This window comes from Pseudophryne corroboree, chromosome 9 (genome assembly GCF_028390025.1).
Source record: "Pseudophryne corroboree isolate aPseCor3 chromosome 9, aPseCor3.hap2, whole genome shotgun sequence".
Classification (NCBI taxonomy): Eukaryota; Metazoa; Chordata; class Amphibia; order Anura; family Myobatrachidae; genus Pseudophryne; species Pseudophryne corroboree.
Window position 1 is genome coordinate 321,838,755 of NC_086452.1, and position 144,179 is coordinate 321,982,933.

The following is a 144,179-nucleotide window of genomic DNA, read 5'->3' on the forward strand; positions in this document are numbered from 1 at the left end:
ACGTTAGTATGACAGGAAAGGCAATGCCTCACCTCACTGCATGTCACTGGTGTGTGTAGCATTAACCTTTTATAAATATAGATGCTGTATATCTGTAATGGGCAGGCTATAATGATGCTGGTCTATATACACCAGTACTGGCACGTGTAAGCTCACCAGTCCCGGCACAGCTCCCAGCCAGTCTGGGGAGTAGAGAACACCAGTAGCCACCAGCAGCTGGCAAGAGGGTTCTGGACATGGACTGTGTGGGGGGGTGGGAGGGGTGAACACAGGACCTGTCCCTCTGTCAGCACGTCGTATATATAAAGCAACTAAGCCAGTTATCTGCCTCCTCCTCACTCGCATCATCTGCCGCAGCAGAATCAACCCCTCCTCCTTCCGGTCACCGCACTGCTCACCTGTCACAGGGTCTCACCTCTTCCTGCCCAATTGATTTACCTTTTCTCCCCACCAGTAAGTGGCCACATGTGTCCCTGATGCCTCCGCTCTGGGAACTGCGGGACCTTCTGGTGGTTCCTGCATCCGTTTCCTGGTTACTACTACTATACTTGTTTCCAAGTCTCGGGATGGCAAGTAACCTGGGGTTGCAGCATAGTACAGTATATGGAGGAGGGGGTGAAAAGTGTGTGGTATATGGCAGGAGCAGTATTTGGAGGAACGGGTGCCCTGTATATAGGGGGCACTATATGGAGGGGTATGGGGGAGCAGTGTGTATATAGGGACAGTATATAGTGGGGGGGGGGGGTGCAGTGTACATAGGGAGTATGTGTGTGTGTCCGTGTCACACAGAAGTGACTATATTGAAAAATCTGCATATATCTCTCTCCACTGTCCCTATCTGCCCCTACCAATCCACTCTCTCCCCAGTCCCCATCTAACCTAACCCCTCCCCCTCTATCTCCCCCATGCCCTATCTGCCCCTACCCCCCTCTCTCCCCAGTCCATATCTACCCCATCCTTCCTGCCCTCTTTCTTTCTCCCACAGTCCCTATCTGGCCCTACCCCAATCTCCACCCTCCAGTCCCTATCTGCCCCTACCCCTACTCGGGAGGCATTCATATTGCCGGCTGTCGGGATCCCGGCTGTCAAGATACCGACGCTGCAATCCTGACACACGGTGAAATACCGGCGGTCGGAATCCCGACCGCCAGCTAGAATCTCTACGCCACCACCCGAGGGGGAATATAACCTTGTGGTAACCTAAGGTTGCCACATGGCCTGAAGGGTGACGAGCGCAGTGAGCACACGAGGGCACACACTGCGCTCGCCGCTGGTATTCCAGCTGTCGGGATCCCGGTGTCGGTCTCCTGACCACCGGGATATCATACTGAATCTCTCTCCCCAGTCCCCTCTCTCCGTATGACTGAAGTGTGAAACAGTCAGATCAGTATTATTAATATTAGCAGCAGCAGGTTAGGAGGCTGTAAGTTTCACTTTGAGCTGTGTCAGCTTCCAGCACGCAAACGAATCATTTGGTCCATGTGGCGACCTCTAGTGGTCGACAGCACATATAACAGAGGTGAGAAGCAGACTTGGCTTTAATTATATAGGATGCAGTTTCTGACAGGACACTGGGGGTCATCCAGAACTAATCGCTGCTGTGCGTTTTTGCAGAGCAGCCGATCAGGTACTAACTGTGCGTGCGTATGCACCGCAATGCGCACACGCATCGGACAGCAAAAAAGGGCATTGCTGGTCAGCGACGGGATGTTGCGAAAAATCCGATTGCACGGGTGTTCGCAAGGTGATTGAAAGGAAGAGGCCATTTGTGGATGGCAACTGAGCGTTTACAGGGAGTATCCATAAAAACGCATGCATACCCAAGTGTTTTCAGGGAGGTTGTCTGATGTCAGCCAGGCCCCGATCAGCCCGTTCTTATCGCACTGGGGAAGTAAGTCCTGGGTTGCACAGGGACTGCACAAAGTGAATTTTCGCAGCTCAGCATACACATGCGATCGTACACTTGCAGGGCAAATTTACACTCCCCCTGGAGGCGGTAACTATCTGATAGCAGGACAGCAAAATTAGCAGCTCAGCGGTCAGATCTGAATTACCCCCTATGTCCGATGCTTTGATTGTTGTACTTCTTAAGCCTGGCGTGGACCCTTTTTTCTTGCTGAATCCTACACACCTATCTACCTGCGTTCCACTGATATTTAAATTTTGGCCAAAATACTTGGTGTGAGGATTAATACAGGATTACTACCATAATTCACCCTGGCCAAACCTGGTTCATGCCTGGCAAATCTATCACCCAGAATATCCCTCACTTATTTTATTACTTACAGATGGATCACAGGAAGGAGCTGGAGGCAGTTATCGTGTCTCTTAAAGCAGCCAAGCCTCTGACTTCATGGATATTTTCTGGTCTTTGATTAATTGATCCAAATAAAATGTTTCCCCTCTGTGGCTCCCCTCCCTCAGTCCTTCCGGCATATCTTTTATATTCCCCTCATATGTGACATATAATCTCGATCCTACATAGGAATGCCATCTCTAAATACCACAAGATTTGGGATCGCTGGTCACTCCTCATTTGGTATTCACAGCCCCCCCTCCCCCCATGATCCATAATCTTCCTTCACCATTCTTCATGTTTCATGCTCCCATGCTGTTCCATCATGAATTTTGTTCATTGTAAATGTGGGTAATTGTTCTGGAATGTAGTCAGGATCCTGGCAGTCAGAATCCCAATGCACACAATGGCGACAAAAGGTGAGTATTAGGGTTAGGGCACTAGGGGGAGAGTTAGTATTACGCTTAAGGAGGACATGGATAGGGTTGGGCTGCGGGAGGGGTTGGTTAGGGGTTATGGTTAAAATACTTATTGGAATCTGTCAGCATTCTGACCGTCAGGATCCCAACTGCAGGTATGTCATGGTTTGGGTATGGTATGCTGGCTGCCAGCGGTCAGCATAACGACACCGGGATTCCGAAAGCAGAATGCCACACAGCAGTCTCAATGGCTCGCCACAGGTTCTATTCACAGTCTAAGGGTGTAGTGGACACCCACGAGTGGGGATAGACCCTGTGGGTCTGCCATTTAGACTGGCGGCATTTTGAGCATTCAGGATTCTGGCGTCAACATGCTGACCGCCAGGATCCAGAGCACCGGCATATGAACTACATCCCATTTCAATACAAACCCACTGTTTTTCATGTCTTAGGGGTCTAAGTGAGCCACTTGAGAAGTTGCCCATGGTAACCAATCAGTGTTGACTTAACATTTATAAAGTGCATTCTATAAAATTATACGTAGCAGCTGATAGGTTGTCATGGGGCTCTTCTCCATACTTTTCACTGCTTCATGTAAAGATAGACTCCTTAATATTTTATTCATCTTTTCTGAGGCACATTTTTTTTTCCCCCAGCCCTCATTATTTCTAATCCTGTTCGCAGGTCTGTATTCTTTATTTGTACTGTCAATGTTTCTGTTTGTATTATGTTTCTTAAGGTGCATACACACAGTGCGATACTGACTTATGTGCGATTTTCACTATGCGATTCTGACTGTGCACACATAGATATTGTCTATGCGTGCTTGCGATTTTGGCTATGGACGATTTTGGCTTTGGACGATTTTGACTATTATTGACTACTTTGTACTAGATAGTTAAAATTGACTTGCCTGCACAGTCTATTTTTTCTTGCTATACCAACCCCGCAGAATACCATTGGTATCGCAAGCTGTGTACACATGGTGTGATTTGCACTAACTTTCCTTGCGATTTTGTCTATATAGTCAAAATCGCAAGGATATATTGCACCATGTGTATGCACCCTTGATGTTTATTGTATTTATCTTTGTATAATTACAAAACCTTACAATAAAAAGTACCTGGTTTAGAAAAGAAACAAAAAACCAAACATTCTTGCAAACTTTTTACACGTGCTGCCCAGGAGATACTGTATCGGAGCACAAGGGTTGTGACCCTATAAATCTTGTTAACATCCATCCTTCCTGCACAGTTTCACCATTCATGGCATTGTGAAGTGAGAGACCGTGCCACGATGATGAATTCACTAGAAATCATGTCTTTGTGCCACTAGACATCCGTTTTATTAAGTGGGTGGCTCTGAGAAGCTGCTCTACTTTCTCTGGAGTCTACTGGAAGGCAAGGCAAGAGGCAAAAATGACAGGGAGCTGTCAGTGCTGACAGACTGATCCTATCCTAGCTAGTTAGGCAGTTACTGTATGTGGCACAAGATTACATTACCTGCTGCAATACTCTTGTCCAGTCACAATCACTTTTCCGGGGTTAGGCACGGCAGAGCCGGCCATAGGCAAACTAGGCAATTGCCTAGGGCATTTGATATGCCTAGGGGCATCATCAGCTTCTGCTGATTAAAATTATATGCAGCATGCCTATATTCTGTATGTAGCATTTCATATGCAGATACAGCCACAGTCTCACACAGTATATTGGCATGCTGCATATCAGTTTAATCAGCAGAAGCTGCTTGTGCATCCTAGCCACATAGCACTGCAAATAAGATGCATTTTCATTAAAAAAAAAGGTGCCCGACGTTAGCATTGATGCAAGATTTGTGAGGACACATCTATATCCAAGCAGAGGCAGAGGTCACAGTGTTAGTGGCAGTGTGATTGCTGTGTGCATGTGAGTGGGTTGGTTGTGCAGTAGTGTTCAGAATATGTGTAAGGAGCATTATGTGTGTCATGTAAAAATGCATTAATAATGTGCAACATATGTGTAAAGGGCCACTATGTGTGTCATTATGTGTTTAAGGGCATTAATAATGTGCAGCATATGTGTAACAGGGTACTACTGCGGCATATGTGTAAGGGACATTATGTGTAAAAGGGCATTAATAAAGGTTGTCATAATGTGTAAGGTGCATTATGTTTATAAGGACATTAATGTGTCTCATATGTGTAAGGTGCATTACTGTGTGGAATTGTGTATAAATGCATTACTAATGTGTGGCATTATGTGTATAAGGTGCTCTACTATGTGACGTTGCATATAGAAAGGGCACTACTGTGTCGTCTAATGTGAATAAAGAGCAATAGGGTGTGGTGTAATGTGAATAAGGAGCAATTCAGTGTGATGTAATGTGAATAAAGGGCTCTACTGTGAGGAGTAACGTTTATAAGGTAAAGTGATACTACTGTGGGATGTAATATGAATTATGGACACTATCGCAAGATAAAATGTGAATAAAGTTGCAGTACTGTGTGGCGTAATTGGAATTGGGGTTACTATTGTGTGGCCATGCTCCTTCCCAGCAAGAAGATGCCCCTTCCTTTTTGGGCTGTGCGTCAAATGTGCGAACTGTTCCTATTTAAAATATAGGGGGTACAAGGACTGCTATGGGTGAGGGGTGATGGTGCTGGGAAAGAGGTGCAAGGTCAGAGGCAGAACCAGCCAAAATCCTGCCTAGGGCATCATATTGGTTAGGGCCGGCTCTGAGGCACGGGATTCCGTCAGTCAGGATGCCAACGATCAGAATACAGACACCGGTATCCTGACTGCTTGAAATCATGACAGGGGCACTAGAGGAAGATAACCCTAATACTAAACCTTCCCCTAACCCTCACCATAACCGCCTCTCCCCGCAGCCTAACCTTAACCCTCTCTTCCTGCAGCCTAAACCTAACCCTCCTTTCTGTAACATCTTAGGGGATACTGGGATGGTATTAGTACCATGGGGTATAGATTGGGTCCATTGGAGCCTGGCATTTTAAGAACTCTTCAGTGTGTGCTGCCTCCTACCCTGTATGCTCCTCCTGCAGCAGACTCAGTTTAGAAAAATGTGCCCACGGAGCCGGGTGCATTCTCTGAAGCTCCAGAGTGTTTTCTTCAAAACTTTATTTTAGTTTGTTATTTTCAATCTGCCTGCGTCGTGGGACTTAGGGGGGGACCGAACCAACCTCTTATAGGGTTAATGGTCCGGATCCCTGCTGACAGTACAAAGACCCTGAGGTGCTGTTTCGCACTACCCTTAGGGTATGCACGCACACAGACAGCATGCCGCCACCCCTAACAGAGCTGAAGACGCTGGTGTGGTGAGTACAAAAACTGGGGTCCCGGATAGCGGGTCCCCCGGTTACAGTGGCGGCATAACGGCGCAGCGGGTACTTCGCTGCGGGATGCGGTTCCCGCTGCAGAAACCCACACTGGCGCTTGCTCAAAAAGTGTTTTTTAACCCCTTTTTCTGCATTTTGGAAATAACTGGCAGTATAATTAAGCACAGGAACCGTGCGCCATTAAGGGGGCGGGGCTTCCTGGAGAGTGGGACCAGCGGCCCAGTGGCGCCATTTCCTGCTGCATCAGACTCCAGGCTGCTCCTCCAAAGATCCTCAAAAGTCACCTTGTACTGGTACCAGGGGGATTTATAGAAGGGGGGGAGCATATATATATCATCAGAAAACTAGTTACCTTATCTAAGGCTCTAGTTTATGTCCGGCAAAGCACTGTTTAGCTGTTGTGGCATTGGGGGTAATTCCAAGTTGATCGCAGCATGATTTTTGTTAGCAATTGGGAAAAACCATGTGCACTGCAGGGGAGGCAGATATAACATGTGCAGAGAGAGATAGATTTGGGTGGGGTGTGTTCAATCTGCAATCTAATTTGCAGTGTAAAAATAAAGCAGCCATTATTTACCCTGCAGAGAAATAAAATAACCCACCCAAATCTTACTCTCTCTACACATGTTATATCTGCCTCCCCTGCAGTGCACATGGTTTTGCCCAATCGCTATCAAAAATCCTGCTGCGATCAACTTGGAATTACCCCCATTGTGTAATCCTGACAAGAAATTTCAAACCCCTAAGCGGTTGCTGAATTCCTTCCCTTTCCCACCTGAGGACAGGAAGGAGTGGGAGAATCCTCCGATTATGGATACCTCAGTGTCCAGGCTGTCACGTAAGATTGTGCTGCCTGTACCTGGTGCTATCTCCCTAAAAGACCCTGCTGACCGTAAAATTGAGACTACACTCAAATCCATTTACACTGCAGCAGGAGTTGCACAGAGACCCACCATTGCTTGTGGTTGGATCACAAGGGCCATGGTCAAATGGTCTGGTAATATAATTGAGGGGTTTGACACTATGCCTCAATATGAGATCCTGACTCTGCTGCAACATATCCAGGATGCTGCTAACTTCATGAGTGAGGCAATCAAGGAGATAGGCCTCATTAATGCCTGTTTCAGGGCTCTATTGCTGCGACAATGGACAGCGGATGCTGATTCCAAAAAGGGCGTGGAGAATCTTCCCTTCACGGGCGGATGCCTTGTTTGGGGAGAAACTAAATAAGTGGATTTCTCAAGCCACGGCAGGTAAGTCCACCTATCTGCCCTCTGCTGCTCCTCCAGCTAGACGTCCTTACCCCGGTCCCTCTCTACAATCCGTTTGTGTGACCAGATTTAGAGGCTGGGACAGGGGTGCCTCAAATGCAGCTAGAGGAAAGCAAGGTAAATAATGCAGACCAGCGGCAGCTGGATCAATGGACAAGACTTCCGGATCTTCCACCATGAACGCCTGCGTTGCCCGGACCGTGGCCCTTATACGGTGGCGAAACGCCGCTGGCCCGCCCCCTCCCGCCTCTGCCTGTCATTCAGGCAGAGGCGATCGCAGGGCTAAGACAACCGTTCAGAAAAATAAGGTTTGTTGGCGCTGAGCAGATCTGTGTGAGTTTACACCCTGGGATTAGCAGCCACCTGGTGAAGAGGTAGCCAGCCTCCTCAAACAACAAAGCAAATACAGACAAATACCAGGTCAGCGCTTAATTCCAATGATGTACCCAGAAGTATATAAAACACTTTATTAGGGTAGAGAGAGAAGGGGTCGCTAATACTCATAGTGCCCACAAGAACAAAGCTCAGTTTTCACAGCAGCTGATTGTCCCCTAGCATTTGCCGGCAAATGCTCACTTGCAACGAGACTGCACCATTCACTCTTCCTACTGCACTGGGAACTCCCCACACCCTGTCCTGCTGAGCACCATTTCAACTGTGCCGGGGGTGTTGTACGGCGGACTGGTGCATCAATACTGTGCCACGCGGTGGAGAGCGGTTCCCTGACTGATTGTACCGCTGACGGATCGTGCCGCTGACGGATGTCTCACCCGTGCACAGGGTGATATAGAGCTGCTCTTTACAACAACTGTTGTGCAGCAAGGATAACTCTAAATATACAGTGAGTAGCAGTCATTATACAACTTTATACTCCTGCACCAAATACTTATTCAGTGGACTATTCAGTTGATGGACATTTTCCAGCTGTGATTAAATCCATACTGATTGAGGATACCTTTATGTATGGTTCTGAAGGATTTATTCCTGCTTAAACTGTGGGCTACTATTTAAGTATGAGAGACTGACAAAATCAAATTGAGAGTCTCCCCAATATAAGGTTTAGCGACGACCTTCTACTTTTTACAATTAGTGTAAACTATTGCCAATATTAGAGGTATCATATACCTCAGTTCTATATGGTTATTATACTTTGGTCTAATACTTTTTAAATTGTGTATATGTTTTTTAGTTTAGTTTTGTTTAATAAAGTGTTTTATATACTTCTAGGTACATCATTGGAATTAAGCGCTGACCTGGTATTTGTCTGTATTTGCTAAGACAACCGTTGGCTGCCTGGCATGCGCCGGCGCAGTCCAGACCTGATCGCTGCTGTGCAAAAAGCGATCAGGTATGAATTAGCACCATAGTCCCTTACTCATAAAAGCAGTGTCCAGGGAGCGTCTGTTGCAAAGCATTAACCTGACTACGCGTCTTCTTACGGACCACGGGTGGACCTGAAATTTACAAAATTCACACCTGGAAGCGTCGCAGAGACTTCAGTTCCTGGGGATGATACTGAACACTATGGGGTATATTTGATAAAATTTGTGTGTGTGCCGATTTGATGGGCGTTTAAATTATTATCGGACGTATTTTACGGCAACTTTTTGAATCCATTTTTGATAATTTACTAAGCTGCCGAGTTTTCTATTTTCCGATGTCAATGTGATTCGTATTGTCGAGCAGTGTTTTACGGGAGTGATTAGTAAAACACTGCCGTACATAACACAATGAAGCCCGGCCGGATCAGTGAGATCCCTGCAGGGCTTCATGATGTACATTATGAGAAGTGTTTAAAGAGTGTAAAAGTTGAAAAAAAAAATTGTGTGGGCTCCCCCCTCCTAAGCATAACCAGCCTCAGGCTCTTTGAGCCGGCCCTGGTTGTAAAAATACAGGGGGGAAAAATGCGTAGGGTACCCCCATATTTATACTACCATCACCGGGCTCTGCGTCCGGTCCTGGTTCAAAAAATACGGGAGACAAAATATGTAGGGGTCCCCCGTATTTTTTAAACCAGCACAGGGCTCCACAAGCCAGAAAGATAATGCCACAGCCGGGGGACACTTTTATATAGGTCCCTGCGGCCGTGGCATTACCCCCCCAACTAGTCAGCCCTGGCCGAGGTTCCTTGGAGTGGGGACCGCTTAAATCAAGTGGTCCCCCCCTCCAGGCACCCAAGGGCCAGGGGTGAAGCCCGAGGCTGTCCCCCCATCCCTTGGCGGTGGATGGCGGGCTGATAGCCTTTGTGTATATACAGAATATTGTCTTGTGGTAGAACTAGAAATCCCAGCAAGCCTCCCCGCAAGCTGGGCACGCTGGTACATGTAGTTCTACAATTAAAGAAATACCCAAATAAAAACAGAACACACACACACACACACACACACCTTGAAAGTAAAACTTTAATCAACATACATGCACACTCACACATACTGTACATATCTATTGTTCCACGGTGCCCCTCCGTCCCCTTGTCAACGTAGAATCCAATTGGAAAGCTGTAAAGAAAAGCCCAAAATACTCACCTATTTTCCAGTGATGATCGGTCCTCTTCATTCCATGTAGCATCCAGGGGGTTAAAAAAAAAAAAAACAAGACCCGAAATAAAACCGAACCCATGCACTAAAGGGGTTCCATGTTTACACATGAAACCCCTTTTTCCGAATGCCGGGACCCCCTCGTGACTACTGTCACTGGAGATCCCGCCAGCCAATCAGGGAGCGTCACGTCATGGCGCTCTCCTGATTGACAGGCAAGGAGTACACAGCCAATCAGGATGAGCGCAGCGGCTAGAATGGAGGATCGCGGTCCTCCATTCTAGCCTATGATGGGAACTTTGCGGTCTGCGGCTAACCACAAAGTTAATTGGGGTCACCACTGCAGAGTTCTATTCAGGCCTACTCCACTAGGTCGGTGGTTTTTTTCTGGCCGGCTGTCCGTGGTGTCTCAGCCCTACAGTTGTGCTACTTGGTCTAGTTCGAACATGTTTGTGAAGTTCTACAAGTTCGATACCTTGGCCGGTGAGGACCTTCAGTTTGGCCAATCGGTTTTGCAGGGGTCTCAGCACTCCCCACCCGTTCTGGGAACTTTGGGACTTCCCCATGGTACTAATACCATCCCAGTATCCCCTAGGATATTAGAGAAAATAGGAATTTAATACCTACTGGTAATTCCTTTTCTCGTAGTCCATAGGGGATACTGGGTGCCCGCCTCAGTGCTTCGTGTTTCCTTCTTACCTTGTTGTAAGTTTTCTTGGTTGGGATTGCTATTGCTGTCCCAGTTCTGGTTAGCATTGCTATCCTTTGTTACTATTGTGTGTTGGTTCGTTGCCTCACCGCTATTCTTGTTAATTTTCCTTCTCTCAAAGTATGTCTGTCTCCTCTGGCACAGTTTTCCTAGACTGAGTCTGCAGGAGGGGCGTAGAGGGGAGGAGCCAGCACACACTGAAGATTTCTTAAAGTGCCATGCTCCAATGGACCCAATCTATACCCTATGGTACTAATACCATCCCAGTATCCCCTACGGGCTACGATAAAAGGAATTACCGGTAGGTATTACATTTCTATTTTCGCAGCCTAAACCAAACCTTCCCCCGAAGCCTAACTCTAACCCTCCCCGGCATACTTATGTTTGGGATTTCGGCTGGCAGCATTCTGACAGCTGTTGGGATTCCGGTGCCAGTATTCTGACTGCAGGGATCCTGAATGCCAGGATGCAAACTACATCCCCTTTTCCAGGCTGTCCGATGCCAACAGTGAAGTACAAGCATCAGAATTGCTACATATGTATAGTACATTGGTGGGAGAGATGCTAGTTTAAAGGGATTACATACGTTTAAAGGTCCGTATACACTCGTCGATAAAGTAAACGACGTCGCTCATTTTGACCTGAGCGATGTTGTTTACTATATCGACTAGTGTGTACAATGTAAACGACACGCGATGCGTGGCCCCGCGGGTCATTAACGACCCTCGGCTGAGGCCACACATGCAGCTCAAATTGGACTCGTCCAAAGCTGCATGCTACGGCCGGCCGCGACATGATCACAGTGAGTATGCCCGCCGTCGGGTGGCCCGGGAGGAGGACACATTAGGCGATGCCGGTCACGGAGTACATCACTTAGTGTGTACCCACCTTAAGAGAGTCTTTTTCAAAAAAATTTGTTTACTGTATGGATTATAGGTACCATATTAAAAAAAAAATACATTAAAAATTAGGATTTGTACTTGTGTTGCAACTTTTTATGTACCTCTTATGGCTCTAAATAAATGTACACATAAGCAGGTGCATTATTTAAAAAAAATCTAAGGAAGTTTATTAGTGACAAGTAAACGATTTTATAACCAGAGCTAACATAAAAAACAGCATACTTGAAGTTCCAGCAGAGTATAAAATCCTTCCGCGAAACATGAATTCATGTTTCTGCTACTGAACAAGAGGAATTAAGGAATAGTAGCTGGCAGGCTTCTCTGTGGTATCCGAAATCTCCTGATCTATTATTTATGGCTTGTGGAGGATAGTCTATAATGCACATGTACGTGAAATGGACAAAAGGGAAGTTAGTGATGGAGAGAGTAAAATGCAGCCAGAGGGATGAGGGAATGATCAATAGAAAAAAAAATCACATAGGATCACACAAAGAATATGGCGGAGCAAAAAAAAGCCTTGAACGCACAAGTGTATATTTTACTAAGGTGTAACTATGATGAACAGCGAAACTCTGCCTATCAACCAAAACACTTTCTGAAACAGTTCTAAATATTGTCAGCTAATCTACAGATCCTAAAAACAGGTACAAAATTCAGAAGTCCACGATTTGTGACCTCCTTGACACAGCATTCAATACAAATGATTTGATCGCCATCAGTGCAACAAATTTGCATATAGCTTAACCCCAACTAGTACTGAGATCACAGCATAGTTTATTTTCCCTTTAGATGCTGGAACTCAGCAAATGTCTGGATGAAAGGTCCAATTTAATTACAAAGAGCCTATGTGGGTGTATGAGAGAGAAAAATAGATCAGTAGGAGAAACAATATATTTAAGTAAAAAACAAAACACATCTCTCCAGGGGGAGATTGGAGGACGTTTTGTTGAGAGAAGAGGATAACAATGAGTCATGCATGCCAGAATGTGTGATATAGAGAATAGAAGGAAGGCAAAGTGTCAAGGAAACATTATGAAAGAGAAACGTTCCTCTAATACTCGGTGGGAAAAGATGATGATGGATGGCTGTGAACAAAATATATATTTGGGAAACCAGAGCTGCGGTGCCAGTAGGATGGTAAAACCCTGTGCATACTTTATTACTGGATACAAAAGCCTCTGAGGATCACGGGATCATAAAAGGTATTTGACGGTTGTTCCTATTCTTCATTTAGTGTAATTGCTTGTTCCAAAGCTCTGAAGCATCTATCTAGTAACACACTGCAGGAACCGGAGCTATTCCCTTTCATTTGAATTCCAAGCCAGCGGTGACTGCAAATCTATTGCAAACCCCTTTGATTCCCAATAAGTTTAGAGGAGATACCCAGACACCCCATAAGATAAATATAGAGCCTAGCTGGAGACTCTTTCCTGAGCGAGGCCATGTAGCAGCACATCCTGAGTAGAAGTAGAATGGGTACGTCTGGAGCAGGGTCCCTCATGAACATTTCCAGACGCAAATAGCCAGGCTGCCTCCAAAGAACATGTATAGGAGGTTCTTGACTTCATGAGTGATCTCAAAACCAAAGCCCTCTCCAATCACGACATGCCATGAGGACCCAAACTTCTTGTCCATTGTCTCTTTAATCATCTTTGCTGCACTCTGGGAGAAAAGAGATTGAACATGTCAGAATATCCCAATTCTCAGATCATCCGTACATAAACATACACGGTTGGATGTACGACAAACACACTGCAAGGGGTACTAAAAAGGACTAGTTTTCATGGACAGACTTCACAGGTCACCTGCAAACTATATATTGTATATATAGTTGTCAGCACAACAGCAAAACAAGTTTGAACATCACAAACCATAAAATGTAAAACATTAACTTAACCAATATTTTTTCCAAAAAACTCTCAGAAATTGCTGTTTTTTTTTGTGTTTTTTTTTAATGATGGAATTAGGAGCCTGGTTGATTGACAGAAATTCAATGCCACTTGTTAAGCAGCTTTGAATTTCCATTCGATTTGAAGGAGGAACATGCTGGAGGCATCTCAGTAGAAGAGACATGTTGACAGACGTCACAAGCTGGGATCCAGCCATCGGGACCACCAGTCGCGATGTTCCACACAGACAGCCAGCTGAAGGTGACACACACACACACACACACACACACACCCTTGGCTTTCCCCTCCCAGAAAATAGGGCGACACGCCCCTGTTTCCGGGAATACAGGCCTTCCACCACCCCCAACGCCCTGTCAATCAGCAGCAGAGGCTGGGATAGTAAACATGCGCAAAAAGGACATTACAATTACTGTACATACTACATGATAACACTGCTACTTCTGGCACACTCTGCACTAATGATTCTAGTGGGTCAGAAGTAACTACATGAGGATTCTCATGGCAGCTCATTGTAACTGAAGGCTGATAGTAATAAAAATAGGATTTTAACTACCTACCGGTAAATCCTTTTCTCGTAGTCCGTAGAGGATGCTGGGGTCCACATTAGTACCATGGGGTATAAACGGGTCCACTAGGATCCACTGGCACTTTAAGAGTTTGATAGTGTGGGCTGGCTACTCCCTCAATGCGCCTCCTACCAGACTCAGTCTAGATACTGTGCCCGAGGAGACGGACAACTTCGAGAGAAGGATTATACACAGATAGTGGCGAGATTCACACCAGCTCACACACAAGCCAAACCAAGCTAACTAGCTTGAAACATCAGCAACGGCTGAACAAGATTACTTACCAAGTACTTAACCAAGAACTAAGCAGTACTGAACTAAGTAACCACTGCAGGATCACGAAACGCTGTGCGGGTGCCCAGCATCCTCTACGGACTACGAGAAAAGGATTTACCGGTAGGTAATTAAAATCCTATTTTCTCTTACGTCCTAGAGGATGTTGGGGTCCACATTAGTACCATGGGGATGTACCAAAGCTCCCAGAACGGGAGGGAGAGCGCAGAGGCTCCTGCAGAACTGATTGACCAAACTTCAGGTCCTCAGAGGCCAAAGTATCGAACTTGTAGAACTTTGCAAACGTGTTCGACCCCGACCAAGTTGCCGCTCGGCAAAGCTGTAAAGCCGACAAACCCCGGGCAGCCGCCCAGGAAGAACCCACCTTACGAGGAGAGTGGGCCTTAACAGATGTAGGACACGGCAATCCTGACGTAGAATATGCATGCTGGATAGTGAACCTGATCCAGCGAGATATTGTCTGCTTAGAAGCAGGACACCCAAGTTTCTTGGGATCATACAGGACAAACAAGAGAGTCTGATTTTCTGTGACGAGCATTCCCCTTCACATAGATTTTCAGAGCCTTTACAACATCCAAGGACTTTGATGAAAATGAGGAGTCAGTAGCCACTGGCACCACAATAGGTTGGTTGATATGAAATGGCGACACAACCTTTGGAAGGAACTGCTGACGTGGCCGGAGCTCAGCTCTATCTTCATGGAAGATCAAGTAGGGGCTCTTACAAGATAAAGCCCCCAACTACGACACACATCTAGCTGAAGCTAAGGCCAACAAAGTAACAGCCTTCCACGTGAGAAACTTGACCTCAACTTCTGGCAGAGGCTCAAACCAATACGATTGGAGGAACTGTAACACCACGTTAAGATCCCAGGGCGCCGTAGGCAGCACCAAGGGAGGCTGGATGTGCAGAACCCCTTTCATAAAAGTCTGAACCTCAGGAAGGGTGCCAACTGTTTCTGGAAGAAAATGGATAGGGACAAAATTTGTACCTTTACGAATCCCAACCTCAGGCCCATATCCACACCTGCTTGCAGGAAAAGGAAAAACTGTCCCAGTTTAAAACTCCACCATAGGAAACTTCTTGGACTCACACCAAGATACATATTTTTTCCAAATACGATGGTAATGTTTAGACGTTACTCCTTTCTTAGCCTGTATCAGGGTAGGAATAACTTTGTTCGGAATGCCCTTCCAAGCTAATATCTGGCGTACAACCTCCATGCTGTCAAACGTAGCCACGGTAAGCATTGATAAGCGAACGGCCCCTGCTGCAGCAGGTCCTCCCAAAGAGGCAGAGGCCTCGGCTCTTCTAGCAGTAGATCCAGAAGATCTGCGTACCAAGCCCTTCTTGGCCAGTCCGGAGCAATGAGGATCGCCTGAACTCTTGTTCTCCTTAAGAGTTTTAGAGCTCTTGTAATGAGTGGAAGTGGAGAAAACACGTATACCGACTGGAACACCCACGGAGTCACCAGGGCATCCACCGCCACGGCTTGAGGGTTTCTCGACCTGGAACAATACCGCCGAAGCTTCTTGTTGAGACGAGAGGCCATCATGTCTATTTGAGGTACACCCCAAAGATCTGTTACCTCCGTGAACACCTCCGGATGGAGTCCCCACTCTCCTGAATGGAGATCGTGTCTGCTGAGGAAGTCCGCTTCCCAGTTGTCTATTCCCCGGAATGAAGATTGCTGACAGCGCCAACGTGTGTTTTTCTGCCCAGAGGATGATTCTTGTTACCTCTGCTCTTCGTTCCGCCCTGTCGGTTTATGTAAGCCACTGTCGTTACATTGTCCGCCTGCACTTGAATGGCCCAATCCCGCAGAAAATGGTCCGCTTGGAGAAGACCGTTGTAGACGGCCCTTAGTTCCAGAATGGTTATTGGTAGGCCGGCTTCCAGACTTGACCACCTTCCTTGGAAGGTCTCCCCTTGAGTGACTGCAGCCCAGCCCCGGAGACTTGCATCCGTGGTTCCAGGATCCAGAAGGATCCAGTCCTGAATCCTGAACCTGCGGCCCTCCAGAAGGAGAGGTAACTGTAGCCACCAGAGGAGTGAAATCCTGGCCTTTGGCGACAGACGTATTCTCTGGTGCATGTGTAGATGAGATCCCGACCATTTGTCCAGGAGATCCAGTTGGAAGGGTCGAGCATGGAACCTCCCGTACTGCAGAGCCTCGTAAGAGGCCACCATCTTCCCCAGAAGGCGAATGCACTGATGAACGGACACCCGGGCTGGCTTCAGGACATCCTGGACCAACGTTTGTATCACCAACGCTTTTTCCTCCGGAAGAAACACCCCCTGCACTTCCGTGTCGAGGATCATTCCCAGAAAGGACAACCTCCTGGTCGGCTCCAAATGTGATTTTGGAAGATTCACGATCCAACCGTGTTCCCTGAGTAGATGGGTCGTGAGAACAATGGACTGCAACAGCTTCTCCTTGGACAAAGCCTTTATCAGCAGATCGTCCAGATACGGAATAATGTTCACCCCCTGTCTGCGGAGGAGAACCATCATCTCCGCCATCACCTTGGTGAATACCCTCGGTGCTGTGGAGAGGCCGAATGGCAGGGCCTGGAACTGAAAGTGACTAACAGTGCGAATCGGAGAAAAGCTTGATGCAGCGGCCAAATCGGAATGTGGAGGTACGCATCCTTGATATCCAGGGATACCAGGAATTCCCCCTCCTCCAGACCTGATATCACCGCCCTCAGAGACTCCATTTTGAACTTGAACTCCCTTAGAAAGGGGTTTAGCGATTTTAAGTTCAAAATGGGCCTGACTTAACCATCCGGTTTCGGTACCACGAAAAGGTCCGTATAATGGGGGTCATTCCGACCCGTTCACACGCAGCGGTTCTTCGCTGCGGTGCGAACAGGTCTGGAATGCGCATTGTGCAAGCACGTCGTTGCCCGACGACAGAGGTCGCAAGGCTACAACGCTGGTTACGAAGAAAGCGGTTGCAGCGCCGCCCGCAAGAAGACTGACAGAAGGAAGGTGTTCCAGGGCGTCACCTGTCCCGTTGGCGGACGTTTTCGGGGAGTGGTAAGGAAAACGCAGGCGTGTCCAGGAGAATGGAGAGCGGATGTCTGATGTCAAAGCCGGCCCCATAATCGCTGAGATCGTCGCACAGGGTAAATATGTCCAGGGCTGGTTTTCTTTTACACACAACTTTTTTAGCATAGCAGGGCTGCACAAGCGATCGCAGCCCTGCTATGCTAAAATACACTCCCCCATAGGCGGAGATTAGTTGATCGCACCAGCAGCAAAAAGTTGCTTGGTGCGATCAACTTGGAATGACCCCCAATAACCTTTGTTTTGCAAATGGGGTGGAACTGGTACAAGGACCTGTAACTCCACCAACTTCTGGATGGCTTCCTGTAGGATAGCCCTGTCTGCTAGCAAAGTTGGCAAGCCTCGGTGAGGAGGGAGATCTTCAAACTCCAGCCTGTACCCTGGGACACAATATCTTGCACCCAGGGATCCGGGCGGACGACACCCAGACGTGGCTGAAATGCCTGAGTCTCGCCCCCACCGGCCCCACCTCCAGGCTGCGCTGTCCACCGTCATGCTGAGGACTTTGGTGTACCTGAAGCAGTCTTCTGTTCCTGGGAACCCGCCGCAGCAGGTTTCTTGGATTTTGGCCGACCTCCTCTAAAGAGGGTGTTGGACGGATTGGCCTTTCTTGTTTTAGCAGCCCGAAAGGACTGTGAGGCAGCTGAAGAAAAAGGTTTCTTCGTAGCAGGTGCAGCTGAGGGAAGAAAAGGTGACTTACCCGCTGTAGCCATGGAAATCCACGCATCCAACGCTTCCCCAAAAAGAGCCTGACCTGTGTAGGGTAGGGTCTCCACACCTCTCCTGGATTCCGCATTGGCAGACCACTGGCGCAGCGAAAGTCCTCTACGAGCAGAGACAGACATGGAAGATATCCCTGCAGCCATCGAACCCAGGTCTTTCATGGATTCCACCATAAATCCTGCAGGATCCTGAATGTTAAGTAAAAACAATTCAACGTCACTTTTATCCATGGTATCCAAATCCTCAAGTAACGTGCCTGACCACTTTACTATAGCTTTGGAAATCCATGCACAGGCAATAGTAGAACGTAGTATCGCCCCTGAAGCCGTGTATATGGATTTGTGTGTAGTGTCAATTTTGCAATCAGCCGGTTCTTTTAACGCAATAGATCCTGGAACAGGTAAAACCACCTTTTTTGAGAGTTTGGATACAGACGCGTCAACTTTGGGTGGGTTTTCCCATTTTTTCCTATCCACCTCTGGGAAAGGGAAAGCAACCAGAACCTATCTAGGGATCTGAATTTTTTTCTCCGGGTTTTCCTAGGCTTTCTCAAATATAGCTTTTAATTCCTTAGACACAGGGAAGGTTAGAAAGGCTTTCTTATTGTCAGTGAAGTGTCAAAGTCAAAAATATTACACACACACACACACACACACACACACACACACACACGTGCAAACTCCAAACAGAGTGGCTTCTGTGCGTGGGCGTTGCCGCCGTGTGTGCGCATACACGCATGCTACGTACCCAGGCCTTGCGTATTAACTCATGGCAAGAGTATATATGGTTGCAAACGCATTCACACAGAAAAGCCGCAAAGACATATTCAATACTTTATTCACATAGTGCATAATTTACACAGTCTCCACACACTTTGTCAGCAACATACTTGCACTTAATGGGTAAAACAAAGCTATTTAGGTTTACAGGATGTGAGGGGATGGAGCAAGGTTATGACGTAGTGGTTGGTATCTAGATGTGCAGTATTTTGAGATCTACAATCCGGTTGCTATTTGCAGTTGATCGCATGTTTCTGCGTGTAGATATACGCAGAAATATAATATTCGCAAACTGTTATGATACTGTACTCGGGATATTCGGCGGGAACCCAGTGGCAAACACCTGCAAGTACACCTGGACCAAGCATCACCCATTCATTTCAACTAACCTATGAACCCTCATGTACTGTAAATGACCTGCCCTCTGATCTATGAAAGAAGAGATTACAGTTCCCATTGTACTGTATTTGGACACACTGTATAAAAGAGAGGCCTCCTGACCAGGCTCAGTCTCTATTCTTTGAGTCCTGGATCCAGGAGCGCCCGCGATCAAACGTATGTATTATTGGTTGTAGCTCTTCTCTGTATATTGTTGTACCTTTTTTATCTGTATATTCTTAAGTAAATGCTGTTGATGCGTTGGGCCACAACATAACATCTAACTACTGGTGTTGCATTCCATTCTTGTTTGGGGTAAAGTGTACTCAGCCACTCGTGTCGCTATACTGTGCGCATAACGTGTCGGCGTGTATACGCAACATATATACACATTTTAGTGGTTATATTTATGTGCAGCGGCTCAAACCAAAGTGTAATGATGTATTGCTTTTCCTTGTAATTCAATCGAACTTAACAGTTGGGGTCTCATCCGGGATACTGTACTCCCGCTCATGAAGTACAAGGTATGTTAGATACTCCTCAAAGACTAATGTTGCATTCCACTGTTCTAGATTCATGTCCATCACAGGTAGAGGAAATTATCTCGCAGATACCGGGTTCCCTATGAACTTAGGATGGACAGGACACTGGATTGATGGCTGAGGTAGTCCCAGTAGTGACACCGCAAGCACAAGATTTAAGGGGGGTAGACCAAGTAGTTAATCGATTCCCCGTAGTGCCCAATCCAGCTGTCATTTTACTAAAATCCTCTCCACCTCTACCAACTTTACTGTCACCAACCTCTATTCTGTTTTCTTCACCGTTTCCTCTTCATCTTTGTGTTCACAAAGGGGGTACAATACATGGACCCGACTCTCCCAAGGTTTCATTGACAGCCTGAGTATTTCCTCCCAGGCCTTGCATAGCTGCTTACTATCCTTTCAGCCCGATAAGAGATCAGTACTGATATGACTTTATTACTGTGCTCCGATACATTTGTGTCTTCACTGGCGGATTCTAAAAAACACTTTTGTTTCACCTCTTCCAGACAGGACACAAGGTCTCAAAGGATGGACTGCAGTTGTGTATTACAAGGGTCAAATACTTAGGACGTAGTACTGGTACATGATTTGACAGTTCATGCACCACATGCTGTATCGGTCCTTCAAAGTTCTGCCCAAACCCGGTATGTCTCATCAGCACGAGGGAGCTGTCACTAATGACACCAGTATATTACTGCATGTGCCTTGTAATTGTCAAAGTCGAAAAATATTGCAGTACACACATCAAGTACAAACTACACACACATGGCCTCCGTGCGCGTACTTGCGCTGCCGTGCGTGCACATATCCGCAATTTGCGCAAGTTCGCTCCCACGGTCATGCGCATTAGAGCGTGGTATGGGTATTTATGGTAGAGTTTGTGTACGCATGGAGAGCCATCAAAACACGTTACATATTTAATCCAAATAGTGCACAATGTACACATAGTCCCCCTGCACCACACCAGAAAATAACAACAGTTTCAATGGTTTCAATACAAGGGGATTCACCTTTACAGAATAGGAGGGGACAGAACAAGGTCATAAGGTGGTGTTTGGTATCCAGCTGTAGGGTATTTTAAGGGTAACATTCCGGTGTTGGTTTGAGGAAGATCGCATGTTCCTGCGGATAGTTATGTGCAGAAGCAGAATAGAGATATAAACTGTATTTACTGTACATTATGTATGCAGCGGGAATCCAGAGGAGACCACCCACAAGAGCAGTTAGAACAGACATCGCCCACCAATTCAAATCGACCTATGACCTCTCCTGTACTGTAAAGGTGCATTCCTGTGTCCAATGGACAAAGGGATTACAGTATCCATTGTATTGCTTTTGGAAGAATTGTATAAATAAAGCCTGCTGCAGCTTGGTCTGACACAAGACTCACAACGTTATCTATTAGATTACGGAGGACCGGACCGGGAAGCGCACGCGAATATACTCACGTATGTACCATTGACTGTAGCCATTATTCTGTTATATTGTCTTATATTGTATTGTATATATTGTAACCCCCTTTCAGCAATATTACGCTGTGGTGTCGGAACCCAGTGATTTAACTACAAATCGGTGTTGTGTCTTCCTTTACCCGCTATGGTTTAAAAGTGTATTAGTAACGCATTGCTGTATAAGGTTTAAAGCGTATTCATTGGGTGTGTACGCGCTGCGGGTGCATTGTACCGTCAGCCCGGCGTTTGTACACAGAGTCCGTACATCGTACGAGACTCTGTACGCTAATAGCGTAAAAAGTACGTAGCGTGTGTACCAAGTATAGCGGCCGCAGCGGCTAAAGGTTTAAAGTGTGTTTAGAGTGTATAGAAGGTATAGCTTTTCATTTCTGTATATAAATCGACATTATCATAATGCACAAAGGGTGGAGAATGAGAATACTGGTGAAGGAAAAATTTGTATGGCCACTGATGCGCATGATTGTATGGAACATCTGAATCAGACCTTTACTACAAGACCAGACATAAGTGACAGCCCGTTAGTGAACGCAGACCTGTTTCCCCCCCCCCTAGACTGACGGTAGTTACCACAGATAGACAAACATGTCACAGGATATGCTGTTGTATATGACCAAGGTATTATAGAAGCTGAAGCCTTTGGGCAGACCACATGCAGCACTGGTCGCTAAGCTGGTCTCGCTGACCAGGGCATGTGAGTTGGCAGAAGATACGTCAGCCAATATATATACCGACTTTAGAGATTTTTCTGGAGTGATGCTCATGGTACTCTACATTGCAAACACACACCAATTAAATTAAGATGCAAATTTGTGTTCCCTACAGGAAAAGGAGGTCTGGAAGGCGAAGGGGTATGGTCAGGAGTCCTCAGGACTCTGGAGAGAGGAAAAGGTAAGTCAGTGGCCCCCCAGGGTGTATCTCCCAAGCCTAGCTGAGGCAGCACATGGTCTGACTCATCTGGGTAAGGAAGGTACGTGCAAATTGGTAAGAGCTTACTGGCGTGCACCAGGGTTCTCTTCTCAGGCAAGCAGGAAAGCAAAGAAAATTGTGCAGGAATTTGTGTGTAGATATGGTATCCCTAGGAGTAGGAGCAAAGTGATAACTGAAACTTGACTATTGTGGTCATAGACACTGCCACTAGTGTTATGTAGCATTGGAACCACTCCCAGATCCCCACTTAACGAATCACCCTCTTTGAAATTTTTGATTTGTTTTTTTTGTGTGTTTTTTTTTGGAAGACAACCTCATGTCATGATCGATCCGCACCATGATCTGAAATACACCAATGAGGTGACAGTACAGTACCTTATCGAGATGAGCCAGCATTTGAGAACTTAGCAAAAAAACTTGAAACTGTTGATTCCTGGTATGCCAACTACTGTCTTGATTGTGAACCAAGAGACTGTGTGATTATTCTTACCCTCAGGTTGCTTAATAGACAGGTGGGAGGGACCATATAAAGTTTTGTTGACAGCACGATTTCAGTGAAAGTAGCCGAGAGAGAGACTTGGGTCCACGATTCCCATCGCAAGAAAGTCGTTAGTCTGGAAGGAACTCGTAAACGGAGTGAAATCGCAGAAATATCACTCGAGAATCTGTTCCGTGAAGACTGAGAGGCGGCACTGTTGAACACTACCTGAGCATACTAAAGGATTACAAAAAGACCAGTCGTAGTAATGGATTTGCTATAAGCAAGATATGTTTTGTTCTATCTTTCTTTTGACAACCATTTTTTTTCCAGGACATTCTATTTTTGTGAGATTTCCTGAGGGGTCGAGTGTGGGACTGGAACTGGTTCTGGAGAAAGGAGTGATGTCTTTATAGGATCCCAGCCTATCACTTTGTTTAAAGCCAGAGAAAATCAAAGGTCTAGTAGTTACGGAGTTCGGAGGCAACGTGATGGGCTATTGTCTGAGGAATACTGTATTTTGTAGTTATTGTGACCCTATAATTGAAGATGAGTGCATCCAGAGATGTCAGTCAAGCAATAATGTTGAATTTATCAGACATCCTATGAGTGATTACCACTCACTGGTGGGTAAGGTCTTAAACCAAATGGAATGTTGGATGTGCTCACAGGTACCTCTAAGACAAAATAATGCAGGATTAGTGCCATAGTCTTTAGAGTTAGCTGAGGTACTTGAATTACACGGAGGGGGGGGGGGGGGGGGGAATAAGGAATATAATATAACTAGACCCCTAGTCTTAAGATCCACCAGAACCACAGATAAATCCCTGGTATGTTTAAATCTCACCAATTTCAGGAAATCAGGAAATTGGGAGGTAATCAGGAACAATCAGACAATGGCCTATTCACACATAGCAGATAAAGAGCTCATTAATATATGTGGATGAAAAGTATATGAGTGGCTCTTCCCGAACTCCAAAGGTTTATGTTATCTAGGAAGGACACTACCTGAAATAATAACCCTTGTTCAATGATGAAACAGATTTGGTATACGATCCTGAAATTGAAACAATGTTCAGGGAGTGATAGGAATATATACCATGAAAATTTTATATGTCTATTTCACGACTTGTTTGTGTTTTCTCCTTCTACCCAGCAAAACCTCTATCGAATCTGAACATCAGTGTACAAAGACGTAGGTACATGTATGTATGCAACGATCGTTCAGATCAGACATCATAGGCTATAGCACTGTCCCAGCATACTCTATAGGCTGAATGTCGTCCAACATCCAACCAGTGGTCCAGCAACCGCCGAGCACATATAGAGGATGTCTCGTCCTCTTCCCTGTCTTCCCCAACTATAGTCAATGTCTGATTTGCGAAAATGAATACATACGTGTGTCTAGGTCACCAATTATTGTTTGAAATATTTTTTTTAATTATGTTTAGTGTGACAGTTATGACAGTTATTGTTTATTGTCAAAGGGTGGACTGTCGAAGTCAAAAATATTACATACACACTACATGTAAACTCCAAACAGAGTGGCCTCTGTGCGTGCGCGTAATTGTTGTGCGCATGCATACACGCACGGTACACGAGCCTTGCGTAATAACGCATGGCAAGAGTATATACGGTAGCATACGCATTCACACAGAGAAGCCACAAAGACATATTCAACACATTCATACAACACATAAACAAAACATGTTTAGCACCAGACTGGTATTAAAATGTATTTATATAATAGAGTGAAAACCAGATATAGATTATTGGGACAGAACAAGTTAAGCATATCATGTTTAGTCTCATATTAATCAGTGTTTTACCATCAGTAATCTGGTCATTACGGATAAACTGTTGCACACGGAGACTGCAAGATATGAGTAATATAAGATACGTATGGAATAATGTGCAGAGCAAGGTGTGGATACTGGTCAGCTGGAACTGGCTTCTCAGAATGGCCCTGGGGGGCAAACACATGTGCCTGCAACATAGGACAAAAGCCCTCACACTGACCTATGAGCCATCGAGTTCTTGAGAGGTCTGGCCTCTGGACCAACGGAAGAAGATGAAACCCACTGCTGTATACACCCATTATTTTATTGCATAAAAAGAGGGACCCAGAATCAGGCAGCTCTCATATACATTCTCATACACACACACACACACACACACACACACACACACACACACACACACACTTATCAGAAGTCTCCTACCTGATGACTGGCTGCCTGGAACCAGTGAAACTTGCGTATGAATATTGGCTGTAACTGATTCTTATGTAACTGCAACCGCTTCTTTTGTAACTGTAACTCTGTAACCATATTTATACATGTTATTTTGTATGCATAACTTTTAATATCAAATACATATATCTCTGAGCGTTGGATCTCAGTAATACCATGTGTGCGACTACTTGCTTTCTCTTAAGGGACATAGTGCTGCGACGTTCAGCGCACTTTTATCCTATATGGTAATAAGTTGCGCCTTGCGTTCGCAATGTATATTAACGCTGGCATTGAAATGTTTATTTAACATAATATGGAAATTCACAGTTGTGGGCTCTGTCTGGTTCACCTCACACTCACAGACTTGCAGGGCCTACCAGACTTTGGTCTAACAACAAAGGGCGGGGACGCGTCTAAATTAAAACAATTTTGTTTTGTGTTGTTAAAACTACCTAATGTTGTTAAACCACGTCTGTCTTGCATAGTCTCAAAGGTGCTGGTGCGAACCGAGGGACAACAGAGAAAAGCTATTTTTCTTTGAGTCCGTTGGCGCGAAAATAAACGCACAAGCGTACAGATATCTTGCGGATATTCTCATACATTGTTGCCCTAGGTTGTAATAGTCATTATAGATCTGCACAGAATCGGATCAGTTATTTGTTATAAATTTGTTATATTTGTTTAGTGGTTATCTGTAAAGCACATACAAGACTCTGTTCCTGCCTAAAAGTTTGGGCAGCACTCAAAAGGAAGTTATCCACGTGGGTGACTTTCAGTGTGTGTGTGGGGAACAAAGGAAGTATTGTGTATTAATCAATAGCAATAGAAGCACAAGTTTGTTCTATTGCTTACATTGATATAAGTGTGGTTGCTGCGTATATTCATACGCAGGAATACGTAATTGCGAACGTACGGTACACACGTGGCACAGTACAGAGGTACGTGAAGCGTTCGTACGGGAAGGCGCACGTGTGCACAATTATGCGCATGGCTGCCTAATTACGCAAACTTGTGTAAACTAGCGAGCGCAAATTTGTCACAATAGATGTAAAGTAAGATAAAATACTCATAGTCTTACCTTAACAAATAACTGTCCGATTTTAGACAGATTACTCAAAATCTTATTATAAGTGTACTTCCTCTGGGGCAAGTTATCAATCAAAGGGAGTGATTTTTTTTCTGTACAGAAAATATTGTGAATTCGTGTGGGTTGAAAGTATGAGTGGATTGAACCCCAGAATTCGTGATCCCATAGATTGACACTCAGCTAGGAGAAGCTGTGGTGGCTCTCAACCACACTTTAATATAGACAGGTGTGGAGTTAGCCCATTTATAAAACACTCTAGGTGACGGAGACATAGCCTGCTATAAAAAGTAAAATTGTCTTCATAATCGTAAGGCATACAAATAACAAGTATTTGTGAGTCGTGCGATTTGACCGCACCTCTGCTCATGTGATACGCGTTGCAACGTGATACGGTTTTTGCGTCATTTTGCGCAAATAGCGTCATCATATGCGCAGTGTCAGCATAGCAGAGGTGATTGAGTAAAGAGTTAAGAACTTCACTGTTCTCCCAGGAAGATTCTTGGTGGACATTCATTGGATGGTGTGGTGACGATTCCCACACGGAATTCCAGTGGATAGAAACCCAAACATAGCAGGTCTGTAACCTCCACTGAAAAGGCGTGGTATTACTCGGTTATTACATTTCGTGCTCCCAGTGCCTGACGGGTCTGATAGGATCCTCTCTGATATACACGTGTCATCAGTCGGTGGGGCGTTGTATATTCGGTTGGGAAGGAGTTGGTGAAAGAACTCTGAGGACTTTCACCGTCTGCTAATATTGTCATTTGGGGATCGTGTTAAAAGGCACACGATGGGAGCTAAATGCACAAGCGAGAAATGTTCGGCAGCTAGGGTTCAGGCTGAAGAAAAGGGACCGAAAGGGTCTGCTGGTTACATTATGTGTAGGAAGTATGGACCTTACACAGAGGCTTTTTGTGATGAATGGGTACGTATGACTGTTGAAGATAGGGCATCATTTCCTAGGGTTGGTAGTTTTGACTCAGAGGTGCTACAAAATGTTAGAAATAGAATATGTCTGATCAAATCCAGGAAACAGAGGATCAGACATAACTGTTTAAACATATGGCAACAGGAAGGAGAAACGCAAAGGGAACTTGCTCGTGCAGCGAGGTCAAAACCAGACAGGAATGTGGATGCGAGCGCACCACCACCGCCATATGTCAATGGAGAGAAGGCCGCTACAACAAACAAACTTGCATCCTACATATTAAATGGGGAACGCCTAGGGGAAACAGAGTTGGAAAAGGATTTGGGGGTATTCATTGATAATAGGCTTAATAACCGTACACAATGTCAAAACGCAGTAAAGAAGGCAAGTAAGGTGCTAGCGTGCATAAAAAGGGGAATTGAGATAAGGGACTCGGATGTAATCATGCCGCTGTATAAGGCATTGGTACGTCCGCACCTGGAATATTGTGTTCAGTTTTGGGCACCATTGTATAAAAAAGACATCAGTGAACTCGAAAGTGTTCAAAGGCGTGCTACTAAATTGATTAAAGGCCTAGAAGGACTGGACTATAAGGAAAGACTTACTAGGCTGAATATGTATACACTAGAAAAGAGGCGCCTAAGAGGAGATATTATTAATATCTTCAAATATGTAAAGGGACATCACAAATAGTTATCAGAGGAATTATTTATTAAAAGAACATAGTTTAGGACACGTGGGCACTCGCTGCGACTGGAGGAGAGAAAGTTCCGAACGCAACGGAGGAAAGGGTTCTTCACTGTTAGGGCAATCAGGATGTGGAATTCCCTACCAGGGAAGGTGGTAATGGCGGACTCTGTAATTGGATTTAAAAAAGGAATGGACAAATTTCTGAATGAAAAAGCTATCCAAGGTTATAATACTTAAAATATCAACGTGGTTAATCCGGGGGTTACATGAGTTATAGTAGCTAACTAGTCATAAAACATTATTTAGCAAGTATGTAGAATCATCACAACTTAAAACAGGTTGAACACGATGGGCAATTTGCCTCTATTCAACCTCAAATACTATGTTACTATGTTACAACCAATAACATACCAGGAAATGATAGAAATGCACTTATAAACTGTACTAACCTTAACCCTTGCAAATTGTACCCTGTCCTAAGTTCTTTCAAGGATCCTAGTTCAGAGGAGGATGACGAACCTAGACTGATCTCGGCCCTCTCTCCGGCAGTGACCATGCAACAAACCCAGGTGGGGCAAGCCCAACCGATAAGAGCAACAACTGCTTCCTCTTCAGGCGAGACGGCTGGGATCAGAGCTACCGGTAAGTATGGGTCCGTCCATTACGAAGAGACAGTGTATCCCCATGTTGATTCAGAAAGAAGTGATATAGTTGGGCTACACCCCCATGAGGAATGTTGCAATGTATTGCCCGTGGACCAGGTCTGAACTAAGGTCAATCATTACAGAATTCCCCGATCCTAGCAAGGATTTGGCCAAATGTAAAAAATTCATCAGGGATCTGGATAATGCCCATGAACTCACAAACAAAAAGATTGGTGGATTGTGTTGCGAGCGTGCCTTCCCCCTAATATTTACCATCAAACAAAAAGAAAGTGAACCGGCAGCAGACTATTTCCACAGGGCGATAGAAGAAATGGCTAAGCACACTGGGATCAAGAATATCAAAGACGAGGTGAATCATAGTGAGGTGGCTGTCTCGTGTTAATGGACGGACTCAGGGAACCATTAAAAGTCAGGGTACAGACCTCTCTGCCCAACTGGAGAGGGATAACAGTGGATGCCCTTAGGGAATCCGCAGTGGAACATGATAAAAACATTCTGAGATGGAAGGAGGCACAGGGGGAGAGGTTGATGGTGGTGAGTATACAGGCACTTGAAGGAATGACCAACCAACCGAAACCCCAGACCTTTGAAGACAGAAGGTCAATAAAATGCTATAATTGCCAGAGGGAGGGACATTTTGCCAGAGATTGTAGGAGCACAGAGAGATATAGTAAGTATAGATCCCCTAGACAAGAACACGAGCCACGTTATCAGACACATAGACGGAACCAGGGAACATACAGGAGGGATTATGAGCCACACAGAGGGGGAACACAGAGGTAGCCACCAAAGAAGGACTGGCAGGCCTCCGAAACTTCACAGTTAGCTTCCTCACACATAATAGCTGCCAATGCTCTGCGGGGAGGCCAACATCCACAATAGGGGTCAGGTCACACCTATAGTCTGCAGCCAGTAAGATTGACCACTAGCCTTAGCGATGAACCTGAGGTCATGGTAAATGTGGCTGGTACAAGACAACCCTTCCTTGTAGATACAGGGGCGGCCAGATCTGTACTAACCTCTTCAAACGGAATAATGACAAAGGGCAAAACTATTTCGGCAATGGGAGTAATGGGAAAAGTGCAGCACTATCCTTTGTCTAGACCTGCAGAGGTTACGATAGGGCCCTTGCATACCAAACATTCTTTCTTGTTGGCTGCGGCGGCCCCGACTAATCTACTTGGCAGAGACCTATTATGTAAGATGCAATGTGTTATATATTGTAACCCTGAGGGTGTGTTTTTAGATATCCCTGAAAGCCATGCTCAGGAAGTACAAGATATGCTAGACACACCTCAAAGGCTAATGTTGCACTCTACCGTTCTAGACACATGTCCATCACAGGTAGAGGAAATGATCTCACAAATACTGGGTTCCCCATGGACTAAAGATGGACAGGACAGGCAAATGTAGCCCCAGTAGTTGTGCAAATAAAAGATGGCAGGATAGCTCCAAAAATCCCCCAGTACCCTCTGAAGCCAGTGGTGGAATTAGGAGTATACCCTGTCATAGAACGGCTGCTACAGCAGGGCATCCTGGTCAGGACGTCCAGCACAGCCAATAGTCCCATCTTACCTGTGAAAAAGAGTGGGGGGAGGTGCTACAGGCTAGTGCAGGATTTAAGGGGGATAAACAAAATAGTCGAGAGCCAGTTCCCCGTAGTGCCCAATCCAGCTGTCATTCTTATGCAGATCCCCTCTACCTCTACTTACTTCACTGTAATTGACCTCTGCTCAGCTTTCTTTTCTGTTCCTCTTCACCCTGACAGCCAGTACCTCTTTGCTTTCTCTTGCAGGGGAGTACGGTACACCTGGACTCGTCTCCCCCAAGGTTCATTGACAGCCCAAGTATTTTCTCCCAGGCCCTACATGACTGTTTGCAATCCTTTCAGCCTGAGAATGGGTCGGTGCTGATACAATATGTTGATGACTTGTTGTTATGCTCTGATTCATTTGAGTCATCCTTGGCAGATACTAAACAGCTTCTGTTTCACATCTCCCAGACAGGACACAAGATTTCTAAAGATAAATTACTGTTGTGCCGGACAAGGGTTAAATACTTGGGACACTGCTTGACACAAGGACTAAGACACCTGACCACAGACAGGACACAGGCCATCCATGACATGACTCTGCCGCAGACTCAGCAACAAATTCGCACATTTCTAGGAATGTGTGGATATTGTTGGAATTGGATTCCAGGTTTCTCTATTTTGGCACTACCACTGCAAGAAATGGTCTCTTCAAGTAAACCAGAACGGGTTTCTCATACTGAGGAGTCCGAACTGGCGTTTGAGAGACTGAAAAAGTGCTTGTCAAAAGCACCAGCATTGGGGATGCCAGATTATGAGAAACCTTTTGAATTATATGGAACAGAAGGTGCTGGGTGTGTGGCAGGGGTCCTAACACAGAAACATGGTGATGCAAGCAGACCGGTAGTCTACTACAGTGCACAGTTGGACACTGTACCACGGTCTCTCCCCACTTGCCTACGAAGTGTAGCAGCCATAGCTTTGTTGGTAAGTAAGAGTGAAGATGTAGTGCTATGGCATGACCTGACAGTCCATACACCTCATGTCAGCCTTGCTAACCTCCGCGCCCAAACCAGACATGTCTCATCTGCTCGGTTTACAAAATAGGAATCGTCACTGATGGCCCCTGTAAACATCACCATAAAAAGGTGTAACACCCTAAATCCTGCAACATATTTGCCAAGTGTGCCTTGTCATACACAAAGGGTGGAGGATGAGAATGATGGTGAAGGAGGATTTAGTACAGACACTGTATGAATACTTGAACCAGACCTTCACTGCGAGAACTGACATCAGTGACAACCCACTAGAAGACGTAGACCTTACCTTTTACACGGACGGTAGTTGTCACAGACAGACGGACTCAGGAGACCTGTGCACCAGATACGCAGTTGTAGATGACGATGGTATTTATAGTAGCTGAACCCCTTGGTCCACCTCACTCGGCACAAGTCGCTGAGCTGGTAGCACTGACCAGAGCATGTGAGTTGGCAAAGGGTAAGTCAGCTAATATATACACGGACTCTAGATATGCTGTCGGAGTAGTGCATGATTTCGGGGTCCTGTGGTGCCTCAGAAATTTCATGACGGCAGCTGGCACACCTTTGGCGCATGCGTCACACATCAAAAGACTGCCGACGGCCATAGAGGAACCTGACAGAGTGGCTGTTATCAAGTGTAAAGCACACACTTACAACCAAGACCCAATTTCACTTGGTAACAGCCGGGCGGACGAAGCTGCTAAATCGGCAGCAAGCACCACCACACAAATTAACACCACACAACTGATGACATTAAATACAGTAAATACACAACAGTTAATTGAAATGCAAGATTTGTGTTCCCTACAGGAGAAGGTGGTCTGGAAGGCGAAGGGATATGGTCAGGAGTCCTCAGGACTCTGGAGAGATGGACAAGGTAAGCCAGTGGCCTCCAGGGCGTATCTCCCAAGCCTAGCTGAAGCGGCACATGGTCTGACTCACTTGGGCAAGGAAGGTATGTGCAAATTGGTAAGAGCTTACTGGAGTGATCGGGGTTCTCTTCTCAGGCAGGCAAAAAAACAATGACATGTCTTACTTGCTTGAGGAAGAACATTGGTAAGACAATACCAACGGAGCCATCCCATATCCCTCCTACAGACGGACCTTTCCAGGTAATACAAATCGACTTTATACAGCTACCAACCTGTAGGAATTTGAAGTATGTATTGGTGTGCATATCGCTGCATTTCCTGCCGCCACAAATACTGCTGTGTTTACCGCAAAGAAAATTGTGCAGGAATTTGTGTGTAGATACAGTATTCCAAAAATCATTAAAAGTGATAAGGGTACCCATTTTACAGGGGAAGTCTTTCAGGTTATGTGCAAACTTAAGGGTATTAATAGCAAACTTCATACTCCCTACCGACCACAGGCCAGTGCGAAGGTGGAGAGAATGAACAGCACTATTAAAAACAAGCTGAGCAAAGTGATGGCTGAAACTGGACTGTTGTGGCCGGAGGCACTGCCACTAGTGTTGTACAACATCAGAACCACTCCCAGGTCACCGCTTAACCTATCACCCTTTGAAATTCTTTTTGGACGACAGCTCTATGTAATGATAGATCCCCAGGATGATCTGAAATGCAATAATGAGATGACTGTGCAATACTTGGTTAGGATGAGCCAGCAATTGAGAAACCAGCAAAGGAATCTGAAACTGACGATTCCTGACCTACCAAACAGTAACTGTCATGAAATTGAATCCGAGGACTATGTGAGGATTCTAAATTTTCTACGCTCAGGTTGCCTAATAGACAGGTGGGAAGGACCATATCAAGTTTTGTTGACCAGCACGACATAACTGAAGGTTGCTGAAAGAGAGACTTGGGTCCACTCATCCCATTGCAAGAAGGTCGCTAACCCGGAGAAAGCTTGTGAGAAAGAGAAAGGTGAAGAAAGCCTGATATCACTGGAGAATCTGTTCTGGGAAAGCTGAAAGACAGAACTGTCAAACGGTACCTGAGCGTGGTGAGAAACAAGACCAAGGACTGTTATCTTATTTTTCTTTTCTCCAACACTCCCCTTTTTTTTCCTGCCAAAATGGATTTGCATCGAGAGACTGTGTTAACCCTATTCCGGATTTTTCTTGTGACTCTATTTTTGATCAGGACAATTTGTTTTTGCGAGGGCCCCCGAGAAGTTGAACAAGGATCTGGAATGGGTTCTGATGAAGGAGATGAATTTGTATGATCCCAGGATCAGTCTATCACTTTGGTCAAAGCTGGTATAAGTAAGAGATCTGGTAGTCACGGAGTTCGGAGACAATGTGAGGGGTTGTTGTCTGATGAATACTGCATATGTAAGTACTGCAACTCCATAGTTGAAGATGAGTGCATCCAGAGATGTCAGTCAAACAATAATATCGATATTGACGGACATCCTTTGAGTGACTATCACTCACTAGTGGGTACGGTCTTAAACCAGACAGAATGCTGGGTGTGATCACAAGTACCTCAAGGACAGAGTAAATCAGGATTAGTGCCATACCCATTAACAGTAAATGAGGTACTCGAATTGCATGGGGGGGGGGGGGGGGGAGGGGGGGGGGAGACCGGTGGACAGAAAATACAATATATCTAGGCCCCCTAGCCTAAAGCTCCACCAGTACCACGTAGACAGATCCCTACTGTGTTTCAATGTAACCAATTTCCAGAAACCAGGAAATTGGGAAGTGACTTGGAATAATCAATGACCTTCTCACACAGAGCTGACGAGGAGCCCATCAACTCTGAACTTGTACGTGGGATAGCCACAAGTGGGCGGTACTTCCGATACAGGTATACAAGTGGGACCAAAACCATGTGGGCTAGAAAAGTGTCACAGGGATATTGTGCGCACATCATCCAGCCAGATACTTGTGTCAAGCAGATGGAAAAACTGGGGACAGGTGTCTTTGTGAGAATTATCTGTGACATATTAATGCATTTTGTCCCCTATGTTCTCCCAGATGATGCTTATTTCATATGTGGAAGAAAGGCGTACAAGTAGCTTACTCCGAGCTCTGAAGGGTTATGTTACATAGGCAGAGTACTACCAGAAATTATGACCCTTGCACATGACAAAATGAAAGACATTCACCGCAGCGCTCCGCCTCCTTATACTCACACCCACTGCGAACACATTTATAAGAGACACCTCATAGATAGGGGAGAGCCAGCGGCCTCAAATTTGATTCATGAATCCACCGGGATTCAGATTCTCCTCGCATTAGACATCACCCGTACTTCCAGAGGAATCATAAAATAGGATTTTAGTACCTACCGGTAAATCCTTTTCTCCTAGTCCGTAGAGGATGCTGGGGACTCCAAAAGGACCATGGGGTATAGACGAGATCCGCAGGAGCTTGGGCACACTGAAAAGACTTTGACTGGGTGTGAACTGGCTCCTCCCTCTATGCCCCTCCTCCAGACTTCAGTTATAGGAACTGTGCCCAGAAGAGACGGACATTTCGAGGAAAATATTTTTTTGTTTAAACCAAGGGCGAGAAAACCTACCAGTCCACACCACAACATACCGTACAACCGGAGTATCAGGAAACCTGATAACAGTATGAATTAACAACAGCAACAAGCTGAATACAACTAATACACAACCCACGTGTAAACAAATTTAAACAGCAAAAATACACTGCAAGTAACAGTCCGCACTGGGAAGGGCGCCCAGCATCCTCTACGGACTAGGAGAAAAGGATTTACCGGTAGGTACTAAAATCCTATTTTCTCTTACGTCCTAGAGGATGCTGGGGACTCCAAAAAGACCATGGGGTCTATACCAAAGCTCCAGAATGGGCGGTAGAGTGCGGACGACTCTGCAGCACCGATTGAGCAAACATGAGGTCCTCATCAGCCAGGGTATCAAACTAGTAAAATTTAGCAAAGGTGTTTGAACCCGACCAAGTAGCAGCCCGGCAAAGCTGAAGTGCCGAGACCCCTCGGGCAGCCGCCCAAGACGAGCCCACTTTTCTGGTAGAATGGGCCTTTACTGACTTCGGCAACGGTAGCCCAGCCGAAGAATGAGCTTGCTGAATCGTAGTACGAATCCAGCGTGCAATAGTCTGCTTAGAAGCAGGATTTCCAATCTTGTTAGAAGCATACAGGACAAAGAGAGTCTCAGTTTTCCTGGCAAGAGCCGTTCTGGCGACGTAAATCTTCAAAGCTCAACCAACATCAAGAGACTTCGGAACTGCCACAGCATCCGTAGCCACAGGTACCACAATCGGTTGGTTAATGTGAAAGGAAGAAACCATCTTCGGCAGAAATTGTTGACGAGTCCTCAATTCTGCTCTATCCGAATGGAAGATCAAATATGGACTCTTGTGAGATAAGGCCGCCAACTCTGGCAGACGCCAGAGCCAAAAGCATGACTACCTTCCACGTGAGAAACTTTAACTCAACCTTACGCAAAGGTTCAAACCAGGGAGACATAAGAAACTGCAAGACCACTTCAAGATCCCACGGCGCCACAGGCGGCACAAATGGAGGATGGATATGCAGCACTCCCTTCACAAAAGTCTGAACCTCTGGAAGGACGGCCAATTCCTTTTGAAAGAAAATAGATAAAGGCGAAATCTGCACTTTGATGGAACCCAATTTCAGGCCTTGCATCGACGCCTGCCTGCAAAAAATGGAGAAACCGACCCAAGTGAAATTTCTCCGCAGGAGCAGTTTTGGTCTCACACCACGAAACATACTTTCTCCAAATACGGTGATAATGTTTCGCCGTAACCTCCTTCCTAGACTTAAGGAGAGTGGGGATAACCTCCCCAGGAATACCTTTGAGCTAAAATTTGGCGCTCAACTTCCATGCCGTCAAACGCAGCCACGGTAAGTCCAGAAATACGCATGGACCCTGCAGTAACAGGTCCTCTCTTAGAGGGAGCGGCCAAGGTTCTTCCACCAATAATTCCTGAAGATCCGGATACCAGGCCCTGCGCGGCCAATCTGGAACTACGAGAATCGCCTGAACCTTTGCTCGTCGTATGATTCCCAGCACCTTTGGAATGAGAGGAAGTGGAGGGAACACATATACCGACTGAAACACCCACGGAGTCACCAGGGCGTCCACTGGCTTGAGGGTCCCTTGACCTGGAACAATACCTCGGAAGCTTCTTGTTGAGGCGAGACGCCATCATGTCTATCAGAGGAAGTCCCCAACGCTTCGTCACTTCTGCAAATACCTCTTGGTGTAGAGCCCACTCTCCCGGATGAAGATCGTGTCTGCTGAGGAAGTCTGCTTCCCAGTTGTCCACGCCCGGGAGGAAGACTGCTGACAAAGCGCTCACGTGCTGTTCCGCCCAGTGAAGGATTCTTGTAGCCTCCGCCATTGCCGCCCTGCTCCTTGTTCCGCCTTGGCGGTTTACGTACGCCACCACTGTTATGTTGTCCGACTGGATCAGGACAGGACGACCCTGAAGAAGGCTCTTTGCCTGTAGCAGGCCGTTGTAAATGGCTCTTAACTCGAGTACATTTATGTGGAGACAAGATTCCTGGTTTGACCATTTTCCCTGGAAATTTCTTCCTTGGGTGACTGTGCCCCAGCCTCGGAGACTTGCATCTGTTGTCAGTAGGACCCAGTCCTGGATTCCGAATCGGCACCCTCCTAGAAGGTGAGAGCTTTGTAGCCACCACAGGAGAGAAATCCTGGCCCTGGAAGATAGACTTATCTTCCGGTGCATGTGCAGGTGAGACCCGGACCATTTGCTCAGCAGATCCCACTGAAACACCCGGGCATGAAACTTGCCAAACGGAATGGCTTCGTACGTCGCAACCATTTTCCCCAGAACCCGAGTACACTGATGAATCGACACACTTGTCAGCCTCAGAAGCTCTCTGACCATTGTCTGTAGTTCCAGAGCTTTGTCTTCCGGAAGAAACACTCTCTGTAACTCCGTATCCAGAATCATGCCCAGAAAGGGCAGCCGAGTGGTCGGAATCAACTGAGACTTTGGTAAATTTAGAACCCAACCGTGTTGTCGCAGTACCGACAGAGACAGTTCCACATTTCTTAACAATTTTTCCTTGGACCTCGCCTTTATCAGGAGATCGTCCAAGTACGGGATAATTGTAACCCCTTGTTTGCGAAGAAGAACCATCATTTCCACCATGACTTTGGTGAAAATCCTCGGGGCCGTGGAAAGCCCAAACAGCAACGTCTGAAATTGGTAATGACAATCCTGTATAGCAAACCTGAGGAAAGCTTGATGCGGAGGATATATCGGGACGTGTAAGTAGGCATCCTTTATATCGACTGACGCCATAAAATCCCCCCCTTCTAGGCTCGAGATCACAGCTCGAAGTGATTCCATCTTGAACTTGAAAACTTTCAAGTAAGGATTGAGGGATTTTAGGTTCAGAATAGGTCTGACCGAACCGTCCGGCTTCGGTACAACAAAGAGGCTCGAGTAGAACCCCTCCCCCCGTTGGGACGGGGGAACGGGAACAATGACCCTCTGTTGACACAACTTTTGTATTGCTGCCTTCACGACCTCCCTGTCCGGAAGAGACATTGGCAAGGCCGAAATGAAAAAGCGGTGAGGGGGCATATCCTGAAACTCCAGCCTGTATCCCTGAGACACTATTTCTAGGACCCAAGGATCCAGGCTTGAGTGAAACCAGACCTGACTGAATATTCGCAGACGGCCCCCCACCGGTCCGGCCTCCCCCAGGGGAGCCCCAGCGTCATGCGGTGGACTTGGTAGAGGCGGGGGAGGACTTTTGGTCCTGAGTGCCTGATACTGCAGGCGACTTTCTTCCCCGTCCTCTACCCTTTGAAGCAAGGAAGGACGAGCCTTTTCCTCGCTTGTATTTATTTGGACGAAAGGACTGCATCTGCTGATGGGGTGCCTTTTTCTGCTGTGTGGGAACATAAGGAAGAAAAGATGACTTACCCGCTGTCGCTGTAGACACCAGGTCAGTCAAGCCGTCACCAAACAAGACACTACATTTGAAGGGGAGAGCTTCCATAGCTTTCTTGGAATCGGCATCAGCATTCCATTGATGGATCCACAGCGCCCTCCTGGCCGAGACCGCCATGGCATTGGCTCTTGATCCCAAGAGACAAACATCCCTCGCTGCATCTTTCAGGTAATCTGCAGCGTCCTTGATATAACCAAGATTCAAAAGAATGTTATCCTTATCAAGGGTATCCATATCAGCAGCTAAATTATCAGCCCATTTAGCAATAGCACTACTCACCCATACCGACGCCACAGCAGGTCTGAGAAATGCACCCGTATTAGCAAAAATGGCCTTCAGAGACGTCTCCAGCTTGCGATCCACCGGATCTTTGAGAGCTGCCGTGTCAGGGGATGGAAGCGCCACCTTCTTAGACAAACGGGATAGAGCCTTGTCAACATTCGGAGACAACTCCCATTTTTCCCTGTCATCAGAGGGGAAAGGATACGTCATGAAAATTCTCTTGGGAATCTGCCACCTCTTGTCCGGCGACTCCCAAGCCTTTTCACAAAGACTATTCATTTCATGAGAGGGTGGAAACTTCACATCAGGTTTTTTCCCTTTAAACAAACAAATTCTTGTTTCCTGCACCGCAGGTTCGTCAGAGAAATGTAAAACATCTTTAATAGCCACAATCATGTACTGAATACTCTTAACTAACCTAGGGTGTAAAGTAGCCTCAGTAAAGTCGACATCGGAATCAGAGTCCGTGTCGGTATCCGTATTTACCAACTGGTTAAAACGAACGCTTTTGCGACCCTGACGGGGCCTGCACCTGAGACAAAGCATCCTCCATGGATTTTCTCCACACTTGTGTCTGAGATTCCGATTTATCCAATCTCTTAGACAATGAGGCCACATTTGTATTAAGTGTACTTAACATCGTAAGCAAATCAGGTGTCGGCTGTGCCGACAGAGCCATCTCCAGACCCGTATCAGCGCCCCCAGCAACCTCTTCCGGGGAGTAACACTCAGCTTCAGACATGCCGACACGTAGTACCGACACACACACACTGCCTCAGCTAGGGGACAGACCCACAATGAAGCCCGGATAGAGAAACAGAGAGGGAGTATGCCAGCTCACATCCCAGCGCCCATATATCCCAGCAAACGATATATGTGGAAAGCGCTGCTGTTATTACAATATATATGCACCAAATATCTGTGTCCCCCCCCCCGCCCCCCCCCGATTTGCTCCCTTTTACATGAAATGGAGCGTGGAGGTCCCTGGCCAGCGTCTCATGCAGCAGCTGTGGATGAGAGAAAATGGCGCTGATGAGCTATGCGGCTAAGCCCCGCCCCTTCCCGGCGCGCTTCAGCCCGCTAAAATTCAAACTTGAAATGCTGGCGGGGTACGGAAAATGGTGCCCGGGCACCGAAAATGCCTTCTGCCAGCTTTAAAAGACCCAGTAACATGCTGCCCAGGGCGCTCCCCCCCCAGCTCCCTGTAACCGCAAGTGCCGTTGGTGCAGTGTGTGGGAGCATGGAGCGCAGCGCTACCGCTGCGCTGCTACCTCGTTACTGAAGTCTTCTGCCGTCTGATGTCTTTGGATCTTCACATACTCACCGGGCTTGTTTCTTCTGGCTTCTGTGAGGGGGATGACGGCGCGGCTCCGGGAACAAGCAGCTAGGCGAACCAAGTGATCGAACCCTCTGGAGCTAAAGAAGCAGAGCCCTTAACTAAGTAGAAGTAGGTCTGACTTCTCTCCCCTCAGTCCCACGATGCAGGGAGCCTGTAGCCAGCAGGTCTTCCTGAAAATAAAAAAACCTAACAAAGTCTTTTCTAGAGAAACTCAGTAGAGCTCCCCTAGCGAGTGTCCAGTCACTCCTGGGCACAAAGTCTAACAGAGGTCTGGAGGAGGGGCATAGAGGGAGGAGCCAGTTCACACCCACTCAAAGTCTTTTCAGTGTGCCCAAGCTCCTGCGGATCCCGTCTATACCCCATGGTCCTTTTGGAGTCCCCAGCATCCTCTAGGACGTATGAGAAATTATAGGTATATCCATGCGCTAGTGAACTTGATAGACAATATCACTGAGATGTAGGACGACACCTTCAGGTATACGGGTAGGGAGCTACAGGCCTACAAGAAGTAACTGGTGTAACACAGAATGGTTTTGAATTACGTCACGGCCATGACGGGTGGGTATTGTGTTACTTTAGCAACTCAGTATGGTGTGAACTGCTGTACGTATACTACAAACAGTACCGAGGACCCAAAAGAGATCATTGATCAAAAGATGGATGAGATATTACAGTTAAAATAGGAGTTTAGAAAGAAACACAATCTCACTTTAGTGGCTGTGGGTAATGAATTGACTGGATGGGCCTCATGGTTGAACCCATTCAAGTGGTTCTCTGGGTTAGGAGAGTGGGCACAAGGGATGATCGCGAATGTGGGAAGCTTCTTCTCTGTATCCTGGGTGTTGTCATAATTATCGGACTAATATTTAAATGTGTTCAAATTGACGCAGCGAAAAAGGACAAACCGCAATACAAACCTGATGAGTCTAAGGAGCGGGTGCGTTGTAAATGCGGCAGATCTGGTATACGACCCAACGATAGAAACAGTACTGTGATAGGAATGTAAATGAATTTCATGGCCTGTTTCTTTCACCATTTGTTTGTGTCTTTCTCTCCCTCTACCCAGCAAAACCTCTACCGAATCCGAACATCAGTGTGCAAAGACGTAGGTACATGTATGTTTGCAACATTCATGCAAATCAGACGTCATAGGCTATTGCACTGTCCCAGCATACTCTATAGGTTGAATGTCGTCCCACATCCAACCAGTGGTCCCACGACCGCCGAGCGCATATAGAAGATGTCTCGTCCTCTTCCCTGTCTTCCCCAACTATAGTCAATGTCTGATTTGCGAAATGAATACATACATGTGTCTAGGTCACCAATTATGTGTTTGAAATATATATTTTTTATTATGTTTAGTGTGACAGTAATGATAGTTATTGTTTACTGTCAAAGGGTGGACTGTCAAAGTCAAAAATATTACACACACACACACACACACACACACACACATGCAAAACTCCAAACAGAGTGGCCTCTGTGCGTGCTCGTTGCTGCCGTGCGTGCGCATACACGCATGCTACATAATACGCAAGGCCTGGGTAACGCATGGCAAGAGTATATACGGTAGCAAATGCATTTGCACAGAAAAGCCACAAAGACATATTCAATACTTTATTCACATAGTGCATAATTTACACATAGTCTCCACACACTTTGTCAGCAACTTACTTGCACTTAAAAGGTAAAACAACAGAGCTATTCAGGTTTACAGGATGTGAGAGGATGGAGCAAGGTTAGGACTTAGTGTTTGGTATCCAGATGTGCAGTATTTTGTGATCTACATTCCGGTTGCTATTTGCAGTTGATCGCATGTTTCTGCGTGTAGATATATGCAGAAATATAATACAGGTTGAGTATCCCATATCCAAATATTCCAAAATACGGAATATTCCGAAATACGGACTTTTTTGAGTGAGACTGAGATAGTGAAACCTTTGATTTTTGATGGCTCAATGTACACAAATTTTGTTTAGTACACAAAGTTATTAAAAATATTGTATTAAATGACCTTCAGGCTGTGTGTATAAGGTGTATATGAAACATAAATGAATTGTATGAATGTACACACACTTTGTTTAATGCACAAAGTTATAAAAATATTGGCTAAAATTACCTTCAGGCTGTGTGTATAAGTTGTATATGAAACATAAATGCATTCTGTGCTTAGATTTAGGGCCCATCACCATGATATCTCATTATGGTATGCAATTATTCCAAAATACGGAAAAATCCCATATCCAAAATACATCTGGTCCCAAGCATTTTGGATAAGGGATACTCAACCCGTATTCGCAAACTGTTATGATACTGTACTCAGGATATTCGGCGGGAACCCAGTGGCGAACACCTGCAAGTACACCTGGACCAAGCATCGCCCATTCATTTAAACCAACCTATGAACCCTCATGCACTGTAAATGACCTGCCATCTGAAAGAAAGAAGAGCTTACAGTTCCCATTGTACTGTATTTGGACACATTGTATAAAAGAGAGGCCTCCTGACCAGGCTCAGTCTCTATTCTCTGAAGGTCATCTTGCTAAGACTGACTGAGACCTGGATCCAGGAGCGCCCGCGATCAAACGTATGTATTATTAGTTGTAGCTCTTTTCTATATATTGTTGTACCTTTTTATCTGTATATTCTTAAGTAAATGCTGTTGATGCGTTGGACCACAACATAACATCTAACTACTGGTGTCGCATTCCATTCTTGTTTGGGGTAAAGTGTACTCAGCCACTCGTGTCGCTATATTGTGCGCATAACGTGTCAGCGTGTATACGCAATATATATATATACACATTTTAGCGGTTATATCAGGATTTTGGTACTTACCGATAAATCCCTTTCTCCGATTCCACAGGGGCCACAGGAGTGCAGACACAATGGGGATATAGTAGGCAGTATCTGGGAGCTGGCACTTTAAATTTATAACCATGTGACTAGCTCCTCCCCTACTATGTCCCCCCTCCAAGCCAGTCTAGTTAAAACTGTGCCCGAGGAGAGCTGGAAAAGACCAGCGTTTAAGTAGAGGAGGATCGCTAAGCCAACTAAACAGGATAACACCAAGGAAACCTGGAAACATAGTGAGAGGGTAACATGAACAATACGCGCAGTCACACAATGACATGCAACCCGATAAGTGAAGTAGGAGGAAACAGCGCTGGGTGGGCGTCCAGTGGCCCCTGTGGAATCGGAGAAAGGGATTTATCGGTAAGTACCAAAATCCTGATTTCTCCTTCATCCATTAGGGGCCACTGGAGTGCAGATACAATGGGGATGTCCCAGAGCTCCCAAGAAGGGAGGGAGAGCGCTGAGAGTCCTGCAAAACCGCTCTGCCAAACTGTGACACAGAGGCCGCAATAGTGTCAAATCTGTAAAACGTGACAAACGTATGATAGCCCAACCAAGCGTCATCGCGTCATGAAGAAGTCACGGAAACCCCGCGGGCGGCCGCCCACGAAGGTCCCACAGAGCGCGTAGAGTGCGCCAAAATGGAAGACTGAGGCTCTCGAGCAACCGCCAAATAAGCCTGTCTGATGGTCAAATGTATCCAATGGGGCCAGCGTCTGCTGGGGCCCGGCCATCCAGGACGGGAGCATCGTACAGAACAAAGAAGAAATCAGACTGTCAAACAGCCGAAGTCCTCCGTACAGAGAATCGAAGCGCCCTGACAACTTCTAAAGGTCACGAATCCGGTGAATCCACCGAGAGGGCCGAAAACACAAGTGGCAGATTTATGTGAAAAGCGGACAGAACACCTGGAAGAAACGACAGCTGAGTATGAAGCCCAGCCTATCCTCATGGAATATTCCGACAAGAAGGCTGACAAGAGGGAGAGAGAGAGAGAGAGAGAGAGAGAGAGAGAGAGAGAGAGAGAGAGAGAGAGACCCAAGCTTCGACACCCAGCTGGCCCAAGCCAGATCCAGAAGAAGGACCACCTTCCAGGTGAGATAATACATCTCCACCGACTCGGAAAAACAAAAAACCGAGACTGCAGAAAAGTGAGAACCAGTATGAGGTCCCCTGGTGCCGCTGAAGGGCGAAAGGGAGGCTGCAGATAGTGTACTCCCTGCAAAAAAGTCTGCATTTCCGGCAGTTAGGCTAATTTCCTTTGGAAGAAAACCGAAAGAGCAGGGACCTGAAACTCAAGTAAACCTAGTCGAAGCGCAGCCGAGAAAACCACTCGGAGAATGGCTAAATGAAAAAACCGAAGTGAAAAAAACCCTTGTCATTCACACCAGCCACATAAAGTTTCCAAAAGTGGTAACAGTGAGGCAAGGTAACTGACTACCGAAATCGGAGCCTAGCAGATAGAACTGAACGATGGAAGTCTGTCACATGCCATAGGCGGCGTTCACTGCGCTTACCCCTGCGTGCCTGCTGGTCTGTGTCGCGGCCTCCACCTTCGGTGGTCCACGGGCTCCGGCGCCTGGCTGGCGCGGCTCCCGGCAGTTCCCCGGGGCAGGGGCGCCGCCATGACACCCGGCATCACGTGAGCGGGGAGCAGGTGACATCATCAGACTGTTCCGCCAATCCAGCGGAGGCGGGAGAATCAAAGGCAGACGCCGGGCATCGCCTCGGCGCCTGAGTATCGTATTTTCCTCTGAAGTGGATGCCAGTGCTTCTGTCCTCGGCGGATCTCTCTGCAGCATACCCCAGTGTCTCCGGCATTTCCAGGTGTCAGTTGTTGCACAGCTTCCAGCGTTCCCAGCCGCTGCTGGGTTCCACTGCGCTCCAGTCACCAGTGCTTCTTGGAGTCAGTGTGGGCTGCAGGTTAACCCTCGCTCTCAAGTTATACAAGTCCTCAGTGTCTTTAACCCTCGCTCTCAAGTTATACAAGTCCTCAGTGTCTTTAACCCTCGCTCTCAAGTTATACAAGTCCTCAGTGTCTTTAACCCTCGCTCTCAAGTTATACAAGTCCTCAGTGTCTTTAACCCTCGCTCTCAAGTTATACAAGTCCTCAGTGTCTTTAACCCTCGCTCTCAAGTTCTTCAAATTATCAGTGTCTTTAACCACCGCTCTCAAGTTCTTCAAATCATCAGTGTCTTTAACCACCGCTCTCAAGTTCTTCAAATCATCAGTGTCTTTAACCACCGCTCTCAAGTTCTTCAAATCATCAGCGTCTTTAACCACCGCTCTCAAGTTCTTCAAATCATCAGCGTCTTTAACCACCGCTCTCAAGTTCTTCAAATCATCAGTGTCTTTAACCACCGCTCTCAAGTTCTTCAAATTATCAGAGTCCTAACCACCGCTCTCAAGTTCTTCAAATCATCAGTGTCTTTTAACCACTGCTCTCAAGTTCTTCAGTCACCAGTATCTCTTACCATCACTCACAAGTACTTCCTGGACATTTCCCCATACGCTCCTTCTCTGTTATGTGACATTGTGTTGCTCTCTTCCTGCAATAAAGTCCTTTAATATTTTCACCAAGCTTCTCTGTCAGAGTCCTGTATGAGGAAGACCTATATCCAGCCATCCCTGTTCCGACCCAACTGTGGTTCCTCTCCTCTACCATCGGGAGAACCCCCGAGTTCACAACACCCCCAACCTAGGTCAGTGACAGTAGTCCTTCCGTCTGTGAAGGTCTCGTGAACAGCCACGCCGTTAAACGAAACCTGTGTAAAACTGAACAAAGAAAAGGACCCTGTTGAAGCAGATAGTCCCACAGAGGTAGGAGCCAAGGCACATCTACTGACAACAGGTGCAGGGTGGATTTCCAAGTCCTGCACGGCCAATCTGGAGTCACCGGGAGGACTAGTGCGCATTCTCCCTTTATGCGTTGCAGAAATTGAGGTAGTAACAGGAAAGGAGGAAAGATAGACTAACTAGAAGTACCACGGAGCAGTGAGGGCATCCTCGGCTACTGCCGCCGGAGCTCACGTCCAAGAGTAGTAAAGGGGCAGTTGAAGAGTCAGTCGGAACGCCATGAGGTCAATTCGAGGTCTCCACCAACAGCGGACCAGTTGACAAAACTCCGGGGAATGTCCACTCACCTGGGTGCCCTACCTGGCGTGGAATGAAGATCCCTGTCCTCCGCACAGAGGATGATGTAGGTGACTTCTCTCAGCGCCGCACCTGGCTTAAGAGAGAGGAACTGGTCCTGAGGAAGGAAAAATCCTCTGACGGACCATGTTGAGAACCATCCCTAAAAGCAGAAAACTGTACAAGGGGCATAAATAAGACCCGTGTATCCTGTACCGCAAATCAGAGAAAAGGCCAATGAGGAAACCCAATGGGAACCAGTAAGCAGGCATCCTTGATGACTAAGGACGCCTAAACCCCTTTTTTTCTCCAAACTGGCAATCACCTACTGAAGGGAGTATGAGTTTAGAATAGGCCTGGCCGAGCCATCTGGCTTTGGCGCGGGAAAAACCAAGGCCTGAGAATTTGCCCCATTTCCAGAGATGAGTGGAAACAGGGATAAGCACCCTTGCGGATAGAAGCAACTGGAACACCACCAGCAGTACGACTCTCTTGTCGACGGAAACCTGCAAACCCGTGGCGGGGAAACACTGAGGCGGATGGACTCCAAAATAGAGTATGTAACCGCAAGTGATGAGAAACCTAACCCAAGCATACCCAGGCCTCCCAGAAAAACCACAGACAAGCGCCCACCCTGGGATCTCCCAGGTGGGATTGAGGCCCGACCTGCAGTGGATGTATTGGAGGACCTACAATCAGACTGGTCCGAGGCTGTTGAACCTCTGCCTCAACCTCTTACTTCGTAATCCCCTGGTGACGGAGGCCCCGCCCCTGTCATGGACTCGAAACTTGGAAGAGGCACGGAAGGATCGAAAGGAAGGACCGGTATAGGTCCGTCTTGGAGCTGGAGCAGCGGAAGGGGAAAGAACAGTGGACTTACACCCAGTGGCCTGAGAAATCCAGGCAGGAAGATCCTTCCCGACTAGATCCGTAAAGGACAATGCCTCTGCTGCCCACTAGGATGCACTATCCGATTTCGGTATCGGCAAACCAGCCGTAGAATGAGCCTGCTGAATCATATTACAGATCCAGCGTGCATTAGTCTGCTTAGAAGCAGGAGCGCCAACCTTGTTGGCCACATACAGGACAAACAGCGCCTCTGTCTTCCTAACCCGAGCCGTTCTGGCTACATAAATTTTCAAAGCTTTGACCACATCAAGAGACTTGGAATCAGCCAAGGCTTCAGTAGCCACAGGCACCACAATAGGTTGGTTCATGTGAAACGAAGAAACCACCTTTGGTAGAAACTGTTGACGAGTTCTCAACTCTGCTCAATCCTCATGGAAAATCAGATAGGGGCTTTTGTGAGACAAAGCCGCCAATTCGGACACCCGCCTTGCGGACACCAAGGCCAATAGCATGACCACCTTCCAAGTGAGAAATTTCAACTCTACCTTTTGTAAAGGTTCAAACCAATGTGACGTAAGGAACTGTAACACCACATTAAGGTCCCACGGTGCCACAGGGGGCACAAACGGAGGTTGGATGTGTAGCACGCCTTTCACGAAAGTCTTCACTTCTGGAAGTGAGGCTAATTCCCTTTGAAAGAAAATTGATAAGGCCGACACCTGCACTTTAATGGAGCCTAACTTTAGGCCCGCATCCACACCTGCTTGCAAAAAGTGGAGAAAACGCCCCAGCTGAAATTCATCTGTAGGAACCTTCTTGGATTCACACCAAGACACATACTTTCTCCAAATATGGTGATAATGCTTTGCCGTTACCTCCTTTCTAGCTTTGAGTAGAGTGGGGATGACTTCCTAGCTAGGATTTGGCGTTCAACCACCATGCCGTCAAACGCAACCGCGGTAAGTCCTGGAACACACACGGACCCTTCCTGTAACAGATCCTCTCTGAGAGGAAGAGGCCAGGGATCTCCTGTGAGTAATTCCTGAAGATCCGGATACCAGGCCCTCCGTGGCCAATCTGGAACAACGAGTATCGTCCAAACCCTTATTCTTCTTATGATCCGTAATACCTTTGGGATGAGTGGAAGCGGAGGGAACACATAGACCGACTGAAACACCCACGGTGTCACTAGTGCGTCCACTGCTATTGCTTGAGGGTCCCTCGACCTGGAACAATATGTCCGAAGCTTCTTGTTGAGGCGAGACGCCATAATGTCTATTTGAGGAAGTCCCCAACGACTTGTCACTTCTGCAAAGACCTCTTGATGAAGACCCTACCCTCCTGGATGGAGATCGTGTCTGCTGAGGAAGTCTGCTTCCCAGTTGTCCACTCCTGGAATGAAGACCGCTGACAGAGCGCTTGCATGTTTTTCCGCCCAACGAAGAATCTTGGTGGCCTCCACCATCGCCGCTCTGCTCTTCGTTCCGCCCTGGCGGTTTACGTGCGCCACGGCTGTGATGTTGTCCGACTGAATCAGGACGGGCAGGTCGCGAAGAAGATGTTCTGCCTGCCGCAGGCCGTTGTAGATGGCCCTTAACTCCAGCACGTTTATGTGCAGACAAGCTTCCTGGCTTGACCATTTTTCCTGGAAATTTTGTCCCTGTGTGACTGCTCCCCAACCTCGGAGACTCACGTCCGTGGTCACCAGAATCCAATCTTGGATTCCGAACCTGCGACCCTCCAGAAGGTGAGAACTTTGGAGCCACCACAGGAGAGAAACCCTGGCCCTGGGGGACAGGCTTATCTTCCGGTGCATCTGCAGATGGGACCCGGACCACTTGTCCAGCAGGTCCCACTGAAACGTTCTTGCATGGAACCTGCCAAACGGAATGGCCTCGTAGGCCGCCACCATTTTTCCCAGCACTCGAGTGCAGTGATGAATCGACACTCTTGGCGGTTTCAGAAGTTCCTTGACCATGTTCTGGATTTCATGAGCTTTTTCCAACGGGAGAAAGATCCTCTGCAGGTCGGTGTCCAGAATCATGCCCAAAAACGATAGCCGAGTTGTCGGAATCAACTGCGACCTTTGTAAATTTAGGAGCCAGCCATGCTGTTGCAGCACCTACAGGGAGAGTGCAACGCTTTTCAGTAAATGCTCCTGTGATCTCGCCTTTATCAGGAGATCGTCAGAGTACGAGATAATTGTGACCCCTTGCTTGCGCAGGAGCACCATCATTTCCGCCATTACCTTGGTGAAAATCCTCGGGGCCGTGGAAAGACCAAACGGCAACGTCTGAAATTGGTAGTGACAATCCTGAACAGCGAACCTCAGGTACGCCTGATTAGGAGGATATATGGGGACATGTAGGTACCCATCCTTTATGTCAACCGACACCATAAAATCCCCCCCTTTCAGACTGGAGATCACTGCTCGGAGAGATTCTATCTTGAATTTTAATTTTTTTAAATAAAGGTTGAGGGATTTTAAGTTCAGAATCGGCCTGACCGAGCCATCCGGCTTCGGGACCACAAACAGTGTTGAATAAAACCCGTCTCCCCGTTGTGACGGGGGTACCGTGACAATGACTTGCTGTTGACACAGCTTTTGTATTGCAGCACATAATACCTCTCTCTCTGGAAGAGAAACTGGTAAGGCCGATTTGAAAAATCGGTGCGGAGGCACGTCTTGGAATTCCAGCTTGTATCCTTGGGTCACAATATCCAGCACCCAAGGATCTAGGTCCGAGCGAACCCAGACCTGACTGAAGAGTTGAAGACGTGCCCCCACCGGTGCGGACTCCCACAGCGGAGCCCCAGCGTCATGCGGTGGACTTGGTTGAAGCCGGGGAGGACTTCTGTTCCTGGGAGCTTGCCCCAACCGGGGATCTTTTACCCCTTCTCTTACCTCTGGCCGCGAGGAGGGAAGAACCACGTCCTTTCCTGAACTTATGCGACCGAAAGGACTGCATCTGGTATTGAGGTGTTTTCTTTTGCTGTGGAGGGACAAAAGGCAAAAATGAAGACTTACCCGCGGTAGCTGTGGAAACCAGGTCCGCGAGGCCCTCACCAAACAAAACTTCACCTTTGTAGGGCAGAGCCTCCATAGCCTTCTTAGAGTCAGCATCACCATTCCATTGATGAGTCTACAACGCCCTCGTAGCCGAGATTGCCATGGCATTGGCCCTTGATCCCGAGAGGCCAATATCCCTCGCAGCCTCCCTTAGATAAACCGCTGCATCCCTGTGACCCAGGGTCAAAACTACGCTGTCCCTATCCAGGGTGTCTATGTCAGATAACAAGTTATCTGCCCACTTTTCAATAGCGCTACTCACCCATGCCGATGCCACGGACGGCCTGAGTAGCGTACCAGTAGTAACATAAATAGATTTTAAGGTAGTTTCCGGTTTACGATCTGCTGGATCCTTAAGGGCTGCCGTGTCAGGGGACGGTAGCGCCACCTTCTTGGACTAAACGCGCCAGGGCTTTGTCCACTGTGGGTGATGATTCCCACCGTAATCTATCCGGTGAGGGGAAAGGATACGCCATAGCAATTCTTCTGGGAATCTGCAGTCTCTTGTCAGGAGACTCCCAAGCCTTTTCAAAAAGAGCGTTCAATTCATGAGAGGGAGGAAACATTACCTCAGGTTTCTTACCCTTAAACATACAGACCCTTGTGTCAGGGACAGTGGGGTCTTCCGTGATATGCAACACATCTTTAATAGCCACAATCATGTACTGAATACTCTTAGCCACTTTAGGATGTAATTTGGCATCATTATAGTCGACACTGGAGTCGGAATCCGTGTCGGTATCTGTGTCTGCTACCTGGGTAAATGGACGTTTCTGAGGGGGCCTGAGACTGTGATAAAACATCACCCATGGATTGTCTCCATGCTTGGTTCTGAGACTCACACTTGCATTTAAAACTTTCCACATATCTACCCAATCAGCAGTCGGCGGTGCTGACAGAGTCACTCCCACATTCTGTTCAGCTCCCTCACCAGCCTCCTCCTGGGAAAAGCATTAAATTTCAGACATGTCGACACACACGTACTGACACCCCCAAACACACTGGGCTATAGGGGACAGACCCACAGTAAGGTCCTTCAGAGAGACAGAAAGGGAGTTTGCCAGCTCTCACCCAGCGCCTCACCGGTCTGAAGGAATTAACCAATGCCCCAGACGTGCAAGCGCTTTTTATATAATAGTAATCAACACCAAATTGCCGTGCCCCCCCCCCCCCCCCCTCGTTTTGTGCACCCTGTTACTTGTGGTAGCAGTGAAGGGCCAGGAGCAGCGTCTCTGCAGCTGTGCTGTGGAGAAAATGGTGCTGGTTTGAGCTGAGGAGGAAGCCCCGCCCCCTATATGGCGCGCTTCGGTCCTGCTTTTTTTTATACTGGCGGGGGTCCCTATACATTGCCTAGGCAATGTATATACATATAGCCAGGTTAAATATGAGGTTTTATTGCTGCCCAGGGCGCCCCCCCCTGCGCCCTGCACCCATGTAGTGCCACTTGTGTAAGGGAGCAATGGCGCGCTGTGCGGTACCTCCGGAAGATCTGAAGTCTTCTGCCGCCTTTGAAGTCTTCTTTGCTTCTTTACTCACCCGGCTTCTCTCTTCAGGCTCTGTGAGGGGGACGGCGGCGCGGCTCCGGGAACGAACAGCTAGGCGCACCAAGTGATCAGACCCTGTGGAGCTAATGGTGTCCAGTAGCCTAAGAAGCAGAGCCTTTCAACTCACACAAGTAGGTCTGCTTCTCTCCCACGAAGCAGGAAGCCTGTTGCCAGCAGTGCTCCCTGAAAATAAAAAACCTAACAAAAGTCTTTTTAGAGAAACTCTGTAGAGCTCCCCTAGTGTGTGTCCAGTCTCTCTGGGCACAGAATCTAAATGAGGTCTGGAGGAGGGGCATAGAGGGAGGAGCCAGTTCACGCCCATTTAAAGTCTTATAGTGCCCATGTCTCTTGCGGATCCCGTCTATACCCCATGGTCCTTTTGGAGTCCCTAGCATCCTCTAGGACGTATGAGAAATAAACATTGTTTGATACCTGAAATTGTGCATCCGGATGCCTCCAGGCCGCCGGCCGAAGCACATCCAGCTCATCCGAAACAGAAAAAGTCGCTGTCATTTCTTCATCGGCGCCGAACCACGAGGAACCTGAAGTGTCCAGTTCCGACTCCTTTACCTGCAGCACCAGACGAACTGCTGTATAAAGCGCCTCGATACCCTGTTCAGACTCCACCAAAAATCGAGGTCATCAGTATTCTGGACATCTATCGCCTCCTCCAAGAGAGGCCTCTCATCCGCAGAGTCGTGTAACATGGAGGTTAGCAACCTCCTTATAGAAACCTGGAGAGGAGAAATGACGGACGGGGTCTCTGGTTAACAGTGACCTTACCTGCATAAGCTGAGCTGTTCAAACAGGGGTGTGATGCAGCTGCGTTGAGGGCTAAGCAGATGGCTCCACCGCACAATTCTCTCTGTCCCGGGTGTTAAGTTTAGTTAAACGAAAAGAGAAAAAGAGGGTTAAAAAAGTGTAGCCCTATGTAATCTCTGCACTATAACGTGGAGTGACAGGCACGTTTCCCTTCTCTGATGCCACACACATTCCTCAAATACAAACAGCATTAGTACAAAGGAATGATAAAGGGAAGGCAATACCCGCCCTGTATGTAGTGTACTGCTAAATTAGGAAGAACAGGTGCAATACCTGTTTCTCGGAAGCTCCGCTGGTTGCCCAAAATGGTGGCCAACCTGTGAGAAAAGCTGGGGAAAATTTGATGTGGCGAGGTGAAGTTATGTGGGACGTGAACCCAGGTCCGTACCTGGATGTCCCTGTTATTATAATACATTGCGGTGGAAGTTGTGAGCCGCGGCCGGCTGTAACCACTATATACGTTATTATAACAGCTCTGAATACGACCGGCACTCCTACAGCAAAGGATAATTACCAGGGTAATTATAACAGTAAATACTCAGTGAGCCTAACTGGGCTCTGTGTTTAATTAACAGCACTAGCCCCTTTGGACAATGGAGCACTGACTAAAGGGCTGAAGTCGGGTTTAAGCCCTGCCTCCCCGCTATGGCGCCTATGTTTAAAATCAACAGCGCTAGCGCAGTAACAAATTGCCAAGGGAATGCTGTGAAGTTAGCGGTTACCTTTTAATCACTGAAAAAGCTACACAGCAAGCAGCAGAGGTAGAGGTTTCCCCTGAGGAAATGGCTGCCAGCGCGTGCAGAGCTGTCAGGAGCTGAGGCCCTCTGTCGGGATTAAAGCTCCGCCCCCCGTTATGGCGCACATTTTTTAATCTTACCACCTCCAGTGCCATCGGAGCGGGGGGCGCCCTGCATCCCCCGCCGGCAAAGCGAGCAGTGGCCGGGGAGCGGGGGAAGGTGTTGAACCCGCTGTGCAGAGCGGGATCAGGCTCCGACCCCTGACACGGCGCCCAATTTAAATCAGAAAACCTGCAGCGCCATCGGAGCGGAGGGCGCCCCGCATCCCCCCGCCTGTAATGCGAGCCGCGGCCGGGGAGCGAGGGAAGGTGCTGAACCCGCTGTGCAGAGCGGGACTAGGCTCCACCCACCCGTTATGGCGCTCAATTTAAAACTGCACAGCGCCTAAAAATGACCATTAGGCTACAGAGCCTGCATCCTTTTAAGCTGTATCCCCATGCCTGTAACAGAGTTCAGAGCTGGGAGTGAGGGGAGCAGGGGGGAGCGTTTGTACTCACCACTGCTGACGATTGGCATGTTTCTCTCTCTATGGAAGTCCATGCAGGATGATGGAGTGGCCCCGACACGCGCCGCACGCAGCGGTGTCCGGCCACTATACTTACCGCTGCCACGCTGCCAGAATCTTCTGCTGACGGAGCGGCCCCGACACACGCCGCATGCAGCGGTGTCCGGCCGGTCTCCGGAGACCTAGCGTCTCCTTCAGCCGGGGACCATCCCAAGCCGCACGCAGCTGCGATGGGACCCCGCTGGCAGCTCCCACGGTGCAGACTGGCAGAGGCAGAGCTGCCAGTCTGTGAGTGTAATGAAAGAATAATAAAAAATAATAAAAATAATAACAAAAAATAAAAAAATCTTCAGAAGTCCCAAGAGTGAACCAGCTCCCTTGGGCACAAAATAAAGACTAGCTTGGAGGGGGACATAGTAGGGGAGGAGCTAGTCACATGGTTATAAATTTAAACTGCCAGCTCCCAGTTACTGCTTACTATATCCCCATTGTATCTGCACTCCAGTGGCCCCTAGTGGATGAAGGAGAAATTTATGTGCAGCGGCTCAAACCAAAGTGTAATGATGTATTGCTTTTCCTTGTAATTCAATCGAACTTAAGAGAAGCAGGCCTCCTCAACCTGCTCAGGTGTTGTATCAGCAAAATTCAACACATCTCTAATGGCCTCTATCATCAACTGCACCCCTTTTGCAAGAGATGCCGCCCCCCACAGCACATCCCCATCACCGTCTGCTGTATCAGAATCGGTATCCGTGTCATCTTGCATAATCTAGGCAAGAGCACGTTTTTGGAGGCATAAAGTAGGGGGCCCTGAGGTAACAGAACTGGACCAAACTGCCATAGAGTTCTGTAAAACCTGAGTTGCAGACTCATTTTGTGCAACCCTAGTAGAAATCTGAGAAATAATAGTTTTAAATAAGAATTTACTCACCGGTAATTCTATTTCTCGTAGTCCGTAGTGGATGCTGGGTACTCCGTAAGGACCATGGGGTATAGACGGGCTCCACAGGAGACTGGGCACTCTTAAAAGAAAGATTAGGTACTATATCTGGTGTGCACTGGCTCCTCCCTCTATGCCCCTCCTCCAGACCTCAGTTAGGGAAACTGTGCCCGGAAGAGCTGACATTACTTGGAATCCAGGGTAAGACTCATACCAGCCACACCAATCACACCGTACAACTCGTGATAACTAAACCCAGTTAACAGTATGAACAATAACTGAGCCTCTCTCAACAGATGGCTCATACAATAACCCTTTAGTTAAGCAATAACTATATACATGTATTGCAGAGAGTCCGCACTTGGGACGGGCTCCCAGCATCCACTACGGACTACGAGAAATAGAATTACCGGTGAGTAAATTCTTATTTTCTCTGACGTCCTAGTGGATGCTGGGTACTCCGTAAGGACCATGGGGATTATACCAAAGCTCCCAAACGGGCGGGAGAGTGCGGATGACTCTGCAGCACCGAATGAGCAAACTCAAGGTCCTCCTCAGCCAGGGTATCAAACTTGTAGAATTTTGCAAAAGTGTTTGAACCCGACCAAGTAGCAGCTCGGCAAAGTTGTAAAGCCGAGACCCCTCGGGCAGCCGCCCAAGAAGAGCCCACCTTCCTCGTGGAATGGGCTTTTACTAATTTAGGATGCGGCAGTCCAGCCGCAGAATGTGCAAGCTGAATCGTGCTACAGATCCAGCGAGCAATAGTCTGCTTTGAAGCAGGAGCACCCAGCTTGTTGGGTGCATGCAGGATAAATAGCGAGTCAGTTTTTCTGACTCTAGCCGTCCTGGAAACATAAAGTTTCAGGAGCCGGACTACGTCCAGCAACTTGGAATCCTCCAAGTCCCTAGTAGCCGCAGGCACCACAATAGGTTGGTTCAAATGAAATGATGATACCACCTTAGGGAGAAATTGGGGACGAGTTCTCCATTCTGCCTTTTCCATATGGAAGATCAGACATGGGCTTTTACATGACAAAGCCGCCAATTCTGACACACGCCTAGTCCAAGCTAAGGCCAAAAGCATGACCACTTTCCACGTGAGATATTTTAGCTCCACGGTCTTAAGTGGCTCAAACCAGTGGGATTTTAGGAATCCAACACACGTTAAGATCCCAAGGTGCCACTGGAGGCACAAAAGGGGCTGAATATGCAGCACCCCTGTAACAACGTCCGAACTTCAGGCAGTGAAGCCAGTTCTTTTTGAGAGAAAAAGGGATAGGGCCGAAATCTTGGCCTTTATGGATCCTAATTTTAGGCCCATAGTCACTCCTGACTGTAGGAAGTGCAGGAATCGACCCCCCTGGAATTCCTCTGTAGGGCCTTCCCGGCCACACACCAAGTAACCTATTTTCGCCATATACAGTGAAAAAGTCTTGCTGTCACGTCTTTCCTAGCCTTTATCAGCGTAGGAATAACTGCATCCGGAATGCCCTTTTCCGCTAGGATCCGGCGTTCAACCGCCATGCCGTCCAACGCAGCCGCGGTAGGTCTTGGATCAGACAGGGTCCCTGTTGCAACATGTCCCGACTGAGAGACAGAGGCCATGAGAGCATTTCTTGCAGTTCCGGGTACCGAGTCCTTCTTGGCCAATCCGGAGCAAAGAATATTGTTCACACTCCTCCGTTTATTACAATTCTCAGCCCTTGGGTCTGAGAGGAAGAGGAGGGAATATATAGACCGACTGGAACACCCACGGTGTTACTAGTGCGACCACAGCTATCGCCTGAGAGTCCCTTGACCCAGCGTAAAACCTTTTTTTATCTTTTTATTGAGGTGGGACGTCATGTAGTCCACCTGAGGCAGTTTCCATCAATTTGCAAAACTGCGTGAAGACTTCCTGATGAAGTCACCACTTTCCCGGGTGGAGGTCGTGTCCACTCCCGGAATGAACACTGCTGACAGTGCGCTTACTTGATTCTCCGCCCAGCGAAGAATTCTGGTGGCTTCTACCCTCGCCACCCTGCTTCTTGTGCCGCCCTGGCGGTTTACATGAGCCCCTGCGGTCTGACTGGATCAGAACCGGTTGGTCACGAAGCAGGAACTCCGCTTGACTTAGGGCGTTGTATATGGCTTTTAGTTCCAGGATATTGATGTGAAGGCAAGTCTGTTGGCTTGACCACAAACCTTGGAATTTTCTTCCCTGTGTAACTGCCCCCCACCCTCGGAGGCTTGCATCCGTGGTCACCAGGACCCAGTCCTGAATGCCGAATCTGCGGCCCTCGAGAAGGTGAGCACTCCGCAGCCACCACAGGAGAGACACCCTGGCCCTGGGGGATAGGGTGATTAACCGATGCATCTGAAGATGTGATCCGGACCACTTGTCCAGTAAGTTCCATTGTCCTTGCATGGAACCAGCCGAAGGGGATGGCCTCGTATAATGCCATCATCCTTCCCAGGACTCGAGTGCAGTGATGCACTGACACCTGTTTTGGTTTTCAATGGATTCCTGACCAGTGTCATGAGCTCCTGAGCTCTCTCTATCGGGAGACAAACCCTCTTCTGGTCTGTGTCTAGGATCATGCCTAGGCGAGGCAGATGAGCTGTAGGAACCAACTTCGACTTCGGAATATATAGAATCCAGTCGTGTTGCCGTTTCACTTCCAGAGAAGGTGATACGCTGTCCAGCAACTGCTCTCTTGATCTCGCTTTTATGAGGAGATCATCCAAGTATGTGATAATAGTGACACCTTGCTTCCGCAGGAGCACCATCATATCCGCCATTACCTTGGTGAAATTGGTAATGACAATCCCGTACCGCAATTCTGAGGTACGCCTGATGAGGTGGATAAATGGGGACACGAAGGTATGCATCCCTTATGTCCCGATTCATTTCAGGCATGCAATGACCACTCTTAGCGATTCCATCTTGAACCTGAACCTTTTCAGGTATATGTTCAGGGATTTTAATTCAATATGGGTCTAACCGAACCGTCTGGTTTCAGGATTATAACATGGTCGAATAATAACACCCTCTTGTTGAAGGAGGGGACCCTTGACCACCACCTGTTGAAGATACAATTTACGAATTGCAGTTAACACTGGCTCCCTCTCTTGGGGGGAAGCCCGCCGGGTCCTCGGTGAGGGGGCATCTTCTCACAGTCCAGCCTGTATCCCTGCGATACAATTTCTATTGCCCAGGGATCTAACAGGGAGTGAACTCACTTGTGGCTGAACTTACGAAGGCGTGTCCCCACCGGGCCTAGCTCCGCCTGTGGAGCCCCAGCGACATGCAGTGGATTTTTGTAGAGGCCGGGGAGGACTTCTGTTCCTGGGGACTAGCTGTGTTGAACAGCTTCTTTCCTCTGCCCCCGGCTCTGACAAGAAAGGACGCACCTCAGACTTTCTTGTTTCTTTATTCGAAAAGCTGCATTTAATAATGTCGTGCTTTCCTAGGCTGTGCAGGAATATAAGGCAAAATATCAGAATTACCAGCTATAGCTGTGGAGACCAGGCCCGAGAACCTTTCTCCACACAATCCTCAGCCTTCCATATGCCTCTTAAGTCGGCATCATCTGTCCAATGTATATTCTACAGGACACGTCAAGCAGAAATCGACATAGCTTTTGTCTCTAGGACCCAGTATACTCATGTCCCTTTGGGCATGCTTTATAATTATATATCTATCACTTAAGACAGCATCTTAAAATATTTATATGCATACTAGGGTCTCAATCTCTGCTGATAAGGTACCTGTCCACGCTGCCACAGCGCTATAAACCCATGCCGACACAATCGCCGGTCTGGGTAGTATACTAGAATGTGCACACTATCTGCAGGATCCCTGAGAATAGCTAGTGCAAACAGGACACCCAAGGGGAAGATTCTCAACACATCCTGGCCCTAGTGGGGAAAGGATACAGCCTGAGAATTCTCTTGTGGGAAGCTGCCGTCTCATATATTGAATATCTTTTAGCCCTCTTGGCTGTAACTTTGCATTATCGTAGTCGACAGTGGAGTTAAACTCCGTGTCGATACTTTGTTATTTTGGATAGTGAACATAGAGAGACTCTGAAGGACTCTGTGACATAGGGACAGACCAGGGTAGATTTCCTTTCTGTTCCCTAACCTTTTGTGCAATAATTTTACCTCAGCACTTACACATATCCAAACAGGTGTCGGCGTTGTCGACGGAGACACCCTCCCACACACATATCCGCTCTATCACCTCCTTAGAGGAGCCTTTTACCTCAGACATGTCGACACACGCGTACCGACACACCGCACACACAGGGGATGCTCTATTTGAAGACAGTTCCCCCACCAGGCCCTTTGGAGAGACAGAGAGAGAGTATGCCAGCACACACCACAGCGCTATATAATACAGGGATGTGCACTATACTGAGTGATTTTTCCCCTATAGCAGCTTATATACACTGTTTTGCGCCTAAATTTATGTGCCCCCCCTCTCTTTTTTACCCTTTGTGTACCAGGATACTGCAGGGGAGAGCCTGGGGAGCTTCCTTCCAGCTGAGTTGTGAAGAGAAAATGGCGCCGGCGTGCTAAGGAAGAAGGCCCGGCCCCCTCAGCGGCGGGCTTCTGTCCTTTTATGTACTTTAATGGCGGGGGTTAATGCACATATACAGTTTATCAGACTGTATTATGTGCTTTTCGCCAAGTAAGGTAATCTAATTGCTGCCCAGGGCGCCCCCCCCCCCCCCCCCCAGCGCCCTGCACCCATCAGTGACCGGAGTGTGTGGTGTGCTAAGGGAGCAATGGCGCACAGCTGCAGTGCTGTGCGCTACCTTAATGAAGACCGGAGTCTTCAGCCGCCGATTTTCAACTTCTCTTCGTTCTTCTGGCTCTGCAAGGGGGACGGCGGCGCGGCTCCGGGACCGGACGACCGAGGACTGGGCCTGTGTTCGATCCCTCTGGAGCTAATGGTGTCCAGTAGCCTTAGAACCCCAAGCTAGCTGCAAGCAGGTAGGTTCGCTTCTCTCCCCTCAGTCCAACGTAGCAGTGAGTCTGTTGCCAGCAGATCTCACTGAAAATAAAAAACCTAACAAATACTTTCTTTTCTAGGAAGCTCAGGAGAGCCCCTAGGGTGCATCCAGCTCTGGCCGGGCACAGATACTAACTGAGGTCTGGAGGAGGGGCATAGAGGGAGGAGCCAGTGCACACCAGATATAGTACCTAATCTTTCTTTTAAGAGTGCCCAGTCTCCTGTGGAGCCCGTCTATACCCCATGGTCCTTACGGAGTACCCAGCATCCACTAGGACGTCAGAGAAATAGAGGATAACCACTCAGGCTCCCTCGCTGGGATCTGCGCTAACAGTGCAATCCTGATTACATGGAATGGTATCACCCTGAGAGGACATATCCTCTGCAGCATATGACACAGAGTCCCTGGACATAGCTTAATGGAGACCACACACACACACACGGAAGGGCAGACAGAGTTTCCCCCCTAAGAATGGCAAGAGAGACACAGAGATTGGAGCCAACCCACACACAGCTCTAATAGATAGGGAGACCCCTAACCAGCGCTTACTGTGTACCTTAATAGGTTGCACAGTACAGATATACAGCCCCCCCCCCCCCCCCTCCTTCTACAACCCCCTAGTACCGTATAAGATAGCTGGAGTTGATATTAATGGACTGCTCTCACTGACAGCACTTCTGCAGGCAGGAAAACGGCGCTGAACGCTGCTGGGTCCTCTCTGAGAAGCTCCGCCCCCTTTCATGGCGCTGCTTCCCGCTCTTCTGAAGATTATACTGGCCTGAGGAAAAGTGCTGGCAGCGATCCTGGGACCCTGACAGGCTTGGTGGTCAGTGTAGGAGCTGGCTCAGGGCGCCCCTCACAGCGCCGCACTATGTACCGCTGAGTCCCAGAGCGCAGTTAGTACTGCGCTCCATACCCCGTTGCCGCCATCTTCACACCAGCTCCCCGCTTGCCAGGGGGTCGGTGACTAACTCGCCACTGACCTTCTTGCTCTGTAAGGGGGTGGCGGCGGCATGCTGCTGGGGTAAGCGATCCCCTGTGGCGGAAAACGTTCGATCCCCTCAGGAGCTCAGTGTTCTGTCAGCGGAGATAGTGGCTCAGACCCCGCAGGGCGGACACTACTCCCCCCCCTTAGTCCCTCGAAGCAGGGAGGCTGTTGCCAGCAGCCTCGCTGTGCCTAAACTCTATTTAAAATAATAAAACTAAAATAACTCCTATGGAGCTCCCCTAGCTGTGACCGGCTCCTCCGGGCACATTTTGTAAACCGAGTCTGATAGGAGGGGCATAGAGGGAGGAGCCAGCCCATACTCTCAAACTCTTAAAGTGCCAGTGGCTCCTAGTGGACCCGTCTATACCCCATGGTACTAATGTGGACCCCAGCATCCTCTAGGGCGTAAGAGAAATATATTATTGTTTGCATTCCCTATTTTGTATCTTTATCTAAAAAAACAAAACAAAAAACACTGCAACCCTTTGGGGTCGCACGTGAGGCCCACCAAATAAAACGGATTGCACGTCATGTAAACACAATGTTAATGGTTGTGAACAAGCAATTTACCATGAAAGTGGAAATAATGGATTTGTCCCAAAGCTCGTCTCTTTTCAATGTCTTTCCCAAACTGGGTGCCACAGGTTGATGGTCCATGAACAAATCAAATTATTTATGGTCTATTTCATAGCCACAACCATTACTAGTGGCTGCCAATTGTAAACTATGTGGACAAACACAAGCACAACCCTGTCCTCCACCACATAACTGAACCCAGGGATGACAGATAAGAACAATGCAGATACATTAAGCCTGGAGAAGTGATAAAGCAGTGATAAGTGCAAGGTGATAACACACCAGCCAATCAGCTCTAATATGTAAATTCACAGTTAGGAGCTGACTGGCTGGTGCGTTATCACCTTGCACTTATCACTGCTTTATCACTTCTCCAGGCTTAATACATCTGCCCCATTAATTTACTTAAGTTAATCATTTTTGCTGAATTTCCCAATAAGAAACTTTTGGCCTAGGGGTGCCATAAAAAACATGCTGGCAATCTAGGGTTTTCACAATTCAAGTAAGTTTGGGAACCACTGCTGCAGAGTTAACATTAGGTAGATTTATTGTTTGGTTTTCATATTCCAGGGTTTACATGAACCAGTTGAATATCAATAAGACAGTGAGATTTGAACCCCAATTTCCATCACTTTCTTAGGAATCCCAGGAACAAAAAACAAAGTGCAAAATCAAAGCAGTGAAACTGTGCCTTAAAAAACATATACAAGTGCAGATTTTTGTGAGCCATAAAATAATTAAAAACATTAATTTAGATCTTTCTTTTTAAATGTATTTTATTTTATGATGGTGTCTGCTTAATCTTTGCCATCCTTATGTAAAACCTCAAGCGATAATTTATTCTGTACAGGAACCTGTTTTCTTCTTCATCACTACCATGCCAGCATAATAAATAAGAGCCAAGCCACATGTTTGCCCTACTGAACAAGAATATATGGGCACCTTCCCTTAGGAGCAATGTAATGCTGGCTTTGTGCAGCTGCACATGAAAGCCACAGCTACCCAGTACCTATTCTGTGCTGGGAGGTAGAATGGGTATCCGGATGATAGATCTACAGTGTCTAGATGGCCCAGTCCATATGTCGACACCATATGGTCAACATGCACTAGGTCAACAGGTACAAAATGTCGACATACTTAAAAAAAAAAATGTTTTCACAACATTTGCTATACATGTGGACTACGACTGGGAATAGTAACCTGTGGCGAGCGAAGCGAACCTGCGAGGGTATATGTTTCTAGTGATGGTGGTTACATATTCCCAACCCCATTAGGGTGTGCAGTCTAGACCCATTTCCTCTGTATAGTGACAGTCTATACTATGTGTATAAATACACACCTGAAATCTGAGATTACTTCATTCTTGACTAGCACCCCTCCCCCACCTTCCCAACTGGTTTTAAGCAGGGACCTACATCTGAATGCACATCAATGATTCAGGCATAATACAAAGTAAGTTCTATTATTTTCATATAGTGTCAGTCTATTTGGGGGTAAGCATTGGGACGTGGGGTCCCCTGAACTGTTCTGTCTGGGCCACTCTGGGGCATCTCAGCCTAACACTTATAGTCACTATTTTTTCACTACCTCTATGTGTGTTATTTTATCCATGTATATTTTTTTCACCCACTTTATATATAATTTTAAAACACTGTCTACACTCAGTAACTACCTATGCTTATCCTATACTTTATTACACCTCCCGATTTTCTACTAATGTGATGCCTTGGGGGGGTTCGTGGCTGGGCTGATTTGGGGGTGCCCTGAGCCCCAATGTGAACCCCAAAGTGTTAGGAGTTTGCTCGATAGAGGTGACCACAACGCGGTGGGCAAGCCCATATTATTGGCCAATTATATGCTAACAACCTCATTATATATTATAATTTACAGTAGTGATGCACCCATTTCTTCCCCTGTATTCCCAACCCTACAAGATTTGACCCAAAAAAAGTGTGTCGACCTTTTGTACCAGTCGACCTACTGCATGTCGACCTATTGACTGCCTATTGTACAGTAGACACTGTAGATCTTCTATACCACACCCAGTGGAATGTAGGGTGCACCCAGCCTGCTACACTCTCATTTTGTCTTCTAGTCTGCCATATTAATACACTCTGGAACCACTTGGCTTGCTCTCCCCTTCTGTGAACCACTGCTCTGATGAAGAGGTGGATTAAGCATCCCATTCTCAATATGGTTTCCTAGAAGCATAGCTAAAGTTACTAACAGGTGTCTCTGAACCCATGGGTTTACGCTTAGAGTAAATGTATACGGTGTGTACAGTCGTTATTTTTGTATTCTCTTTAGAGTGGGACTACAGGTGCCAGCAGGCCCTTAGGTCTTGACATGCTGGCACTTGTGGTTCTCCAAGTGCCGACATGCCAGGGTAAGATTGCTTCAACCTGTAGTTCCACAGTGAAGAACAATTAAACTATTTTCTATGAACCACGCATCCACCGCCATCAGAGATGTGAGGCATAGCCCCAGGCTTTCTGCGCAAGCCTGCGTTAGGGGTGGGGGTCCTCGGGAGTGTGGACCTCTTTATTGGGGTGGGGGGCTCACACTTTCTGATGAATTTCAGGCCTGGGCTTACCAGTTTGGGGATGTGTTACATGATGGCAGAGTGAACCTGGCTGCGGAGGGCTGATTTGCATGGGGTTACCCCCTTAGCTGTGTGGCCTTGGGGTTGGTTTGCTTGGAGGGGGGAAGCTTTTAGGTAATGTGGCTGTGGGGGAGTTTATCCATTTATTTATTTTTTGGAAAGGGAGGGGGGGGGGGGGGGGGGACGGAGTGGTCTGGCTCCAACACTGTCATCTTGACTCTTAGATTTGTCGAGCCTTACATTATTGTGTTCACCTACTGAATTACTGAATAATAATTATATGTGTAGAAAGACACAACCTTATATAATGTTTATTTCTATTGGCACGTTCATTAACTATTTCCCTTTTACTGTGTTGGATAACCCTATGTTTGGGTTTGGGAGTGGTGCCCCTGATGATTAGCTTTATATTTCGTTTTAGGATCTCAATAATCAAAATAAGACATATTAATTTACTGGAAATTAAGGATTTCCCCACCAAAATATATATAGAACTCACCACTACCTGCCCCCGCCATCAGTACACACATTGTGTATAAAAGGGTTGCCAAGGAACTATAGTTTAGCTTCCACACAGCAAGGTGCAGGGAGAATGCAGGTTCTGGCAATACAGAGAGGCACCAACGTTTTCACGAATGGCAGAGGCACCTGGAGGGCAGTACTTTCTCTTACCTATTTATAGTACACATTTCATTTTTTTTTTTTTTTGCAAGGAAGCCCTTTAAGCATGTTACGCAGAAGTTACCTCATTATTACTGGCAAACTTTTCACAGGCTGTAACACAAAGTTCCATGGTTTCTACACGCATCTCTTCTGGCATGTCTGTGTGCTGCAGGGAGAAAACACCAGCTGTAAGAATGAGCCTTTGGCCAGAAAACCCTGTTATTATCTACTACGTTTGTCATTAAAATGACACCACTTGCTTTCATTAACATAGAGCCCTAGGGTGGCAAGTGGGTCCCAAGGGGTCTGAATATTTCCATTGACATATTCTGCCCAGTGTCAGGATTTATATATCTCATTATAGGGAATCAATGCTTGAAAAAAAATGTTAACCACACTTTTTAGGACTATTGCTATTATCTATTCTATGTATGCAATATTATTATTATTATTTTTAAATAAACTATATACTTTTATAGCACTTTAAAGTTCATGTTACCCAATTGGTCTCTGATTAGAGGAATTCTAAACTCTGCAGAGATCCACAAAAACGAATGTTGGCCACATAGTGACAGATCCAGTCACATGACCTGAATGCTGAACGTCACAAATGGCGGACCAAATGACACAGATTCAGTTATTTTGCAATGAGGATAAATGAATGGATAATACACAGGTAGATACTGGCATACGTAGATGAACCAAATATAAACTGATTTTATTTATTTTACAAAAACTACCAAATATGTAGACCATAGTTGTACATGTATGAATAGTAGCAGAAAGAAGGAATGGCTGCTATGAGTTACTGCGCTAAGTTATTAGTAAATAACTCAAGGAATTGACTTAAATGAGCTTTTGCTTCCATGTCTCACGTGAATAGACGCTGTGCGCATGAATACAGCGGCTAAGCAGAGCAGCGAGTGACAGGAGAGACCTGTCGCCCCACCACAGGACACCACGAAAATCAGGACAGTTGGGAGGTATGCACACACTGACTCAAAAGTGTCAAATAGTTCCAGTTATAGAGCTATTCAAAACTTCCCACCTCTTCATACAGCTCACCAATAGATCTACAGTATGAGCTTCTTAGGCAGGGTACATACTTGCCAATGTCACATAAGATGTGACATCGTGCAAGATCGCCCCCGCAAACTATATTGTTCATACACACTGAACGATATTGTTTGCTTCTCGTCAGTGACGACATGCACCCACATCCAGGTGCATGCAGTCTTGTACAATATCTTTAGATTTCACGTTGACAACGAAAAATATTGTACATCGTTAACGATATACTGAATACATACATACTGGATGATATGAACGATATATCGTCCAACCCGCCGGATTGGACAATATATCGGGTGCATATCGACAAGTGTGTACCCAGCCTAAAAAGCAAAATAATTTGGTGCAGAAACAGATACAGGGCATCACAAAAGCCACACGTACTGCACAGGATCAGTTTTCCCACTTTCAGAATCTACCCTTGTTTTCAGGGAGAAGATGTTGTAGGGAGAAATTGTAAAACATGATAAGGTCCCATGGAATTATCTGGTAACTAGGCTGTACTTTTCATTCAGCCTATTAGCAACTATAACATGAATTGCTATTAAGTTATTTTCTATACTTTGTTTTCTGTTCAACCTTATGCAGAATGTTTTAATAAAATATGTTATGCAACACTTGAAAAGCTCTATGATCAAGGAAAAGCAACGTTATACAATCCAGCATGTTGGTGTCAGGGACAACATATAGGGGGTCATTCCGAGTTGATCGCTAGCTGAAAATGTTTGCTGCGCTGCAATTAAGTAAAAAAAACGGCACTTCTGCGCATGCGGCACAGTGCGCACGCGCGACGTACTTTCACAACGGCCGATGTATTTTTACGCAAGGTCTAGCGAAGCTTTTCAGTCGCAATGGCCGCCGCAGAGTGATTGACATGAAGTGGGCGTTTCTGGGTGTCAACTGACCGTTTTCAGGGAGTGCTCGAAAAAACGCAGGCGTGCCAAGAAAAACGCAGGCGTGGCTGGCCGAACGCAGGGCGTGTTTGTGGCGTCAAATCCGGAAATGAATGGTCTGAAGAGATCGCAAGCGATGAGAAGGTCTGGAGCTACTCTAAAACTGCACAATTTTTTTTTGTAGCCGCTCTGCGATCCTTTCGTTCGCACTTCTGCTGAGCTAATATACACTCGTTTGTAAAACTGCTAAAAACTGCTAGCGAGCGATCAACTCGGAATGACCCCCATAGTGACAGTAACATGCCTCACTTGGCATACTGCAGTACTCTGTAACGAGCACTGAACACAGAGCACAAGACCGACTTATTAGCATTACCCGTATTAAAGGGAAGCTGTGCATCCTCTTGTAGTCTGCCTCATCCTTCTTGCCTTCTCCAGGATCTGCCATGACTTTTTCTCCTCAAATGCCAGCAATCAGTATATACTTTTAGGTTGTGCAAAACAGAACATATGGGGTGGGTATGGAAGAACCAGCACAGGCTGTAGACGTGTTCAATTTCCTAAAGAAACACAGATTTATTTTTTTTAAACACAGCACAGATTACACTAAATGTCTTTGTTCATATTGTATTACCTTCTTTTTTTTATTTTATTTTTTTAAAGCCTTGATCTTGCTAACAAACACTGCAGCAAGTTCTGTACCACAAGTTGAAACACAGAGGACAAATAGAATCAAAGGTTACAAATGTTTGCAGCTAAATGCACGTACTTTATTGCCACCAATGTGCAGTATGTGTTTCATTTTTCTGCCAAACAATGGCAGCCTAAACATTAAAGAACACGGCTCTTCTTTGTATTACCAGGGCAACCAGCAGATAGGAGTTTTATCAAAAGGGAGAATTCAACAATGAAAGAAATCCTTTACATTTTACAGGACAGCGCATTTCTCCAGAGAACGGGACCAGTATTAATTTAAAGAGGTGTCGCCACCCTAAATGTATCCTACTCTACTTGAAAGTGTAGACTGAAAGAAAGGAAAAATAAAAAGTTTTTCTTACAGTTGCAAAGCCTAGTGTGTTCAGTGCTTTCACTAAACTACTAGTTTACTTTGTTACCCATTTGTTAAGTTGGTTTTGATACTATAAAAATAAGTAGCTAGTTACTAATACAGTAAAAAAAAATATATATTAAAAAAAAAAAAAAGTTGTTTATTTTAGCTACCGGTAAATCCTTTTCTCGTAGTCCGTAGAGGATACTGGGGATCCATTTAGTACTATGGGGTATAGACGGGTTCACTAGGAGCCATGGACACTTGAAGAATTTGATAGTGTGGGCTGGCTCCTCCCTCTATGCCCCTCCTACCAGACTCAGTTTAGGAAACTGTGCCCGAGGAGACGGACATACTTTGAGAGAAGGATATAAAAGGATAGTGGCGAGATTCCGAACCGGCACACACAAACAAGAGGAAAGCCATGCTAACCAAACTTGGAACAGGAACAGCAACAGCTGAACCAAACAACAATACTAAACCAAGTAACAGTACAGGACAAACGTAGCACTGGGCGGGCGCCCAGTATCCTCTACGGGCTACGAGAAAAGGATTTACCGGTAGGTAATTTAAAATTCTATTTTCTCTTATGTCCTAGAGCAGGCATTCCCAACCACGGTCTTCAAGGCACACCAACAGTGCAGGTTTTAGTGATATCCAGGCTTCAGCACAGATGGTTAAATCAAAATAACTGAGGTACTAATTAAGTCACCTGAGTTCAAGCCTGGATATCACTAAAACCAGGACTGTTAGTGTCCCTTGAGAACCGAGGTTGGGAAACACTGTACTAGAGGATACTGGGGATCCATTCAGTACCATAGGGAAGTACCAAAGCTCCCAAATCGGGTGGGAGAGTGCTGGAGGTCCTGCAGAACTGACTGACCTAACTGAAGGTCCTCAGAGGCCAAGGTATCGAACTTATATAACTTTGCAAACGTGTTCGAACCTGACCAAGTAGCTGCTCGGCAGAGCTGTAAGGCTGAGACACCGCGGGCAGCCGCCCAAGAAGAATCCACTGACCTAGTCGAGTGTGCCTGTACAGATTTTGGAATAGGCAATCCTGCCGTGGAATAAGCATGCTGGATAGTAAGCCTGATCCAACGTGCAATTGACTGCTTTGAAGCAGGACACCCAATCTTATTGGGATCGTAAAAAAAGAAACTGCGAGTCTGATTTCCTATGATGAGCTGTTCTCTTTACATACACCTTCAAAGCCCTCACAACATTCAAAGCATACTTACCTACTCTCCCGGATTCTGCGGGAGACACCCGGTTTTCGGGTAGTCCCCCGCAGCCCCCGGAAGAGTGGGCACCCCTCCCGCATTCTGCCCACTTCCTAGTGAAGTGGGCAGAATAGGGAGAATAACACCATAAAATCACGGACCCGGCGGGGGGCGGAGCCTAATGACGCGATCAGATGCTAATCGCGTCATTTTAGCCCCGCCCCTAACAAAATTTCATCCAATTACCATCTTTTCCCGGTGGGTGGGCAGGGCCTGCTGATGTAATCAGCTTGGCTCCTCCCTCATCACCGCCCACCTGCTTCTCCTCTCCGGTCATCTCCCGGAGAGGAGAGTTAAAATATCGGCAAGTATGATTCAAAGACTTTGACAGAGAAGTCGGTCACAACCAGAACCACAATTGGTTGGTTGATGTGAAAAGATGACACCACCTTAGGAAGAAATTGCTGACGAGTCCTGAGTTCAGCTCTGTCCTCATGGAAGATTAAATAGGGGCTCTTGAAAGACAACGCCCCCAGCTCCGACACACATCTTGCAGAAGCCAAGGCCAACAGTGTGACGGTTTTCCGCGTAAGATATTTTACGTCTACCTTCTGTAACGGATCAAACCAGTCCGATTGGAGGAACTGCAGTACAAAATTGAGATCCCAAGGTGCAGTGGGAGGCACAAAGGGAGGCTGGATGTGCAGAACCCCTTTCAAGAACATCTGGACCTCAGGAAGAGAAGCCAAATGTTTTTGAAAGAAAATGGACAAGGCCGAAATCTGAACTTTTAAAGAGCCCAGACATAGGCCCACATCCACACCCGACTGCACAAAAAGCAGGAAACATCCCAGATGAAATTCCACTGCAGAATATTTTCTGCACTCACACCAAGAGTCGTATTTCTTCCGAAGACAGTGGTAATGTTTAGACTTTACCCCCTTCCTGGCTGAGATCATAGGGGGTAATTCCAAGTTGATCGCAGCAGGAATTTTTTTAGCAGTTGGCCAAAACCATGTGCACTGCAGGGGAGGCAAATATAACATGTGCAGAGAGAGTTAGATTTGGGTGGGTTATTTTATTTCTGTGCAGGGTAAATACTGGCCGATTTATTTTTACACTGCAAATTAGATTGCAGATTGAACACACCACACTCAAATCTAACGCTCTCTCTGCACATGTTATATCTGCCTCCCCTGCAGTGCACAAGGGCCCTCATTCCGAGTTGTTCGCTCGCAAGCTGCTTTTAGCAGCATTGCACACGCTAAGCCGCCGCCTACTGGGAGTGAATCTTAGCTTAGCAAAATTGCGAACGAAAGATTCTCATAATTGCGAATAGAAATTTCTAAGCAGTTTCTGAGTAGCTCGACACTTACTCTGCCACTGCGATCAGTTCAGTCAGTTTCGTTCCTGGTTTGACGTCACAATCACACCCAGCGTTCACCCAGACACTCCCCCGTTTCTTCAGCCACTCCCGCGTTTTTCCCAGAAACGGCAGCGTTTTTTCGCACACTCCCATAAAACGGCCAGTTACCGCCCAGAAACACCCACTTCCTGTCAATGACACTCCGATCACCAGAACGAAGAAAAAACCTTGTAATGCCGTGAGTAAAATACCAAACTTCTTTGCAAATTTACTTGGCGCAGTCGCAGTGCGAACATTGTGCATGCGCAGTTTGCGGAAAATCGCTGCAATGCGATGAAAAAGAACGAGCGAACAATTCGGAATGAGGGCCATGGTTTTGCCCAACTGCTAAAAAAAATTCCTGCTGCAATCAACTTGGAATTACCCCCATAGTCGGGATGACCGTGTCAGGAATCCCTCTCCTGGCTAGAATCAGCCGTTCAACTTCCATGCCATCAAACGTAGCCGTGTTAAGTCTTGATAGACGAACGGCCCCTGTTGCAAGAGATCCTCGCGAAGAGGTAGAGGCCACGGATCTTCCAGGAGCATCTCCAGAAGGTCAGTGTACCAGGCCCTTCTTGGCCAGTTCGGAGCAATGAGAATTGCCTGAACTTTTTACCTTTTTATTCTTTTTAGAATTCTTGGGATCAGCGGAAGTGGAGGGAACACGTACACCATCTTATAGGCTCATGGAGTTGTCAGAACGTCCACTGCCTGTGGGTCTCTCGACCTGGAACAATATTGCTTGAGCTTCTTGTTGAAACGAGAGGCCATCATGTCGATTTGTGGACATCCCCATGGACGTGTCAAGCACCTGAACACCTCCGGGTGAAGGCCCAACTCCCCCGGGTGCAGGTCGTGTCTGCTGAGGAAGTCTGCTTCTCAGTTGTCTACTCCCGGAATGAAGACCGACGACAACGCCACAGCGTGTTTTTCTGCCCAGAGGAGAATTCTTAATACCTCTGACATTGCTGCTCTGCTTTTCGTTACTCGCTGACAGTTTATGTACGTTACTGCCGTCACATTGTCTGACTGAACCTGAATGGCCCGATCTTGAAGAAGATATAAGGCCTGCAGAAGGGCGTTGTATACAGCCCTGAGTTCCAGAATGTTGATTGGAAGGACGACTTCCTGACTTGACCATCTTGACCGTCTGTGGTTAGCAGAATCCAAGTCTGAATCCTAAACCTTCGGCCCTCGATTAGGTGAGAAGTCTGTAGCCACCACAGAAGGGAGATCCTGGCCTTTGGCGACAGATGGATTCTCTGGTGCATCTGAAGATGCGATCCGGACCATTTGTCCAACAGATCCAGCTGGAAGGGCCTCGCATGAAACCTTCCGTACTGAAGTGCCTCGTAATAGGCCACCATTTTTCCCAGAAGGCGAATGCATAGATGCACAGATATACGGGTTGGCTTTAGGAAATCCCGAACCATCGACTGGATTACCAATGCCTTTTCCAATGGGAGAAAAACTTTCTGCGACTCTGTGTCCAGTATCATTCCCAGAAATGGGAGCCTCCAAGTTGGCTCTCAACGAGATTTCGGGAGATTAAGAATCCACCCGTGATCCAGGAGTAGTTTGGTTGTGAGACCAATGCTGCTCAACAACCTTTCCCTGGACGGTGCCTTTATCAGAAGATCATCCAGGTACGGAATAATGTTCACTCCCTGCTTGCGAAGGAGAAACATCATCTCTGCCATCACCTTGGTGAACACCCTCGGTGCCGTGGAGAGACCAAATGGCAGGACCTGGAACTGGTAGTGACAGTCCTGTAGTGCAAAGCGTAGATAAGCCTGTTGAGGTGGCCAGATCGGAATGTGAAGGTACGCATCCTTGATATCCAGAGGACACTAGGAATTCCCCCTCCTCCAGACCTGAGATCACCGCTGTCAGAGTACATCTTGAATTTGAACACTCGTAAATACGGGTTCAACGATTTTAGATTCAAAATCGGTCTCACCGAACCGTCCTGTTTCGGTACTACAAACAAGTTGGAATAGTACCCCTTGTTTTGCAGATGAGGTGGAACTGGAACAATGTCCCGAGTCTGTACCAGTTTTTGAATAGCAACCTGTAAGGTTATACTTGCCTCTTGTGAAGCTGGTAAGCCTGATTTGAAGAATCTGTGAGGTGGGAGCTCCTGAACCTCCAGTTTGTAGCCCTCGAAAATAAGATCTATGACCCAGGGATCTTGGCATGATGTTGTCCAGATATGACTGAAATTTCTTAGTCGGGCTCCCACCTGCCAGTCTTCCAGGTCACGCGGTCCACCGTCATGCAGAAGGCTTTGAGGAAGCAGAACTGGAGCACTGTTCCTGAGAACCGGCAGTTGCTGGTTTGTGTAGTTTACCTCTAGCACCTCTGTTGGCAGTAGAAGATCCTCTGACTATGCCCTTAAACTTGGCAGTCCGAAAAGACTGTAGGGTAGGTCCTGAGTAGGTCTTCCTGGTTGGGGGAGCTGCAGAAGGAAGATATGTGGACTTACCCGCAGTAGCTTTGGAGATCCATTTGTCCAGTTCATCTCCAAATAAGGCCTCTCCTGTGAAGGGTAGGCCTTCCACGCCTTTCCTGGAGTCCGCGTCCGCAGTCCACTGGCGTAACCATAAGCCCCTGCATGCTGACACTGCCATAGCAGTGGTGCGTGCATTAAGCAAACCTACTTCTTTTATTGCTTCCACCATAAAGTTAGCAGAATCCTGTATTTGTTGCAGGAGCAACACAATCTCCCCCCTAGATAAGGAACCCAACCCTTCAATAAGGTTACCCGACCATTTAGCAATGGCTTTAGTAATCCACGCAATTGCTATAGTGGGTCTCTGAGCCACCCCAGCAGCTGTGTACAAGTATTTGAGTGTAGTCTCAATCTTACGATCAGCTGTGTCTTTCAGGGAGGCTGCACCAGGGATGGGTAACACAATCTTCCATGACAACCTGGACAGATGCAGCCACTATCGGTGGACTTTCCCATTTTTTCCTATCCTCAGGAGGAAAACATGAGAGTAACCTTTTAGGGATTTGAAATTTCTTATCAGGATTAACCCACGGTTCTTCAAATAGGGTATTCAATTCCTTTGACACAGGAAAAGGGACTGAGCACTTCTTTTTTACATTAAAATAAGATTCCTCACACTCCTCTGTCACCTTATCAGGAATTTGTAGCACATCTGATAGCTTCTATAAGAGCCTGTATTCCCTGTGACAGAGCAGCGTCCCCCCCTTCTGAATCCACCTCCCTCTCCTCCATGTCTGACCCCTCAGCATCAGACTGCAGGATATGGGCCAGAGTTCGTTTTTGTGGACAAATGGCAAGGGACTGAGACGCTTATTTGGGGACTGAGGGGGTAATTCAGAGTTGATCGCAGCAGCAAATTTGTTAGCAGTTGGGCAAAACCATGTGCACTGCAGGGGGGGCAGATATATCATTTGCAGAGAGAAATAGATTTGGGTGGGTTATTTTGTTTCTGTGCAGGGTAAATACTGGCTCCTTTATTTTTACACTGCAATTTAGATTTCAATTTGAACACACCCCACCCAAATCTAACTCTCTCTGCATATGTTATATCTGCCCCCCCTGCAGTGCACATGGTTTTGCCCAACTGCTAACAAATTTGCTGCTGCGATCAACTCAGAATTAGGCCCAGAGTCTCTGTTCATAATCTCATCCACAGACTGTCTTAAGTTTTGCGTCTCTTTCTCATTGTGGAACAATTTATTAGAGATATTAGAAATCATTCCTTTGAGGGAATCCTGCCACGCTAGCCTGTGAAGGTGTACTACACCGAGTACATAGTAGCGAGCTACCTGGGGAAGAGGAACACTCTGCCGTACATAAAACACACTCTTTGCCTGACATATTGTAAATGTGACAGCACACACACAGGAAAGGTTAAAACCACAATTAACCCACAAAGAGCCCTTCCAGGGAGACACAGAGGTATTAGGAGCCAGCACACCGCGCCCTTATTGCTAATGCCAAGCTTAGCCGGGTCGCAGACTAAGTACCCAGATTGGGGACTTAGTACACTAATAATCACTCCCCCCTGCTATGATCCCCTGGTACCGCTGAGGTAAACTGGAGTCACACCGGAGGAGCTGCGCGTCCCTGTCGGTCAACGTCTGTGTCCACTGCAAAGGGAAAATGGCGGTTGAGCTGCTGGATCCACTCATAGTAAAGCCCCACCCCTTCAATGGCGTGCGGTCTTCCCATTTTTGTATACTGGCTGAGGTAATTTGTGCTTAAAATGGAAAAAGAACCATTTTAAAGCTTAGTTTGCCACTGTGGGTACTCTATACAGTGTACTGAGACGCAGTTGTGTACTGAGTCTGGAGACGCAATCCGCCCCGGTTAGAAGCCGTGCGTCTCCGTATCCTCATGCCGCCATAATGGCCGGCGACCTGCTAACTGGGACGCCGGCTTAGTACTCACCACTCTTCTTTCTTCTGGCTCTGTTAGGAGTGGCGGCGTGCTGCGGAAATGTGCGCTCGCCATGGTGGGGCTTGCGAATAGTTCCCTCAGGAGCTAGTGTTCTGTCAGCGGGGAACGGGACCATTAACCCTTCAAAAGGTTGGGCCGTAAATGTAGAAAACTATTCAGGAGTTTCCATAAGCGTGACCGGTTCCTCCGGGCACATTTTCTAAACGGAGTCTGGTAGGAGGGGCATAGAGGGAGGAGCCAGCCCACACTATCAAATTCTTAAAGTGCCCATGGCTCCTAGTGGACCCGTCTATACCCCATAGTACTAAATGGATCGCCAGTATCCTCTAGGACGTAAGAGAAAGTTTAATGAGATGTTATTGTGTACATTTACATATTTGGACAACAATGGAGACGTAAAATCTGGTGCTTCATTAGAAATGTATTGTTTGGAGATCATAAATAACCCTACCAATATTTATTATAAATATGGTACGAGGGTATCCGGTCTTTAGGTTGAGAACACATAGGTCGACAGTCATTAGATCGAGCACTATTGGTCGACATGCATTATCGACATGGCCACTAGGTCGATACATGAAAAGGTCGACATGAGTTTTTCACATTTACATTTTTTTTACTTTTTCATACTTTATGATTCATGTGGACTACAATTGGGAATAGTAACCAGTCCGAAGCATGGCGAGAGAAGCGAGCCATGTGAGTGGACACTGTGCACTCATTAGGGGTTCCCAGTCCCTTACAAAGAAAACGACACCAAAAAAACTCATGTTGATCTTTTTCCATGTCTATGGAACTGGTAGGATATGGTTTACAGATTGTGTTAGCTGCACAATGTTACAAGTTAAGCATTTCAAATTATCCTTACATAACTAGTAACTCCAAATCACACTGATACAGATATACAAGATGTTTTATTTGAAATAACTTCTGTTTATTCTGTATTTTTTACTGACTATTTACACAATACTTTCAATACAGTGTCTAGTAGAATTTACCTAACATTAAACGCCAATAACAGGGGGGAGAGATAGGAAGATAAGGTGAGAGGCACATAGGCATAGTTCCCTACCCTCCCTCATTCTGCAGGAGACTCCCTGAATAGACCAGCGAACTCCCTGATTGCACACCCATTATGTAGCCGTTACATTCTTGGGAAATAAAAGAAATCAGAGAAACATACATTCAAATGGATTCATCAGTGTAATTTACCTGCATTGGTTATAAGGCACAATGATCCATATGCATTTTAAATAAGGTTTGTTGTGGCCACTTACAGTATATGGAACCTCTTGTAAAACACAATACACAAAATGCGATTTATGGTAAGAACTTACGTTGTTAAATCTCTTACCATAAATCTCGTTTTCTGCTGCAGGGTACACTGGGCTCCACAAGGAATAACATTGGGGATGTCCTAAAGCAGTTCCTTATGGGAGGGGACGCACTGTAGCGGGCTCAAGAACCCGGCGTCGAAAGGAAGCATCCTGGGAGGCGGAATTATCGAAGGCATAGAACCTTATGTATGTGTTCACTGAGGACCACGTAGCCGCCTTGCACAATTGTTCAAGGGTTGCACCACGGCGGGCCGCCCAAGAAGGTCCAACCAACCGAGTAGAATGGGCTTTGATGGTAGCAGGAGCTGGAATACCAGCCTGTACATAAGCATGTGCAATTACATTCTAATCCATCTGGCCAAGGTCTGCTTGTTAGCAGGCCAGCCACGTTTGTGAAAACCAAACAGTACAAAAAGAGAATCCGACTTCCTAAAGGATGCAGTTCTCTTCACATAGATATGGAGAGCCCGTACCACATCCAAAGACCGCTCTCTTTGGAGGACATCTCGGGAGAACAAAAGTCCGGAACCACAATCTCCTGGTTAAGGTGGAAGGAAGATACCACCTTAGGCAAATAAGAACCGCCCGGTCACGGTAAAAAATCAGATAGGGGGACTTACAGAATAATGCACCTAAGTCCGAGACCCTTCTAGCAGAGGCAATAGCCAGCAAAAAAAAAAACCTTAATGGAAAGGTCTGCAGACGCAAGAGGTTCAAACAGATACTCTTGCAAGGCCTCCAGAATCACCAACAAATCCCAAGGTGCCACAGGTGGCACATAAGGAGGTTGAATCCGTAACACCCCCTGAGTGAAAGTATGAACATCAGGCAGGGTAGCAATCTTTCTCTGAAACCATACCGACAAGGCAGAAATGTGAACCTTGAGGGAGGCCAGACCCTGTTGTAGGAAGGCCAAAAGTTTGGCCGTACTAAACTTGTAAACGTCATGGTTATTAGACATGCACCAAGTAAAGTAAGAATTCCAGACCCTATGGTAAATCCGAGCAGAAGCTGGCTTACGGGCCTTCAACATAGTTTGAATGACCGCCTCAGAAAAACCCTTGGCCCTCAAGACAGAAGCTTCAAGAGCCACGCCGTCAAAGCCAGTCGGGCCAAATCCTGGTAAACACAAGGGCCCTGAACGAGGGGGTCTGGGCGTTGTGGAAGTAGAAGGGAACGATCTAGTGAGAGGCCCTGTAGATCGGAGAACCAGTGCCGTCTGGGCCACGCTGGAGCTATCAGAAGTAGTATTCCTCCTTCTTGCTTGAACTTCCTTATTACACTGGGCAGGAGTGACACCGGAGAGAACACGTACGGCAGCTGAAAGTTCCATGGAATTGTCAGTGCATCCAAGAACGCTGCTTGAGGATCCCTTGTCCTTACTCCGAAGACCGGAACCCTGTGATTTTGTGGAGACGCCATCAGGTCCACATCTGGAAGGCCCCACCTGTCCACTAGGAGTTGAAACACTTCTGGATGGAGGTTCCACTCTCCGGTGTGCACGTCCTGACGACTGAGAAAGTCCGCTTCCCAGTTTAGGACCCCCGGAATGAACACTGCCGATATGGCTGGCAGATGACGTTCCGCCTACTGAAGAATCCGTGATACTTCCCTCATTGAAATGCGGCTTTGAGTGCCGCCTTGATGATTGATGTATGCCACCGTGGTGGCGTTGTCCGACTGTACCTGAACAGGTCTGTTTTGTATCAAATGCTGGGCCAAGTTCAGTGTATTGAACACTGCCCGCAGTTCCAGAATGTTTATTGGGGGGAGAGACTCCTCCTTGGTCCACCGACCCTGAAGGGAGTGTTGCTCCAACACCGAGCCCCAACCCCTTAGACTGGCATCCGTTGTCAGAAGGACCCAGTTGTAGATCCAGAAGGGACGACCCCTGCTCAATCGTTGGTCCTGAAGCCACCAGCTCAGTGACAGACGGACTTCCGGAGACAAGGAGATCATGTGAGATCTGATCGGTGAGGCAGGTCGTCCCACTTGGCCAGAATCAACTTCTGAAGAGGGCAGGAATAGGATTGAGCGTACTCCACCATGTCGAAGGCCGACACCATGAGACCTAGTACTTGCATTGCCGAATGTATCGACACTTGCGGACGAAATAGGAAGCATCAAATCTTGTCCTGGAGTTTCAGGACCTTCTCCTGAGACAAGTGTCCAACAATGCCCCCAGGTGCACCATGCTCTGAGCAGGGACCAGGGAAGATTTTTTCCAGTTGATGAGACACCCGTGAGTTTGCATAGACTGGATCGTCACATATAAATGCCGTAGGAGGATTTCTGGGGAGTTCGCCAGGATCAGTAAGTCATCTAGATACGGGAGGATCCTGATCCGCTGATGGCGTAGTACAGCCATCATTACCGCCATGACTTTGGTGAATACCCGCGGACCCGTGGCCAAACCAAAGGGTAATGCACAAAATTGGTAATGAAGGTTGCCCACCGCAAACCTCAGGTACTAGTGATGTGACATTGCAATAGGAATATGCAGGTAGGCATCCTGTATGTCCAGGGAGACCATATAGTCACCAGGCTCCAAGGCCAGAACAATAGAGCGTAGAGTTTCCATACGAAACTTGGAGACCCTCATAAAGTTGTTCAAAGACTTGAGATTGAGAATGGGCCGCGAGGACCCATTCGGTTTCGGGACTACACACAGCAGTGAATAGTACCCCATGCTTCTCTGAGCCAGAGGCACCTGTACTACCACTCCTGTGTTCAGGAGGGACTGTACAACCGAATGAAGAGTTTTTGCCTTCACCGGATCCGGGGGGACATCTGTCAGGCAAAATCGATGAGGGGGACGTTTCTTGAAGGACACGGCGTAAGTTCGAGTGACGACTACCCGTACCCAGGCATCTAAAGTGGTCTTCAACCATTCCTGGGCAAACCCTAGAAGTCGGCCCCCACCCTGGGATCCTCCAGAGGGAGGCCCGCCCCATCATGCAGCACGCTTGTCTGTTTTGGAAGCAGGCTGACGGGCAGCCCAGGCCCGCTTGGGTCTGGGCTTAGCAGCTTTGGAAGTACGAGCTTGTTTCGGGTACGCCTGACCTTTTGCCTTTCCTGGAGGACGAAATGGGCGAGAGAAAGTACTTTTAGCCTTCGGTGCCATACTCGGTAGGCAAGCTGTTTTAGCAGATGCCAAGTCAGCCACAATCTTATTGAGGTCTTCCCCGAAAAGAATGTCTCCCTTAAAAGGGAGCACCTCCAGGGTTTTCTTAGAATCCAGATATACAGACCAGGATCTCAACCAAAGGATACATTGAGCCAAGATGGACGTAGTAGCAGCCTTGGCTGCCAGCACCCCGGCATCGGAAGCTGCCTCCTTAAGATAATGAGAAGCCGTGGTATTATATGAGAGTATGAGAGACATTGTTTAGCATGATCAGAAGCGTTGGAAGGTAGCTCCGCCTCCAATTCCTGAGCCCATGCTTCAACAGCCCATGTCGCTGCAATGGTTGGCCTATGCACAGCCCCTGTAAGGGTGTAAATCGCCTTTAAACAACCCTCCACACGTCTATACGTCGGTTCCTTCAGAGAGGTGACGGTAGTCACTGGCAGAGCTGAGGAATCTACCAATCTTGCCACCAGGGAATCTACAGGCGGAGGAGTTTCCCAATTTTTACTCAGCTCCGCAGAGAGAGGATAGCAAGCCAACATTTTCTTGTGCGGCGTGAACTTTGTTCCTGGATTTTCCCAGGATTCCTGACGTATGTCAGCCAGGTGCTGAGAATGAGGTAAAACTTGTTTAACCACTTTCTTACGTTTAAATCTGTCCGGATTTTTAGAAACAGCCTCAGGCTCTGGTTCATCAGATACTTGAAGAATCATCCTGATAGCCTCAATTAAATCAGGGACATCCACCTGTGACCGTCCTTCCCCATCTGAAGTATCAGAGTCAGTGTCTGTGGGGGCAGTGTATGCGCCATCCTCATCAGAGGAGGTGTCTGGAACGGTGGTGGATTGTGAGGAAATAGCGGCCCGTTTAGAAGACGTCTTATTCTTAGGTGGGCGATAGTTAGACTTCTTTTTAGTCAGTGATTGGTTCAAGTGTTGTAACTGAGAAGAGATCTGATTTGCCCATGGCGTGTTGATTGCAGGGACCATAAACTGCTGTACTGGCATAGGAGGTCCCACAGGGGGCGTAAGTTTAGTTACTAGCGTATTTAATAACGTGGAGAAGGCAGCCCAGGGTGGGTCATTTTGGACCCCCGTTGCTACAAACCCACTGGGGGCAAAGAACCCAGAGAACCTGAACTCTCTGCTGCCATGTGTTCCTCAAATGTGTCTGCAGCGTTACCTCAACCCAATGCAGGATCAGCCCCATCCCCAGCCCCGTTGCCCCTTGTAGCTGACATAATAATAAGCTCAATACCAGGCAACCTAGTACAATATTAGCAGCACTATATCTTGCAAGAACTCACAGTATAGTGTATCAGCACAAACCGGGAATCCAAGAGATATATGGTGACTAGAAATCACAGAGAAAAATACACAGTAGGTATATCTTGTGAAACACCTATATCTACTAATAAACCTGAAGCACTGAGTACCCTCAGGTTACAGAATATAGGGGTAGCAGGCTGAGTGAAATACATGAAATGGCAGACACTCAGCAGCTACATGCACACACACAGAAAGTCACAATGTACACTGCAGAAGTTATATCACAATAAGACTGCACTGGACTAGCAATACAAAGTAATTCTCAGTAGAGCTATAAAATATATATATTACACACATATATATTACACAGTAGATATAGCAAAACACAGTAAAAACTGGTTGTATATCACAGGATATGTGTACTACCCAAACCTGACAAGTATGCAGGCCTGGCACTACCCGCTCAGCAAAGGGATGCAGAGCAGGTAGGCACTGTCTCTGGTCTGCATCCCCGCTGCTGCGCCGGCCTGTCCCCCCCTGCTGCTGCCGGCTGCTTTGCCTGTCACACTATATGACAGGCAGCAGCGCCGGCTGCTTGGAGCCTCCTCTCCCCCTCACCTGTGACAGTGGGGTTAGTGGGGTTGGCCCGGGCCGAAAAGGGAGCATGGCTACATGGGAATGGGGGCGGAGCTACACGGGACCAGGCTGCTGCTAGCCAGACTGTTAGGTATATGAAGGGAGAGAGAGAGAGAGAGAGTGTGAGTGTGTGTGTGTATATATATGGGTGTGTGTGGGTGTGGGGGGGGGGTTGTTTGTATAAGTGCCATGTCGAAGTCAGAAAATATTACAACACACACATTACGTACTAACACCACATAGATGGTCTCCGTGTGCGTACGTATTCGGCTGTGCGTGCACATATTCGCAAATTGCGTATGGTCGCTCCCTCGGTCCTGCGCATTAGAGCGTGGTATGAGTAATTACAGTGGAATTTGTACTCGCATGGAAAAGCCACAAAGACATCTCATAAATCTAATCTATATATTGCATAAATCCCACACTGTCTGCTTCCTCTTCTAAATAGCATGAAGATCGGTCACACATAAATGAAACTCCCAGAGGCTAAAATACAATGGCCTTATTTACACTAAGCTTTAAAATTCTATGAAGAAGGCAAACATCTTTGTTTACTAGGGTAGCCGAGTTTCTATTGAAAAGCAATAAGAACTGGATTGTCATTGTCTTACCTGAAGACAAAACAAATAAAGAGACAATACACAGAAACCCAGGCTGAGAGAAACTCAATTAGCAATAGCTAACAAAAACACAAACCAGACATTTAGAAATCTGAGATATTAACATTCATAGTCTGAACTCTTGGATATGTGTGTATATATATATATATATATATATATATATATATATATATATATAAACAGCAAATAAACGAAGCGGCACTCAGAGACTTGTACTTCAACGTGACTTGAAGTACAAGTCTCTGAGTGCCGCCTCGTTTATTTCCTGTTTGGATATGGGGGTAACACCCTAGCGGAAGGCACCAGAGCAAGGCAGCCCATGGGGCAATCCGAGTGCCGGCAACATTGGAGTGCGTATATATATATATATATATAAAATGCTGATTTATCAACAGGAATGAAAAGCTATACCTTATACACACTTTAAATACACTTTACCATGGAGCCGCTGCGGCCGCTAAACTTAATACACACTCTACGCACCTTTTACGCTGTTAGCGTACAGAGTCCTGTACCGTGTACGGACTTTGCGTACAAACGCCACGCTGACGGTACAAAGTACACACAGCGCGTACACACCCAATGAATACACTTTAAACCTTATACAGCAATGCAATGCGATACTAATACACTTTAAACCTTAGCAGGGAAAGGAAGACACGACACCAGTCTGTAGTTAAACCACTGGGTCCCGACACCACAGCGTATTATTGCTGAAAGGGGGTTACAATACAAACAATACAATACAACAGAATAATGGCTACAATCAATGGTACATACGTGAGTGGATTCGCCGCGCTACCCAGATCTGGTCCTCGGTCATCTGATAGATAACTTTGTGAGTCTTGTGTCAGACCAGGCCTGCAGCAGGCTCTCTTTCTACAATTCTACCAAAACTTAACACAATGGATACTGTAATCTCTTTGTCCATTGGACACAGGGATGGTCATTTACAGTACAGGAGAGGTCATAGGTCGGTTTGAATAGGTGGGCGATGTCTGTTCCAACTGCTCTTGTGGGTGGTCTCCTCTGGATTCCCGCCGCATACATAATGTACAGTAAATACAGTTTATATCTATATTCTGCTCCTGCACATAACTATCCGCAGGAACATGTGATCTTCCTCAAACCAACACCGGAATATTACCCTTAAAATACCCTACAGCTGGATACCAAACACCACCTTATAACCTTGTTCTGTCCCCTCCTATCCTGTAAAGGTGAATCCCTTTGTTCTGAAACCATTTAAACTGCTGTAACTTGCTGCTGTGGTGCAGGGAGACTATGTGTAAAATGTGCACTTTTTGGATTAAATATGTAAGGTGTTTTGATGGCTTTTCCATGCGTTCACAAACTCTACCGTAAATACTCATACCACGCGCTAATACGCAGGTCCGCGGGAGCGACCATACGCAAACTGCGAATATGCGCACGCACGGCAGAGCAAGTACGCGCACGGAGGCCATCTGTGTGTAGTTTGTACGTAATGTATGTACTGCAATATTTTTCGACTTTGACAGTCCACCCTTTGGCAGTCACCAATAACTGCCACTATCTAATCACTAAACAGAAAAATATCTATACAATATCTACAGAAGCTTTGATGATCGGGGAGAGTTGTAGGTGGGAAATGTATGACCTAGTGGGATAGTAAAAAGCATGTATGTATGAATCCATGTCTGAGGGGCATGTATCATCGTGCCGTATATGTTCTAAATAAGCTTCGAGGTACTGCGAAGTATACATTAAATCCTTCTTATCCCGTATTAAGGGTCTGTAAGTGGGCCAACAAACACTACCGAGCTCTTTTCGGCTTCTTGTTCCAACAAATGGGGTGCACATTTAGTTGATGATACATGAAGGGGGAAATATATGTGAGTGCTAGTATATGTGGATATCACCTGTCGACTATGTGTGCCATGAACTTAAGGTAGCAGAGATGAAGATAAGACACATATATAAAAATACATTTACATAAACATTTTGGATAATGCTGATGTCTTTTTCCGGATGGATGTATCTGGGCAGAGGGGGAGACAAAAGAAAAACAGGTGAACGAAACAGGCCATGAAATTAATTTGCAATCCTTATCATATCACTGTCTCTATGGATGGGTCGTAAATTAAATCTGCTGCTGTAACAGTACCCTTGCTCCTTAGACTCATCAATTTTGTGCCATGCTTGCGCCGCGTCAAAATTCGAACACACCTAAATATCAAACCAATAATTATGACGACTCCCAGGATACAAAGAAGAAACTTCCCTACACTCATGATGACATTTTGAGCCCACTCTCCTAAACCTGAGAACCAAATTGCGTGGGTTTAACCATGAGACCCAGCCGGTCAGTTCATTACTCACAATCGCTAGGGTAAGGTTGTGTTTCCTCCTGAACTCCCACTTCAACTGCAAGATATCGTCCATCTTTTGATCGATGATCTCCGTGGGGTCGACAATACCAACAGAGCCATCCCATATCCCTCCTACAGACGGACCTTTTCAGGTAATACAAATCGACTTCATACAGTTACCACCCTGTAGGAATTTGAAATATGTGTTAGTATGTATTGATGTATTTTCCAACTGGGTAGAAGCGTTCCCTGCTGCCACAAAAACTGCCACGTTCACTGCAAGGAAAATGGTGCAGGAATTTGTGTGTAGATATGGTATCACTAGGTGAAGTCTTTCAGGTCATGTGCAAACTGATGGGAATTGATAGCAAGCTGCATACTCCGTACCGTCCACAGCCAAGTGCAAAGGTAGAGAGATTGAACAGCACTATTAAGAACAAGCTCAGCAAATTAATGGCTGAAACTGGATTGTCGAGGCCAGAAGCTCTGCCACTAGTGTTGTACAGCATCAGAACCACTCCCAGGTCTCCCCTTAACTTATCACCCTTTGAAATTCTTTTTGGCCGACAACCTCATGTAATGATAGACCCCCAGGACGATTTGAAATATAATAATGACGTGACTGTGAAATATTTGGTTGGGATGAGCCAGCAGCTGAGAAATCAACAAAGAAATTTAAAGCTGGTGATCCCTGACCTACCGAACAGTAATTGTCATGACATTGAGCCTGGGGATTATGTGATGATTCGAAATTTCTTACGCTCAGGTTACCTCATAGACAGGTGGGAAGGACCATACCAAGTCTTGTTAACCAGCACGACAGCATTGAAGGTCGCCGAAAGAGAAATTTGGGTCCACTCGTCCCACTGCAAGAAGGTCGCTGACCCGGAGAGAACTCGTGACAAAGAGCAGAGTATAGAGACTCTTGTATCACTGGAGTGTTTGTTCCGGGAAAGTTGAGAGGCAGGACTGTTGAAGGGCATCTGAGCACAGAGAGTAACAAGATCTAGAACGGTTGTCGCACCATTTTTCTTTTTTCACCTCCCCCTGAATTTTCTTTTCTCCTTCTTATTTTCCTCCTTTCCCCTAACGAAATGGATCGATCACAAGAGACTGCGTTTCGGGTTCTGTTAGTAATTCTGGTTTTGATCAGGACAGTTTGTTTTGGTGAGGGTCCCAGAGAGGTCGAGCAGGGATCTGGAATGGGTTCTGATGGCGAGTATGAATTTGTAGGATCTCAGGAGCAGCACATCACTTTAGTAAAGGCTGGCATCAGTAAGCGCTCTGGTAGTCAGGGAGCTCGGAGGCACTGTGAGGAGTTATTGTCTGATGAATACTGTATTTGTAGGATTTGTGAGAATATAGTAGAGGATGGGTGCATCCAGAGATGTCAGTCCAACCTTAATATCGACATGGACCGCCATCCGTTGAGTGATTACCACTCACTAGTGGGTAAGGTCTTAAACCAGACAGAATGCTGGGTGTGCTCACAAGTATCTCAAGGTCAGAGTAAGTCAGGATTAGTACCATACCCTTTAGCAATAGATGAGGTACTCGAATTGCGGGGAGGGAGACTGGTGGATAAGAAAATAAGATTTTACTTACCGATAAATCTATTTCTCATAGTCCGTAGTGGATGCTGGGGACTCCGTCAGGACCATGGGGATTAGCGGCTCCGAAGGAGACAGGGCACAAAAAGTAAGCTTTTAGGATCACATGGTGTGTACTGGCTCCTCCCCCCATGACCCTCCTCCAAGCCTCAGTTAGGTACTGTGCCCGGACGAGCGTACACAATAAGGAAGGATCTTGAATCCCGGGTAAGACTCATACCAGCCACACCAATCACACCGTACAACTTGTGATTTGAACCCAGTTAACAGTATGATAACAACGAAGGAGCCTCTGAAAAGATGGCCCACAACAATAATAATAACCCGATTTTTGTAACAATAATTATGTACAAGTAATGCAGACAATCCGCACTTGGGATGGGCGCCCAGCATCCACTACGGACTATGAGAAATAGATTTATCGGTAAGTAAAATCTTATTTTCTCTAACGTCCTAGTGGATGCTGGGGACTCCGTCAGGACCATGGGGATTATACCAAAGCTCCCAAACGGGCGGGAGAGTGCGGATGACTCTGCAGCACCGAATGAGAGAACCCCAGGTCCTCCTCAGCCAGGGTATCAAATTTGTAGAATTTTACAAACGTGTTCCCCCCTGACCACGTAGCTGCTCGGCAAAGTTGCAAAGCCGAGACCCCTCGGGCAGCCGCCCAAGATGAGCCCACCTTCCTTGTGGAATGGGCATTTACAGATTTTGGCTGTGGCAGGCCTGCCACAGAATGTGCAAGCTGAATTGTACTACAAATCCAACGAGCAATAGTCTGCTTAGAAGCAGGAGCACCCAGCTTTTTGGGTGCATACAATATAAACAGCAAGTCAGACTTTCTGACTCCAGCCGTCCTGGAATTATATATTATATATTATATATATATATATATATATATATATATATATATATATATATATATATATATATATATATATATATATATTTTCAGGGCCCTGACAACGTCTAGCAACTTGGAGTCCTCCAAGTCCCTAGTAGCCGCAGGCACCACAGTAGGTTGTTTCAGGTGAAACGCTGACACCACCTTAGGAAGAAACTGGGGACGAGTCCGCAGTTCTGCCCTGTCCGAATGGAAAATCAAATATGGGCTTTTGTAAGACAAAGCCGCCAATTCTGACAATCGCCTGGCCGAGGCCAGGGCCAACAGCATGGTCACTTTCCAAGTGAGATATTTCAAATCCACAGATTTGAGCGGTTCAAACCAATATGATTTGAGGAATCCCAACACTACGTTGAGATCCCACGGTGCCACTGGAGGCACAAAAGGGGCTGTATATGCAATACTCCCTTGACAAATGTCTGGACTTCAGGAACTGAAGCCAATTCTTTCTGGAAGAAAATCTACAGGGCCGAAACTTGAACCTTAATGGACCCCAATTTGAGGCTCATAGACACTCCTGTTTGCAGGAAGTGCAGAAATCGACCTAGTTGAAATTTCTTCGTGGGGCCTTCCTGGCCTCACCCACGCAACATATTTTCACCACATGTGGTGATAACGTTGTGCGGTCACCTCCTTCCTGGCTTTGACCAGGGTAGGTATGACCTCTTCCGGAATGCCTTTTCCCTTAGGATCCGGCGTTCAACCGCCATGCCGTCAAACGCAGCCGCGGTAAGTCTTGGAACAGACATGGTACTTGCTGAAGCAAGTCCCTTCTTAGCTCCCGAGGCCATTAGTCCTCTGTGAGCATCTCTTGAAATTCCGGGTACCAAGTCCCTCTTGGCCAATCCGGAGCCACGAGTATAGTTCTTACTCCTCTACGTCTCATAATTCTCAATACCTTGGTTATGAGAAGCAGAGGAGGGAACACATACACCGACTGTTACACCCACGGTGTTACCAGGACATCCACAGCTATCGCCTGAAGGTCTCGTGACCTGGCGCAATACCTGTCCCGTTTTTTGTTCGGGCGGGACGCCATCATGTCCACCTTTGGTCTTTCCCAATGGTTCACAATCATGCGGAAAACTTCCCGATGAAGTTCCCACTCTCCCGGGTGGAGGTCGTGCCTGCTGAGGAAGTCTGCTTCCCAGTCGTCCACTCCCGGAATGAACACTGCTGACAGTGCTATCACATGATTTTCCGCCTAGCGAAAAATCCTTGCAGTTTTGCCACTGCCCTCCTGCTTCTTGTGCCGCCCTTTCTGTTTACGTGGGCGTCTGCCGTGATGTTATCCCACTGGATCAATACCGGCTGACCTTGAAGCAGAGGTCTTGCTAAGTTTAGAGCATTATAAATTTGCTCTTAGCTCCAGTATATTTATGTGGAGAGAATTCTCCAGACTTGATCACACTCCCTGGAAATTTTTTCCCTGTGTGACTGCTCCCCAGCCTCTCAGGCTAGCCTCCGTGGTCACCAGCATCCAATCCTGAATGCCGAATCTGCGGCCCTCTAGAAGATGAGCACTCTGTAATCACCACAGGAGAGACACCCTTGTCCTTGGATATAGGGTTATCCCCTGATGCATCTGAAGATGCAATCCGGACCATTTGTCCAGCAGATCCCACTGAAGAGTTCTTGCGTGAAATCTGCCGAATGGAATCGCTTCGTAATAAGCCACCATTTTTACCAGGACTCTTGTGCAATGATGCACTGACACTTTTCCTGGTTTTAGGAGGATCCCGATTAGCTCGGATAACTCCCTGGCTTTCTCCTCTGGGAGAAACACCTTTTTCTGGACTGTGTCCAGAATCATCCCTAGGACCAGCAGACGTGTCGTTGGAACAACTGCGGTTTTGGAATATTTAGAATCCACCCGTGTTGTCGTAGAACTACTTGAGATAGTGCTACTCCGACCTCCAACTGTTCTCTGGACCTTGTTCTTATCAGGAGGTCGTCCATTTTCTTTGAAGACGAATCCTCATTTCGGTCATTACCTTGGTAAAGACCCGGGGTGCCGTGGACAATCCAACGGCATCGTCTGAAACTGATAGTGACAGTTCTGTACCACAAACCTGAGGTACCCTCGGTGAGAAAAGCAAATTTTGGGACATGGAGGTAAGCATCCCTGATGTCCCGGGACACCATATAGTCCCCTTCTTCCCGGTTCGCTATCACTGCTCTGAGTGACTCCATCTGGATTTGAACTTTTTTAAGTGTTCAAATATTTCAGATTTAGAATAGGTCTCACCTAGCCTTCTGGCTTCAGTACCACCATATAATTTGGAATAATACCCCTTTCCTTGTTGTAGGAGGGGTAATTTTATTATCACCTGCTGGGAATACAGCTTGTGAATTGTTTTCAATACTGCCTCCCTGTCGGAGGGAGACATTGGTACAGCAGACTACAGGAAACTGCGAGGGGGAAACGTCTCGACATTCCAATCTGTACCCCTTGGATACTACTTGTAGGATCCAGGGGTCCTGTACGGTCCCAGCGTCATGCTGAGAACTTGGTAGAAGCGTTGGAGGGCTTCTGTTCCTGGGAATGGGCTGCCTGCTGCAGTCTTCTTCCCTTTCCTCTATCCCTGGACAGATATGACTCTTATAGGGACGAAAGGACTGAGGCTGAAAAGACGGTGTCTTTTTCTGCAGAGATGTGACTTAGGGTAAAAAACGGTGGATTTTCCAGCAGTTGCCGTGGCCACCAGGTCCCATGGACCGACCCCAAATAACTCCTCCCCTTTATACGGCAATACATCTTTGTGCCGTTTGGAATCTGCATCACCTGACCACTGTCGTGTCCATAAACATCTTCTTGCAGATATGGACATCGCATTTACTCTTGATGCCAGAGTGCAAATATCCCTCTGCGCATCTCGCATATATAGAAATGCATCCTTTAAATGCTCTATAGTCAATAAAATACTGTCCCTGTCAAGGGTATCAATATTTTTAGTCAGGGAATCCGACCAAGCCACCTCAGCTCTGCACATCCAGGCTGAGGCGATCGCTGGTCGCAGTATAACACCAGCATGTGTGTGTATACTTTTTAGGATATTTTCCAGCCTCCTATCAGCTGGCTCCTTAAGTACGGCCCTATCTGTAGATGGTACCGCCACTTGTTCTGATAAGCATGTGAGCGCCTTATCCACCCTAAGGGGTGTTTCCCAACGCGCCCTAACTTCTGGCGGGAAAGGGTATACCGCCAATAATTTTCTATCGGGGGAAACCCACGCATCATCACACACTTCATTTAATTTATCTGAATCAGGAAAAACTACAGGTAGTTTTTTCACATCCCACATAATACCCTTTTTTGTGGTACTTGTAGTATCAGAAATATGTAACACCTCCTTCATTGCCCTTAACGTGTGGCCCTAAAGGAAAATACGTTTGTTTCTTCACCGTCGACACTGAAATCAGTGTCCGTGTCTGGGTCTGAGGTAAATGGGCGTTTTACAGCCCCTGACGGTGTTTGAGACGCCTGGACAGGTACTAATTTGTTCGCCGGCCGTCTCATGTCGTCAACCGGCTTGCAGCGTGTTGACATTATCACGTAATTCCATAAATAAGCCATCCATTCCGGTGTCGACTCCCTAGAGAGTGACATCACCATTACAGGCAATTTGCTCCGCCTCCTCACCAACATTTTCCTCATACATGTCGACACACACGTACCGACATACAGCACACACATAGGGAATGCTCTGATAGAGGACAGGACCCACTAGCCCCTTGGGGAGACAGAGGGAGAGTTTGCCAGCACACACCAAAACGCTATAATTATACAGGGACAACCTTTATATAAGTGTTCCTCCCTTATAGCATTTAATATATATTCATATCGCCAAATCAGTGCCCCCCCCTCTCTGTTTTAACCCTGTTTCTGTAGTGCAGTGCAGGGGAGAGCATGGGAGCCTTCCCACCAGCATTTCTGTGAGGGAAAATGGCGCTGTGTGCTGAGGAGAATAGGCCCCGCCCCCTTTTCGGCGGGCTTCTTCTCCGGAGTTTGTGATATCTGGCAGGGGTTAAATACATCCATATAGCCTCAAGGGCTATATGTGATGTATTTTTCGCCATACAGGTATTATACATTGCTGCCCAGGGCGCCCCCCCCCGCGCCCTGCACCCTCCGTGACCGCTGTGTGAAGTGTGCTGACAACAATGGCGCACAGCTGCAGTGCTGTGCGCTACCTGATGAAGACTGAAAGTCTTCTGCCGCCTGGTTCCGGACCTCTTCAATCTTCAGCATCTGCAAGGGGGGTCGGCGGCGCGGCTCCGGGACGAACCCCAGGGCGAGACCTGTGTTCCGACTCCCTCTGGAGCTAATGGTGTCCAGTAGCCTAAGAAGCCAATCCATCCTGCACGCAGGTGAGTTCACTTCTCTCCCCTAAGTCCCTCGATGCAGTGAGCCTGTTGCCAGCAGGACTCACTGAAAATAAAGAACCTAAAAACTTTTTCTAAGCAACTCTTTAAGAGAGCCACCTAGATTGCACCCTGCTCGGACGGGCACAAAAACCTAACTGAGGCTTGGAGGAGGGTCATGGGGGGAGGAGCCAGTACACACCATGTGATCCTAAAAGCTTACTTTTTGTGCCCTGTCTCCTGCGGAGCCGCTAATCCCCATGGTCCTGACGGAGTCCCCAGCATCCACTAGGACGTTAGAGAAATTCACTATCTCTAGGCCCCCTAGTTTGAAGCTCCACCAGTATCATGTAGACAGGTCCTTATTGTGTTTTAATATTTCCAATTACCGGAAACCGGGAAATTGGGAAGTGACGTGGAATAACCAGACAATGACCTTTTCATACAGAGCTGATAGGATACCCATAGACTCTGAACTTGTACGCCAAATAGCCAACAGTGGGAGGTATTTCCGGTATAGGTATACTCGTGGAAGCAAGACCATGTGGGTTGGAAAAGTATCATCAGGGTTTTGTGCTCATATCATGCAGCCCGATACTTGTACTGAGCAGATGGGAGAACTAGGGATTGGTTTCTTTACTTGGAAAGTTTGTAATATGGTGATGTCATACTTTGTCCCCTATGTTCTCCCAGATGATGCCTATTTCATATGTGGGAGGAAGGCGTACAAGTGGCTTGCCCCGAGCTCAGAGGGATTGTGTTATATTGGGAGAGTACTACCAGAGGTCATGACCATAACCCATGATAAAATGAAAGACATTCACCACAGTGCTCAGGCTCCTTATACTCATACTCACTATGAACACATCATCAAGAGAGACCTCATAGATAGGGCAGAGCACGCAGCCTGATTTGATCCACGAATCCACTGGCATTCAGTTCCTTCTCGCATTAGACATTACCCGTACTGCCAGAGGAACTATAAATTATAGGTATATCCATGCGCTAGCGAACTTGATAGATAATATCACTGAGATGTATGATGACACCTTCAGGTATATGGGAAGGGAGTTACAAGCTTACAAGGAACTGATTCAGCACAGGATGGTCCTTAATTATGTCACAGCCGTGACAGGTGGGTACTGTGTTACCCTGGGCAACTCAATATGGTGTGAAGTGCTGTACTTATATTACAAACAGCACTGACGAACCAACGGAGATTATCGATAAAAAGATGTACGATATCTTGCAGTTGAAGTGGGAGTTCAGGAGGAAGCACAACCTTACCTTAGCGACTGTGAGTAATGAACTGACCGGCTGGGTCTCATGGTTGAACCCACGCAAATGGTTCTCAGGTTTAGGAGAGTGGGCTCAGAATGTCATTATGAGTGTGGGGAAGTTTCTCCTTTGTATCCTGGGAGTCGTCATAATTATTGGTTCGATATTAAGGTGTGTTCAAATTCTAATGCGGCGCAAGCACAGCACAAATTTGATGAGTCTAAGGAGCGAGGGCGCTGTTATAGCAGCAGATTTAATTTACGACCCATCCATAGAGACAGTGTTATGATAAGGATTGCAAATTCATTTCATGGCCTGTTTCTTTCACCCATTTTTCTTTGTCTCCCCCTCTGCCCAGATACATCCAACTGGAAAAGACGTCAGCCCTACCCAAAATGTCTATGTGAATGTATTTTTATATATGTGTCTTATCTTCATCTCTGTAACCTCCAGCTAATGGCACACATAGTCGACAGGTGATATCCACATATACTAGCACTCACATATGTTTCCCCCTCCTTGTATCATCAACTAAATGTGCACCTCATTTGTTGGAACAAGAAGCCGAAAAGAGCTCTGTAGTTTTTGTTGGCCCATATACAGACCCTTAATACGGGATGAGAAGGATTTAATGTATACTTTACAATACCTCGAAGCTTATCTAGAACATATACGGCACGATGATACATGCCCCTCAGACATGGATTCATACATACATGCTTTTTACTATCCCACTAGGTCATACATTTCCCACCTACAACTCTTCCCCGATCATCCAAGCTTTTGTATATATTGTATAGGTAATATTTTTTTCTGTTTATTGATTAGTTAGTGGCAGTTATTGATAACTGCCAAAGGGTGGACTGTCGAAGTCAGAAAATATTACAACACACACATTACGTACAAACACCACATAGATGGCCTCCGTGTGCGTACGTATTTGGCTGTGCGTGCACCTATTCGTAAATTGCGTATGGTCGCTCCCGCGGTCCTGCGCATTAGAGCGTGGTATGAGTAATTACAGTGGAATTTGTACTCGCATGGAAAAGCCACAAAGAAAGATCATAAATCTAATCTATATATTGCATAAATCCCACACTGTCTGCTTCCTCTTCTAAATAGCATGAAGATCGGTCCCACATAAATTAAACTCCCAGAGACTAAAATACAATGGCCTTATTTACACTAAGCTTTGAAATTCTATGAAGAAGGCAAACACCTTTGTTTACTAGGGTAGCCGAGTTCCTATTGTCATTGTCTTACTTGAAGACAAAACAAATAAAGAGACAATACCCAGAAACCCAGGCTGAGGGAAACTCAATTAGCAATAGCTAACAAAAACACAAACCAGACATTTAGAAATCTGACATATTAACATTCATAGTCTAAACCAGGCATTCCCAACCACGGTCCTCAAGGCACACCAACAGTGCAGGTTTTTGTGATATCCAGGCTTCAGCACAGGTGACTTAATTAGTAGCTCAGTTATTTTGATTTACCCACCTGTGCTGCAGCCTGGATATCACTAAAACCTGCACTGTTGGTGTGCCTTGAGGACCGTGGTTGGGAATGCCTGGTCTAAACTCTTGGAGATGTATGTGTTTGTGTGTGTGTGTATGTGTGTGTATATATATATATATATATATATAATTCCTAACAAATTGTAATAGCAGGAGGATGTGTATGTATGTATGTATATATATATATATATATATATATATATATATATATATATATATATGCAACCACACAATGAGGCTCCAACTGGGGCTATGTTGTAGACGAGACCAGCACTCCAAGTATAATCAAACGTTTTTATGCAATTTTATAACACATCACAAAGGGTTTTCTGTGCAAATTCAGTAATTTGTAAACATGACATTTTCAGTATCAGGTATCTCACACGTCCTGTGTATGCTGGGGATATACATCCTACCCAGCAGAATCTCCCAATAGCCGTTTCGGCTACCGCCGTCGTCAGGGGAGCTGGATATATGTGAATATATGTATATCTTGAGGATGGAAATAGATAATCATATCATGTGTGGGATCATATTGTTCAGAGTCACGTAAACATTAATCTGGTGGGAATAAGAATTTTATTATATATTACCACATTAAATTAATAATACCAGATTTATGTATGATTAATGTGATGGGTTTAACTGGTCATGGGGCGGGAACTCAGATGCAAACAACAGAAATCACATCTCTAGTCTTAGCCATCGCCCACTTCTTGAACTGACCAATGATCCCCGGTGCACAGGATATGTTCCACCCCCGAACCAATGGAAGAAGAGCACACAGTGTCTATTGTATTATGTTTTGATCTACTGTATAAAGAGCCAGCTGCATGCTAGGTCACTATCACAGACTCTGAAGGTCATCACCCTTGATGACTGAGGGCCCGAAGCGCAGGCGAAACCAAAAGTATGTACCATTGATTGTAGCCATTATTCTTTTGTATTGTATTACTTTGTGATTGTAACCCGCTTTCAGTAATAATATGTTGTGGTGTCGGAACCCAGCAGTTTAAATACAAATCTGGTGTCATGTTTTCCTCTCCCTGCTAAGGTTTAAAGTGTAATACTATTGCATGCATAGCTGTTAAGGGTTCACGGTGTATCTTTAGGTGTGTATGCGCTGCGTGTACTTTGTACAGTCAGCGCGGCGTTTGTACGCAAAGTCCGTACACGGTACGGGACTCTGTACGCTAATGGTGTAATAGGTACGTAGGTTGTGGATTAAGTATAGTGGCCGCAGCGGCTTCATTTAAAGTGTATGAAATGTCTTTTTAAAGTGTTGCTTTAGTCCTGTACGTAAACCAGCGTTTACAGCCATTTCTATGGGCATTACATATAAGCATCACTACCACAATGGGCATTACATATAAGCATCACTAACACTACAGGCATTACATATAAGTGGCACTACCACTACGGGCATTACATATAAGCGGCACAACCACTACGGGCATTACATATAAGCGGCACTACCACTACGGGCATTACATATAAGCGCCACTACCACTACGGGCATTACATATAAGCGCCACTACCACTACGGGCATTACATATAAGCGGCACTACCACTATGGGCATTACATATAAGCGGCACTACTACTATGCACATTATGTAAAAGCGCCACTGCTACTATGCGCATTACAGCGGGCCAAAGAGACCCCTTACCTCCCCTTTACTGCAGCCACGCGATCCCGGAGCACAGCGGTGAGCGTGTGACTTACTGAGAAGAACACCGGAGCCTCTGCTGTAGTTACCCGGCAACCAGGGCGCGGGAGTATACAGCGCCGCTGGGGGGTGATGGAGCTGCAGCAGGGGATGTCTGTCTGACATCTAGTCACTGCTGCAGCCCTTGAAGTCTTTTCTTTTCTTCTGAAATATGCTTTTCTTGGGGCTGCAGGAGCAGCCCCCTGTTGACTGCCTGCTTACTGCAAGGCACCAACTACAAAACTGAGCTCCTGTGCACGGAGGCGGGGTTATAGAGGAGGCGGCGCTATGCATCTTGGGAACAGTCAAAGCTTTGAGCCTGTTCGTGCCTCGGATCAAGATCCTACTCTACACCCCAATGTTATTCCTTGTAGAGCCCAGTGTACGCCGCAGCAGAAATAAATCCTGAAATATATCAGTGCCTTTTCTTAAACAAGTAGATCTTACTTAATTTGGGGCTCATTTACATTTGGATGTAAGTTATGTTTATGACACGCCTCTCAGATGTAGCAGTACACAGCTGCGCTGATAGGTGTTACTTTCACAATCTCCCTGAAACACTTTTTCAAAAGATGGCAAGTATGCACATAGGAGGCTAGGGAGAGAGCAGGTGAGAGGCATACAGGGAGACAGACAGAAAGGAGAGCAGGGTAGAGGCACACAGGGAGAGAGATAGGGAGAGCAGGTGAGTGGCACATGGGGGGGGGCTAGGGAGAGAGCAAGTGAGAGGCACATGGGGGGGGGCTAGGGAGAGAGGAGGTGAGAGGCACACGGGGGAGAGATAGGGACAGTGCAAGGGAGAGGCACACGGGCAGGGATAGGGAGAGAGCAGCGAGAGGCACATAGAGGGTGGGGGATAAGGACAGAGCAGGTGAGAGGTACACAGAGTGTGGGGGATAGGGACAGAGCAGGTGAGAGGCACACAGAGGGTGGGGGTTAGGGACAGAACAGGCGAGAGGCACATAGGGGGTGGGGGATAGGGACAGAGCAGGTGAGAGACACAAGGGAGGGGGGGGGAGAGCAGTAAGAGGCATACAGGGGGAGAGATAGGGAGAGAGCAGGTGAGAGGTACACGGGGCGGGGGGTAAGGAGAGAGCAGGTGAGAGGCACACAGATGTCGGGAGTTAGCAAAACTTTGTACCTTCAATGCGTTTCTCCGCACTGCAAAGGCAGCTTTGTCAAGAAGCAAAGCTACCTTCTAACATCTGGGTAACCCTGCAGTATTAAAAGACTTGCTCTGCTGCCAAAAATGTAATATATCCACAACGGGATCACTGCCAGATAGCCTGACATGCTATCTGCACCGTAGCTTACACTGCAGCACGAGCCATTGAGGCATTCAGCGGATTGCAGCCTCCCTTGCCATCGGTGCCGCCAAAGCCTTGCCGTTAATCATTGCTTGCCGTTCTGGTTTCGCCACTGCTCCAGGTGGATTCCGGTGGTGTGCACACGGATCAACTGCACACCGGCACTTAGTCTCCTTCACTACTGGTGCCGTTAACAATCTGCTGACTGCCATTTATTCTCTGCTGCTGCGCTGTGTACCCAGTCCAATAGTACACTGGCGCGTATGGTGCTTCAGTCCACTGTAATTCCCTGCAGGCATTAAGACTGGCTGTTTGGAACTGAGGGGCAGATGTATTAACCTGGAGAAGGCATAAGAAAGTAATAAACTGGTGTTAAGTGCAAGGTGATAAACACACCAGCCAATCAGCTCCAATATATAAATCAACAGGTAGGAGCCGACTGGCTGGTGCATTTATTATCACCTTGCGTTTATCACTTGTTTATCACTTCCTTATGCCTTCTCCAGGTTAATACTTCTGCCCCTGAGAGTCTCAGCTGTTCGGGAGCACTTCACTCGGTAATATCCTTTACAATTATATCCATTCTCACCGTAGGCTTCCATCATAATGCATGTTTCTCCTAAAAATACGAACTTGTAGAAAGTTAAATGTTGGAGAATTTCCCAGTGTCATGGTAATAGTTTTTACTTGTATTTCTCATTTTAATTGTACTAATGTATGTTAATACTGCACTGGATAATTATCTGTTATAGCTATACAGTATAAACTGTTACATGTATTATACCCCCGGTAGGTTCATGAATATTAAGTTAATAAATTGTATATTTTTTTTAAATATATTGCTGTGTGTACTGTATGTATTATTAAGCGCCAATTGGGTTCCTATCGTGACAGGTAGATAGTAGGTAACTGGTGAGGCACAGGTGACAGGGAAATAGTAGGTAAGTGGGGAGGCACGGGTGACAGGTAGATAGTGGGTTACTGAGGCAGGGGTGACAGGTAGATAGTGGGTGACTAAGGCAGGGAGATAGTAGGTAACTGGGGAGGCAGGGGTGACAGGAAGATAGTAGGTAACTGGGGAGGCAGGGGTGACAGGGAAATAGTAGGTAACTGGGGAGGCAGGGGTGACAGGAAGATAGTAGGTAACTGGGGAGGCAGGGGTGACAGGGAAATAGTAGGTAAGTGGGGAGGCAGTGGTGACAGGTAGATAGTGGGTTACTGAGGCAGGGGTGACAGGTAGATAGTGGGCTACTGAGACAGGGGTGACAGGTAGATAGTGGGTGACTAAAGCAGGGAGATAGTAGGTAACTGGGGAGGCAGGGGTGACAGGAAGATAGTAGGTAACTGTGGAGGCAGGGGTGACAGGGAGATAGTGGGTGACTGAGGCAAGGGTGACAGGGAGATAGTGGATGACCCAGTGCCACTTAGCAGCATTAAACCGATCCTCTCCAGGTGCAGGTGTTCAGTCCAGTCATTTTATCAAGTCCTCACCTCAATACATCCCTCCCAGCTAATGGAAGCCTCGCTGCGGTGGGTCCTCTTACAGTGCTCCTCAGCCCTGGATGCGGGGAATGCCCGGTGTCCACTCTGCCTGTGGTGTCCTGGGAGCAACGTTGCGGGCGGTATCCTGGGAGCGGAGGGTGTACGGAGAATGCAGCAACGGCGCCCTTCACAGTGTTGCGCTCTATGTAGCTGCATACCTCGCGTAATGGTCAGGCCGGCCCTGGAAACATCTGTATTCCTTCTCGCTGTGCACTCTACATACAGTAATGCTTGATGCTTTATCTTAAAGTGGTGAGCAGCAGCACAAACATGTAGGTAAACTAGCCATTCAACTATTTCTTTCTGCACCTTTTATTAGATATATTTTGTTTTATTTTTCGGGCTTCCTTCTGTGCTCTGCATCCAATACACACACAGTACATAGCTAAGATGTGTCATTCACAGTACAGTTAACTAACTCTACACAGATCATATAAAAGCTTTGCTAAACAATCAAGAGAAAGCTAAAGTACCATGGGCTTAATTCAGGTCCCGATGCTTGTGCAGCGCATGCCGCAAAATTACAGATGTTTGACCCATACTGTGCGACGCAGCACGGCGATCAACATCAGACTGCCAGTGATTGACAATCTGAGACAGCCTCATTTTTCTAAAACAGATACATGTCTCCACCATTGTGGGGGAGGGATGAGACCAGGAACTTCATCCAAAACCAGAGATTTCCTGGCCTCTTGGCAGGACCTGCGGCAGCCTGCTTGTATGTCCCCATGGTTCATGCAGCTGGCCAGTGGTGTCGCAGATGATCCAATGCTGTGTGCTAGGACACAGCTCGGATCAGTAATGCACTCAGGAAGCGTGACACATTCTGCTTCATTATCATATTAGAGCTGTTGCTGCTGCTTCCATGTAAGCAGCCGTGATAGCTCCTTCGTCCACATCTGAATCAAGCCCCACATGTAGTAAAATTTGCAGGAGTTAAGCACTCTATGCAACACTATACACGATGGACCTGTACAAATAAAATCTCTAACTCCCCACATAACTAGCGGTGCAATTCATGATTTCTCTGGTGGCAGAATAGTTACTCAGAAACGCAGCTGTCCCGCGAACCCTAACACCAACACTTTCCGTCCCAGCAGTGTTACTTGTGAGGGCGGAGGAGGTGAAGGAATCCGCATGGATCCTGAAGGAGCTGGACTCAATGGGCTAACGTCATTAGAAGACAGGATTATTTCCTGCAGTTAACTTTCATTTTTTTGGAGCTTGATGAATACTATAAACTCTAGTGTTTGGAGAAGGCATATCAGATCTGGATTTCACTGTATGCAGGAGTTGATATGTAATATAATCTGTGAGGATACACTGACTACAGATGTGTCCATTTACGCCTTGCCTCCCTGCACGTTAAACAGCCATTCTAGTTACGCCATGCCGAAAGTGCCGAGCGTCTTTTTATGCAACTTTTTACATTACAATGCGTCTTATTTAAAAAACGGTGATAATAGGATGCACAAGTCGTTTTTGCTGATTAAATTGATATGCGATATGCCAATACTCCGTGTGCAACCGTGGCTGTATCTGCATACAAAATGCTACATTACACTGTTTTCCTAGGAAACATTGTAACGTACCATTTTGTATGCAGATACAGCCACGGTTCATACAAAATGCTACATTACAGTGTTTTCCTAGGAAACATTGTAACGTACCATTTTGTATGCAGATACAGCCACGGTTGCACACAAAATATAGGCATGCTGCATATAATTTTAATCAGCAGTGTTTGCTTGTGTGTCTTACTTGCATAGCGGTTCAAATAAGACACATTTTTGGTAACAGAGTTGCACGTGACCTGTCAGCTAACTCACACCAAGATTCTCTCGCTGCATGGTGTATTGAGGCAAGATGAATGAGGATACATCTGTACTTACTTGTGAGAAGCAACAGCAGAATTAGAGAATCATTATGCACATGTGCAAAAAGAATTTCCTCTGCCTGCTTTGCCACACCTCCACCTACACCCCGCCCCACTAGGATGTAGTGTTTGATGACCCCTGATCTCACCGCCAATCAGCACCCTACCCACAATCCATTGAACTCTGCATGGTAGGGCAGTAATTGCCACAGGTGTGTGGGTGGATAATGGGAGTCCACTAAAACAGTGCGCACTGGTGAGTCGGGTGGCTGTGCCACTAGTGATATGTCACCACAAGGGGGATAATGCTACTGGAGAACTACGGACACTGGGTGGTGGTTGAAGGTCATTTTCCAATAATATTTTTTTAAATATATTCTAAACGTAATTATTTTTTTTTTTTATAAAACACCTCTCCCCCACCAACAATTTTAAGTTTTTGAAGAATAAAAAAAATATTAAAGTGGTATTCACGCATGTTTAAAGGAGCCAAAGACAACGATGAAAAGTTTTTCAATCTATAGAGAAAATGGAGTTACTCGAACCTAAAGCAGAACACTAGCTAAACATACAAAAAAATATATACGTTATGGTAAGAACTTACCGTTGATAACAGTATTTCTCCTATGTCCACATGTTCCACAGGATAACAATGGGATATGATGGAGTGATAGCGGATTGGCACCAAACGATCACAAGCTTTCAGTCCTCCCAGGATGTGACGGGCCCGTCCATATATCCCCGCCCACTGGCTCAGGCAAATCAGTTGGATCCCAAAGCATTTAGGCAGGAGCATTCTGTAGAACCCTATTCAGGCGAGAAAAACACACATGCACACACTTCCATGCAAGAGGGAAGAGTTTAGCGAGTATAAAGATCCTCAAATCAGGTGCGTCAGCGTGGGATCCCTGTGGACATAGGAGAAATACGGTTATCAACGGTAAGTTCTTACCATAACGTATATTTCCGGCAGGGTCCACAGGTTATCCACAGGATAACAATGGGATTTCCCAAAGCCATTTTTAGTGGTGGGGACGCTCCTGATTGGACAGGAAAACCTTACGCCCGAATTCAGCGTCATGAGAGGCAAAAGTATCCAAGGCATAATGTCTAATGAATGTGTTAATGGAAGACCATGTGGCTGTCTTACATATCTGTTCTGCTGAAGCACCATGTTGTGCTGCCCATGAAGGACCTACCGTACGTGTAGAGTGAGCAGAGACAATAGCCGGAACAGGGAGATCAGCTTGAGAATATGCTTCTGAAATCGAAGCCATCTTGCCAGCGCCTGTTTAGTAGCAGGCCATCCCCTCTTGTGAAATCCGTAGAGAATGAAGAGAGAATCTGTCTTTCTGATGGCACTGGTATGATCCACGTAGATTCTTAATGCACGGACTACGTCCAGCGACGCTTCTCCCGCAGAAAGTCCCGATACCTGAAAAGCCGGGACTACAATTTCTTCGTTAAGTTGAAATTTAGATACCACCTTAGGAAGATAACCAGACCTAGTTCTGAGAACTGCTTTATCTGGATTAAAAAAAAAAAAAAAAAAACACAGAAAAGGAGATTTACATGACAGCGCTCCTAAATCTGACACTCTTCTTGCTGATGCAATAGTCAGTAGAAAGAGAACATTAGCTGTTAACCATTTAAGATCCACTTTATTAAGTGGTTCAAACGGAGCAACTTGCAGAGCTTTGAGAACCAGACTTAAGTCCCAAGGCACTGCAGGAGGAACAAAAGGCGGTTGAATGCGCAGCATTCCCTGGACAAAAGTACGCACATCCTGTAAATTGGCAATTTTCTTTTGAAACCATACAGTCAATGCTGATACTTGTACTCTCAAGGAAGCCACCTTCCAACCCTTATCCATTCCTGCCTGAAGGAAATCTAAGACCCTGGATACTCTGAAAGATTTTGGGTCCATACTTCATTCACTGCACCAATGAATATAGGCTTGCCATATTCGGTGATAAATGCGAGCTGAGGAAGGTTTCCTTGCTCTGAGCATAGTTTGAATTACCTGTTGTGAGAATCCTCTTGACTTCAGGATAGAGGTTTCAATAGCCACGCAGTCAAAGACAGTCGATCCAGATGCCTGTGATAACAAGGACCCTGTATTAGTAGATCTGGACATTGAGGGAGCAGAATTGGAGCATCCATCGACATCCTCTGCAGATCTATGTACCAATGCCTTCTGGGCCAAGCCGGAGCTATTAGAATCACGGCACCTTTTGCTTGTTCTATTTTCCTCACCACCCTGCGTAGCAGGATGATCGGAGGAAACAGATATGCCAGATGAAAGTCCCATTTCACTGACAGTGCGTTTACAAGGATCGCTCTGGGATCCTTTGTTCTTGACCCGTATGCTGTAATTTTGTTGTTCAGACGGAACGCCATGAAATCTATGTCTGGCAAACCCAACTTGTCTACCAGAGTCTAAAATACTTCCAGGTGTAGAGCCCATTCGCTTGCTTGAATGGTGCGTCGACTGAGAAAGTCCGCTTCCCAGTTTAGGATTCCTGGAACGAACACTGCAGATAATGCTGGAAGATGGCGTTCTGCCCACTTCAGTATGTGACTTACCTCCTTCATTGCTTTTTGGCTGCGAGTTCCTCCCTGATGGTTGAGGTACGCTACTGCCGTTGCATTGTCCGAGCGGTTCTGGACTGGTTTTCCTTGAAGAGTGTCCTTTGCCCGAATTAGTGCCGTGAATATGGCCTGAGGTTCCAACAGGTTTACTGGCAGGCAACTTTCTTCTTTGGTTTCTTTGGTCCATTGTCCCTGGAACCATAATTTTCCGGACACTGCTCCCCAGCCCTGAAGACTGGCATCTGTTGTCAGGACCTCCCAATCTGATATCCAAAAGGGTCTCCCCTTGTCTAGATAGGATGTCTGTAGCCACCAGGCTAATGACCTTTTTACCTTTTCTGAAAGTACTATGGTCTGTTTCTTTATTGTCTGATGTACTCCATTCCACCTGGCCAGAATCAGACGCTGCAGAGGTCTTGAGTGGAATTGTGCATACTCCACCATGTCGAATGTTGACACCACCAAACCCATCATTCGCATTGCTGCATGAATTGATATTGTTTGACTGTGTAACAACTCCTGAGTCCTTAACTTCACCCTGGATATCTTGTTCAGAGGTAAAAATATGCTCTGCAGACTTGAATCCAATACAGCCCCCAGGTGAATCATCCGTTGTGACGGAATCAGAGATGACTTTGCCCAATTTATGAGCCATCCGTGCTTCTGTAGACAAGTTATTGTCTGTTGAAGATGGACCAAGAGCAATTCCTGGGATTGTGCCAGGATTAAAAGATCGTCGAGGTATGGAAAAATTCTTATCCCCTGCTTGCGGAGATAAGCTGCCATATTCACCATGATCTTGGTAAATACTCTGGGGGCTGTGGCTAACCCAAAGGGTAAAGCCTGGAACTGAAAATGTTGCTGGATGATGGCGAACCTGAGGTAACACTGATGAGACAATGCTATAGGAACATGCAGGTAAGCATCCCGTATATCCAGAGATACCATGTAATCCCCTGGTTCCATGGCCAAAACTATGGAGCGTAACGTCTCCATGTGGAACCGTGGTACCCAAATGTATTTATTTAACATTTTGAGATTGAGAATGGGCCGAAACAACCCATTTGGCTTCTGAACCAAAAACAGGTTGGAGTAAAAGCCCTGTCCCCGTTATGCAGGCGGTACTGGAATAATTACTCCTGACTGAAGCAATTTCTGAACTGCTTCTTCCAGGGCTCTGGCCTTCGCCTCTATTTGAGACGGACTGGTGCAGAAGAACCTTCGAGGAGGCTGCTTCTTGAAAGGGAAACCATAACCCAGAGATAACGCTTCTTGCACCCAAGCATCTGTTGTCGACTGCTGCCATATGTGTGCAAACTGAAGAAGTCGGCCCCCTACCCTGGGGTCCCCCAGGCGGAGGCCCGCACCGTCAGGCTAATGGCTTATCTTCTGGTTTGGAAGCTGGACCTCTGGTGGTCCATTGCTTCTTTGGCCTACCAAACTTATTATATTGGGGCTGCTTATTTTTTCCTTTTTGCACTCTTCTGTCTATGACATAATTTAATGATGTTGACGGTAAAGGCAATATAGATTTTCGCACTAATCGAATGACATGCGTATCTACCTTAGGAGGTACTTCTCTTTTTAAACAGTCCCCAGTTGGAAAAGGGTAATAGGAATCCCTTTTTTTTTGGAATTCTATATTTTTTATTGGGTGTAGCCCAAGCTTCCTCCATGATTTCCGTCAGCTGATCTGACCCTGGAAATTCGACCCTAACTGTTTTGGGACGTTTAAACACAGGTGCCTTAGTTTTTAACACCGTCTCTGCTGAATCCTCTAAGGATAGAATAGCCTTCATTGCTCCAATTAATTTAGCTATATCCTCTGAGCTGATACCTTCTACCTGTTCTTCATATGCTGAAGCAGAGTATATAGCTATCATCATCTGATGTATCATCCTGTGTAGCCTGTGAATTTGATGATATATTTACACTCGGTTCATCAGCTTGTTTCTTTGGAGAAGCTTTTGGGGATATACTGTAAGAAGGGAGCTGCATGTATGGGTTAATAGTGTACCCTACTACTGGGATTGAAGCTGTAGGGATTACCCATTCAACTATACTGGACAAGGTCTGTGCAAACATAGCCCAAGGTGGATCTACCTGTCGTTGAACAGGGATCTGCCTTGCAATCTGCTGAAACGCAAAACAATTTGTACATAAACCACCATGTGCCAGATCCTGAGAGGATAATCCCACTTTGCAAGACAAACATGTTATGAGTATTGGTGTTACTGTTAATGTAACCTCGTCACCTTTGCCGCTCTTAGACATGATAATCAGCTTTTCACAGTGTACTACACAATTTGTGACTGATAACACTTTAATATAGTAAAGTGATTACAATCTGACCCCATCCCATGCACCAGCATTGAGGTTCAGAAGAAACCACTGACAAACATATATAAAGTCAGCAATCACACTAGCAGTCAGTCACTTGTTATATATTAGTCATATGAGCATATTTATCAACTACAAACACATTTCAAAGTATGTAGGAGTACATATTACTGAATTCAGTTTTATACAGATCTTAACGTATTCAGACACATTGCGAAGAAAACCACAGTAATGTACACAGACTCATATGCAATAGGCACTAAACGTAACTATTCATACTGACAAAAAGTAGACAGAATTTTAGTGCTGTATAACCCGTACTCAGTAGAGTGGGATACAAGGAGACTCACCTCACTTCCAAGATCGATCAATACGTTAGCAAACGCTGAGTGGATCCAGAAGCTACTAGTGTACACTGCCGCTCCGGGAACTTTTAGTGAACACAGACGCACTGTGCATGCAGACACAACGGTCATACAGACGCCTGTACTGAGACCGGGTCTCCTCGCGGTAGCGCTTAGTGTACACAGATGCAGCGGCCTATGCTGCAACAGAGACCTCTCGTGGTAGCGTCTGAGACGGAAGGGAGGCAATCAGTTCATGGCGGGAGACCAACAAAAACTGGTCATGAACTGGGGGAGGGGTGACCAAGAGAGAGTCTGATTCCCCACCGCTGACGTCAACCCTAGGGATCCAGCCTCATACTATTCCTGGTGCCTTATGATCCCTAAGGCCTAGCGCTGGAGCACCCATGGTGGCGGTGCGCCAGCTACTGTTTGGTAGTCTCCTCCCAATACAGTGCGGCTGTGTCCGTTATTCCCCTTCTAAGTGGAACCGATGCCTTACCTTCTCCCCGTGCTCTGGCCACAGCCTGGTAACATCTGCTGGACCTGCTAGCATATCAGACACAGACGCCCGTCGAGACAGCACTTGTACCGTGGGTAAGCGTTGTTACGACCCGGCAGAGAGTTGTTGGAGAGACTCTTTCCAATATGCGTGTAAGACGCTGTTAGGAAAGATCACTCAGAAACCGTAGTAAGACTATAAAAATAAAATAAGAAAGCTTAGGGCTGCCAAAAACAGCAGCCCTGTGACCATGGTCCTGCTGCACAAAAAAACAACTGATTTCCTCGAGCCAGTGGGCGGGATTTATGGACGGGCCCGTTGCATCCTGGGAGGACTGAAAGCTTGTGATCGTTTGGTGCCAATCCGCTATCGCTCCATCATATCCCATTGTTATCCTGTGGATAACCTGCGGACCCTGCCGGAGAAAAATAGGATTTTAATGACCTACCTGTAAATCCTTTTTTCGTAGTCCGTAGAGGATGTTGGGGTCCACATTAGTACCATGGGGGTATAGACGGGTCCACTAGAAGCCATTGGCACTTTAAGAGTTTGAGAGTGTGGCTGGCTCCTCCCTCTATGCCCCTCTTACCAGACTCAGTCTAGAAATTGTGCCCAAGGAGACGGACATCTTCGAGAGACGGATTACACAGATCGCGGCGAGATTCACACCAGCTCACACAACATGGCAAACCAAGCTAACTAGCTTGAAACTCAGCAACAGCTGAAAAACAGTACTTAACAAGCAACAACGCAGTACAAAACTAAAAGCAAAGTCGTACTCAATCAAGTAAACACTGCAGGATAACAAAGCGCTGGGCGGGAACCCAGCATCCTCTACGGACTACGAGAAAAGGATTTACCGGTAGGTAATTAAAATCCTATTTTCTCTTACGTCCTAGAGGATGCTGGGGTCCACATTAGTACCATGGGGATGTACCAAAGCTCCCAGAACGGGAGGGAGAGCGCGGAGGCTCCTGTAGAACCGATTGTCCAAACTTTAGGCCCTCAGATGCCAAAGTATCGAACTTGTAGAACTTAGCAAAAGCGTTCGACCCCGACTAAGTAGCCGCTCAGCAAAGTTGTAAAGCTGAGACACCCCGGGCAGCCGCCTAGGAAGAACCCACCTTACGAGTAGAGTGGGCCTTAACAGATTTCGGACACGGCAATCCTGTCGTAAAATACGCATGCAGGATAGTGAACCTGATCCAGCGAGAAGTTGTCTGCTTAGAAGCAGGACCCCCAAGTTTCTTGGGATCATACAGGACAAACAGAGAGTTCGATTTTCTGTGACGAGCAGTCCTCTTCACATAGATTTTCAAAGCCCTCACAACATCCAAGGACTTAGATGTAATTGAGGAGTCAGTAGCTACTGGCACCACAATAGGTTGGTTGATATGAAAAGCCGACACAACCTTTGGAAGAAACTGCTGACGCGTCCTGAGCTCAGCTCTATCTTCATGGAAGATCAAGTAGGGGCTCTTACACGACAAAGCCCCCAACTCCGACTCACGTCTAGCAGAAGCTAAGGCCAACAAAGTGACAGCCTTCCATGTGGCACAAAGGGAGGCTGGATGTGCAAGACCCCTTTCAAGAAAGTCTGAACCTCAGGGAGGGAAGCTAGCTGTTTCTGTAAAAGAACGGAAAGGGCTGAAATCTGGACCTTTACTGATCCCTCCACCAGGCTGTGCGGTCCACCGTCATGCTGAGGATTTTGATGTGCCTGAAGCTCCTCTTTGTTTTAGCCGTCCAAAAGGACTGCGAAGTAGATGAAGAAAAAAGTTTCTTCGTAGCTGGTGAGGCTGAGGGAAGAAAAGGTGACTTACCCGCGGTTGCCATGGAAATCCACGCATCCAACGCCTCCCCAGATAGAGCCTGACCTGTGTAGGGTAGGTTCTCCACACCTCTCCTGGATTCCACTTCGGCAGACCATTGGCGTAGCCAGAGTCCCCTGCCAGCCGAGACAGACATGGAAGATATCCCTGCAGCCATCGAACCCAGGTCTTTCATGGATTCCACCATAAATCCTGCAGAATCCTGTATGTTACATAAAAACAATTCAACGTCACTTTTATCCATTGTATCCAAGTCCTCAAGCAACATGCCTGACCAGTTTACCATAGCTTTAGAAATCCATGCACAGGCAATAGTAGGTCGCAGTATCGCCCCTGAAGCAGTGTATATGGATTTGAGCATAGTGTAAATTTTGCGATCTGCCAGTTCTTTTAACGCGGTAGATCCCGGGACAGGTAAAACCACCTTCTTGACAGTCTGGAAACAGATGCGTCAACTATGGGTTGGTTTTCCCATTTCTTTCTATTCTCCTCAGGGAAGGAAAAAGCAATCAGAACCTTTCTTAGGATCTGGAATTTTTTCTCCGGGATTTCCCAGGATTTTTCAAATATAGCGTTTAATTCTTTAGACGCTGGGAAGGTTAGCTAGGCTTTCTTATTATCCATGAAGTAAGCCTACTCAACCTGCTCAGGTGTTGTGTCAGCAATATTCAACACATCTCTAATGGCCTCAATCATCAACTGCACTCCTTTTGCAAGAGATGTCACCCCCCGCAGCACATCCTCATCACCGTCTGCCGTGTCAGAATCGGTATCCGTGTCATCTTGTATTATCTGGGCAAGAGTACGTTTTTTTTGTACGCTAGGGGCCCCAGAAGGAACAGAACCGGACCAAACCGCCATAGAATTCTGTAAAACCTGAGTTGCAGTCTCAGTCTGTGCTACCCTAGTAGAAATCTGAGAAATCATATCCTTAAGAGAGGCAAACCACTCAGGCTCCCTTGCAGGGATCTGTGATAAAACAGTACAATCCTGATTACATGGAATTGGGTCATCCTGAGAGGAATTATCCTCTGCAGCATATGACACAGTCCCTAGAAATGGCTTTTGGAGACCGCAAACACTCCACACACACACAGTGAAAGGACAGATACAGTTTCCCCCTAAGAATGCCAAGAGAGCCACAGAGATTGGAGCCAACCCACACACAGCGCTTTTTTAGATAGAGGGAAGCCACTACCTAGCGCCTACTGTGCAGCTTAATAGGCTACACAGCCTCCCCCACCCCACCCCCCCCTCCCCAACTCCCTGGTACCGTACAGGATAGCTGGTGTTGATGTGAAGGGACAGCTCTCCCTGTCAGCGTCTCCACAGTGAACTGCAGGCAGGAAAAATGGCACTGAACGCTGCTAGGTCCGCTCTGAGAAGATCCGCTTCTTTCATTGCGCTGCTTCCCGCTCCACTGTTCGTTTATACTGGCCTAAGGATTTTGCTGGCATAGGAACCGGGGCCCCTGACAGACTTCAATACCAGTGTAGGGTACGGCGCACTAAGTACCACTGAGCATCCGGAGCGCAGTTAGTACTGCGCTCCCACCCTGTTGCCGCCATCTTCACACCGGCTTCCCGCTTGCTAGGGGAGCCGGTGACTCACTCGCCACTTGAATCTTCTGGCTCTGTAAGGGGGTTGGCTGCATGCTACGGGGGTGAGCGATCACCTGTGGTGGCGAACGATCATTCCCCTCAGGAGCTATGGGGCAGATGTATTAAGCCTGGAGAAGTGATAAAGCAGTGATAAGTGCAAGGTGATAACACACCAGCCAATCAGCTCCTAACTGTAGATTTACATATTGGAGCTGAGTGGCTGGTGCGTTATCACCTTCCACTTATCACTGCTTTATCACTTCTCCAGGCTTAATACAATTGCCCCTCAGTGTCCTGTCAGCGAAGATAGTGGCTCAGACCCCTCAGGGCGGACACTACTCCCCCCCTTAGTCCCACAAAGCAGGGAGGCTGTTGCCAGCAGCCTCCCTGTGCCTATACTCTAATAAAATAAATAAAACCAGAGAAACTCCTACAGAGCTCCCCTAGCTGTGACCGGCTCCCCCGGGCACATTTTCTAAACTGAGTCTGGTAGGAGGGGCATAGAGGGAGAAGCCAGCCCACACTCTTAAACTGCCAATGGCTCCTGGTGGAACCGTCTATACCCCATGGTACTAATGTGGACCCCAGCATCCTCTAGGACGTAAGAGAAAATAACAGTGCTCAACCTATATTCAGTGGATGTTGAATAAAGAGCAAATAGGCAGATGTACTTTAGAGTGCAAATAGGCAGATGTCTAATTAACTTTAGAGTCCCCTCAAATTAGGTATGATCATCGATGATTCAAAATCATCGATGGTATATAGCCGATGTTGAATACTTTTACCATCGATGGCGTATAAACAGATAGTTATACACCATCGATGATAGCTGTGTGCACGATGGTTTTTACCCCCACCTTTCAATTTTAGGGCTGCCTGTTGCTGCACAGGGCTGCTAGGCTGTCAGCCAGCAGCCCTGCGCAGCCTCCGGCTCTTACACTGTGTGTAACAGCTGGGAATGGGATGTCCCTCCTCTTTAAGAGGCTGAGCTATCACTCACAGCTCAGCCCCGCCCCCGGCTCTTACACAGCAGAAGAGCAAGCATCCCCGCATGCGCATAAACACTGATGGTAAAAACCATCGATGGCTATGCAAAGAATACTTAGCTGCCACTGATGGTTTGTCTCACCATCAGCATCGATGGTAACCATTGATGGTAGTAACGCCGATGGCCATCCCTACCTCAAATGCACACAGCATGTGTCGAAATGGGATACATATGATATCCCAGGAGATGGGTTGCCAGCTGTTACTATAACGACATCCCGTCCGCCGGAATCGTTGAAGCAAGACCGCTCGCCACGCATTAAGCCCAGTGGGGAGCTCTGTTCGCCACCGGTTCTATTCCCACATGGTTGATGGCGTGGACCCACCAACCGAGTGGAAATTCTGGGTGAGTGTCGGGATACCGGGTGTAGGTATATTACCGGGTGTCGGTCTCCTGAACGCAGGAATACCAACAGCCGGTAAAGTGACTAGCATGTAATTGCAAGGTATTATGAAACTTATAACCAGGACTCTATATGAGTCTTGAAGTGCTACATATGCAATGTCCATATACAGAAATGTCTATGTACGTATTTATGTATATATGCATGCATTCTCCCCAATGCCAGAGGTCACACCCTGGATCTAGTCTTCACACATGGCTGCGTCATGTCTGTATTTGCAATTTTCCCCTCCCCTCTCCCCCATCACCACCCTCACTGTCAAGGTCACTCTTACCAAACATAACCTTGACCTGGCCTTATTCTCCTCTCTGAACACTTACCCTCCTTCAACCTATTTCTCTCTATAACACCTCCCTAACCTTTGTAATCCACTAAGCTGCCCCAGGTATTGCTCTCAGCCTTTGTCGATATGCATCCCAACCCTGGCACACTAAGGTTACTCAATACCTCAGAAATTCTCATGCACAGTACTAGAGGAAATCATGCTCTCATGCTGATTTCCTGGACTTCAAGTTCATAAACTCATCTTACAATTCTGCCCTTACCCAATGTTAAGCAGTCATACTTTAAGTCTCTACCCTCTTCACACTCCCCACAACCGCTTTGCCAGCTTCAACTATCTCCTCTCTTTCTCCCCTTAAATTTTCAACCTACTTTACATCGAAGATTGAAACCATCTGTAATGACATCTCATCTCACCATCTTCCTCCTATTCCTCCCTTTCCGTCCTCTACCTCCCATTTTGTCTTCCTTCTTCCCCATCACTGTGTAAGAAGTACCTATCCTCATCTCATCACACCATGTATCCTATTCCCTCTCACCTACTTTGCTACATATCCTGAAGTCTGCTTTCATCTTGCCCATCTCTTACACCTATATGGCACTGCCTCTTTGTTCCTCAAACATTCACTTGTTTCACCCATCCTTAAGAAATCCTTACTTGACCCCAACTCTCTCGAACTACTTCCCCATCCTCCTCCTCAATTTTGCCTTTATGCTCCATGAGAAAATCAATTATCTACAACTGACCTCATATCTCTCTCTCCCCACTCATTCCTAATCGCTTTCTGCCCCCTCCACTCTACAGAATCCATCCATACTAAAGTCACTAATGACTACCTCACTGTCAAAGCCAATGGTCAGATCTTTATTGTCATCATTTCAAGCTATCTGCAGACTTCTCCTTCAAACTCCTAATTCGATTGGTCTCTAATAATCAGTCCGCTCTTGATTCACCCCCTACCTTTAGTGCTCTAGCGGTTACTCTTCTGTCTCTACCTTCACTTAGACCACCCTTCCTCTACCTGTTGATGTTCCAGAAGGAGCCGTCCTTTGGCCTACTCTTCTACCATTACATCTCCTTACTTGGAATACTCATCCTCTCTTGTCACCGCCATTTCTCAAATTAAACATATCCAATACAATACATATCTTCCCCCTTTCCAGTCCACACCCCCTTTCTGTCAACTTCTGCCTCCTGGTCACTGCACATTTATGTTTCCATTTCTGAAACATATCTAAAGGTGCATACACACGGAGAGATATAACTGAGAGATTTTGACTATATAGTCAAAATCGCTCAGAAAGTTAGTGCTGTGTACACAGCCAGCGATAGCGATGTGCGTCCCCGCCAGGTCGCTATCGCTGCTAAAAATAGACTGTGCAGGCAAGTCAATTTTGGCTATGTCACTGGGAAAGAAAAAGCGTCCCCTTGCTTGAATGAGTAGGCCAAAATCGCTGGAAAAGTTAGTCAAAATCTCTGGTAAAGTTAGTCAAAATCTCCTACTGCCAGTTCAAGGGAAATCGCTCAGTCAAAATCTCTCATAGTCAAAATCTCTCTGTGTGTATGCACCTTTAGATCACACTTTTTCTCAACCCTGATGCCACCAAAGCTCTTATCCCACGGTAACTATTGCAACATCCACCTCTCTGGCCTCCACATACATAACATATCACCTTTCCCCCATTCAATCTACCATGAACACTGCTGTCCATTTAATTAACCTTTCTAACCCTTCGTAACCTGCTTTACTGGCACCCCAACTCCCTCAGAATCCAGTTCAATCTTTTGGCCCTCAGTTATACACCTTTTACACAGAGCTTTTGACCCAGGTCACAGCTTGGTGTAAAAGGGTCCTTGAAAAATAACCCAGGTCAAGTTACCAGGGAACCCGATTTTAGTAGCTACCAGAGTTGGAGCCAGGTAACAGGTGCAGTGTAAATAGCCTGACCTGGGTTTATCCGATGCGGGTTATGATTAAAAGGTGTTGACTGGCTGTGTATGCAGAGGTCCGCCTCAAGGCAGGGTGTGTATTACCCCTTTCAGACCCCCCGAGGCGGCTCGGACACCGAAGCCAGACACGGGAGCTTCCCCACCGCTGACTGCAGCCCGGCATATTGCCGGGTTGGTGATGTCAGCAGTGACACGGTGGGGGCAGTGACTGGAGATCACATGATCTCCAAGCGCTGCCCATACACAGAGAGTGAACAGGAAACGGGTCACATCGACCCGGCTCCCGCTCACCCCGCACAGTGAGCCATGTTGAAGACATGTTCAACCCTGCTCAAGACCAGAGTTGAAATACAGTACCGGGTCACTCGACCTCAGTCATTTCAACCATTGCACCTTTCAGATCGCATCTGAACACGGGTTATGCGCGCTCATGTGCCCATAACCCGTGTTCATAGGTGGCGGTCTGAAAGGGGTATGAGTGACATGCAGGGATAACCTGGGTTTAATGGGGTCCAAAGTGCAGTGTAAACAGGGTATGACCCTAATCTGATCCAGGTTGGAACCGTGTCCGAAAACCTGGGTCAAACCTGGGTTTTTGGTGTAAAAGTGGTATTACTGTGCCCACTCCTAGGTCTCCAACCTTCTGGCCAAACTTCCTCCGCTCTTCCTCTGATTGCTCGTCTCCAGAATTTCCCCTGTTCTTCCCCCTCCTCTGGAACTCACTATTTCTGCAAGTCAAGCTTTCTGCGAGGAAAGAATGGAGGTATAGAAAAGATTAACCCAGCACTGTGAGGTACTGCATCGATGCTAACCACTGTGCTATTTCTATGACATGGATTTTTGTGTTTTCAAAAGAAAAATAGACCTTTAATGTTTTCTAGAGCTGCTCACTAATATCTCATCTCTGTAAACATTCTTCAGGTGTAGTACCAATACAGGACTTCATGCAGTACAATATAGACAATAATGTCGTTTTTGTTTACTTATCCCAATGATCTCTGAGGTGAGGTCCACTGTATGAGATGTGGGCACACATTAAGCAACCGTACAGCATACTTCTATGCCATCTTAAAGCTGAGGTGCTCAGAGTCATCATTCATAAGTTTCTACTATCCCAATCGTACAGATCCCCTCACAGGCTGACAATATCCGACAGCTTCGGACCACATGAATCCATAGCCCTGCAAACCACGAACTCAGCCCATGGGTGCCATGGATGAGCAATTTTCTAAACAAAGGATATCGAGGAACCTCCAACTAGCCCCAGATGAGTGCCCTGCACAAGTGCACCGCCTGTAACTTTCCCGTTCTGTCTCCAGTTGCTCGTCTGGTTCACTCACTTCCACCACTTCCATGCTCAGTCTCTTTCTTTCTCTATTATCTCATTCACTTTTGTTTTGTTGTCTAGGCATATTCTTTCGCACTCTCCCATTTCTTCCCATACCTCATGAACTCCGCCGCCGCTTTACAGACGATCCCGCAGTGATTTACCGGAGCCCCGTGCGGTCCGCATCGATCTCTCACTTCCCACAGCGTCCCTCCGCTTTCCGTTGCTATGCCGCGGCCCAGGCCTCCCCTGGCAACCGCAAGCAAACCCGGAAGCGGAGCCACCGAGTTATAGGTCACACCCCTTCACTCCATACACCGCCTACGATTGGTATAGTAAAGGGTCCTTCCTCGTGACGTTTCCGGGCTTGCACGTTAGTTGCCCGGGAAACGAGACTGCGGTAGCTGGCTTTGTCACTGCCTGCCCATCTCCATAGCAGCTCACCAAACAGATGAAACTGCGCAATACTAGTGACGGACTTGCTGAATGACCTTTGTTTATGTCACGAGTCACCCCACCACATCGTTCTGCCACTAACACTAGATAGATCTCTCTCTGGTTATATCATATCATATATCATATCTATTTATCTATTAATCTATTAGACCAAGGGTTCTCAACCACGGTCCCCTCAAGACACATGAACAGTCCAGGTTTAAAGGATAGCCATACTTGAGCACTTGGGACTTAGGGGTCTATTTACTAAGCCTTGGATGGAGATAAAGTTGCTGGAGATATTGGGGGTAATTTCGAGTTGATCACAGCAGAAAACTTTTTAGCAGTTGGGCAAAACCGTGTGCACTGCAGGTGTGGCAGATACAGGTTGAGTATCCCTTATCCAAAATGCTTGGGACCGGAGGTATTTTGGATATCGGATTTTTCTGTATTTTGGAATAATTGCATACCATAATGAGATCTTATGATGATGGGACTTAAATCTAAGCACAGAATGCATTTATGTTACATATACACCCTAACACACACAGCCTGAAGGTAATTTTAGCCAATATTTTTTATAACTTTGTGCATTAAACAAAGTGTGTCTACATTCACACATTTCATTTATGTTTCATATACACCTTATATACACAGCCTGAAGGTCATTTAATACAATATTATTAATAACTTTGTGTATTAAACAAAGTTTGTGTACATTGAGCCATCAAAAAACAAAGGTTTCACTATCTCACTCTCACCCAAAAAAGTCCGTATTTCGGAATATTCCGTATTTCGGAATATTTGGATATGGGATACTCAACCTGTATAACATTTGCAGAGAGAGTAAGATTTAGGTGGGTTATTTCGTTTCTGTGCAGGGTAAATACTGGCTGCTTTATTTTTACTACTGATGTGCCTCGGAAATTTTTCGGGTTTTGTGTTTTGGTTTTGGATTCGGGTCCGCTGCCGTGTTTTGTATTCGGACGCGTTTTGGCAAAACCTCCCTGAAATTTTTTTGTCGGATTCGGGTGTGTTTTGGATTCGGGTATTTTTTTACAAAAAACCCTCAAAAACAGCTCACACCTCACAATATTATTTTTAGTCTTAAAATTTGCACCGAGGTCGCTGGATGGCTAAGCTAAGCGACACAAGTGGCCGACACAAACACCTGGCCCATCTAGGAGTGGCACTGCAGTGTCAGGCAGGATGGCACTTCAAAAAAATTGTCCCCAAACAGCACATGATGCAAAGAAAAAAAGAGGCGCACCAAGGTCGCTGTGTGACTAAGCTAAGCGACACAAGTGGCCGACACAAACACCTGGCCCATCTAGGAGTGGCACTGCAGTGTCAGACAGGATGGCACTTCAAAAAAATTGTCCCCAAACAGCACATGATGCAAAGAAAAAAAGAGGCGCACCAAGGTCGCTGTGTGACTAAGCTAAGCGACACAAGTGGCCGACACAAACACCTGGCCCATCTAGGAGTGGCACTGCAGTGTCAGGCAGGATGGCACTTCAAAAAAATTGTCCCCAAACAGCACATGATGCAAAGAAAAAAAGAGGCGCACCAAGGTCGCTGTGTGACTAAGCTAAGCGACCCAAGTGGCCGACACAAACACCTGGCCCATCTAGGAGTGGCACTGCAGTGTCAGGCAGGATGGCACTTCAAAGAAATTGTCCCCAAACAGCACATGATGCAAAGAAAAAAAGAGGCGCACCAAGGTCGCTGTGTGACTAAGCTAAGCGACACAAGTGTCCGACACAAACACCTGGCCCATCTAGGAGTGGCACTGCAGTGTCAGACAGGATGGCACTTCAAAAAAATTGTCCCCAAACAGCACATGATGCAAAGAAAAAAAGAGGCGCACCAAGGTCACTGTGTGACTAAGCTAAGCGACCCAAGTGGCCGACACAAACAGCTGGCCCATCTAGGAGTGGCACTGCAGTTTTCTAGCGAGAGGATGAGTGCTTCCATCCTCATGTGAATCTGAACCACTAGCCATGAACATAGGCCAGGGCCTCAGCCGTTCCTTGCCACTCCGTGTCGTAAATGGCATATTGGCAAGTTTACGCTTCTCATCAGACGCTTTCAATTTTGATTTTTGGGTCATTTTACTAAACTTTTGTTTTTTGGATTTTACATGCTCTCTACTATGACATTGGGCATCGGCCTTGGCAGACGACGTTGATGGCATTTCATCGTCTCGGCCATGACTAGTGGCAGCAGCTTCAGCACGAGGTGGAAGTGGATCTTGATCTTTCCCTATTTTAACCTCCACATTTTTGTTCTCCATTTTTTAATGTGTGGAATTATATGCCAGTATCAATAGCAATGGCCTACTACTATATATACTGCGCACAACTGAAATGCACCACAGGTATAGATGGATAGTATACTTGACGACACAGAGGTAGGTAGAGCAGTGGCCTTCCGTACCGTACTGCTATATATACTGGTGGTCACTGGTCAGCAAAACTCTGCACTGTACTCCTCCTATATAATATACTGGTGGTCCCCAGTGCCCACAATAAAGCAGTGTGAGCACAGATATATGCAGCACACTGAGCACAGATATGGAGTGTTTTTCAGGCAGACAACGTATACTGGCATACCTCCCAACTTTTCCCTTCTGTAAAGAGGGCACACGCGCGGCGAAGCTCCCGAAAAAAGGGCGTGGCCTATGAAAAGGGGGCGTGACTTCACGGGAGGACCCGCGATTGCGAGCCGTGCCCCCGTATTTGTCACTGAAGGGGCATGCCTAGCGCTCTGTGAGCTGCTGGCATGCCCCCTCTCCCTCTGTCTCCAATGAATAGACGCTGTGCGCATGCGCACAGCGTCTATTCACCGCTGCTCTGCTAAGCAGGGCAGCGAGAGACAGAGCCTCCCAACTGCCCCCCCCCACCGCGGGACACTGCGGCCCGCGGGTGGGACAGCGGGACAGTCCCCAAAAAACGGGACTGTCCCGCGAAAATCGGGACAGTTGGGAGGTATGTACTGGTGGTCACTGTCAGCAAAACTCTGCACTGTACTCCTCCTATATAATATACTGGTGGTCCCCAGTCCCCACAATAAAGCAGTGTGAGCACAGATATATGCAGCACACTGAGCACAGATATGGAGTGTTTTTCAGGCAGACAACGTATACTGGTGGTCACTGTCCGCAAAACTCTGCACTGTACTCCTCCTATATAATACAGCTGCTCCCCAGTCCCCACAATTAAGCAGTGTGAGCACAGATATATGCAGCACACTGAGCACAGATATGGAGTGTTTTTCAGGCAGACAACGTATACTGGTGGTCACTGTCAGCAAAACTCTGCACTGAACTCCTCCTATATAATACAGCTGCTCCCCAGTCCCCACAATTAAGGAATAAGCACAAATATTTTTGCATCAAGATTAATAAACGGAGAGGACGCCAGCCACGTCCTCTCCCTAACATTTCCAATGCACGAGTGAAAATGGCGGCGACGCGCGGCTGCTTATATAGAATCCGAATCTCGCGAGAATCCGACAGCGGGATGATGACGTTCGGGCGCACTCGGGTTAACCGAGCCATACGGGAGAATCCGAGTATGCCTCGGACCCGTGTAAAATGGGTGAACCGAGGAACCGAACCCGCTCATCACTAATTTTTACACTGCAATTTAGATTTCAGTTTGAATACACCCCACCCAACTCTAACTCTCTCTGCACATGTTATATCTGTCCCCCCTGCAGTGCACATGGTTTTGCCCAACTGCTAACAAATTTGCTGCTGCGATCAACTCAGAATTAGGCCCTGAGTACCAGCCAGTCGGCTCCTAACTGACATGTCACAGGCTGTGTTTGAAAAATTACAGTTAGGAGTCAATTGGCTGGTACTTTATCTCCAGCGACTTTATCTCCATCCAAAGCTTAGTAAATAGACCCCTTTATGAGTAATTCAGTTAATTTGCTTTAACTATGTGTGCAAAAACATGGGTCTCACAAAACCAGCACTGAAGGGGGTGTACACACGGTGAGACCCTTGCTATGTTCGATTTTCACTATGCGATTTCCTTTGAACTCCCCCAGGGCCCAGATAGCCCCATACCTCTCAACTTTGCTTTTGCTGAAGGAGGGACATCTGCGCGCGCATCGCGTGCGCCCACCGAATAAGGGGCATGGTCTATGAAAAAGGGGGCGTGATTTCATGGGAGGGCCCGCGATCGCGAGCCATACTTCTGTTTTCGTCACTGAGGGGGCATACCCAGCGCTCTGTGAGCTGCTGGCATGCCCCCTCTCCTCCTGCTCCTCTGAATAGACGCTGTGCGCACAGCATCTATTCACCACTGCTCTGCTTGGCAGAGCAGCGAGTGCAGGAACCTCCCAGCTGCCCTCCCCACCGCGGGACCCTGCGGCCCGCGGGTGGGACAGCGGGAAAGTCCCAAAAAAGGGACTGTCCCGCGAAAATCGGGACAGTTGGGAGATATGTAGCACTGATAGTCAAAATCTGTACTATCTGTGCTTGAGATTTTGTCTATGTACGATTTTGACTAAACGTTTGTACACACTGTAAGATAAATCTGTAAGATTTTGACTATATAGTCAAAATCTTATGAAAAGTTAGTTCATATCTCAAGGTGTTAAGGTGCATACACACGGTGAGATTCAGGCTAACCCCGATTCTCACTGTGCGATAGGGACTAGGTCGGTATCGCAAGCAGATAATGACTGTGTGTCACAACTGAGGGCCTGAGCTGACGGGAGGCAGCCTCAGTTGTAGGGGCTGAGATGTACCGGAACCTGGGAGGTTGTATCAGACCCCTGGACATGTAAGTAACATGAATAATAACTGCCCGAAGGCGTGACCACGACAACTTGGATAAAAGTCAATGATGTTTATTATGACAACTCCGCAACACAGCAGCAGTAAAAGAAAACGTAAAAGTCAGCAAAGAATAAATACAGTTCCTGGGTACTACAGGATGGCAGGAGCCACAGGGCACTGGTAGTGTGAGATAGTTCTTATGATCTTCTAGATGGAAAGTCCTTACCAGGCCCGACTGTAGCAATGGAGATAACCCAGGATTGTGCCAGCTGGTGTTCCAGGAAAAGCTGGGTTGCTGAAGATAAAACAGCTGCTGTGGATACTGGCTGGAACCAGACTGTTGTTAGCACGGAGTGGATACTGGCTGGAACCAGTTAAATAATAAATGAACTTGGGAGCGATGAAATATGAACTGAAATGTAGAACTTGAGAGCGGAGAAATAATAATACCGGTGGAGAGTGGTAAAGTGTAGAAAGGACACCGGCCCTTTAAGGGAAGCTGTACTCTGCTGGAAGCTGAGCTGGAAGCAGGTAATGTTGTAGCTGGAAACAGATGAATCCACAATGGATTGGAGAGTCAGGCTACACCGCAGGTGGAATGCTGGTGCGGATCTCTATGGTGGAAGTCTTGAGACAGGAGCTGGAACCTGGAAGACAATCACAGGAGAGAGACAAACAGGAACTAGGTTTGACAACCAAAGCACTGACGCCTTCCTTGCTCAGGCACAGTGTATTTATACCTGCAGCAAGGAAGGGATTGGCTAGGCAATTATGCAGATTAACAATACTGACAACAGATTGGAGGAAATGATCAGCTGACAGAATCCAAGATGGCTGCGCCCATGCAGACACTTGGAGGGAGTTTTGGTTTGTAATCCATGTGGTAATGAAAACAGTAATGGCGGCGCCGGCCACTGGAGACAGGAGACGCCAGGCTGACAAGTGCACATCCAACCACGCGGACACAGCGGAGGCCGCGGCTGACGTAATCGCCACTCTGACACTCTGCATGCAGAAGCTCAGGGACGGCGGCGGAGGCCGCGGGAGACGCCATGCCAGATGTAATAAGGCGTTACTGTGACAGCATCTCAGAGAGACAGGAGAGGATGCAGGAATGTGAACATTAGGATAACAGATGGGATCCGGTCCTGGAGCGCTGAGCCAGCCTTAGGAGGCATCTGATGGGTAAGAAATGGCGTCCAGATACCCGGATCGTGACAGCACCCCCCCCTTTAGGAGTGGCCCCAGGACACTTCTTTGGCTTTTGAGGAAACTTGGAATGGAATCTCCGGACCAAGGCAGGAGCATGGACATCAGAAGCATTGGTCCATGAACGTTCCTCAGGGCCGTAACCCTTCCAGTCAATAAGATATTGTAGTTGACCGTAACGGTGACGTGAGTCCAGGATCTTGGCCACTTCATACTCAACGCCTCGTTGAGTTTGGACTTTCGGAGTTGGAGGAAGTGAGGAATGAAACCGATTCAAGATCAGCGGTTTCAACAGGGAAACATGGAATGTCCTGGGTATTTTTAAGAAGGGAGGCAACTGGAGTCTGTAAGCAACAGGATTGATGACTTGTTCAATCTTGAAAGGACCGATATAGCGAGGTGCAAACTTCATACTGGGAACTCTTAACCTCAAATTCTTCGTGGATAACCATACCCGATCACCCACCTTGAGAGCAGGAACTGCTCGACGCTTCTTATCCGCAAACTTCTTGTACCTGAACGATGCCTTGAGCAGAGCTGATCGTACGCTCTTCCAGATATTGGCAAACTGATGCAAGGTGATATCCACTGCGGGGACAGAAGTTGCTGGAAGCGGTTGGAACTCAGGGACTTTAGGGTGGAATCCAAAGTTAGTGAAGAATGGTGTTGAAGCAGATGAAGAATGATACTGGTTGTTATGACAGAACTCGGCCCAGGGAAGTAATTGAACCCAGTCATCTTGAGAGGAGGACACATAGATGCGGAGGAAGGCCTCCAAGTCCTGATTCACCCTCTCGGTTTGACCATTGGTCTGAGGATGGTAAGCCGTGGAAAACTTTAGCTTGACTTGGAGGACTTGACATAAACTTCGCCAGAATTTGGCTGTGAATTGAACTCCTCGATCTGAGATAATTTCTTCAGGAAGACCGTGGAGTCGGAAGATCTCTTGTATGAATACTTGAGCCAACTTGGAAGCTGACGGAAGACCGGTGAGAGGAATGAAGTGTGCCATCTTGGTGAACCGGTCAACTACCACCCAGATGGTATTGAACTTGTTGCACATGGGTAAGTCTGTAATGAAATCCATCGACAAGTGGGTCCATGGTCGACGGGGAACGGATAGTGGAACCAGTTGCCCCGCAGGCGACTGGCGGGATACTTTATGTTGGGCACACTTTGGGCAAGATGCAATAAACTCCAAGACGTCCTTTTTCAGAGTTGGCCACCAATAGGACCTAGAGATAAACTCCAGGGTTTTTTGGATACCTGTATGTCCGGCAAAACGGGAAGCATGGGCCCAATGCATGAGCTTCTTCCTTAGCATCGGCTTCACAAAACTTTTCCCTGATGGGGGCGTAGAGTCCATCCCTACCGTGGAGAATGCCAACGGATTTATAATAGGATGCTTGTCTGAAGACTCTGACTCATTTTCTTGCTCCCATGAGCGGGAAAGAGCATCGGCCTTGCGATTCTGAGAGCCCGGACAGAACTGGAGTTTAAAGTCGAACCTGGAAAAGAAAAGTGCCCATCTGGCCTGACGAGGGTTGAGACATTGTGCGCCCTTCAGGTATAAAAGGTTCTTGTGGTCTGTAAGTATGGTGATTGAATGAGAAGCTCCCTCCAACAGATACCTCCACTCTTCTAGAGCGAGCTTGATGGCTAGCAACTCCTGGTCGCCAATGGCATAGTTGCGCTCAGCTGGGGAGAACTTCCGGGAGAAGAAACTGCAAGGGTGTAAATGGCCATCTTTAGCCCTCTGAGATAACACCGCTCCTACTCCAACGGAGGAGGCATCCACCTCTAAGATGAAAGGAGAGTCGATGTCAGGCTGTTTCAGAACAGGCGCAGAGATGAACCTTTGTTTTAAAAGATGAAATGCTTGCATGGCTTCTTCAGACCACTTGGACGGGTTAGCACCCTTCTTAGTGAAAGCAGTAATAGGCGCCACAATGGTGGAAAAGTCTCGTATAAACTTTCGGTAATAGTTGGCGAACCCTAAGAACCTCTGGACCCCTTTGAGGGTTAAGGGTACCGGCCAATTTTGGATTGCTTGTAGTTTCTCAGGATCCATCTCTAGTCCGGAACCGGACACAATGTACCCTAGAAACGGAATGGACTTGACTTCAAAGACGCATTTTTCTAATTTGCAATAGAGATGATTGACACGGAGACGGGACAGAACCTCTTTAACCCAAAAACGATGTTCCTCTAAATCGTTGGCAAAAATGAGGATATCGTCTAGATAGACCACGACATGACGGTATAGAATGTCTCTGAAGATCTCATTGACAAAATGCTGGAAGACAGCTGGAGCATTGCTCAATCCGAAGGGCATGACGAGGTACTCATAATGTCCGTCACGGGTGTTAAAGGCGGTCTTCCACTCGTCACCCTCACGGATCCGGATGAGATTGTATGCACCTCGCAAGTCCAGCTTTGTAAAGATGGTAGCTCCGCTAACTCTGTCAAAGAGCTCAGTAATCAGGGGTAAAGGATAACGGTTCTTGATGGTAATGTCGTTCAAACCTCTGTAGTCGATGCACGGCCGCAGACCACCATCTTTCTTTTTTACAAAAAAGAAGCCTGCGCCGGCTGGAGAAGAAGAAGGTCGAATGAACCCCTTTGCTAGGTTCTCTTTAATATATTCCTCCATAGAATGCGTCTCAGGCAGAGACAACGGATAAGTTCGGCCTCGAGGTGGAACCTTCCCTGGAACGAGATCAATCGGACAGTCCCATTCTCTATGAGGAGGAAGGATATCAGCAGAAGCTTTACTGAACACATCCGTGAAATCTTGATATGGAGGAGGTGGAACATCAGACGACCTGGGGGAGGAAGAACAGACAGGCAATACTTTAAACAAACATGTCTCAGCACAGGAGGAACCCCATGCCAGGATTTGCGTAGTCGTCCAATCAATTGTAGGATTGTGAAGACGGAGCCATGGAAGGCCCAGGACCACAGGATGTGTGGCTCTTGGAATCACTAAAAAAGAAATAAGTTCGGAATGAAGAACTCCCACTCTCAGACGAACTGGTAGAGTCCTTAAAGAAATAACTGCATCAAAAATTTTGCTGCCATCCACGGCAGTTAAAGAAATGGACGAAAGAAGTCTCTCGGTGGGTAGGGACCACCGTTTAACATAGGCTTCGGTAATAAAGTTCCCAGCTGCTCCGGAATCAAGGAGGGCAATGACGTTCCGATAACGTTGAGCAACTTGAAGCGAGACTGGGAGATTACAATCTTGAGGAGATGGAGAGGAGATCATTACTCCTAGCCGGCCCTCTCCTTGGCGAGCTAGGATTTGGAGTTTCCCGGACGTTTGGGACAGGCATTAATGGTGTGAGACGGAGCTGCACAATAGAGACAGAGAGACTCGGAGAGACGTCTTCGGCGCTCAGCAGGAGTTAAACGGGAACGGCCAAGTTGCATGGGCTCATCTTTAGATGGTGACAGTTGACGAGGAGGAGGAGCAGAAGATTTTGGAGCAGATGATCTTCCACGCTCAGTTGCTCTCTCTCTGAAACGTAAATCAACTTTCGTGCAGAGTGAGATTAGCTCATCTAACTTAGAAGGTAAGTCTCTGGTAGCTAACTCATCTTTAATACGCTCAGATAAGCCATGCCAGAATGCAGCATACAGGGCCTCGTCGTTCCATGCCAGTTCGGATGCCAGGATCTGGAACTGTATCAGATATTGTCCTACAGTACGTGACCCCTGGCGTAAACGGAGAATCTCGGATGAAGCTGAGGTTACCCGGCCTGGCTCGTCGTAGATGCGCCTGAATGTTGACACGAAGGCAGTGTAGGAAGATAGCAGGGTGTCGGACCTCTCCCATAACGGTGATGCCCAATCAAGGGCTGAGCCACTGAGAAGAGAAATAATGTAGGCAATTTTTGTACGGTCACTGGGAAAATTGCCAGGTTGTAGCTCAAACTGAATCTCACACTGGTTGAGAAATCCCCTGCAGAATCTTGGAGATCCGTCAAATTTTGCTGGCGTTGGAAGATGAAGACGTGGAGCAGAAATGGGTAAGGTGGGTGGGGTTATAGCTGGAGTCACTGTGGTTGACGCACCAGACGCGCCTGATCCACGGAGAGTTGTCTGAATCCCATCCAGCCGAGTAGAGAGATCCTGGAGACAGCGGATGATGTGGCCCTGTGCAGCCTCCTGATGTTCTAGTCGGGCTGCCAGTTCTTGCATCGGCCTGGCCGCTTGATCCTGGTCTCCGGCTGGATTCATTAGGTCAGTGCTTACTGTCACAACTGAGGGCCTGAGCTGACGGGAGGCAGCCTCAGTTGTAGGGGCTGAGATGTACCGGAACCTGGGAGGTTGTATCAGACCCCTGGACATGTAAGTAACATGAATAATAACTGCCCGAAGGCGTGACCACGACAACTTGGATAAAAGTCAATGATGTTTATTATGACAACTCCGCAACACAGCAGCAGTAAAAGAAAACGTAAAAGTCAGCAAAGAATAAATACAGTTCCTGGGTACTACAGGATGGCAGGAGCCACAGGGCACTGGTAGTGTGAGATAGTTCTTATGATCTTCTAGATGGAAAGTCCTTACCAGGCCCGACTGTAGCAATGGAGATAACCCAGGATTGTGCCAGCTGGTGTTCCAGGAAAAGCTGGGTTGCTGAAGATAAAACAGCTGCTGTGGATACTGGCTGGAACCAGACTGTTGTTAGCACGGAGTGGATACTGGCTGGAACCAGTTAAATAATAAATGAACTTGGGAGCGATGAAATATGAACTGAAATGTAGAACTTGAGAGCGGAGAAATAATAATACCGGTGGAGAGTGGTAAAGTGTAGAAAGGACACCGGCCCTTTAAGGGAAGCTGTACTCTGCTGGAAGCTGAGCTGGAAGCAGGTAATGTTGTAGCTGGAAACAGATGAATCCACAATGGATTGGAGAGTCAGGCTACACCGCAGGTGGAATGCTGGTGCGGATCTCTATGGTGGAAGTCTTGAGACAGGAGCTGGAACCTGGAAGACAATCACAGGAGAGAGACAAACAGGAACTAGGTTTGACAACCAAAGCACTGACGCCTTCCTTGCTCAGGCACAGTGTATTTATACCTGCAGCAAGGAAGGGATTGGCTAGGCAATTATGCAGATTAACAATACTGACAACAGATTGGAGGAAATGATCAGCTGACAGAATCCAAGATGGCTGCGCCCATGCAGACACTTGGAGGGAGTTTTGGTTTGTAATCCATGTGGTAATGAAAACAGTAATGGCGGCGCCGGCCACTGGAGACAGGAGACGCCAGGCTGACAAGTGCACATCCAACCACGCGGACACAGCGGAGGCCGCGGCTGACGTAATCGCCACTCTGACACTCTGCATGCAGAAGCTCAGGGACGGCGGCGGAGGCCGCGGGAGACGCCATGCCAGATGTAATAAGGCGTTACTGTGACAGCGTCTCAGAGAGACAGGAGAGGATGCAGGAATGTGAACATTAGGATAACAGATGGGATCCGGTCCTGGAGCGCTGAGCCAGCCTTAGGAGGCATCTGATGGGTAAGAAATGGCGTCCAGATACCCGGATCGTGACACTGTGCTTGTGATACTATGTGCGATTTTGGCTAAGTGTCAATTTTGACTATCTTTTCTACGAGATAGCCAAAATCTACTTGCCTGCACAGTCTATCTAGGCTTGCGATGCCGACCGCGCAGGACCGCACATTGGCATCGCATCGGGATCGCAAGGTGACTTTCACCTTGCAATCTGCACTAACTTTTCTTACGATTTTGACTATATAGTCAAAATCGTCAAAAAAAAATCTCACCGTTTGTACACACCATTAGGCAGCTTGCGATACAGATTCGATCCCGATACGCGCTCCCGTGGGGTCAGTATCGTAAGGCTAGATAGACTGTGCAGGGAAGTCAGATTGTTCTAGTGTACTAACTAGAACAAAGTATAGTCAAAATTTGCACTTAGGCTGCATACACATGGTGCGATGCAGGCTTTTGGCCGATACTGCCTATTGTGCCCGGAGGCATGTAGTCAGTATCATCCCTGCCTGCACGCACTATATTTTTTTGCAATGCTGATTCCGTGGGACCGCACATCGGCATCACAAGCTTATACACACGGTGCGATATGCACTATATTTCCATGAGATATGGACTATACAGTCCATATCACACGGAAAATCGCACGTGTGTATGCAGCCTATGTGTGCATAAGGACCGAGGTTGGGGAACCCAGTAGACTGGGTAGGTCCAACCTTGGTCCTCAAAGCACACTATCAGTGCAAGTGTTAGTGATATCCAAGTTTCAGGTTAAATCAAAATAAGTGATATACTAATTAGATATACTGATTAAGTCACCTGTGCTCAAGCACGGATATTGTTAAAACCCAGACTGTTGGTGTGCTTCGAGGACCAAAGTTGGGAATGCCTGCAGTAGACTATGGTTTATGCATACCTCCCAACATACTTGAACAGGGAGCAGCCTATGGAAAGGGGGTGTGACTTCATGGGAGTTGTTGATCGTGAGCCATACCCCATTTTCATCACTGACGGGGCATGCCCAGCGCTGTTGGGGCATGCCCTGTTGCTTATGTAGCCAGTCAATAGACGCGAGCGCACATCATCTATTTACCGCAGTGATTGACAGGGAGTCTCGCAACTGCCCGCCCACTGCGGGTGGGACAGCGGGACAGTGCCCAAAAAATGGGACTGTCCCTCAAAAATCAGGACAGTTGGGAGGTATGGTTTATGTGGACCTACAGTGCATCCGGAAAGTATTCACAGTGCTTCAGTTTTTCCACATTTTGTTATGTTACAGCCTTATTCCAAAATGGAATAAATTAATTTTTTCCCTCAAAATTCTACACACAATACCCCATAATGACTACGTGAAAAAAAGTTTTTTTATAGATTTTTGCAAATTTATTAAAAATAAAAAACTAAGAAATCACTTGTACATATGTATTCACAGCCTTTGCCATGAAGCTCAAAATTGAGCTCAGGTGCATCCTGTTTCCACTGATCATCCTTGAGATGTTCCTACAGCTTAATTGGAGTCTGCCTGTGGTAAATTCAGTTGATTGGACATAATTTGGAAAGGCACACACCTGTCTATATAAGGTCCAACACTTGACAGTGCATGTCTGAGCACAAACCAAGCATGAAGTCAGTGAAGGAATTGTCTGTAGACCTCTGAGACAGGGTTGTCTCGAGGCACAAATCTGGGGAAGGGTAGAGAAAAATATCTGCTACTTTGAAGGTCCCAATGTGCACAGTGGCCTCCATCATCTGTAAATGGATGAAGTTCGGAACCACCAGGACTCTTCCTAGAGCTGGCCGGCCATCTAAACTGAGTGATCGGGGGAGAAGGGCCATAGTCAGGGAGGTGACCATGAACCCGATGGTCACTCTGTCAGAGCTACAACATTCCTCTGTGGAGAGAGGAGAACCTTCCAAAAGGACAACCATCTCTGCAGCAATCCACCAATCAGGCGTGTATGGTAGAGTGACCATATGGAAGCCACTACTTAGTAAAAAGCACACGGCGGCATGCTTGGAGTTTGCCAAAATGCACCTGAAAGATTCTCAGACTATGAGAAACAAAATTCTCTGGTCTGGTGAGACAAAGATTGAACTCTGGCGTGAATGCCAGGTGTCATGTTTGGAGGAAACCAGGCACCGCTCATCACCAGGCCAATACCATCCCTACAGTAAAGCATGGTGGTGGCAGCATCATGCTGTGGGGATGTTTTTCAGTGGCAGGAACTGGGAGACTAGTCAGGATAGAGGGAAAGATGAATACAGCAATGTACAGAAACATCTTGGATGAAAACCTGCTCCAGAGCGCTCTTGATCTCAGACTGGAGCGATGGTACATCTTTCAGCAGGACAACGACCCTAAACACACAGGTGAAATATCAAAGGAGTGGCTTCAGGACAACTCTCTTAATGTCCTTGAGTGGCCAAGCCAGAGCCCAGACTTGAATCCGATTGAACATCTCTGGAGAAATCTAAAAATGGCTGTACACCGAAGCTTCCCATCCAACCTGACGGAGCTTGAGAGGTGCTGCAAAGAGGAATGTGCGAAACTGCCCAAAAATAGGTGTGCCAAGCTTGTGGCATCATATTCAAAAAGACATGAGGCTGTAATTGCTGCCAAAGGTGCATCAACAAAGTATTGAGCAAAGGTGGTGAATACTTATGTACATGTGATTTCTTAGTTTTATATTTTTAATAAAATTGCAAAAATCTCAAAAAATCTTTTTTTCACATTGTCATTATGGGGCATTGTGTGTAGAATTTTGGGGGGAAAATTAATTTATTCCAATTTGGAATAAGGCTGTAACATAACTAACTGTGGAAAAAGTGAATCGCCGTGAATACCTGTCCAGATGCACTGTATGTCATGGTATTTACAGAAGTGTAGTTTAATGGTTATGATAAAGGTAACCCCAGGACAGGGCAACCCTTGCTGATCCCAGCTCAAGTACACACTCAATCGGTCAGCATCAGGTTCATTCATGGCTGCAGTCAGTTACTAGTTAAATAAAGAGAGTGAAGTAGGAAATAGCAGAAGCAGAAGCAGCCCCTTATTTCCTACAAGCAGTACATTATAAAGTGATACAAATTAACATATGGTGTCGTAGATTCCTGACACGAAGCTTAATCCTATTGGCTAATTAAACTCCTATCTTATACGTAACATGTTTACCAACGTCTATATTTCTTATATGTGCTTTTAAGTGTGTTAGCTAGGGGAATTTTTCTAAAAGCGAGACATGCTATATTTAGTTATGTTTTCACACCTACCATACCGCAAACTACTGGACACCTGTGAAGCCTATATGTCTAGTGTCAGGAAACGGTGTTTGGCTGCGTCTCACTTACCAGCGCGCTGGTGTGCGGGCCTCCGGAGGTCATGGCCCCAGTTGCGGCTGCATGTATGCGCTGACTGCGAGCGTCACCTCCCGTGTCGCTAAGTACCCCTGAGTCTGGTCCTGTGTGTGTATCCCGCTGTGTGCCGGCATCCGGCCTGTATGGACGCTGCCATGACACCTGCACTCAGCTGATACAGGCATCCAATCCAGCGCTGTGCTTCCAGCCAGAGTTCAGTGACCAATCACCGCAGAGCAAGGGGTATAAAGTTCCAGGCCATGGCTCACTCACATTGCCTCGGACAACGAGTCACATAAGGTGTGCCTAGTTATCCTGGTTTCTGTGTTCCTGTTTCCAGCGTTCCCCCATGGTTATCTTCACTGTTCCAGTTACCATTTCTACAGCTCTCCTGTTTACTCTGGACTCCAGCCACAGCCAGCCCAGCCACAAACTCATCAGCAGTAAGAGACTCTCCTCAGGTGTTCACTTCATTACCTAACCTGTGCACTTTGTTATCAGCATATCATCTGTGCATCTCAGCAGTTATACCAACTTATTGCTTAGAGACTGTCTCCTGCTTGTGCCTAGTGTGGCCATATGGACTTGTGCTATATAGAGACTGTGTGTTTCTAAATATACTGGAGTTCTGCTTTCAAATCCATTCAGTTATCAGTTTATCTCATCTTGTGTTATAAAGAGATTGTGTGTTTTCAAGTACTACTGGAGTTCTGTTTATTTCATCTGCATTCAGTATCAAGTTATTCTATATTTTGTTGCAAGAGACTTTCAGTTGTTTGGATTCAGTTATCAATCATTGTTTTCTACATTGCCGGGTTTCAGTTATTATTCATCATTATACCATCTGCTCTGTGCTAATAAACATCAGCGAATATGCGCAGGACTTTTATATTGCCTCCACGTTTTGTACATCGCACCAACACTGACCCACTAGTGCCCCCAACGGGGACAGACAAAACCAGAGACCTGACATCTAGCTGCTGACATTATATTTCTGCTAGGAAATTACCACAAAATATATCTTAGATAAAGGTCATAACTTCACAATATGGGTCTAAACCAAGTACAATGCCTTGCACTTTTTCCTGTATCAGCTCTTTTAACAATTTTAAACAGACTATCAGATGTCAACTAAAATATGAAGTCTATGAACAAGTATGGCTTCCATCTTTATCAACTTCCCCTCTTTGTTTAAATTTTTTACCTCTAATCTACCCTTCCTTTACCTGGTCATTGATTCTATAGGAACACCTACTTTCACGTCTAGTGTGCCATAAGGGCACTCAGGACGTGGGCTAGTCCATTCAACACCCCTATGCTTCAGGCAGAACCAATGTTCCCTATTCTCTTATCCCTAACCACAAGAGAAAGTTCACAAAGGAGAAGCATTTTCTGAAGATGAGATCATCATAATGTTCATAGTCCTTGCTCAATGGTCCTCAAAAAGTTTTTTTGACTCAATATTGTGAAAGCAAAGTTCATTAGATTATGTCATCATAACATTAGGGACAGCTTCTGAGTATCTTGTATGGCAGGTTTCACAGTAGTGTGATGTGGAGTTGCATATTGTAGCTCCTCCAATAAGTTCCATATACATTGGTTGCGGTTTAGCAGTTTCAGCAATGCCTTAGGTAGAAAAACATTTCAGTGTTAGTATCCACATAATAAGCCTTACAATAAAATATGCAATTAATAGCAAAACAAATCCCTTAGCAATAATAGATAATATTCCTGAAAACCTATTGGTTGTATAGTGTTAATAAAACCAAGGAAAAAAAAAAAGAATCTGGAATTACACTGGTATACTGTAATTATTATTAGTAGCAAACTATTTTTTTAAATCAATTATTTCATTCATGTTTTCATTTATAATATTTTCTGTGCTAGTATAATTTGTTACAACATTTGACTCCATACATGGTCTGCAAAGTGACACAATTGCCTGCAGATACATTAAACAATTGGTGACTGTTTATATTGGTCCTGTTTTACGTTTAATGACCAGCATCTTCTATGCCTATTTGTCTATACCTGGGTAATTGTTGACATCCTATGTGTAGACATTTCAGGTGGAGTAAGGGTAGTTAGTTGTATATATATATTTATTCCCTTTTGTTCTGTTATTTTTGGTATAGTTACTGATTATTGCACTTTCACTTGACTCCTCATATAAGTAAGGTTCAATCATTACTGTTTATATAAGAATAACCATGCTAACAAGAAGAACTGAGTTTCACATTATACATCCCCCAGACCCTTATATGGCCTGGGGCCTATTAAATTGTATCTGCATATTTTGATTATGTATCGTGATTGGATAATACTTCCTTTGTCATTTTCTTGCAATGAGATGCGTCTATTCACGAGTCTCTTTCACTCAACGTGACTGAAGTGGCGGTAGTCAACAGAACTTAAAACGGTCCTTTGAATCTGGGTTCAAGAGACTTTCTCTTTCTTAGTGACCACCCAATCACCTTGCTTTAGTTCATGTGAGTCTTGGGAACAGTTGGTATCTGGAATAGAATCAAAAACGTTGCCGTGCAATTTGGTTAGTTGCTGTTATATATGCATTACATAATAAGTTAAGTCACCATGCTCATGCAGAAGCTGCTGAGGAAAATAACATACTGTCCTAGCGACAATACCAAACAAGATTTCATATGGTATTAACCCATGCTTTCCACTTGAAGTATTTGTGAGAACAAAGCAATGGGTAAACATTCTAACCATGTTTTGCCTGTTTCTATAACTAATTTTTGTAGCTTTGGGTTTAGGGTATTAGTTAAGTTTTTCTACATGTCTACTACTCTGCCTATAGAGAGTGTAAAAGGCCTGAGAAACACCCAGAGCTGCAGAATTTTGCCTAATACTTCTCCTGTGAAATGGGTACCTCTGTCGCTTTCAATAACTTAAGGTACTCCATATCTATATATTACTTCTTGCATTAACTTCTTTGCAACTGTTTTAGCATTTGCTGCCCTGCAAGGCCAAGCCTCGACCCAATTTGAAAAATAGATCTTTGCACACAAGTACATTTTCATATCCAGAACATTTAGGTAACTGGATAAAGTCTATTTGCAATTGTTGAAAGGGGTAGCAAGTTTGTGGGGTACTTTTTGCTGGTACCTTTACTACCTTTCCTGAGTTATGTAAAGCACAAGTTACACACCCTGCAACATAAGCCTGTGCTGCCTGTGTGAAACCTGGTGCTACCCAATGCTGGTTCAGAATCCTCAACATTGCATCTCTTGATTGGTGAGTTTTTCCATGCAATATTTGTGCTAAGACAGGGTAAAGTGAGCATGGTAAATGGACGGTTTCCCACCATCCATCTGTCACCTTGTATTCGCCCACCTTTTTCCCCCCAATCTTTTTTCTCCTTGCCTAAGGCCTGTGCTTGTAATTTGCATAATAACTGTAAGTCTAATGACTCTGGTGTGACAGTTAACATCACCTGAGTATTTGACAGAGGCTGGACCGCTGCGGCTTTTGCCACATGGTCAGCTAAAGCATTTCCTCTAACCTCTGCAGTATTTTCCTTAGTGTGTGCCTTGACCTTTATGACTACTAATTTCTTTGGCAATTGAAAGGCAGCAAATAATGCCCTAATACAGTCTGCATGTTTAATTGGTTTTCCTGCAGAGCCTATAAAATCTCTGCTCTTCCAAATAACCACATAGTCATGGGCAATACCACAGCAGTATCTGGAGTCTGTGTAAATGTTAACTGTTTGACCTTCAGCATAAACACAAGCTGCAATTAGTGCCCTAAGTTCTGCCTCCTGAGCTGAACTACCTGGCGACAAGGGTTCCTGTATTAAGATGTCTGTTTCTGTGGTAACCGCAAATTCTGTATGCGGTTCCCCATCCACATAGTACCTAGAGCCATCCACAAATAAATGTAAATCTGCATTTAGTAGAGGATGTTCCTGTATGTCTGGTGTACTTGCGGTTTCAAGGTTCATCAATTTTATATAGTCATGTTTTAGGTCTTGTGTGGAAAAAGAAAAATTTGATGGATATTCTGTGTCTCCCATTTCATCATTACTCACACTGTCCCACTTGTCACTAAGGGCAGGAGATTCTTCTCCCCCCTCACCTTTCCCCTTTTTGGAAACCAGCGGCAATAACGTAGCTGGGTTCAAAGATGTACAGCGATTGATGGTGACATTGGACGGTGTGAGCAATGCTACTTCATACAGTATTTGTCACGTCTAGCAAAGTTTGAGCATACGGCAGCTGAGACTTGCCAGAGGAGGTAGATGGCTGTGGGTGAACAAGATGAGGGGGTTGGATATAGTTCCTTTGCATGGGACGCGGAGCAATGAAGAACGTAGGCGGGGTTGAAAGTCAATAAATAGTATTTATTATGTACAGGGCTGAGGTAGAGAACTGTGGCTGGAGCACGATGGTTAAAGAACGTAGTTGCGGATAAAGAGCTGCAGGTTGTGGCTTGAAAGACGAGGTTCTGAATAATGAACTGCGGAACTGTGGATGGTGGGTAAAAGACGTGGCTGGAAGTAAAGAACTGTGGACTGTAATATGAAAGATGAGACTGTAGATGATGAACTGTGGAACTGTGGATGGTAGTTGAAGACGTGGCTGGAGACAAGGACTGTGGACTGTGGTTTGAAGGATGAGGCTGAAGATAACAATCTGCAGGTTGTGGTCGGTGGTACAAAGACGTGGCTGGTGAAGTAGATCTGTGGAGTGTGGCTTGAAAGACGAGGCAGAAGACCCGGGGCCGACTGTGCCCAAAGAGTCTTACTGGACCGGGTTTTCCAGGAGCGCTTCCACAGGCAGTAGCAGGTTAGGAACAGCAGGACTGCAGCAGCAATATGGAACCGAGTAAGCAGGAGCAGGAGTAACCAGAATACGACAAGGATCCTGGGAGCACAGGCTAAAGCACCTACAACAGGGTTGTAACTTGAAGCACTGGTGTCCCTGTCCTAAACCAGCCCACTTTTATAGGGAGAGCTTCCCCTGGATTGGCTGGAAGAAACAGGAAACAGAAACTTTGCTTAAAACTTGGTCTCCAACATGGTGGCGCCCAGTAATGCAGACCTTTCTGCAAAGCCACAATGCACACTGCCTCTGGTCTCCTAGCAACGGCTCAGCAAGAGCATCCTGCCGCCAGGAGCGGACCCCCTCACCGCCGCCACTGCTGCCCACGGACCCGGCACAGCAGCCCACCTCCGCCGCTGCCCGCACACCGCCAGAGGAGCCAGCCCCGCGGCCCCAGCGTACCAGTAAGACTCCGGACGCTGACAGTATTTGGTCAGTTTAATAGCAGATAAGTGTTTTGATTTTAACTGACAGAATGTGTATAGCTGCCCATGAGTCAGTTATAATGCGCCTTGTGCATTATGTCCTATTTGGGCATGATATAAAACTTGGAGTTTTTGTGATGCCCCTGCAATACTTTCCCTGCAATAAGCAATTATACCTAAAAGGATATGAGTTGTTTACATGTCTGAGGAGGTTTAACTTCTGAAATGATCCTTTTTGTAGTGATATGCTTACTATTAGCAGAAATGCAGTGTCCTAGAAATTGTACTTTGTTTTGTGCATATTGTAACTTATTTCTATGTACCTTACATTTCTTTTCATATAGGAATAGCAATAAGGTTTGACATTTGGGTTCCATTTAAAAATACCTTACACTTGTTGTTCTTTTGATGGCATCATATAAAACTTAGTTTTCTGTGATGCCCTTGGAATGTATTTTGTACAATAGGTGATTAATTCTAGAAATGACTTAAGCTGTTGTAACGTGCGTAGAGATATTTCTAAAATAAACCTCCCTCCTTTACTGTTATGTGCTGAGCATCAGCAGTGATGCAATGTTAATGTATGTTCACCTAACATCTTTCAGAGGTATCATTTATGCATTGTTAAATTCTACAGTTACAATTTTGATTTTATACCATGTAAACGTATTTGTATCATGAGGGCAGACTGCTATCTTAGGGGTATGGACTATGACTATAGTTCTACCCTCCTCCATACCTAGTTTACCTCATCACTTGGCCCCACCCCTTGTAATAGTTACCCAAACACTTCCTGATTCTCTGGTATTTCATTACACACTGTAACTGGAACAGTAACTAGCTGTACATTAAAGAAAATATTTTCTTACATCTGTAACATGTTCCTAATTATTTACCTAAGAACTGTTACTCTTTCAGACACATAGATATTAATTTTACTGTAATGCAAATACATGTCATATTTTTAGTCTTATGACAGCCCTTTGCTATTGGCTGGGGCAATATTTATTTGGCCACAACACATTTTATTATACTATTCAGAACTTTATATTTTGTCTATTTTTTTAATTACACTAATTTTATTTACATTAAGAGAATACTATTCCACACACAAATTAAACACTGAGAGTGAGCCAGCACTCTCCCAGCTCTGAACAGGGGTTGGCTGGAGTTTGATGATAAACCATTAGAACTTACATAATACATTATATCACACACTTCCATTGAAGTCTACAAGTCATTTGGAGCACCTGATTCAATACATATTTACCAATGTATTTTACCAACTATATTTTTTTTATTCTGTGGCACAAAAATGACAGAAAAGTGCAAATACACTGATCACAATTTATGAATAATCTCTTTACACAATTTGATGAGCATGCAGTTCCAGAGACAAAAGCAGCCTGAAACTGAGACTTTCAGACCCCAAATAAGTTTTACCTAATGACGGACCAGCCCAGCCCACATGGGAAGGCAAAGAGGAGTAAATAATAGATTACTCACCAGCTGGATTTATGTTTGCATTTCCATGCCACTTGAGTCCAATTGTTCATCACTAAGCAGGATCCAGAAAACTCATAACCCTTTTTGGAGTCTATGTCTGGGTTTAAATTATTCTTAATTTCCTTACATGTCTAATGAACTCCATAAATTGTTGTTTAACATCAGGGAGTTCTGTAACTGTTGTTATGTTAACAGTTCCGAATTTGTTTATACCATGTAGTGGTTCAGCACAACTCTGGGTGTGCTGGATTAGATCCGTCAGCAGCTACACCAGGTGTGACAGTATCTTATATGCACACCGGATATAGTCCGCAGGACCAAATCCTTAAGTAAATTATATGCTGGAGAGGCAGATGCCAAATTTAAGACTATATATAAATTTTTCTTAGGAGACATTCCTGGTCTCTTGACATTACATGCTGTACAATCTTTAGTCTGCCAATGTATTAGTCTGGGGCATGCACATCTTTAGGTATTTTTAGTAGGTCTTTTATTTTTTAATGCTGGCAACCATTCACTGACAGACTTTTTGAATTTAACAGATTTCCTAACATTTGGTCCTTCACAGGACTTAAATTTAGAGGACCAAGGTGTCTGTCTAATTGGACATATTGTATCATCTGGTGGGTTACAATGTTTACAATTTGGACATGCCCAGTAAGGATACCCTTTGGTTTTCTTAGGACCTCTATGTCTAATTGTTCCCTGTCCTGATGTGTCTGCATCTTCAAAATCATCCAAATTAATTAGAGCCATTTGTTTTTGAGCTTGTCCTTACTCTTCTAACTCTTTCTCATACTGAAGTAATTTACCTGTTTCAATTCACAAATTAAGACTCTGTTTTAGATTATTATTCATCACATATCTCCCATATGTTACTCTGATCTGTCTCAACTTATCCAGGTCCAGTGTGCCATCAATGGACAACCCTGTCCGTTGAAACAACCGCCTCATACCCTTCAAGCATTGCTCACCATGTACACATTTCATAATGTCCATGGCTTTCCGAGGTGCTTCATCTGAAGGGTAACTATGTATATTTCCCATACTTATGGCCAGTAAGTATTCACAACCGGGAAATATTAGTAACCTGGATCCAGCTTCCGAGAGATAACTATGAGGAATGTTCCCTAGAACAGAGGTGATTTGCAACCAATCCTTACCTATGTCACTATTCTTTGGAATGAAATGACATCCCATCAATCTGAACACATCATCTGGGTTTTCTCTATTTTCCCAAACCCCTTCTTCTGCGGTGTACACTATGGCTTTTAGATTAAATGGATATCCTTCTTCTAACTTATGTATGATAGTTATGCAGACACAATCCTGACAGGACATTTAACTTGCATTTACTGCCCGCACCTGTTTTTGTTCATGGATCACAGAAAAAAAGTTTTAAATTATTTCCGTTCCTGATTTTTTTCAACTCTGTATGCTATACTTTTTTAAGTGACAGGAAGTACTTTATTCAAGTACTAAGAGCATATACAAGTTAGATGTTTTCTGGCAATAATATTTTGTTGTATTTAAGACTTAGACTCTTATGTTATGTACAATATACTGTTCTGAATCTTCCAATTCAGACAGTATATCTGACCAATCCCTTCCAATATTTCTTACTTTAGGAATGAAATGACAACCTATTGGTACAAAAATGTTAAATCCCTCTTCCCACGGTTCAGAGAATAAGGGTGATTCTCCTGGACTACAAATATAATGTAAATAAAATTTCTGATCGTGGTTTGCCTTTACTAAGAGTACTACACACTTACAAAGGGGACATGTCTGTTTCATAACTCTGAGTAATTTCTAAAGTCTTTCTACAATATCCTACACATATAGATTGCAGTAACACAAACTTAACCTACATTCTAATTCTCAATATAAGACAAAACAAGACAGTGGTCCAGACCCCAAGTGCCACATGGGTCACTTGAGTAAGCATACAAGATTGCTGCCGCACCGGACCACCTGACTAGACTCACTGGATACTTTAACATACCACTTGAATTACCTGTTATTTGAGGTCCACACACTAAGTTCACGGGTCCCAGGAGCTGCAACCACCAGTGAAGGCAGCTGCAGCAACGTCCAGTTTAACAACCCATCAGTTGATTATATGTGGAAACCCTCTAAATATACAGAACACATTCACTCCCACATTCATTGATTCTTATGCCTTTGTAACACATATAAGCACATATAAACAAGAGAATAGAAGGAAAATAAAAAAATCAACCTGATTACTGACTGACTGTTGTGCACGATCCCCGATACCTGTCTGGCAACGGAACAGATGGACAGACAAAGGAGTGAGCCTCTGGAGAGAAAATATCTCTACTTACCATGCGCATGAATTTGTGTGTCTCAGTCCATGAACCGTCCACCCAGCTGTCCGTTGTTCAACAGGTGATGAGGATCTCGGTGGGACCTCCAAATTGATAAAGGTAACCCCAGGACAGGGCAACCCTTGCTGATCCCAGCTCAAGTACACACTCAATCGGTCAGCATCAGGTTCATTCATGGCTGCAGCCAGTTACCAGTTAAATAGAGTGAAGTAAGAAATAGCAGAAGCAGCCCTTTATTTCCTACAAGTAGTACATTATAAAGTGATACAAATTAACATATGGTGTCATAGATTCCTGATACGAAGCTTAATCCTATTGGCTAATTAAACTCCTATCTTATACGTAACATGTTTACCAACGTCTATATTTCTTATATGTGCTTTTAAGTGTGTTAGCTAGGGGAATTTTGCTAAAAGCGAGACATGCTATATTTAGTTATGTTTTCACATCTACCATACCGCAAACTACCGGACACCTGTGAAGCCAATATGTCTAGCTGCTGACATATTTCTGCTAGGAAATTACCACAAAATATATCTTAGATAAAGGTCATAACTTCACAATATGGGTCTAAACAAAGTACAACGCCTTGCACTTATTCCTGTATCAGCTCTAAGCTGAAAACAATTTTAAACAGACTATCAGATGTCAACTAAAATATGAAGTCTATGAACAAGTATGGCTTCCATCTTTATCAGTTATATTTAGAAAAGAGGATAATGGACATTATGTAAGTGTATAAAATCAGGATTTTCTTTCTCATTCACATGCAGTGTTTACATGGATGCAATTAAATTTCAACATTTAATGTAACTTTACATGATTTTATGCAATTACCCTTGAGATACATTGTTTAAAGGGGAAAAAGAAAACATACATGTGTTGACTACAGTATTTCAGTGAGCATTTCCTGCACAGAAAACTTAAGATAACTTGAAAGAGGTTTAATTGTAGTTAGTGAAAGTTTAGTAAATACTGCAGATATTTGAAATAGCTCTGGAGTGTTTGCTGTGATAAATAGGACATTTTCTTAATGTTTTATTAATCCTTGCAATATTTATGGCCTTACACAGTTTAATAGATATGCCTTTATAAATCACATTTCAGAAAAAAAATTATAGTGAAAATAAATGTTGAAAACATTACAGGTTAATTTAATTTGGGTATTGTAGAATTCTGCAACTCTAAATACAATGAAATATGAATGTCAATAAAAAATAAGATGGAGATTGGTGGAGTTGAGAATTGGATGTATAAGTTCTCAGAGTTGGACATAAGTTGAATATAGCTCAAGCTCTGAGTTGCAATCCGCTTTGTATTACTGCACATACACAATAAATCAACATGGAATGGAGGTGTCACGATCCGGGTATCTGGACGCCATTTCTTACCCATCAGATGCCTCCTAAGGCTGGCTCAGCGCTCCAGGACCGGATCCCATCTGTTATCCTAATGTTCACATTCCTGCATCCTCTCCTGTCTCTCTGAGACGCTGTCACAGTAACGCCTTATTACATCTGGCATGGCGTCTCCCGCGGCCTCCGCCGCCGTCCCTGAGCTTCTGCATGCAGAGTGTCAGAGTGGCGATTACGTCAGCCGCGGCCTCCGCTGTGTCCGCGTGGTTGGATGTGCACTTGTCAGCCTGGCGTCTCCTGTCTCCAGTGGCCGGCGCCGCCATTACTGTTTTCATTACCACATGGATTACAAACCAAACTTCCCTCCAAGTGTCTGCATGGGCGCAGCCATCTTGGATTCTGTCAGCTGATCATTTCCTCCAATCTGTTGTCAGTATTGTTAATCTGCATAATTGCCTAGCCAATCCCTTCCTTGCTGCAGGTATAAATACACTGTGCCTGAGCAAGGAAGACGTCAGTGCTTTGGTTGTCAAACCTAGTTCCTGTTTGTCTCTCTCCTGTGATTGTCTTCCAGGTTCCAGCTCCTGTCTCAAGACTTCCACCATAGAGACCCGCACCAGCATTCCACCTGCGGTGTAGCCTGACTCTCCAATCCATTGTGGATTCATCTGTTTCCAGCTACAACATTACCTGCTTCCAGCTCAGCTTCCAGCAGAGTACAGCTTCCCTTAAAGGGCCGGTGTCCTTTCTACACTTTACCACTCTCCACCGGTATTATTATTTCTCCGCTCTCAAGTTCTACATTTCAGTTCATATTTCATCGCTCCCAAGTTCATTTATTATTTAACTGGTTCCAGCCAGTATCCACTCCGTGCTAACAACAGTCTGGTTCCAGCCAGTATCCACAGCAGCTGTTTTATCTTCAGCAACCCAGCTTTTCCTGGAACACCAGCTGGCACAATCCTGGGTTATCTCCATTGCTACAGTCGGGCCTGGTAAGGACTTTCCATCTAGAAGATCATAAGAACTATCTCACACTACCAGTGCCCTGTGGCTCCTGCCATCCTGTAGTACCCAGGAACTGTATTTATTCTTTGCTGACTTTTTACGTTTTCTTTTACTGCTGCTGTGTTGCGGAGTTGTCATAATAAACATCATTGACTTTTATCCAAGTTGTCGTGGTCACGCCTTCGGGCAGTTATTATTCATGTTACTTACATGTCCAGGGGTCTGATACAACCTCCCAGGTTCCGGTACATCTCAGCCCCTACAACTGAGGCTGCCTCCCGTCAGCTCAGGCCCTCAGTTGTGACAGGAGGTGTGTAGTGTGATCAGATTTCTGTGTCTAAAGACATCAGCAGCTGAAATTCATCTCCAACTTGTCAAGGTGTACGGTAATAGAATCATGTCACGGAAACAGGTTTGGATGTGGTGCACGTGCTTGGCCTGTTGGATCACTGCTTATCTTGAACTTCTGTCCTGCCATTATCAAAGGCAGTGCACCAAACCCAAAACTGTTTCCGCGACATGACATTATCGCCGTACACCTCAACAAATGGGAATTTAATTTCAGCTGCCGATGTGCCCTTTAGACGCAGAAATCTGATCACACTACACAGCTCAATGATCATGTTTCCGCCATCCTGGGCATCTTACAACTGATGTTGGGACAGTATGACTGATATGAGGCACAGTCTAATGAAGCAGTGGTCTACCTGGTCTGGCCTGGCGGGAAAGTAATATGAAATAGAGAACATTACAAACATGAGAGTTCTTTCTGCTGCGGGGTACACTGGGCTCCACAAGGAATGGACAATGGGATGTAGAGTAGGATCTTGATCCAAGGCACCAACAGGCTCAAAGCTTTGACTGTTCCCAGAATGCATAGCACCGCCTCCTATATCACCCCGCCTCCCTGCACAGACCTCAGCTTTGTAGTTGGTGCTGCAGTAGCAGGCACTTAACAGAGGGGCTGCTCCAGGCAGCCCTAAGAAGAGCTTTTTTTCTGAGGAAAAAAGTGAAGACTTCAAGGGCAGCAGCAGTGTTACATGTCAGTGGACATTCACAGCTGCAGCTCCGGCTCTCCCCAGCGGCGCTGTATACTGCCGAGCCCTGGTTGCCGGGTAACTACAGCAGGAGGCTCCGGTTTTCTTCTTGTCAGGCACACATGACGGGGGCTCTCCGGATTCGCGTGGCCATGCTTCGGGAGGTGGTAAGTGGGTCCCGCTTGCGGGACCCGGCCTTTATTGCAATCCGGCGTGGTCAGTGGGAGGCGGGCCACGCACACTGGCGGTGGGCACTGTGGTAGTACAGGCGATCCCACTAGATCACCAGGGCATGGGACAGGTCAGGTTTTCTCTATAAACCGCTTTATTAGAGCCCACAGTACCCGGTGGTTTTGCCAGCAGGGGGATAGAGCTTGGACCTGAAGCCCCTCCCCCAGTCCCAGGGCACCATTTTCTGCAAATGTTCCCACCCTGGAGCTGCATATCTGTCTCTCCCTCACTCCCTGGCAGTGTCTGCGGCGCCATTATCCCTCAGCTCACTGTTCCTGGGAATGCTTGGGCAAATCCTCCTATGTAAAGCCGCCTGGTTGTCAGTGCTGTGACTTTACATGACACTTAAGTATTCTACCTGCCTTTTTTAGTCAGTGTTAGTAAGAAAGAGTGCACTTAGTCAGGGTTTCCTAGTAGAATTACCCTGTGATATACATCCAGTTCTTACTGTGTACTGTTATATATATTGTTATATAGCTGTGTAAGCTAGTCCAGTGCAGTATTATTGTTAGTAATAACCTCTGCATTGTACAGACTGTGACTATTTGTGTGTGCATTTGATAGCTGAGTGGTGTCCATTTTGTGTCTTTCACTCAACCTGCTATCCCTACATTCTATAACCTGAGGAGGCTTGGTGCGTCAGGTTTTATCTAATATAGGATTTTCACAAAGATATACTGTATTATGTATTTTTCTCTGTGATTTAGTCACCATATCTCTCCTTTATCTCTGCTGGTGCTGACTACTAGGGGTATTGTGCTGCTGACAAATTGTACTGTGTTACCTGATACTGCAAGTTATATCATGTCTGCTTATAAGGGTAACGGTTCTGGGGCCGAACACACTGCCGGTGTTGCTGAAGCCACAGTTACCTATGAGGAGAATATAGCAGCTTTGGGCTCTGGTTCTGGGGACTCCTTGCCCCCCAGTGGGACGGTGGCAACGGGGGGCAAATAATGACCCGCAGTGGGCCGCTTTTTTCACGCTTCTGCATATGCTAGTTCATAAACTAACACCCCCTATGGGACCCCCAATGCCGGTGCAACCATTTGTAGTCCCTGCAGCTAACCCGCCGTGGGCGGACAATTTATCTGCTCAAATAAAGAAGTTGAACCAGTCCCTGACTACTAAAAAGTCTGACCGTTGCTCGCCTACATCCAAGGGGTCCTCTAAGCGAGCGCTTGTCTCCTCACAATCCACTGCTGTCACTGACACCTCGTCGAATGAAGACGGCACTTACGCTGACCCCACAGGTTCTGAATCAGATACAGGAGGGTGGTTCACATGTGGATGTTCCTGATCTTTTGGAGGCTATTCAGTTAATTTTACAGATTACGGATGATCCCGAGCCATCCGTTCCTCCTAAGAAACCAGATAGGTTCAAGCGTCAGAAGGTGGTTAAACAAGTTTTACCTCACTCTGACCACCTAGTGGATATACGTCAGGAACCCTGGGAAAACCCAGGTACGAAGTTTGTGCCTCAAAAGAAGATGCTGGCTCGCTATCTCCTCGCACCAGAGCTGTCTAAGAATTGGGAAATGCCTCCTCCAGTAGACTCACATGTGGCTAGGATGGTGGTTTCCTCAGCTCTACCTGTCACTACCATCACGTCTCTAAAAGAGCCTATGGATAAACCTGTGGAGGGTTGTCTGAAAGCGATTTACACCCTCACGGGTGCTGCACAAAGGCCCACTATTGCAGCAACATGGGCTGCAGAGGCCATTGAAGCATGGGCCTTGGCGTTAGATGCTGAAATCTTCTCTGACCATGCTAGACAATGCTTGTCTTATATTGTCACAGCTTCTTGTTATATTAAAAAGGCGGCTTCTGATGCCTGTATCCTGGCAGCCAAGGCCTCTACTACGTCAGTACTGGCTCGCCGGATATTGTGGCTGAGATCCTGGTCTGTGGATCTGGACTCTAGAAAAACCCTGGAGGTACTCCCTTTTAAGGGAGATATTCTGTTTGGGGAGGATTTAAATAAGATTGTGGCTGACTTGGCTACTGCCAAAACTGCCTGTCTGCCAAGTACTGCTCCTTCTGTGTTGAAGGCAAAAGGTACTTTCTTTCGCCCCTTTCATCCTTCAGGTAAAGCAAAAGGTCAGGCGTACAACAAGCAGGCCTGCACTTCCAAACCTGGTAAGCCTAAGCCCAAAAGAGCCTGGGCGGCCCGTCAGACAGCTTCCAAGACAGATAAGCCTGCCGCATGATCGGCGGGCCTCCCTCTGGGGAATCCCAGGGTGGGGGGCCAGCTTCTAGGGTATACCCAGGAATGGTTGAAGACCACTTCAGATGCCTGGGTATGGGAAGTCGTCACTCGAGGTTACGCCATAGCCTTCAAAAACCGACCCCTCATCGATTTTGCCAGACAGATGTCCCATTGGACAAGACAAAGGCAAACACTCTACATTTGGTGGTACAGACCCTCCTGGATACAGGAGTCGTAGTACAGGTGCCTCTTGCGCAGAGGGGCCGGGGGTACTATTCTCCGCTGTTTCTAGTCCCGAAACCGAATGGGTCCTCCCGGCCCATTCTCAACCTCAAGGCATTGAACAGGTTTGTGAAGGTTTCCAAGTTCCAGATGGAAACCCTTCGCTCTATAGTTCTGGCCTTGGAACCTGGGGACTTCATGGTCTCCCTGGATATACAGGATGCTTACCTGCATATTCCTATAGCAGTGTCT

General features: G+C 46.5%; 1 protein-coding gene across 2 annotated transcripts; it reads right to left on the reverse strand.

Annotated features, from left to right (window-relative positions):
• Positions 1-11,607: 11,607 nt before the first annotated feature.
• On the reverse strand, positions 11,608-113,801 carry DNAL4 (dynein axonemal light chain 4). Of its 2 annotated transcripts, XM_063940490.1 has the most exons (5): positions 113,533-113,801; positions 112,729-112,832; positions 66,004-66,187; positions 63,746-63,829; positions 11,608-13,130 (listed from the first exon to the last, which is right to left on the reverse strand). In XM_063940490.1, exons 3-5 carry the CDS (start codon positions 66,073-66,075, stop codon positions 12,966-12,968), a joined length of 321 nt encoding a protein of 106 aa, XP_063796560.1. In that variant the 5' UTR covers positions 66,076-66,187; positions 112,729-112,832; positions 113,533-113,801; the 3' UTR covers positions 11,608-12,965. The 2 variants fall into 2 exon arrangements, with proteins under 2 accessions (XP_063796560.1, XP_063796559.1); XM_063940489.1 differs by lacking the exon at positions 112,729-112,832.
• Between the last annotated feature and the right edge of the window lie 30,378 nt (positions 113,802-144,179).

Bases quoted from the DNA above. Each gene is read 5' to 3' on its own strand.
- DNAL4 (XM_063940489.1), bottom strand. From the start codon at position 66,075: ATGGCAGATCCTGGAGAAGGCAAGAAGGATGAGGCAGACTACAAGAGG. The intron at 63,830-66,003 runs GTAATGCTAATA...TTCTCCCTGCAG, and splicing joins ACAGCTTCCCTTTAATACGG to CACACAGACATGCCAGAAGA. The intron at 13,131-63,745 runs GTAACTTCTGCG...CTTTTCTCCCAG, and splicing joins AGTTTGCCAGTAATAATGAG to AGTGCAGCAAAGATGATTAA.